The sequence below is a fragment of the Tiliqua scincoides genome, chromosome 11 (assembly GCF_035046505.1).
Source record: "Tiliqua scincoides isolate rTilSci1 chromosome 11, rTilSci1.hap2, whole genome shotgun sequence".
In the NCBI taxonomy this organism is placed as follows: Eukaryota; Metazoa; Chordata; class Lepidosauria; order Squamata; family Scincidae; genus Tiliqua; species Tiliqua scincoides.
In genome coordinates this window covers 1,502,249-1,645,910 of record NC_089831.1, presented here as the reverse complement: position 1 = coordinate 1,645,910, position 143,662 = coordinate 1,502,249, and the positions used below count along the sequence as shown (strand labels likewise).

General features: G+C 48.2%; 1 protein-coding gene and 2 pseudogenes across 1 annotated transcript; 2 read left to right on the top strand and 1 right to left on the bottom strand.

The window, feature by feature from the left end:
- Positions 1 to 12,311: 12,311 nt before the first annotated feature.
- On the bottom strand, positions 12,312 to 12,429 carry LOC136662864 (5S ribosomal RNA; annotated as a pseudogene).
- Positions 12,430 to 58,720: 46,291 nt separating this feature from the next.
- On the top strand, positions 58,721 to 118,105 carry TACR1 (tachykinin receptor 1). The gene is made up of 5 exons (XM_066639630.1): positions 58,721 to 59,106; positions 81,077 to 81,271; positions 108,334 to 108,484; positions 112,182 to 112,378; positions 117,811 to 118,105. Exons 1-5 carry the CDS (start codon positions 58,721 to 58,723, stop codon positions 118,103 to 118,105), a joined length of 1,224 nt encoding a protein of 407 aa, XP_066495727.1.
- On the top strand, positions 97,233 to 97,350 carry LOC136662871 (5S ribosomal RNA; annotated as a pseudogene).
- Positions 118,106 to 143,662: the final 25,557 nt, after the last annotated feature.

Below are 143,662 nucleotides of genomic sequence, written 5' to 3'. Positions count from 1 at the left end.
GTGAACCTGGGACCCCTGCACAGAATGCTTCCAATTGGGCCCCCCAGCTCCTAAAGCCAGCCCTGGTACTTAAATTCAAGCACAGGGTTGCTTGCATGTCAAGTGCAGAGACCTGGATTTCTGGGACAGTGAAGTGGTTGGCAATATATTTCTTGCTTGACGCAGTTAGGGAATTAATTGTGTTTGCTCTTTTCACTCTGTCAGTTGTATCCAGTTTGGCCAAGCTGCTTTTTTGCATCAGTCCAAGCAAGTGGAGGCATTTTCCAGCAGCCTGCTTGCTGTTCTTTCTCTATCTCCTTCCCCCCTTTAGATTTAATTCCTTTTTTTTTAGGGCGTTTAGTCAGCTGTTTATACTTTGACTTTTTGCCTGCCTAGTCCATGGTCACGGGTGGTTTAGCGGCTTATCACTTTTGATTGCTCACAGGCACAATTACAACTTATTTTAAATCAGAACCTTTTCTTCTAAGAGGGGTGGCTTTTACCAGGCAGCCCTCCCCCCACCTGGTCTTTGTAGTCTGGGACAGTGGCATCAATTCCCCCCCCCCCATTCAGCTGCTGACCCAATAAAAAGAGAAAGTGGAAAGCAGGGATGGGTGCATGAGCTCTAACCACTAGATGCTACTCCCCTTGGTGCAGCCTCTTAGTGGGGTCTCCTTCCCTACAAAGATTCTCTGCTTTTACCATCTGTAAGTTTCTTGTGCCTTCTCCCATGGAACCATCATGCCAGACTAGGGCCAGACTTCATAGCTAAGCCCAGTTGCACCACTGAGATGGAACAAACCAGGATTGCTGCCCAACTAGATGCTGGGGATTTCATACCGAAACCTCTGGGTGGCATTTGACACCTCTCCTGTCGGTGACAAGGAGATAAACAGATTTGCTGCCTTCCTCCACTGGCTTGTCAGAGATTGGGAATGGTAAAGGATTTACTTCTAAAAAATGAAATCTTCGGAGGAAGCAGATAAAAATGCATGAAGAGTTTGACACTGCGCTTTCCCCATTAGAATTAGTGGAGTTGAAATGGCTCTTGGAAGGACCTCCTGGACATCAAGCCTGTATCTCAGCCACACAGGCATCAGCACCAGCCAAGCCTGTATTCTGAAATGAACTGGCAGCCTGGGCAGCTGAAACTCTCAGCAGAATTGGAACGCAGCTGGGGAGGGCAGAAGGCCAGAGGCGACAAGGGGCTGCCTGCATCCAAAAGTGCTTCCGATTTCAGGGGCAAACACGTTTGCCACCTCTCAAGGGTCAACAAGACAGTTGCAAGCGAAGGGCTGGCCTAACTGGGGGGCACTGAAATGCTCCCTTCAAGAGGCAAGTTGGGGGGGGGGACCAGTGAACTGGCAAGGAGTGCTCCATTCCCTGCATCTGCCCTCTACCCCTTTACAAACTGCCACCCTCTGAGCAGAGCTGGTCCAAGACCTCCTGATGCCTGAGGCGGCAGGCCAAATACTCCCTGCCCCTGCACCTGATGATGTGCCAGCCTCTCTCCTCCCACTCTTCACTCTCCTCCCCTCCACATTTCCTCTTCCTCTCTGCCCCCTTTGCCTTTCCCGCTCTAGGAAGGGAGTTGTGGAAGCAAGTAGGCAGCCAGAAATGGATGCCCAAAATCTGCTGCCTGAGGCCATCGCTTCAGTTGGCTTCACGGTGGGCCGGCCCTGCCTCTAAGTCACTTCAATTGGCTCACCAGTCCTCTTCCCACTGGCTGAGTGACCAAGGGGTCCAGCGCCACCAGGGGGAAGGAAAGGAAAATCTCTTGCCCAGTTGCTGCTGCCTCCTCCTTGCCCATGTTCAGGAGCAGCCAGGTGGGCAAGGAGCGGTGGCAGAGCAAGGCAGAACAGGGCCAGCCTGCCTTACCCTTTGCTCCAGCCCTACCTTCCTCCTTTTGCCCTGCCCAGACCTTTTTGAAATAAGCGGGATGAGAGCAGCATGCTGAGGCCGTCTGAGCAAGAGCAGTGGATCTGCTCCAATTCAGGCGGAAGACCCGTGAGGATTGCCACTAGCAATCAGGGGACAGACAGAGGCTGAGCTCAGTGTGCCACGGTGATTTCTCATTGACGTGAAACAGCTTTCTTGTCTTCCTTGCTCCCTCTTCTGATTTGGGGGTATACTTAATACACACCATCTGCTCTGCAGAACAGGTTTCTTTGTTGCTTGGATGAGTTTTTTGGCCTTGTTCTTCTTACCACACCTCATCTACTCATTCTGTTGGCCAAGCCCTTGACTTGATGCTTCCTAATTCTTCCTTGGACCATCACCCTTCCTCTTCCTCTTACACCCCCTTCTTTTACATCTCTTTACAAGCCTTTACAGTCTTGATCCAGTCTTCTCTGAATCCAGAGATCCCCCTCTCCATCCTCCTCCTGCTTTTCCTCATTTTAATCCTCGTCTCTCCCCATCTCTTGACTTCTTTGATGCTCTCTCTGCTCAATCATGGAGTCCTACCACATCAACACGATGCCTTCTTCCTGCTCTTTACGCTTTCGCCCTTGACCTCCAGGCCACTCGTGGCAAAGATCTCAGTCCTTGCCTGAGTCCAGTCAGATTAGATGCACATTGACTTTTATGTTGTCTTCTGCTTGAAATCCTTCTGAACAGGCTTACCGTATTTTCTAGTAGGAATGTGGCAGTTCCATTTGACCACCATGACTTTGATCCGGTCCAGCCAAGACTTCTAACGGGAAAGTGGGTTGATGTTTTCTCAGATGTCTCCTTGTAAAAAGGGGAATTAGAGGGACAAAAAATTTAGGGACTTGCAGCTGAACAAATCCTGAGATGCTTACAGCTGCTCTATCCACAGATGTTCCTTCTGCCCCTGGAACACCATCTTCTGGCTGTGATTTCCAGCAGACTAGCTTGCTGCTTACCAGCCCTGGGCCCAAGCCAGCTCTGTTCAATAAAATCCCCTTCAATTCACACTAATGCGTTAATTACATCAGCCTGGTAACTTGGGACCCAAATGAGCATTATTGCAGCGATGCGGGACACCAGCTTCACCATTTCCTTTTAAACAAATTAATTGTATCAGGGAATTATTGCATTCAGCAGAATAAATTTCCAGTTTAATTATCCTGCTCGTGGTTGAAGGGTAGGTGATGACGGGCAAAATTGTCATAGATAATTTTAGTTAAACAATATTGAGTGTTTTGATAAATCTAAATTTTTATACTGATAAATAGCCTTTGTATTGATGATTATTGTGGTTTTTTTCAGTCGTTTTGATTGTTTTTTGGTTTTTTTGAATGATGCATGTTGTAATTGAGGGCCAATATCCTCATGTGTAACCTGTGTAGTACCAGCCCCAAGTATAACCCATTTTCCTTACCTGTATCTGTAATAAATAAATAAAATATTTAATTATTAAAAAAAATTGTCTGAGAGTAGCCCTGCTGCTGGATAAGTGGTGCTGGGAAAAATTGCCTCATATCTTGTGCCTTTCTGGATGGCCACCTTGCTACTCCTTCTCCTTGGGCATGCTATTGGAGTGGTGCTTCCTGCAGTGAAGGGCAGTGAAGGGCCTTAAAACTGTGCTTGGAATTTTATCCCAGAAGGTCCTCAGTGAGAAAAGATCAGCAAAACCGGGGGCAACATTTCAGGAGTTGAATGAAGGGCGCATGTATAATGCCATCTTCCCTGCCCGGCATCCATCTTCTGTGTGTCTCCCATCTCCTGGGAACTGTCTGCTTTCCCACTGGGCTGTTCCCATGAGAAGCTGAGAAGATGGGCTCAAAGCAATGACCATGTTATGCGAATGGGGTGATAGAGGTGCATTCCTGCATGTTTGCTCCAGAAGTTCAAGACTATGATTATTCTTCCACGTATCAACCTAGCTGTACTTGCTTGATAGCCTTTCTCCCAAATGATGGGAACATGCCTTGTTGTGCAACTTTAGTAGTAAACAGTCAAGTCTATGTAAGCCCCTGTGTTCGGCCATTGCTTTGCCCCCAGGCCATGCTGACGATGTTAGCGGGTTCCGTAGCCTGGAGGGCCACCTGGAGATGCTGTAAGTCTTATGCCTGGAAGTGCTCTGGTAAGCTTCATGCTCTTAGACTTTAGAAAATAATGCTCCTTTATGACAACCTGGGACTGGGCTTGCTTCTTTCTTGGCACCCAAAGAATATCTGCCAGAGCTGAGGCCCGGAACTGGGGGTGTCATTTCAGATCAGCCCTACATAAAAATGGCACACAAGCTTCAGACTGGGGAAAACAGCAGCTGCAAAGTAGTTATGAACAGCACACTAAAAAGATGTGTGGGGCATGTGTGGGGCATTTGCCCTCCCACCAGCCGAGGAGATGTCAGAGGAAGGCAAGGGCTCTCAGACAAATTGCTGCCCCCCCCCCAGATTCCTGTACTTATTTGAAGGAAAGTCTTACCTTTGAATGAACATTATTGTGTCTGCTGCAAATGAAGGCCTGTCTGTGGAACAGTCTGGATGATGAATGCTAAGCCAGAGTGATAGGCTGGCGAGAGAAGAGAGACCCTCCAAAGCCCTCAACCTCAGCTGTGGATGCATAAGAACAAACACATACAGAAAGACAAATTCTGGATTCACCTTCTGTAGTTGGTCTGTGCTTGTGCTTTGTTTAAATCTAGCCTGTTTCAGAGATGATATGTTACAGATGGGAACTTCATACAAACATAAGAAGAGCCTCGCTGGATCTGGTCAAAAGCCATCTGGTCCAGGTTGCTGTATCTCATAGTGACCCACCAGATTCCTCAGGGAGCACACGAGACAACAAGAGACCTACATCCTGGTGCCAATCCCTTGCATCTCGCATAATGAGGGAGCCTACTTCTAGAACTAGGAGGCTGCACATGCCCATCACAGCTTGTAATCTGTGATAGGCTTTTCTAGAAATCTGTCCAATCTCCCTTTAAAGGCATCTAGATCTAATTCCATCACCACATCCTGTGGCAGGGAGTTCCACAGATGAAGTACACACTGGGTAAATAAATATTTTCTTTTGTCTGTTTTAACTCTCCTGCCCCTCAATAATAGATGTTTCCTGGTACTGCTGTTGTGTGAGAGGGAAAAGAACACCCCTCTATCCACTCTAACCATCTCCTGCATAATTTTGTACATCTCAATCACGTCCCCTCTCAGGCACCTTTTTTTTCTAGACCAGGGGTGTCCAAACTTTTTGGCAGGAGGGCCGCATCATCTCTCTGACACTGTGTTGAGGGCCAGGAAAAAAGAATTTACATTTAAAATTTGAATAGATTTACATAAATGAATGTATTAGAGATGGAACTTATATGAATGAATGAAGGTCTTGCAATAGCTCAAGGACTATAAAAGACCTTGCATAAAGCCAGACTTTCCTTCACTGCCACTGCTATGTCACAGATGTGAAACAGCAAGCAGTGGAGGGAGCCCTTGTGCCACAGCTCATGCAAGAGGTTGAACAGTAACCCTCACACAAAGAGAAGTTGTGTCGGGCCAGCATGGGCTCTAGCAAGTCACTGGAGGGCCAGATGTTCATTGGAAACTGGGGGCTCCCCGCGGGCTGGATTGGGAGTCCCCAAGGGCCGCAAGTGGTCCCCAGGCCGGGGATTGGGCACCTCTGTTCTAGACTGAGGACCCCAAACACTGTAGCCTTTCCTCATAAGGAAGGTGCCCCAGCCCCGTAATCATCTTAGTCGCTCTCTTTTGCACCTTTTCCATTTCCACTATGTCTTTTTTGAGATGCGGCGACCAGAACTGGACACAATACTCCAGGTGTGACCTTACCATCTCTTTGTACAATGGCATTATAATGTCAGCTGTTTTGTTCTCAGTACCCTTTCTAATGATCCCAAGCATAGAATTGGCCTTCTTCACTGCCGCCGCACATTGGGTCGACACTTTCATCGAGCTGTCCACCACCACCCCAAATCTCTCTCCTGATCTGTCACACAACACTCAGAACCCATTTGCCTGTATTTAAAGTTTTGATTTTTTTTGTGCATCACTTTACATTTACTTTCATTGAAACATTGAAAATGCACCTGCCATTTTGCTGTCAATTCTTCCAGTTTGGAGAGATCTTTCTGGAGCTCTACACAATCCCTTCTGGTCTTCACCACCTGGAAAAGTCTAGTGTCATTTGCAAACTTGTCCACCTTGCTGTTTATTCATGCTTATACTTTTTCTCCTTTAGAAATCCAACACATCAGGCAAAGCTTTCCCATCAGAAACGCACATTTGCCCCTTCTGTGTCCCCTTCCATATTTTTTCCTTGTGCCACCATTGCATAAGGCTTAAGGCTCCTCTCCTTTTCCAAATCTGCTCCTTTCTTACTCCACGGTTTAAGCTGATGCCCTCTAGATTCTGATCCTCACATAGGCAGCCCACAGGTGAAGTCTTGATTCTGCCACAATTAAGTCACCCAGTCTGCAGTCTGTTGCATCATCACAGTAGTTTAATTAGTTCCAATGCAATTAGCTTCCTGGGAAAGAGGAAAAAATATATACTGTATTTATAGCTGGGTGTAATACATTTTGATTAGATGGTAATGGGAGGTTGCTTTAATCAGCTGCTTAATAAAAATTGCCACAAATATTTGCTGTGAGTGACCTAAAATGTGCTGACTGCACAGTGATGGTCTCCTGTTGACCAAGAAAGGCTTTCCCATGGACATGAGTCAGATGCAGCTTACTAGCAGAGCAACAGGGTGATAAGGATCTTGGGTCCTCCAATGTTCAACCTCAAGAGTGTTCATAAGAACACAAATACACCTTGTGGATTTATAGCACATCTGTTCTCACTTGGAAGATCACTGCGCGTGCCTTCGTGCATGCTCACACACACACAGGGCCAACCCGAGACTTCCTGGTGCCAGAGGCAGGGCACTCCAAGCCAGGTGCAAAATTACCTTCTGCACCCCTGAGCCAAGTACTAGAATGACAAGTGTGGGTACAAGTGCAAGGCGAGGACCAAGTTACTCCAGATCAGGGATTCAAACACAGCATTCTCAAACTGGCCAGCAGAGTGTAGAAAGACTTGGCAGAGGCATCAAAGGTTCCCATTTAACAGATGAGGAACACTGAGCCCATAAGGATGAGGAACCCCATAAGCCCATAACAGATAAGCCCATAACAGATGAGGAACACTGAGCCCATGAGGAACAATAGCCCAAGACCATTCATGGCCATGATTTCTTTGACTCACAGTTTTCTCTGCTCTGGTCAAACTCCTTGTGAACCTGCAGCAAATCACTCCAACCTCTGCCAGTTGACCTGCTGTCACCCCAGCCTGGAAGGTTGCTTAAAATCCATCTTTCTTCCTGCAGTAGCTTAGTCAGAACTGATTTAAAAGCAGCATTTGGTGACTTAAGTGGGATGAACCGATGGTTTGGCTTGGCAGCTGGTTAATTTTTCTATAAGAATTTCTAGCAGGGATGAATACTTTCAGGGCAGAAATTAAAAAGCACAGCAGGGTAATACCACATCAGCAATTTTGAAACCAGATTCAGGCAGCATTATGAACGGCCATTTCCTGACCTCGCAAGGACCTGAGAGAAGACCTCTTTTATCAGGACCATCACCCAGATGGAGTGCCAGCCAGTGGAGTCTTTCCATCTCTTCTCTTGTTTTTACTAAAACTTCCAGAAGCTGGTTTGCTTTCATCAGTGTCTCTGGGGTGTGCACATCCTTGAGCTGGAAATGTTTTCATCCTCCGCTGCTACAGAGAGCTTCCTTTTGGGTTTTTTTCCAGTAGCATTTTGCGATATTAAGTTTTCATCTTGGCTTTTATCAGGGGTATCCATCTCCCATATCCTATTATCCAGGTGGGTTTTCATTTTCTAAAGTAACAATGGAAAGAGCATTTATTGCTGTTCTCCCGGTGAGATTTCTTTCCCCATTCATTCCTCACTTTCTCACTTCAATCAGAAAAAAAGGCAACAGGACAAGAAATGGACTAAGGGCGCAATCCTGCCATTCACTTGGGCCGGCGCAAGGCCGTAAGGCATGTGCTCAGAGAAGTGATGGCCTATGGAGGCCAACGCAAGCCTCCGTGCCGGCTTCCTCTGCTTGGCTTGCGCCAGCCCGCCTGGGCCGATGCAAGAAGGAAAGGTAGGCGGGGGAGGAGGTGGGAGGGAGGGGTTCCTGGGTGGGGGGAGAGTAGACGGTGGGCGATCCCGGGGCAGGCGGGGAGCATGAGGTGCGGCTGGGATCTGGCAGTTATGCCGGATCCCAACCCCCTTTACTGGGGAGAATGGAGCTGCTTCAAGCTGCTCCGCTCTCCTCAGACTTGTGTCATGTCAAGAGGTGGTGCAAGTCTAAGGAGACCCATAAGGACCAGTGGCCTTTACCCGGAGGTAAGGGGAAATGTTTCCCCTTGCCTCTGGCTGAGCCGCTTCTGGCCCCTATCCTGTGCTGGATACAGTGCAAGCCTCTTGGCTTGCCTGTTCCAGCGCAGGATAGGATTGCGCCCTAAGTCATTCAGCCCAAAGATGAGAGCAAGAAAACAACCCTCACATGCAATTGACAACTAGCCTTCTACAGATAGATGGCGTGTACTACATAATTTTTGATTCATCTGCATACAAGAGCATTCCAAAGCAAGAGATTGTCAGTTAACTGTATCCTTATTGTACTATCATTCCCTGCAAAGAAATCTTGAGATTTGAGGGCCCAGTCCGATCCAATTTTTAAGGGCCGGTGCAGCTTTGTCAGTGAGGTGTGTGCTGCATCCTGTGGTGTGGAGACAGTCACAGAGGCCTCCTCAAGATATGGGCTGCATTTTCGCTGCACCGGTGCTGGAAAGTTGGATAGGATTGTCCCTTGTCATATACAGCAACAGGTGGTCCAGTAGCCCTTAAACAGAAGGAAGGGACTTGAATGGACAGGTGTACACTAGGGCACCAGAATGGTGTGGAGAAGAAGGAACAGCCTGGGTTGGTGGAACAAGGTGAGAAAGAAACCATGGCCCAGGGGGAAGCAAAGACAAAAGATTAGCCACAAGGACTGCTGCACCTGGGCAGTTCCAAGCCCTACTGGAGAAACACTGCACTGTCAGACTGGAGCAGGACTGATGCAAATCACTTTCGCATTTAGTGGAAGAGGCAGGACTGATGTGAATCACTTTCCCTTTAGTGGAAGAGGCAAGGGATTTGCAGGGCATTGCTCCAGCATGCATGTGTATGTTGGTCTGTGGAACTCCTTGCCACAGGATGTGGTGATGGCATCTGGCCTTTAAAAGGGAATTGGACATGTTTCTGGAGGAAAAATCCATTACGGGTTACAAGCCATGATGTGTATGTGCAACCTCCTGATTTTAAATGGGCTATGTCAGAATGCCAGACGCAAGGGAGGGCACCAGGATGAGGTCTCTTGTTATCTGGTGTGCTCCTTGGGGCATTTGGTGGGCCAGGAAGCTGGACTAGATGGGTTTATGACCTGATCCAGCAGGGCTTTTCTTATGTTCTTATGCAGCTGCACAGGGTGGGATGTCAAGACATATTCTTCAAGTAGGCAGCTCTGGGGGAGTGCCTCAGTTGTTCATTGGGCTGATGGATCAGACATATTCCAGGCTCTTTCTAGAGTATGTCTGATCCATGAATCTTGGATAACCTGATCTGCTCAGTGTAATATTTAGAGAATTCCTCCCCAGAGTCTGGCTCAGGTGGGCTAGGGTGCTCTGAGACTTTGGAATGGACCTGTTTAGTCTGAGCTCAGCATCACAAAGGTCTGGAGAGGTCTCATGGCGGACAAGGGCATGTTTGGATGGCTATGGAATGCGCCTGTCTGCCAGTGAGAATGAGGGAGCATCATTTTGGAACCTGCCTTCCTGCCAATAATATCCCTTTGGGAGATTACCTTATTTGCAAAGGCACATTATTTAGATGATGCCGGCCAGGCATGAATTCTCATGCACAGCAGACAAATCTTTATGGCCGCATTAACTGCATATGAATTTACTCTGCAGTACCTATTAGGTGATTGCACAGGTCAATTCTTTATTTGAAGTGGCTCGTTTCGTTAATCTGCAGTCAAGGAGACCTGATTGTGTTTCTGCAGACCCTCCCCCCCACACAGTGACTCATTAGGCAAAACTGCAGTGCGATGTTTGTATCTCAATTGCTTTCTTTCGGTATATTAAACAATGTTCTAATCTTGGATGGGAAATAGCTGTTTCAAATGATCAGGTGATCTATGCCACTGGAATAATTTCATCTGATGTCCATGTGAGAAATTTGATGTTGCTGGTGTGTCATAATACCAGAACCAGGGGACATCCACTAAAATTGAGTGTTGGGCGGGTTAGGACAGACAAAAGAAAATATTTCTTTACTCAGCGTGTGGTCGGTCTGTGGAACTCCTTGCCACAGGATGTGGTGCTGGCGTCTAGCCTAGATGCCTTTAAAAGGGGATTGGACGAGTTTCTGGAGGAAAAATCCATTATGGGGTACAAGCCATGATGTGTATGCGCAACCTCCTGATTTTAGAAATGGGTTAAGTCAGAATGCCAGATGTAGGGGAGGGCACCAGGATGAGGTCTCTTGTTATCTGATGTGCTCCCTGGGGCATTTGGTGGGCCGCTGTGAGATACAGGAAGCTGGACTAGATGGGCCTATGGCCTGATCCAGTGGGGCTGTTCTTATGTTCTTATGTTATGTTCTTATGATGGGCTTCCCACCAAATCACCAGTGCAAGGGGTTTTTTCTGGGTGGACCCTCCTTTTTCCCCAAGCTGCATTTGTTGTTGTTTTGCTTTTAAGTGCAGGTAAAGCTGAGAGAGGGAACCTCCATAATCAGGGGGTAGCAAGAGCGTGTAAAGCTTTTGCCAGGATTTGTTGGGTACATCCTCCCTGGAATTTTAGTAATTTTTGTTGCTGTGGAGAATCCTGTTCATGCACTGACATTTCCTCATGTTGCAAGAGACATCTGGGATGGGGATGTCTCTGCCTGAGAGCTGTGAGTGCCCATGGCATGGGGGAGCAGGTTTTTGGTCAGGCTACCTGGGACCCCAAAGAATAAAAAAAGTGGGCGAAGCAAAGGTAATTTCTTATATCTTCTGGATGGGAGTCCTATTCTGTTGTGCAATAAATAGAGGTGTTTGAAAATGGTTTTATCTTTTTTCCCCGCTGTTTTAGTGATTTGAAAAAAATGAAAAAGACAGAAAGCGGCATAATGTGTTTTTATTTCAAGTTCTCATTTTTATTAATTTTGTACACTTTAAAAGTGTACTAGGTAGCTAGGTGATATATAATTGATATAGTGTCGGCAGGTGCAGCCACAGTAATATTTCCAGCTGGAAAAGTAAACTATTTTCATTTCTCGAAAAATCTTAAACAACAAAACACAGTGTTTGTGTTTTTATGGTGTTAACAACCAGAACAAACACCTCTAGCAATAAATTGTTGCTGTCCAATCAGATTTTGGTCCCCTTGCCTGATTTAAATGCTCTACCCCCAGCCATAGGATGTTGACTCTTGGGGTGAGGGTGGGGTGGCCGTCATAAAAGACTCTGTAACAGGCAATACATGCACAGAACCCCACTATGTGTGTCTGTATAGATGACCGCTCAAAGGACTACTATTACAGAAAAACAACCTGTCCTGCCTGGTACTGAGGGCTCAAGAGTCAGCCCAGGCAGTTGGACCCTCTGGGTGCATGCAGATCCTCAACCAGTGCCCAGTTCTGATGCCAGCCCTGGTTTGACTTACAGTTTATTAAATTTCCGTGTACTGCTACATAAAAAAAGCAAGCCAGTCATTCATTAGACGTATCATAGCACACATTCTACTAATCTCTCCTCCAGCTCTTCTCCCAGAGGCACTGCTGAGAGCAGCAAATAGCAAAATGTTGGGGGTGCCAATTGGGGGAAGCAAAGACCTCTTCCCAATCTTGCTTGGGTCCTGGTTGCAAATTCTAATAGTGCTGGGAGTGCAAATCTTTTGCACTGCCCCAGTTCTCCCCTCTATTTGCATGGGGTTGCAAGACAAGGGACTCGGTGTTCGACTTACAGAGTTCCCAGTCTGAATTTTGCAGTACTTAACACCTTGGGGCTTCTGCCCCAGAAGGTTGCTGTGCAGTGATTCAGTCAAGCAGATTCTCTCTCCTGTTGTTCATGCTTGGGTGAGAGCAGTGCTCCAAGACCCATGAGATGAGTGGAAAGATGCTGGGGCCTTCTTAGCAAGAAAGGGTCTGCATCTCACCATCCCACCAACTCCACACCAACCAGGTTTGGTATGCATTTGTCTCCCAGGACAGAAATCAGAATGAATTAATGAGTCCATTTGGAGGCTTCTCATAACTTGGGTGATATTTTTGTTTATTGGAAGGCTGGCTGGATGGCAACCTTCAGTCTCAAAGACTACGGTATAAGCCTACAGCACCCGGTATTCCCAGGCAGTCTCCCATCCAAGTACTAACCAGGCCTGACCCTGTTTAACTTCCGAGATCAGACGAGATCGGGCATGTGCAGGATACTTTGGAGAAAATGTCTCTGTGCATCTGCTGCTTGGTGATCACAACAGTAACGAAAAATTAGCAGGCACGCACAGGGCTTTCGCACTAAGCTGAAAATACTTGGAAAGGTATTGATTAAACCATTTGTAGCTACAACTCCAGAGACATGTTACCATGTTATCTGAGCAAGATTTTCCAGTCACAGATGGACTACAAGAGCACTGGCCCGAGCCATCATTTTGCAATTTAAATCTCTTTTTTCTGAGTTACTGCTCAGCATATGTGAGTGTGCAAGAAAGTCTGGGTGGCTGAAAACTGGATCAGACTAGCCCAGTTTTCTGTCTTCAACAGTGGCCAGCTAAACATGCCAGGGAAGGTGTGAGAGCGAGAAAGACTAAGAGGACATGTCATTTTGTGAGCATGGAGACAAGTTTGCATGTTTATGGGGAGACTGGCATAGAGCAGAGACAAAGTGCAAGAATGGCATTAGGAAACAACCTTTCACAGGGCCATCTTTAGGCCAATTGCTCCCAATTAGGCGCGGGGCCTAAGGGTCAATTAGGCCAATTAGGCCGTCTTTAGGCCAATTGCTCCCAATTAGGTGCGGGGCCTAAGGGTGCCCCACGCCAGGGTAATTACTCTAGTCTTGTACATAGTTTCATATCAACATGTGCTTAGATCCACTTGCTCCATTAGCGCACATGCACTTTTTAAGCACCTATTTCAATGGTTCTCACGCTTAGCGCCTGGACTCACTTTTTAGAATGAGAATCTGTCAGGACCCACTGGAATCGATGTCATGATCAGAAGTGAAATCATCAAGCAGGAAAGTTTTATGAATCCTGGACTGCAATCCTACCCACACTTACCCAGGAGTAAGTCCCATTTACTATCATTGTTAAAAGAATATACATAGTAGCTTGTTAAAAGTACAGGTCTGTAACATTTCCCCAAATGCAGTCACATCCCACAGTAGCATCATCTAAGAATTTGAAAAGCCATGGGGGCTTTTTAAATTAATAACAACAACAACAACAACTTTATTTTTACCCCGCCTTTCTCCCCGAAGGGACTCAAGGCGGCTTACAACAGATTAAAAACATAATTTAAAAACAAGTAAAAACATATCAACACATCATAAAAAACAGCAGTCAGAATAAAAAATAGGTAAAAAGAGCATAGAGCAGCAGCAAGTCATAAAAGAATCAGGCCTGTAAAAAATATTAAAAGATGTTAAAAGATGTTAAAAAAGGCCGAGAACTCAGAAGGCTTGTTTAAACAGAAGGGTCTTCAGGCCTCGCCGAAAGGTCTCAAGAGAGGGAGCCATTCTTAAGTCAAGGGGAAGGGAATTCCATAGCATTGGTGCCACTACTGAGAAGGCCCTATTTCTTGCCGCCGCCCCACATACCTCCTTAGGCGGCGGCACTTGTAAAAAGGCCTTCTCTGATGACCTAAAAGGACGAGCCGGATTGTATGGGAGTAGGCGATCTCTAAGATACCCTGGCCCAGAGCAGTATAGGGCTTTAAAGGTCAATACCAGCACCTTGAATTGGGCCCGGAAGCGAATGGGCAGCCAATGCAGCCGCTGGAGAAGCGGACTGACAGAGTCGAACCGCCTACCTCCAGTAACCACACGGGCCACCGCATTCTGCACTAGTTGCAGTTTCCGAACCGTCTTCAAGGGCAGCCCCACATAAAGCGCGTTACAGTAATCTAATCTCGATGTCACAGAGGCATGGATCACCGTGGCCAGGTCTGCACGATCCAAGTATGGCCGCAGCTGGCGCACCAGCCGAAGCTGAGCGAAGGCCCCCCTAGCCACAGCCGCCACCTGGGAATCCAGGAGCAGCTGCGAGTCCAGGTGGACCCCCAAGCTTTCCAAGCGAGTCCAAGGTGGACCTGCTCTTTCAGAGGGAGTGCAACCCCATTCAGCGCAAGCCGATAGTCCAGCACCTATGAAATTATGTTTTTAATCTGTTTTAACTTGTTGTAAGCCGCCTTGAGTCCCTTCGGGGAGAAAGGCGGGGTAAAAATAAAGTTAAAATAAAGTTATTATTATCTAATATATTAAAAATAAAATATCAAAATGAATAGGGACCCACCTGAAATTTGCTCGTGACCCACCTAGTGGGTCCCGACTCACCGTCTGAGAAACACTGACCTATTTTTATTGCTTTCCGTTTTATCATAGAGATACACAGTATCTAATGAAACAAACATTATCACCTCCACATTGCAGTTGGTGAGCTGGGGTTGTGAGGGATGTCCTGCTGGTTGAGTCTACCTGCCTGCTTAGGAAAGTGTCTGGCCAGGTGTCCTTTGCAGCTCCAGCTCTCCAGACAGAGCAATGAGCTCCAAGTAATGGGGACTCATTTCCCCTTCAAATTGTGACCAAGTTTCTCATGCCGTATAACATGTCCCTGTGTGGGGAAGGGGAGGAGGAGGAGGTCCAGGTTCACCTCACCAGCCACTATCATCACATTTCTGTGGAACAACACAGGAAGACGCTTTGGCAGCAGTAAGGACCAGCGTCATGTGCCTCCGACTCCCTGTAGCTTCAAAGCTGTCATTTGGAGAACTTCTGGGCTGGCAAGCCAGGTTCATGCTTAATTATGCAGCTGGGAGGATATGGCCACCTATGGACTCTGATGAGAGAAACAGATTTTCCACCGGGGGCTTTTGGAAACTGGTTGCATGACTCAGACAGGCTGCTCAGGCAGTTCAGTAGCAACGTGGACAAGGAAGCTGCTTAATTGCGCACCTGCTTCCGTGTGGCTCTGATTTGTTTTGCTGCCTGCTGCTTTCCTGTACAGAGTTGGTATTAGCCTGGTCTGGAGGCAAAGGGGTGATGGTCTGGGCAGACTGGGAGCTGCTCCAATCAAGAGACAGACTCCTTGGATCAGGAAGAAGTCAGGTCCAAGTCAGAGACTCTGTGGTGGCTTCTCTGGGTTGTCTGAGAAATGTGATCAGCACTCCTGGTTTTTGGAGTTCCTGGTATAGAAATCCAGTCCAGAGCTCCTGTTGTCTTGAACTCGATCCTTGACCTCCTGGTGAAGCCACTGCCTGTTGGGTCACCCGTTAGAAGTTGGTCTTCTGAATATGCACCTCCAAACAGCTTGCTGGGTGACTAACAGCACAAGACTAAGCATGTCTACTCAGAAGTAAGCCTCATTTCATTTAATGGGACTTACTTCCAGGTGAATTTGTATAGGGATAATGCGTGCATAGGTGCATATGCAAAATGTGTACAAGTATAAGTAAAGGTGTGTATGTGTCAATAAGTGATTCTAGGACATCTAGTCTGGTTTTCAGCTATTGCTTGTGGGGCCAAGTTCCATTCTGGGACAGCAGGAGACTATTATAACATACCACTGGTCTGTGTGGCCTGGAGGCTGCCATGGTTGACCAGTCTGGCAGAAAACAGGAGTCCCTCATTGTCCAAGATGCAACTTGTGCTAGACAGGGTCCTTGTCTCAGCTTTACGTTGACTTATTCCTGCTCCCCATCACTTTGTTCAATATATGCTTAATATTTATGTTATTGTAAATGTATGCTGCTTTAAAAAAAATAAAAAGTCACAAAGCTGTTTATGGACAAAATCAACTCATGAAATGGCTCCCTGTCCTAAAAGGGCTCATGTTCTAAAAAGATGCAGAAGAGGCAACAGCCACTAGACCTCCTATGGAGTCAGTTGCTCTCCCCCTGCTGAACAGAAGATGAGCAAAAGTGCCTCTTTGCCCACAAGCAGGGGACTGGCAGCTTCTCATTTTTTTTAGTAGACTGAATGCAGCTGAGACGTCCAGCAGGAGACAGGCACAGGTACTGAAGTAGAGTTGCTGGAAAGCAGGATCTGAACCCAAATCCCTGTTTTGAGCCCCAATGTCAGGGTGTGAGTGGGACATTGTTGGGGCAAAGGCTGTTGGGAGATAGCAGAGAACTAAGCTGAGCCTCCATGTGGTCAGAGATGATGCAGACCATGGACAGCTCCCAGAGCCAGCCAAACTCTTGCCTTCTTTCTTGTCTTCCTGGTGATGGTTTCATGTCCCAGCTGAAAGGCGGATGAAGCGTGCATTTCCACTGTGCTCTGCAGTTTCTTTGTAGAGTGTTGGGGTGGGGACAAACGAAGGTCTGAGCAGCTGGAAAATGAATTCTCCCTGAGAGCCTCAGCTGCTCACCCAGGTGGTCTTCAAAATGGAGTTAAGGGTCTTGGTCTGATGTCCAGGTCTTCCACATGGGGGTCAAAGTTCTACTCCTGTTCTGTTGGAGTTACAGCTGCCCTGATGCTGCCACACCAGGGTCATTGTTGAGTAGCAACTTGGGAACAGGGACATGCCAGCTCATCACTCATAAGAACATAAGAACAGCCCCACCGGATCAGGCCATAGGCCCATCTAGTCCAGCTTCCTGTATCTCACAGCGGCCCACCAAATGCCCCAGGGAGCACCCCAGATAACAAGAGGCCTGCAAGGCTTCCTGGGAATTGTAGTTAAGAACATAAGAACAGCCCCACTGGATCAGGCCATAGGCCCATCTAGTCCAGCTTCCTTTATCTCACAGCGGCCCACCAAATGCCCCAGGGAGCACACCAGATAACAAGAGACCTCATCCTGGTGCCCTCCCTTGCATCTGGCATTCTGACATAACCCATTTCTAAAATCAGGAGGTTGCACATACACATCATGGCTTGTACCCCATAATGGATTTTTCCTCCAGAAGCTTGTCCAATCCCCTTTTAAAGGCGTCCAGGCTAGACGCCAGCACCACATCCTGCGGCAAGGAGTTCCACAGACCAACCACACGCTGAGTAAAGCAATATTTTCTTTTGTCTGTTCTAACTCTCCCAACACTCAGTTTTAGTGTTTCACTCAGTGTTGTGTTTAGTTTAGTGTTTCACACTCAGTTTAGTGTTTCACAATTTCACTCCGCAGCCTGCACTATCTGGGACTTGCAATTGAGTCTGGATTTGGAGCAAGCAGACTGAGTTTGGGACTGGGGACGGGGCAGATGATAGGGCAATGGTTTGATGCTTACATAAGGCAGTCCAGAGTGGAAAGGAGAAAACAGTCTGTGGGGCTGATCGGGCTGCACAGGCTGAGGAACCAGGCTGAAGCAGCTGTTGCACAGGACCAGCTAGAACCCTATGGAACACCCACCTGCTCTGGATAGGATAGTGGACTGCAGTGCCTTTGCAGGTCATCTCCTGGGGAGTGCCAAAAAGCCAAAAGTAGCCCCTGCCTGGTAGCTGCCCCAGTGGCTCAGGGCATAAGGCACTTGGCCCTGGCTACTGGAGACACTCTCTCAAAATACCACCACCACCCCAGTGCCTGACGTAATTTGTGCTGGTGCAGTTCTCCTCTGTGAAGTCTTTCAGACAGAGGTGGGTGGAAGGGAAAGAGGGCCAGCAGAGCCAACCTCTCCTGGGTTGAAGTTCTTTCCCAATTCCCATTTAGGACAGAGTTGTAGCTTAGGGTTCCAACAGCTTGCAGCCCACAGGATTGGGCCATCATATTCTAAGAAGACGCATCACACACACTCTCCCTCTCCCTCCCTCCCTCCCTCAGAAGCTGTTTCATAACCACATCACTCTTTTGCAATTAGCTCTGTAAAAATTAAGCTGATTTGCAGCTCCTCAGTGAGCAAGAAACCTCCTTTTAGGAAAGCTCCAAGAACCACACAGTAGCCATAAATGACAAAGTGCTAGACTTGGATGTGTGATGGATGGTGTGGGGTGAGGAACTGCATAGAATGTACAGTAACAGCACAAATTCAGCAATTAAAACAAGACCAGCAGCCAGTTGCATCAAATGCCTTGTGGAGAGGCCAAGCTTTCACTGAGCTCTAGGGCATGGGCTAAGTGGGTCTCCACCCGGAAGGAGTTCTAGAGCAGCCATTTTCAAGTTATTCTTCTCAGGGTACTCTGACTTCTTCACCTCTTGCAATGACACTTCCAATTTCCAGGAGACTCTTCTGGGTTCTGCGGCTCTGTTTCTAGATAAACTGTCTATAGCAGTGGTTCTCACACATTTAGCACCGGGACCCACTTTTTAGAATGAGACTCTGTCAAGACCCACCAGAAGTGAAGTCATGACTAGAAGTGACATCATCAAGCAGGACGATTTTTAACAATCCTAGGCTGCAATCCTACCCACACTTACCCAGGAGTTGGTCCCATTTACTATCATTGTTAAAAGAATATACATAGTAGCTTGTTCAAAGTACAGGTCTGTAACATTTCCCCAAATGCAATCACATACCATGGTGGCATCAAGTCTAATATAGTAAAAATAAAAGATTGAAATGAATGGGGACCCACCTGAAATTGGCTCGCAACCCACCTAGTGGGTCCCGACCCACAGTTTGAGAAACACTGGTCTATAGTAACAAATTGTCCCACTGGCAGAGGAAAAGCAACAGACAATTCATTACCACAGACAGTTGCCCTAGAAACAGAACCTCAGAACCCGGAAAGGTTTTTCAGCTATTTTCAACCGCTGTGTTCTAAACTCCCGTTGCACACCCGTTCCAGGGCAGGCAGAGGACGGGAGGAAGGCAATGCAGGGGCAATACAGGGTGGAGGAGGGCAGGGAGGAGGGCAATTCAGGCCCAGGAGGGAGTGGGAATGGCCAAGGAGGCTGCTGCTGGATCTGACGTCCCCTCTTGCACCTGAAGGCCCTACATGGAACTACTTGGATCTTCAGCAGACATTGACCTGGTCCATCTCTGAGTATACCCATAGCAGCTGCTGCCTCTCTGGCCCAGTGGCAGACAGCGGCAGCTGTTTTGGCTCTGCTGTACCATGGCATGGGCAGTGCTATTAGGGTTGGGCAGTCGGTTTTAGACATTGGGGTTTTCCCAGTGATCCATCAGCAAGAAGTAGTTGAATTGTTCTGAGAGGTCTTGCTGTGTGCTGCTGCTGTTCTAAACCAAATACAGATCCCCCACATCCCATCTCTTTTGGTCCTTGTGCATTACAGGAAAAAAGGTGCAAAGGAACAATCTCTCAGGACTTCTAGGAAAGCAGACCTGGAAGCCCAAATGCAAACAAAATGCAAGGCAACAGGGTGTGTCTCTCCAAAGATATCCAGCCAAATGGAACATTTCAAACATTGCATTCATTCTTCCTCTTCTCTCTGAGCCATTAAGTATGCTGCCACCCGACAGTGCCCTTTACTAGTAAACAAAGTGAAAACGTTTCCTATCTAACAACCAGGAGCAAAAAAAATCCTGGATTTTTAAAAGGGCCATTGGGGAGCTGGAGTTCCAGTAGATGAGATGATAAATGAAAGGAGTGCGAGATGGCTGGACACATTTGGTGGTCAAATGCATAGAAAGGCAAAGAGAATAGACTTGGTACTGTGGGTTACAAAAAGTTTCCAAACATACTTGATAAAGAAAAACAGACTGATGTCATTACTTGAGGCTGCCAAAGTTTTAATTGAAACACACTGGTGCAGCTGGGAGGGGCAGCAGATAGGTGGGGCCAGGCATATGGTCTGGCAGAAGTTGGATTTTGCAGGCAAAAGACCTGTTTACTTGATTTGTGTGGTTACCACAACCCAGGGCCAGTCTTAGGAGCTGTGGAGACCTAAGGGCCCCATTTTTTTTTCGCAGGGCCCCAGGTTCACAGCTAAGGTCTGTAGGATCTTACAGACATAAATAAAATGTATTATAGACTTTATATCGCTCTTGTAGAATGGAAAGCAATCAAAATGTGTGCTTAAAAAGTGAGTGAAGGAACCAAATGGCTCTAAGCACATTTTAATATAAAACTTACATGCATGGAAGCCTACAAATAATGAAACAAAGGGCCCAATCCTATCCAAATTTCCAGCACTGAGGTAGCTGTGCTAACCTGGAGTGTACTGCATCCTCATAGAGGCTTCCTCAAGGTAAGGGAACATTTGTTCTCTTATCTTGGGGCTGTATTGAGGCTGCATTGGTGCTAGCAAGTTGGTTAGGATTTGGCCCAAAGTGTGTTTGTTTCCAAGATTACTTTTGAAAAATAAATAGTTGCAAAACCACTTGTTTTTAGGGAAATAATTTAGTAAAAATATTAATTTTATTTTTTGTTTAGGAAAAAAAAATCAAAATGTTTGTTGCAATGTGTTGTTGGGTATATTTGACAAGACTAGAGATGATTACCTTAGCTCACAACCCCCTTAGGCGCAGGGCCCAACTGGGAACAATGGGTCCAATTGGCTTAAAGTTGACTGTGGCGTCTCCCCTCCCCCCAATATTCCTCCCTTTTGCAGGAACAGAGCAGTGGAGTGGAGCGGCTTTAGTAACAGCAGCAGACTAGAAGCAAATTTTAGAGTTGTAAGACAAGCTGCATTTTATTGGCAAGCTGGAAATCAACCTTCCCTGGGGGCTTCGTTCAGGTTACTGCAGTGCACCAGCCAGGCACTTCGGATCACACCACCCCCTGGGGCATTCATTATTTGGTAGGTCAGAGCTGGCCAAGGCCCCCATCAGTTAAGCGACATTAGCATGTGTCATGTTTCATGGACATCTGTTCTCTAGAGCCTCCTTTCCTGTCTATTTCGGCTGCAATTTAGTTCGCTGTCATTTATCTTCTGGCCAAGTGCTGCTGGCGTCTTGGCCCAGACCTTGATGTTAGACTCAGGCCAGAAGGTTCTGGCTAATTGTCAGGACTGGAAGAACAAGAGGCAAACAGCTTGTGAGTCTCCAAGTGAGAGAAGCAGAATCTGCTTTGTAGAGGTGGAGGAGCGGGTCATCTTGGGCAGGTGATGCTGCTTGCCAAACCAGGCGCTGTTCCCCCAAACCTTCTTGGCCTGGAATAAGAGTCCAGAGTGCCCTAATGACCCTGGGTATTCTTATGCCAAACTCTGCCTTACGTCACAAGCTTTTCCATTGCATTTAAAAGCCACATCTTCTATGTTTATCCATTTTCTTGTTACAAGCCTGAGTAAAGTTTCTTTTCATTTTTGGCATGAACTACAGTCGTGTCTTCCTCATGCGCAACCAGGCTCTATCAGTAGGAGGGATGATATATTGTTGGATGCTTAGATGATGCTGACAAGTTTTGGGTGATGTCATTTTGGGAAAATTGCATGCTGTCGAGGAACTGGAAAGCAGAAAACATGTTCATTTTCAATCACTGTGCTGTGGCACATTGGTGTGCTGCAAGTGGTCCACAGTTGTGCCACAGGAATTTGGAGGAAGGTCATTTATTAGTAGGACCAATGGGGGATGTGAACCCCCACTGGCAGCATGGTGTGCCTTGTCAATTGTCAAAAACCTGATGGCGCACCTTGACTATTTTAGTGCTGTAGAATTAAAAAAGGTTAAAAATGGCTGCTTTACGTGCATGTCAAGATTGTCAAAAGTACCCAAGGTTCTGGAGTGTATTTCCTACTCATGGTGGAACAGCCTGCTTCCCACCAGACTGCACACACAACCAATATCCTAATCCCACTGAATGGGGCCCAATGCCCTACTTCTGTAACCATCTTCAAATATTTTCAGAGGATTGGAGGGACTGGATTAAGGGGGGCCTGGAACAGATCTCTGGGCTACCCTAACTTGTTTAAAATAGTGCACACACATGCACTAAGGTAAAACTTAAGACTCTAAGGGCACGACTCTAACCATGTCTACTCAGAAGTAAGTCCTATTTTGTTCAATGGGGCTTACTCTCAGGAAAGTGCGATTAGGATTGCAGCCTAAGAGTAAATATAGACTTTGGGGGACAGGCTTAGGGTTGAGACACTGGAGGAGCAAAGGAACAAAACATGAAGTTACAAAGACAACAGGCTGCATGTGGGGAAAGAAATAAGAGAGCAGGGCCAATTGCCAAGATTCCCCCTCCTTCCTCTGCTGACAGTTTCTCTGGAATGCAGATTCCCCGGGTGGGGGAGCCCTGAGGCTGGGTAGCAGAGCTCCAGCAGACTCCCAGGAGAAACCAAATGAATGAGCCATAGATGGGAGGCAAAGGAGGTGAGAATGATTCTGGAGGGGATCACTGGGTAGCATCACTGGTCTGGCCACTGGGCAGCAGCTGGTCTGGTCTTAGGAAAGGAGAAAAAAGGGAAGTAGCAGGAAAGAAGGCCAAAGAACTGCAGAAAGACAAACAGGGAGAGGTGGCAAAGAGGTGAGTCAACACTAGTGTAGCTAAGGGGGGGGCAGGGTGTACAGAACCCTGGGTACCACACCTGAGGGGGTGTCAAGAGACTTCCTGGCTGCAACCAGAAGTCCCTTTTGGGTGCATCTGGAAGGTGTTCTGAGGTGCAGGGAGGCTGCATTCAGCCTCCCTGAGCCTCAGGAGGCCTCCAGAAGAGGTATATAGAGGGGTATATGGGGGACATGGGTGGTGCCAAAAGTTTATGTGCCTCTGAACACCATATGCCCTAGCTGTACCACTGCAAGTCACCTCTCGTGGGTGCCAGGGTTGGCACAGAGACTCCTGGGTACTAGATAGTTGATGCAATGACAGCACATGATGCAGAAGAGCAAACAATTCCCAAATACACCATAATTGGGGGAAAGGAGAATCCACAGTTTGGGGATCTCTGGCTAGGCTTCTTCCAGGTTATTCTAAGCATAGACTACAAGGCAACCTTTTGAATCTCTGGACTCATTCCAGTGTCCACTGGAAGGACTTGATGATCCATCCCAGCTTCCCGTGGGTGGGGCAGTGCCATGCTTGTGTGTGCAGGCGGAGACGATGGGTTGAATGGGTCAAGAAAACCATTGGGACCTCAACTTTGTGGGGAGATGCCATCGAGGCTCTCCAGAAAGCAAGCAACCTGCATTAGCAGATGGCTAGAATTTTGCATTTGAGTGGAAAATAAGCAGCAGCTCAATGGTTTAAGGCTGTGCTAATGTCTGGCCAGGCAGGTAAGATGGTCTGGGGAAGGTATGTTCATTTGGGAGATTTTGTGATGCATCTCCATGTACCTGATGCATCTCAGAACAGTGAGGGGTGCAGAGGAAGAAGGTTGTTGCTTTGAAGTGGTCAAAAGGAGTTTGGGACTGCAATCCTATGCGCACGTACCTGGCAGTAAGTCTCATTGACTTTAATGGGACTTACAGCCCAATCCTGAGCTGCACAGCATGTGGGGCTGCCGCGGCCTCAAAACGGCAACCACGGCATCCAACATGTCCCGGGCAGCCACCACCGCCACATTGGGAGAAGGGGAGTTTCATCTCCTTCCCCCGAGTAAGGGAAGTAGCCCCGCAATGGGGCTATTCGATTATGCAGCAGTTTTCAAGCCAGTGCAGAATCAACGAGTCCTGTGTCAGACAGATCTGAAATGGAGCTCTGGATCCAGTGGAGCTGATCTCCTTCAGTCCTGCCCCTCCCTCCTCCTGCCACGCTTCCTGCCCACCCCCTGCCCATCTCCCCCTGTCCCAGAACATCTCCTCTCCATCTCCCCCCACTCACCTCTCAGGCAACCACTGGGTGGCGGAATGCAGACCCAACATCGCAGCATCGCAGCTGATCTAGTGTGGGCTAGCTCCGATGTTTGGCCGGCGCTAACCCTCCCAAACTTGCTTTACAGCATGTATGCGATGGTGTGTGCCAGCGGTAAGCTGGTGTGCCGAGCTCAGGATTGGGCTCTTACTTCTGAAGTAGACATGCATAAGATTGGGCTGTAAGTCTGGTCTGGGCTACCTGCTTTCCTAGCACTGACTGTGAGTTAAAGAGATGTGCCAGGGGCATGCCCAAAGTAATGGAGTGGTCATGCGACTGACAGCTGTGTTCCAGTCTGGAGCTGTTGGATGATCTTGAGTTATGTTTCAGCCTCCTCTGAGGAGCCTTAGGGAAGCAGGGAAGCAGGCTGCCCTGGTTGCTGGACTCCTCTGGTGAGTGGCTACTCCCAAGTGATGGATAAAATTGCCCTTCTCAGACATCATATCTGCAATGGAGGTTCCATTCCCACCTCCTTTCCTTGCTGCAGGGTACTCTGCACACCAGTGTCTCCGCTGTCTTCTGACATCCTACCTGTAATTCTGTCTTAGTAAGACTCATAAGGCTCATCTGTCACAGACCACTGGGATGTTTCCAACAGACTAGGCACCCTAAGAAGGGAACATTCCTAATGGCTCGGATCATGAAATGACAAATGTTCCCCAATGGTCTGCAAGTGGGAACCCATAAACCACAGCACTTTCCAGAGTCTAAAATTTATTGAGTAAGTCTTAATTCATTGGTTGCATCCATCATCCTCTTGGATGCTGGTTGGATCTTTCTGGTTGAGTCTTCCTCTGTTGGGTTGATTAATATGTTATTGGAGTGTGTTGGAGGAATCTCTTACAACCGTTTTCCTCCGTTGGGGGGGAGCAGAGTCGCTTCAGCTGCAGAACCCCCCTTTGCTGGGAATCAACCCCAGGGAGCCTCCCACACCCGGCTGACTGCTAGTCAAGAAAACACAAACAACATTGGCTGGTTGAAGTTGCAAAGTAGTTTCATTTACTCACGGTTCCTTTGGAGCATGGTTACAACATCTGATTGAGATCAGAGGTACTCTAACTTTGACAACAAGGCCCTATAGCTGCCTCGTCCTGCATGCCATGTGCTCTCAAAATGGCGTTGCCAGCAGAGCCCTGCTGCGAGCCATCTTGTCCGATCAGTGAAGGAAGGAAGAGGTAAGAGAGAGGGAGGAGAGCGTGCTCAGGAGTTATATAGGGTCTGGGTCACGCCCCTCCCACATAGGTCATTAGAAGTGGACAGGTAGAGGTCGCCTGGGTTTAACCCTTTTTAGGACAGTCTCCTGCCACCCTTTGAGAGCATACGGAGTTGCACCAATTCCAACAGAGTGGCAGGCCAGTGCTTCCACCTGGTTTTCTCCACACCAGTTTATGGATTGTTCACAGAGATGAACAATCCATGAATAAGAAACTGTGACTATGGACACAATCCTATCCTGAGCTGAAACAGGCAAGCCAAGAGGCTTGCACTGTATCCAGTGCAGGATTGTGGCCACAAGTGGCTCAGCCAGAAACATTTCCCCTTACCTCTGGGTAAGGGCTGCCAGTGCCTATGGGTCTCCTCATAGCCCGAGGAGAACGGAGTGGCTTGAAGCCGTTCTGTTCTCCTCAGGAATGGGGGTTGGGATCTGGCATAACTGGATCCCCGCCTCCCGCTCCCTGCCTGCCCACCCCCAGGGCCACCCACTGCCCACCCTCCCCCCAACCAGGAACACCTCCTGCCCACCTCCTGCCCACCTCCCCCCGCCTACCTTTCGTCCTTGCGTCAGCACATCCAAGCCAATGCAAGGCGCTAGGAGGAAGCTGGTGCGGAAGCTTCTGTCAGCCTCCGCATACTGGCGCTTCTCAGAGTGCCAGCCCGGTTTCCTCCTGAGGAGGCGCAAATGTGCCTTATGGCACATTTGCGACCCTCCTGGGCTGGCGTAAGGGACTTGTGCCGGCCCAAGTCAAGGGCAGGATTGTGCTTCAGTCATCGGCAAACATGGTTTGGCCTAACAGGTGAATTCCTCTCCTACATCACCATCAACATCTAGAGCAGTGGTGGTGAACCTATGGCATGTGTGCAAGAGAGGGCATGCAGAACCGTCTCTGCGGGCACGCTCGCCATTGCCCCAGTGGCCAGGCCGGAGCCTCTAGGATCGCCACCCCAGGAGGCTGCTGCTGCTGCTGCGGGCTTTGGGGAGCCAGCCCTGCACGTGGTGCTGGTCCTGAAGTAAGTCTCATTGAAGTCACTGTGGTTTGCTCCCCAGGCTAGGATTGCAGCCTGAGAGCCCAATCCTATGCAAGTCTACTCAGGAGTCAGTCCATTGTAGTCAGTGGGGCATACTCCCTGGAAAGTGAGGGTAGGATTTCCTCCTGTCACAGAAGATTTCCTTCTGTCACTTTCCTCCCTGGAAAGTGAGGGTAGGATTGCAGCCCTAGTCAAAAAGGGGGGGGGGGTTTGCCCCTAGTTCAATGTAGATACATTTTGACTTCAAAACAGGGGACATTTCAAAAATCAGGGATCTCATAAAAAAGAATTTGAACAGGAAAGTTTAGAGGGGCAAATCTCTCCAGAATACATGGAGGTCATTTAAAACCACAATAACAGAAGCTTATTTAGAATGTCTATCACCAAGTAGGAAAGGCATCACCACCCCAGGAGGAGACCAGAATGGCTCACAAGTGGAGTCCTGGAAGCTGTAAGAGGGGGTCCTTCAGAAAATAAAAGTCTTATTTTGTCCAAATGAAGAGAGCAGAAAAAGGAACACAAACTCTGGCAAAAGAAAATGTGAGCTGACAGTAAAGGATATGGGGAAAAAAATGAGGAATGCATAGCTAAAAACAGCAAGGCACACAATAAAAATTTTATTTCAAAATATCTGCAGCAGGAAACTTGCCAGGGAGCCAGCTGGACTGTTACCTAATGTGGGAATAAACAGGAGGTCAAGTGGATAAGGAGATTGCAGGGAAGTTGAATGAAGAATTCATATTTGCCTTTGCTGAAGGTCTCTGTGCCTGAACCAATCTTCTCGGGGTTGTACAACAGCATTATAATATTAGCTGTTTTGTTCTCAAATGCTGTTGTACAAATCGATGGTAAGGCCACACCTGGAGTATTGTGTCCAGTTCTGGTCACCACATCTCAAAAAAGACACAGTGGAAATGGAAAAGGTGAAAAAAAGAGCAACTAAGATGGTTACTGGGCTGGATGCCTTTAAAAGGGGATTGGACAAGTTTCTGGAGGAAAAATTCATTACGGGTTACAAGCCATGATGTGCATGTGCAACCTCCTGATTTTAGAAATGCGCTATGTCAGAATGCCAGATGCAAGGGAGGGCACCAGGATGCAGGTCTCTTGTTATCTGGTGTGCTCCCTGGGGCATTTGGTGGGCCGCTGTGAGATACAGGAAGCTGGACTAGATGGGCCTATGGCCTGACCCAGTGGGGTTGTTCTTATGTTCTTAACTACAATTCCCAGGAAGCCTTGCAGGTCTCTTGTTATCTGGTGTGCTCCCTGGGGCATTTGGTGGGCCGCTGTGAGATGCAGGAAGCTGGACTAGATGGGCCTATGGCCTGATCCAGCGGGGCTGTTCTTATGTTCTTATGTTCTAAGTGACAAGGGACAAAGTTCTAGCAGGCATTGACCAATCACTGGGTCGGATGGCCTTCACCCAATAGAATATACTCTTCACAAAAGTCTCTTTTTTCATCTGGTCATATCACGCCAGTAACTTATCCGTCTTCCTTGGGCTGTGTGTTTTGGCTGGATCCAGCCGGGCTTTTCTCAAATCAAGGAAACTACGCAGCAACGCCCTCCTTTGTGAGGCTGCCTCCAAGTGGACCCTGCTGTTGGGGGACCCAGTTCAATGATGTTGGTCCCCTCACAGTGAGGCTCATTGGAGCCCAAGGTGGCATGAAGTTCCTCAGTCTCTTTCTCTAGACCTGACTTCTCCTCCTTCAACAATAGTTCAAAACGCTCAGCCCCAGGAGAGACCGATTTCATGTCAGCAGCATGTAACACTTCACTTACTTGTTTGAAACCTTCCTCCCCTTTGATGAGCCCGACCTCATTTTCTTCCTTCCGTCTCCAAGAAATCGTTTTTCAAGTGCTCGTTTTCATCTTCAATGGCAAAATTCCACTTGATATACCAGTAGCTTCCTTTTTTCCCCCAGAGCAAGAGAGAGGAAAAAACATGTCTTTATATTGTTACGCCCCAGAGTAGCTCCACAGTTTTCATCCTATAAACACCAGTGCTATTTTTTCTCTCACCTACCCCTTTGTCAGTTGTTCTTCAAATTACTCATGCTTTAGCTCTCTCATTTACTGTCAAGGTGCTAATGTGAGCAGCTTTCTAAAAATACGACTTCCCTACTGCTCAGTGCATTTCCAAAAGATTCCTTGTGCCTGGACGCAAATCTTAAAATTAATTGCACTTGTTGCTATGAATAAACTGGCTGGAGATTCTGCAAATTTGTTCATCCATTTGGCTGTAGGTGTAGTAAGATAAGTAAGCTTTCATGTGCCCCAGGAGGGACACATCTATTCCACTCGCAATAGTTTGTTCCATTTAAGTTTCTCTTAACTGAAAATTAGTGATGATGAGCAAACTCAAATCTGAGCCAGCACTTACAAATATCATAGGAAAAGTCACAACACAAATGTTAGTTTTTGTCCCAAGAGCTCCAAATTTGTCATGTATTATTTACAAAGTGCTGCTAATATCTGCTAGGCACGATACAGAAAGTCATAGGATCGGAGTTGGAAGGGACATCTTGAATGCTTCTACTATTTTGTTTGCAATTCCTCCCAGCTTGGGGTCATCTGCCAATTTGATGAGGCCTCCTTTTCCCTTCATCCAAGTCATTGATGAAGCTGCTAAAGAAAGCAAGGCCCAGGACAGAGCCCTGGTGCTCTCCACTCAAAACTGTCCTCCAGGTTGATGCAAATCCATTGATGAGTAGTATTTTGATATGGTTGTCAAACCAGTTGTGAATCCACCTAACAATTGTATCATCTAGTCCAGTGTTTCTCAAACAGTGACTCGGGCTTGCAACTAGTCACAAGTCAGTTTCAGGTGGGTCCCCATTCATTTCAATGTGTATTTTATTTTTAATTTATTAGACTTGACACTACAGATCAGGGAGGTGACAAGGAAGGACAGGGTTGTAATCATGGGGGACTTCAATTATCCTCATATTGACTGGGTCAATTTGTGTTCTGGTCACGATAAGGAAACCGGATTTCTTGACGTGCTAAATGACTGTGGCTTAGATCAGCTAGTCACGGAGCCCACCAGAGGACAGGTGACTCTGGATTTAATTTTGTGCGGTACGCAGGACCTGGTTAGAGATGTAAACGTTACTGAGCCATTGGGGAACAGTGATCATGCTGCGATCCGTTTTGACGTGCACGTTGGGGGAAGAATACCAGGCAAATCTCTAACAAAAACCCTTGACTTCCGACGGGCAGACTTCCCTCAAATGAGGAGGCTGGTTAGAAGGAGGTTGAAAGGGAGGGTAAAAAGAGTCCAGTCTCTCCAGAGTGCATGGAGGCTGCTTAAAACAACAGTAATAGAGGCCCAGCAGAGGTGTATACCGCAAAGAAAGAAGGGTTCCACTAAATCCAGGAGAGTGCCCGCATGGCTAACCAGCCAAGTTAGAGAGGCTGTGAAGGGCAAGGAAGCTTCCTTCCGTAAATGGAAGTCTTGCCCTAATGAAGAGAATAAAAAGGAACATAAACTGTGGCAAAAGAAATGTAAGAAGGTGATAGGGGAGGCCAAGCGAGACTATGAGGAACGCATGGCCAGCAACATTAAGGGGAATAATAAAAGCTTCTTCAAATATGTTAGAAGCAGGAAACCCGCCAGAGAAGCGGTTGGCCCTCTGGATGGTGAGGGAAGGAAAGGGGAGATAAAAGGAGACTTAGAGATGGCAGAGAAATTAAATGAGTTCTTTGCATCTGTCTTCACGGCAGAAGACCTCAGGCAGATACCGCTGCCCGAACGGCCCCTCCTAACTGAGGAGTTAAGTCAGATAGAGGTTAAAAGAGAAGATGTTTCAGACCTCATTGATAAATTAAAGATCAATAAGTCACCGGGCCCTGATGGCATCCACCCAAGGGTTATTAAGGAATTGAAGAATGAAGTTGCAGATCTCTTGACTAAGGTATGCAACTTGTCTCTCAAAACGGCCACGGTGCCAGAAGATTGGAGGATAGCAAATGTCACGCCTATTTTTAAAAAGGGAAAGAGGGGGGACCCGGGAAACTATAGGCCGGTCAGCCTAACATCTATACCGGGTAAGATGGTGGAATGCCTCATCAAAGATAGGATCTCAAAACACATAGACGAACAGGCCTTGCTGAGGGAGAGTCAGCATGGCTTCTGTAAGGGTAAGTCTTGCCTCACAAACCTTATAGAATTCTTTGAAAAGGTCAACAGGCATGTGGATGCGGGAGAACCCGTGGACATTATATATCTGGACTTTCAGAAGGCGTTTGACACGGTCCCTCACCAAAGGCTACTGAAAAAACTCCACGGTCAGGGAATTAGAGGACAGGTCCTCTCGTGGATTGAGAACTGGTTGGAGGCCAGGAAGCAGAGAGTGGGTGTCAATGGGCAATTTTCACAATGGAGAGAGGTGAAAAGCGGTGTGCCCCAAGGATCTGTCCTGGGACCGGTGCTTTTCAACCTCTTCATAAATGACCTGGAGACAGGGTTGAGCAGTGAAGTGGCAAAGTTTGCAGATGACACCAAACTTTTCCGAGTGGTAAAGACCAGAAGTGATTGTGAGGAGCTCCAGAAGGATCTCTCCAGACTGGCAGAATGGGCAGCAAAATGGCAGATGCGCTTCAATGTCAGTAAGTGTAAAGTCATGCACATTGGGGCAAAAAATCAAAACTTTAGATATAGGCTGATGGGTTCTGAGCTGTCTGTGACAGATCAGGAGAGAGATCTTGGGGTGGTGGTGGACAGGTCGATGAAAGTGTCGACCCAATGTGCGGCGGCAGTGAAGAAGGCCAATTCTATGCTTGGGATCATTAGGAAGGGTATTGAGAACAAAACGGTTAGTATTATATTGCCGTTGTACAAATCGATGGTAAGGCCACACCTGGAGTATTGTGTCCAGTTCTGGTCGCCGCATCTCAAAAAAGACATAGTGGAAATGGAAAAGGTGCAAAAGAGAGCGACTAAGATGATTACGGGGCTGGGGCACCTTCCTTATGAGGAAAGGCTACGGCGTTTGGGCCTCTTCAGCCTAGAAAAGAGACGCTTGAGGGGGGACATGATTGAGACATACAAAATTATGCAGGGGATGGACAGAGTGGATAGGGAGATGCTCTTTACACTCTCACATAATACCAGAACCAGGGGACATCCACTAAAATTGAGTGTTGGGCGGGTTAGGACAGAAAAAAGAAAATATTTCTTTACTCAGCGCGTGGTCGGTCTGTGGAACTCCTTGCCACAGGATGTGGTGCTGGCGTCTAGCCTAGACGCCTTTAAAAGGGGATTGGACAAGTTTCTGGAGGAAAAATCCATTATGGGGTACAAGCCATGATGTGTATGCGCAACCTCCTGATTTTAGGAATGGGTTAAGTCAGAATGCCAGATGTAGGGGAGAGCACCAGGATGAGGTCTCTTGTTATCTGGTGTGCTCCCTGGGGCATTTGGTGGGCCGCTGTGAGATACAGGAAGCTGGACTAGATGGGCCTATGGCCTGATCCAGTGGGGCTGTTCTTATGTTCTTATGTTCTTATGTTCTTACCATGGGTATGTGACTGCAAAAAGGGAATTGTGACAGATCTGTACTTTTAGGCTACTATGTATAACAAAGATGATTGACAGAGGCATCATCATGAGTCATGACATGAGGTATTATCTATGTTAATAGCACTTACTAGATTTACATTAGTTTATACCAACTGATTAAATGGAGGGAGAACTCTGTGGCACTGTATTACCATTTTTGTAAAGTTTGCTAATTGGGTAATAAGCGATTCATCAACTTCATTCAGCAGATGTTGCAGAATGAATTTATCAGGATGTCCTGGAAATTTAGAGAGTATTGGGTCTAAGTAGAGTAAACGAATATCCTTTTATATTGCAATCCTTATATAGATTGCAATACAATAATGTGTGTGCCAGGCACTCTACTGTCTTACTGTTACATGGGCAAAGTCGTGCTTCATACGGGACTGCACTGAATCTTCTAATTAAGATGTTAGAGGGGAGCATGTTGCACCTCACTAGGGTAAGGGCACATTGCTCTTCAGGAAAGAAAGATAGCTAGCCATTCTCAGCACAGTTGATAGTATACCAATGTATAAAGGAGAACAGGTTTTTCATGCTGCATCGTGAAATATTTGTTGCTCCATATCTAGCAGTCTTCCTTTGAGGAGCTTAAACACCTGGGATGGTTGAAGAGTTCCCAAGGAGTCCAGAGCAATACCCCTGGTTTTAACTTTCAGTAAAAATAGTTTTAATTCAAAAAGCGAAAAAGGATCTGATAACATCCCCTTAAGGAAGGGATCGTTGTTTGATATATAACAGAATCCAAAACCTGAAAGAATGAAGCCATTCTTTCTCTAGTCTGATAGCTCCTGCTTCTAAACATAAGACAACATAAGGTACACAATGCGGTACAGCAAATACACTGTAAAGAAAAGTTGTCTGGATCCTTTCAACAGAGCTATTAACAGCAGACATCCAAACAGGTGAGGCAAATAACAGTTTGGACACAACTTTGGCTCAAAAGATCTTTACAGCAGCCGGGATAAAAGAATTGCCCCACGTATGAAAAAAATGGTAAATTGCCTGAGATGTCAAGTTTGCTGTGTTAATCATGGCTTGACCGGAGAGTCGCCCAGGATAGCTGGGAATGAAAGTAGACTCCCAAGTACTCTCCTAAGTACTCTCTGCTCTCTTCATTTGGACAAAATTTTATTCTTTGACCTTCTGACCTCCAATCAATGTTCAAATGGGTGTAATGCTCATGTAATCTTTTGTACTATTTATTCCTACTTTTTGTTTGTTTGTATATCTCATATGCCAATAAAGGTGAATGATGATGATGATGGTATAACAACGATAGTCAATAGGGCTTATTCCTGAGTAAGTGTGGATAGGATTGCAGCCTTTGGGATGTTTGGGGATTTTTTTTTTTTTTAAATACAGATCACCAGCTGCTTGGGAGGATTAGGTGGTTTCTTCTTTGCTTTAATTTTTTAAAACTTAACTTGTTGTGAACTTTCAATTTATTTACTTAGATTTGATTTTGTCATATCGGGGGTGTTAAAAATTTTCCTGCTTGATGATGTCATTTCTGGTCATGACATCACTTCCAGGTTAATGACATCACTGCCTGTGGGTCCCGTCATTCTAAAAAGTGGGTCTTTGCGCTAAAACGTTTGAGAAACACTGATCTAGCCTTTATTCCACCAACTTGCTGATTAAGATACCATGAAATGCTTTACTGAAATTAAGATAAATTATATCCACAGCATTCCCTCTGCCCAGTAAGACTGACCAGCCATAGACAGCAGACAGGCATTCCTGCTCAGCCTTCTTAGCTAAAGGGGCTACGTGCCAAGGCACCTATTCATCTGTGCCGACTAACAAATGAGAGATTCCATCTTCTGGACTCTGGTAAGAGAGATTCTTAATTGAGGGTAGAGGAAACGGCTTCTGAAGATTATTGTAAAACATCAAATATGATCTTTCATCCTCCAACAGAAAAGTGCTGGAATTCCATCTCAGTAAGCAGGATTCAGTGTACTCAGGTGTAACTGTAAGAACTTTTCCAAAGTACATTTATGTTGCATCTGTACCCACATGCCTGCAAGCTTAAGTCCATGATGGTGCACATGCTGACATACAAACTAAATTTAAATCCCGTTTGCACACGTCCTTCCTTCTCTCAGTGACACCAATGCTGGCATGAACCAATGCTGGCAGAAACCAATGCTGGCATGAACCAATTTTGCTATTTCATTGGCAGGTGTGAAATTTTGGCAGCCTTGGTGAGGGAGACGGGGCCCTCACTTATGGTGGCCACAGTTTTTCATCCAGACATTCTCTGGGAACAATGCTACATGATGATGACGTTCACCATTCCCAGTGGAGCTTCGGAGAAAAAATGGCATCCACTAGCCAGTCAGGGGGGTGCTACCACTGGCTGTAGTGACTGTGAGCAGGAGTGAGCTGGGAGGCATGTCAGGGAACACGCACCTCCCATTTGAGCCAAGATGAACAGAATTTAGCATGTTTATGTTCTGAACAGAAGAACGTTCAGCTCCACTTTAACTTAGACTTAATTGATGCTTTGATTAATATGCAGGAGGAGCCAATGGAGCCAACAGATTGCCTAGTGGAGGCAGACTGGGACCTGGAAGAGCAGTCCAAGCCCCCCTCTGTCCATTTTGCAGGCCTGAGTGGCCAGGTACAAGTGGGGCAGCCAGGCACAGATTCTCCTGCTCCTGCCTTGAATCCCAGCCAGTCCGGATTCATGCCTGTTACTATCATGAAAATCTACCAAAAAGCCTTTTCTTTTTTTCTTTCTTGTGTTTGTGTGTGTTTCCTATCGTTAAACAGTAGAGAGTCCGAAACTTTTGATGGAGCCCTGCAAATCAATCACCCAGAGATCTCCCAGCAGATCATTTCCACAAGGCCTTTCAATTTACCATATATGGTGATACTTGGCAGGCTCCTTTGTTTTCTTACTGATTGTGATAATGCAGATAAATAGCTGGGGACTGGCTGGCGTCCTCTATTTCAGGCCAAATAGCTCTAAGTGCCTAAAATGGCCTGGCCATTTTAATTAAACAGGGAGTGGACCTGTGGGTGGGAAGGGTCTGGGTGTAAGGTGGCCCAGTTGTGTAGCTGAGGGGGGTCACAGGGGTCACAAGACCCCAGGTGTCACTCTTCTGGGGGCAGCAATGCCACCCCGGCCGTAGTAATACAGTTGCTGTGGTTCTGTCCCCCTTGCTTGAAACCAAGCCTGGTCATTCAGAGTAAAGCTGTCTGCTTCCAAAGAAGCAGTCGTCTTCACTCAGACTGCACTAAGAAAGGCTGCGGATGTGGGCAGGAGAACCTGCTCCCATAGCCTTTCTCGGTGTGGTCAGTCAAAGCAAAACTGGCTGCTTCTTTGGAAGTGGCTGTCTTTTCTCTGACTGTGTTGTTGGCAACCTTCAGTCTCGAAAGACTATGGTATCGCGCTCTGAAAGGTGGTTCTGGCACAGCGTCTAGTGTGGCTGAAAAGGCCAATCCGGGAGTGACAATCCCTTCCACACCGGGAGCAAGTGCAGTCTGTCCCTGGTCTGTCTCCCTGGCTATGGGCCTTCCTTCTTTGCCTCTTAGCCTCAGACTGTTGGCCAAGTGTCTCTTCAAACTGGGAGAGGCCATGCTGCACAGCCTGCCTCCAAGTGGGACGCTCAGGGTTCACACAATCATTAAAAAATTGCAGAAGAGACACCTGCGAGAGCCACTGGAAAAGAGGCCAAGCCGGGGTAAAGAGGGGCAACTCACCAGGGAGGCGGGACGCACAGATTGAATACCTCAGGACTATGGTACTCTGAATGGTGGTTCTGGCACAGCGTTTAGTGTGGCTGAAAAGGCTGATTCGGGAGTGACAATTCCTTCCACACTGGGAGCAAGTGTAGTGTGTCCCTGGTCTGTCTCCCTGACTGTGGGCCTTCCTTCTTTAACTCTTTGCCTCAGACTGTTGGCCAAGCCTCCAAGTGGGACGCTCAAAGGCCAGGGTTTCCCACTTGTTAAATAATTGCAGTTATTCCATCATGATATCGCAGTTACTTCCAGGTCAGAGAGGGTGACAAGCTGACTGGTGTGCCTTGGGGTGGTGCCCCAGTTGGTTACGTGGTGAAGGTGGCCAACTCTGACGGAAGCTGTTTCCGTCCAACCAACATGTTTTTCCACCAACATGCATACTGTTGGAAGTTTTCAGAGGCTCTTTAAAAATCTCTAGGGTTGCTTTCAGTGGTCACCTGGAGAAACCCCCAGATTGGAGGGATCTTTCATTGTCAGTAAGCCCCACACCCAACCGCTTGCCTCCTGCATTCTGGAGGTTAAAAATTACTGCAGTTGGCCTTCCATAGAATACTGCGGGGGTCTGGGTGGGTGCACAACTGGAAGCAGAATATTTGGGGAGGGCAAAGTCAGCCCTCCCCACAGCCTACAGCCCCTCTATAGCTGTGCTATGTCCCTCCTAGATGGTTATTATTTTTTTTGGGGGGGGGGGACAAATCCACCAGCCATCTTCCATGTTTTGGGTGATGTGTGATTTGGCCGCTAACAAGCCTGCAGGTTGATCCTGCAAGACTGGTGGTTGTCTGCCTCTGATCTTGTCAACACACATGACCTTTCAGTGGACTTAGGGTCCAATCCTATCCAACTTTCGAGCACTGATGCAGCCTCAGTGCAGCCCCAAGATCAGGCAACAAACATTTCCTTACCTTGAGGAAGCCTTCGTGATTGCCCCACCACCACACGACACAGTTCAGGCCCCGTTGGCACAGCTGCAACAGCTGATTTTCAAACAGCTGATTTGCAACAGCTGAATTTTGGCTAGTAAGTGTCACCCTCCTGAAGATATGTCACCTGGTGTGTTCCACACACGCCTAGTGACACCACTGGCCTTCCTTCTGATCAGTTAGCAAGCAAAGCCACAAGCTACCTCCCTGTTTTCCTTAGTTTCCCTATGAACCTGTGCAGTAGAACTTCCATTTTATATGGTGTCCCATGGCCCCCCTGGGTTCTGATCTATTTGCTACCTGCCAGCTGAAACAGCTTGCCCAAGGTAGCCAGAGCCTTTGATTTCTGCACCTCCCCTCCCTGATTCCTTCCAAATGGTGTATGTGAGAGCAAAAGCAATCTAGCTCCAAAGAGAACAGAACATTGCAACGGGTAATGAATTCAGGCTTGCCTCCCCAGCTTCGTTAAATGCCAAAACCTCAATTATAGTGTTAGTGGCAAGATGGTGATTACTTCAAGGAATTTTTTTCCATTCGCCCTTTGAGCTGGCTTCAGTAATGAGAGGTGACAATATATTTAAAACCAGAGCTTTCTGTCAATAATGCCCATAGTAAGGAAAATGTCAGCCGCCATTGCTTGCCACCAGCCTTAATTAAATTCATGGAAACTGGCAAGAAGTCTCTCTTTACAGTGGCAGAGGGACAGATACAGTCACAGTCTGCCCCAGATGATGCTGGCAGTCGGAAAGTCAGCCACCGGAGGTGTTGAAATGCCAGCGAAGCCCACAAATTAAGATACAACCTTAGACAAAAACCCATCCCACACAGTCCAAGGCCTTAAAACCCAGAAAAGGAATTCTATCAGTAAGATAGAAGAAGCATCTTGAACCCAGCCAGTGGTAAGGCCTGGACAGAAACAACAAAGCCCACTGGACCCATTGCTTCCAGTTGTGCTCTGTGCCTAAGGGGGCCTTACAATAGGGCAATCTATTCTAGTCTTGTATGCAATGTTATATTAAGATGTGCTTAGATCCATTTGGTCTGTTAACTCGCATACATTTTTTAAGTGCACATTTTGATTGCTCTCCATTCCACCATCAGGCTATAAAGTCTATCATAAAATGTACTTATATCTTTAAGATTCTACAGACCTTGGCTGTGATTCCGGGGCCCCACAAAACATGTTTCCGATCAGGCTCTACAGCTCCTAAGACCTACACCATGCCTGGAGATTCTGGGTCAAGGCCTGGAGGGTTGGCAACCTTGTTGCCAAGCACTGATGAGAATACAATTGTTTTTTCTTGAGTTTGTTTTCAACTAAAGCTTGATTGCTGACTTGGGTCACTTCCAGGGAAGAAAGGCAGGGTGGAAATAAATCAATCAATAAATAACTTGGCACCTCCATGGAACATTTTTGGTGGAATGACGATGATCGGAAATTATGCAGGGTACAGACTTGTTCAGTGAACAGAAGTCCTAGACTGTCCCAAGAGGCTGGTTTCCTGTTTTTCTGTTCTTAATCTTCAGAGGACATGTGGAGAAACCATCGTTGATCTGGGCTTGGACCGAGCAGGTGCCCAGGTGGGATGTGGGTTGTCCTCATTGTGTCAGCAGAGGGATATCTGAGGCCAGTGTTTATGGCTCCTCCCCAGGAAAAGCTTCTTTAGATGTTTGAGGGAGGCAGAAAAAGTGACAATACAATCAGCAACATTTCTCTGGAGGATTCCGTACATCCTAGATTCCGTACATCCTAGATTCATTACGTTTGTGGAGCCCTTCCAGATGTTTAGCAAACTGAGAAGCCTTGTCTGCATGCCAGGGCTAAGGTGAACCAGGCCCAAATCACACACAGGCCCAATCACTTCATATATATATATACAAACTTACAAAAAGCACATTGTGACTGTCTTCCATTCTACTATTGAAATATAAAGTCTATAATAAGTTTTATTTATGTCACTAAGGGCACAGTCCTAACAGTGCCCTGGGCCAGCACAATTCCCTTGCGCCAGCCTGGGCAGATCGCAAACATGCCTTAAAGCCGCACCTTAAAGCCTGAGTGTAAGCCGCACCGGCACATGGAGGTGCGCTGGCCCACAGAGGCCAGATCCAGCCTCTGCAGTGGCAGAAGCAGCAGGGCAGTTTGTGTCAGCTGAGCTCAGCTGATGCAGGGGTTTAGAGAGGGTGGGGAGGAGGTGAGGAGAAGGTGGGACGGAGGTGTTCTGGGGTGGAGGAGGGCCAGGGGAAGGAAGTTCCCAGGCAAGGGTGGGCAGGAAGCAGGAGGCTGAGCCCCATTCCCTGGGCAGTGTGGAGTGTCTCCAGGTCGGTCTATTCTGTTTGGATCTGCACCACCTCCTGAGATGGCGTAGATTCAAGTAGACCCATTGGGGCCCACTGCGGCTCTCCCTGGGGTAAGGGGAAAAGATTCCCCTTGCCCCTGGCTGAGCCACAGTCGGCCCCAACCTTGCGCTGTGTACAGCGCAGGCCTTCTGGCCTGCCTGATCCAGTGGAAGTTAGGATTGTGCTGTAAGTTTCTATTGACCTTGGCTGTGAACTTGGTGCCCTGCAAACAGCGTTCCCAGTTGGGCCCAGCATAAAGCGTTTCCAGTTGGGCCCCAAAGCTCCTAAGGCTGGTAGTGGCCCAAGGTTAGATATGAGTGGAGATTTGCTTAAAATATGAGACAGAAGAGGAACAGGTTAAGGAGTATATGATACAATGGGCAAGAAATGTTGGTCATGAGATGTCCATGGAGCAATGGGAGAGCTTGTGGATTAAAAGGCTGAAATTTACTTTGAATGTAAATCTTAAAGAGAACTTCTATAAAATGATATATAGATGGTATTTGACTCCAGGTAGGTTGGCAAAAATGCATGAAAATGTACCAAACAGATGTCGGAAGTGTAAATGACAAGAAGGAACGTTATATCACATGTGGTGGACCTGTACAAAAGCGAAAAAATAGTGGACTTTGATTGGACCAGCAAATGCAGTTGATATTGAAGGTAAATTTACAAATGAACTGGAAGCTTTTTTGTTGGGAATACTGGATGGTTCGATTCAGAAAGACTATGAAACTATGTTTTTATATATGACAACTGCTGCAAGAATATTGTATGCCAAATACTGGAATGTTCCAGAGATACCTGTATTGGAAGTGTGGTGGTTAAAGGTATTGCATTTGGCAGAAATGGACAAACTTACAATTCTTCTTAAAGAAGTCAGTAAAATCTTTTTTGGATAATTGGAAACCATTCATGGACTTCCTGCGCGTTGAGGGGAAAGTAGGCCAAGTGATTTACGAATTTGATGAGTAGATAGGAGTCTAATAGGTGTAGACTGTTTAAGATTTGATAATTAATTTTTTGTATGATTTTGTAGTAGAACAAAGAAATGTAGTTCAAGATCTCCACACTTGCCACACAACTTGTAACTTTTTTTATTTTTTTGTGTGTATGTGTGTGTGTGTGTTTGCTTTTAATAAAACTAAAAAGTATTTAAATAAAAAAGATAAGAGTGGAGACTTGCACCCAGGTCTCCTTCAACCACTACATCACTCTGTCTCTACAATGACATCAGGCCCTAGACCAGGGCTGTCAAACATAAGGCCCAGGGGCCGGATGTGGCCCATGGAAGCTTTTTATCATGAATGCTATTCGGCCCTCGGTATGAAACAAGTTTGATGCCCCTGCCCTACCAGGTCCACATATTGGTGAATGTGGCTCTGTCTGAGGACTTCAAATGATGCCAAGAATTGGCCTCAAATGCCTTTCTTGTTCCATTGTTCCCTGTCAGACCACTTCCTCCTTGAGATTTGAACTATTGAGCTATGCCTGCCTTGAGGGATATAGCAGGAAATCTGCCTCTGAACACAAAGCAGAGCTTCCAGTAATTTTCTGAATGTTCTTGCACCACATCAGAGAGGGACATGTGAGAATTAAGATGGTGAAAAATTCTACAGAACTGGTTGGGAAGCTGGATGTTTGTTGGAGTTGTTTTGATCTGTTGTTGATGAAAATATTGCCTAGTGAAAAGTTGCATAATGTGTTTCTCAAAGTATGGGAACAAGGGAAGCAAGACTGGGATAACTGCAGGGCATTCTCAGTGGGGACTGGAGGAGGGTGCCCACAAGGGTGACGGCACAAACACTCTCATCATGATTTAAAAGTGAAAAGCAGTCATGAGAAGATCGGTGGTGGGGTGCCTGTCTCTGCCCACCTGCTTGCCTCCAGCGCTCCTCCTTCTCCCTAGATTGGAAAAGGAAGAGGGGGACAGAGAGAAGGAGGAAGGGTGGAGGGGAAGAGAGTGCTGAGCTGGGACACTGGAGAGTGGAAGGAGCAGAGGCTGGTGCAATGTTGGCCAAAGGGGGCACTACATGTGAATAGACATGCATAGGATTGCACTGCTGTATGTTTACTATGAACACTTCTTTGTTTCTTTTGGGGGTTTGAAGCATCTTCCAGAGCCGACCAGAAGCATTTTGTCCATTGCCTTTTAAACCCTGACTGTGCTCAGTCTCCATGGACATTGGTAACAACACAAGTTGTTGGCAGGGCTCTAATCACAGGCCTGCAGCAGCTGGCAGCAGCTGGTTTCCTCCAGGCCAATGGAAAAGGCAAGGGGCTGAAGCTGGAGTCTGGGCTATATTCAAGGGGACAGAGAATTCACTAGGCTTTGGTCAAGTTTCCAGAAACAAGGCCCTCCATACGGATTATAGCAGCAATTTTCAAACTTTTTCATCTCATGGCACACTGACAAGGTATTAAAATTGTCAAGGCACACCATCAGTCTTTTGACAATTGACAAGGCACACCATGCTGCCAGTGGAGGCTCACATCCCCCACTGGCCCTACTAATAAATGACCTTCTCCCAAATACCTTTGGCACACCTGGGAACTACTCACAGCACACCAATGTGCCATGGCACAGTGGTTGAAAATGACTGGATTATAGAATGGGTCCACAGTAGAGTCTGTTTTTGTATTCTATATAGGTCAGGCAAGCTTATGTTGCAATTCTGAAGCATAGAAGTGCTCTTGGAGCATCACAGCAGGTGCGAACAAAGTAATCAGAGTCCCCTGGCTTGTGGGGAAGTTTGCAGAACTAAGGTGGCTAAGTTTGCAGACGACACCAAACTTTTCCAAGTTTTCCAAGACCAACAAACCGACACCAAACTTTTCCAAGACCAGAAGTGATTGTGAGGAGCTCCAGAAGGATCTCTCCAGACTGGCAGAATGGGCAGCAAAATGGCAGATGCGCTTCAATGTCAGTAAGTGTAAAGTCATGCACATTGGGGCAAAAAATCAAAACTTTAGATATAGGCTGATGGGTTCTGAGCTGTCTGTGACAGATCAGGAGAGAGATCTTGGGGTGGTGGTGGACAGGTCGATGAAAGTGTCGACCCACTGTGCGGCGGCAGTGAAGAAGGCCAATTCTATGCTTGGGATCATTAGGAAGGGTATTGAGAACAAAACGGCTAGTATTATAATGCCGTTGAACAAATCAGTGGTAAGGTCACACCTGGAGTATTGTGTCCAGTTCTGGTAGCCGCATCTCAAAAAGGACATAGTGGAAATGGAAAAGGTGCAAAAGAGAGCGACTACGATGATGACTGGGCTGGGGCACCTTCCTTATGAGGAAAGGCTACGGTGTTTGGGCCTCTTCAGCCTAGAAAAGAGATGCCTGAGGGGGGACATGATTGAGACATACAAAATTATGCAGGGGATGGACAGAGTGGATAGAGAGATGCTCTTTACACTCTCACATAACACCAGAACCAGGGGACATTCACTAAAATTGGGAGGGTTAGGACAGACAAAAGAAAATATTTATTTACGCAGCGTGCAGTTGGTCTGTGGAACTCCTTGCCACAGGATGTGGTGATAGCATCTGGCCTGAATGCCTTTAAAAGGATATTGGACAAGTTTCTGGAGGAAAAATCCATTATGGGTTACAAGCCATGATTTGTATGTGCAACCTACTGATTTTAGAAATGCGCTATGTCAGAAGGCCAGATGCAAGGGAGGGCACCAGGATGAGGTCTGTTGTTATCTGATGTGCTCCCTGGGCCATTTGGTAGGCTGCTGTGAGATACAGGAAGCTGGACTAGATGGGCCTTATGTTCTTATGTTCTTAACTGCAGAGAAGCTTCCGGACCTGCACAATTTCGTGAGACTTGAGTTGGAATGAGTGCAATGTTCAGAAGTGCTGCCATGTTTTGAGCAGGAACCTGAGAAGCAATTCAAAAAGAAACAAAGCTTTGCAGGAGTAAAACACATCTTAATAAATGTCTTATTTTTGTGATTTGCCTCACCAGCTTTGTCTTGCATTTCTTTCCAGTGCTGCCACCTGCTGGCACACCTATGTACAGTTTGACTGGTGTGTGTCATAAGAACAGCCCCGCTGGATCAGGCCACAGGCCCATCTAGTGCAGCTTCCTGTATCTCACAGCGGCCCACCAAATGCCCCAGGGAGCACACCAGATAACAAGAGACCTCATCCTGGTGCCCTCCCTTGCATCTGACATAGCCCATTTCTAAAATCAGAAGGTTGCACATACACATCATGTCTTGTACCCCATAATGGATTTTTCCTCCAGAAACTTGTCCAATCCCCTTTTAAAGGCATCTAGGCCAGATGCCATCACCACATCCTGTGGCAAGGAGTTCCACAGACCAACTGCACACTGAGTAAAGAAATATTTTCTTTTGCCTGTCCTTTTGTATGTCTGAATGTATTCACCTGAAATCCTGCAAAGCATTATTAGTTTCCATCCATATGCTTCCCATCAACTCCAGCGCTGCCTTTACCTCTCCCATTGTTGAATTACAGCTGAAGCATGTTTTCATACAAATATGTTTCCATTCATCACTTGTTTGGGGCTGCAGCCTTAAACATAAATGTATTTCAGTTAGAATGTATCCTTGTGTTGGGGGGTGGGAGTGACTAGCTCTTGACGGTCCTACTTTGATGCTGTTTCGTTTGGCAGAAGTAGCACCTGGGAATGTTTATTATAAGAGAAATGAATCTGGAAACACCAACAAGTTCTTCAATAAGCGAAGGATTGGAATATAGGACTGACCAGATCAGATTTGCAAAATGATATCTGGTTGCATAATTCAAGACCAACCTCCAGCAGACGCCTGCCAACAGGTATGTGGCATTTAAGCATCGGGTGTTCGTGTAAATCGTAATGGACATTCATCAAGCCACAAACTCAGAGAGAGGGGAGGCAACTCTCTGAAAAAGGCCTTACCTGGGATTCTCTTCTTACACCCTGAACATGAAGTGTAATGCCTCTATTGAAACCTCTCCAAACTGGAAATCTGAAATGGGATATTTGCAGAGGGCAAGAAGGCTGGCTAGCCCAAGAGCCACTCTCCATTGCTGGTGGTTATTGGTGTTTTTCTGATGTTCCAGTCAAAAGCTCCTCTTCTTGGCCACATCACTGATCCGCAGATAATTGAGGGCTAAAGCCAATTCAGTTTTCCAGTGCCGGTGCAACTGTGCCAGTGGGGCATTCACTGCATCCTGTGGTGGGGAGGCAGTCACAGAGACCTTCTCAAGGTATGGGAACATTTGTTCCCTTACCTCGGGGCTGCATTGTGGCTGCACTGGTGCTGGAAAGTTGGATAGGATTGGGCCCTTAGACTCCCCCCCCCTTTGCATTTAAAAATGAAATTTGTGTGTTGCAGTCACACAAATGACAAAAGCATTGTGTGAGTTGGGCTCCTGGGTGATGTGGATTCGAGATATAACATCATGGCGGTTCCTCTTTGACATTTGCTTCCCAGCAGGAAGAAGCTCTTCTCATCCTCCTGGCTGCTAGATGAGACTGCTGTTCTCGTCTCCCCAGCTGCCAAGCAGAGAGGTCAGGCCAGTTTTAACCACAGGAGTCTTCAAGGGAGCATCACACCAACACGTTAGACCTCCCACAGCACTTTGACGTGCGCCCGCGGGCCTCGTTCTTGGTTCACTCCAAACAGACCAGTCCTCCAGAGAAATTGCCCATTTCCAATCTGTTATTCCAATGTTTAAAAATAGTGATTTGAACTTGAGGGTCAATCTGGATTTTCCTTCTCAGCTCTGCTGAGATGAAAGAGGGGGAAAAAATCTTTTTTTTAAACAGCACTAGCAACAGGGTGTTCAACAATCTGGGATGTCTTTTCCCAAACTTGTAGGATGCAAAGAGCATTACTACCCGTCATAAGCTGGTTTACTTAGAAATAATGCCCAGTAACGGCCCAATCCTGTTGTAGAGCTGTGCTGGCACAGTGGCTGCTACATTGTTGCTAGCCATCGCAAATGCCATAAAGCATGTTTGCAACTTATGAGTAGGAAGCCACCAGCACTAAATCTACATCAGTGGCCACTGGCACGTTAAGTTCAGTGCTGAGCAACGCAAGGGTGGGGTAGGGGGATGGCAGAACAGAGACTGGAAGGGGGTGTTTCGGCACGAAGAAAGCCCCAGAGGGGGCGGGGTTGGCAGAGGAGGCCTCCACTATATCCCAACGCCCATTGTGGGCCTGAAAGCCCTATACAGGGCTTCTCAGACTTGTGCCAGTGATTTTGGTAGCGCAGATCTGAGTAGCCCCATTGTGCAGACTGGGGCTTGACAGGCAAGAAGGAACAATGGAGACCTCCAGTCTGCTCAGTTTCAGCACTGGATACAGCATGGGCCATGTGGCCTCAGTGCACCAGTGCTGGAAAGGACTGGGCAGGGATTGCAGGGTGACTTCCAATAAGTGTGCTGAGAACTGTCAGCTTAGCATCCTTCTGTTGTTCATCCCTCCCAACATCCATAGTGTGAGATAATTCAGTCGTGTTTTCCTTTTATGGACAGGAAGAGCAGAGGCTGCGAGAGATGCGGTTGTGCCTTGCGCAAGGCCTTCAAGTGGGTTCAGTGCTGATCTCTCAGCTCAGGTTCTCAGGCTTGGCACATCAGTGGATGAGGGTGACGCTCTCCAAAGAAAACACTGCTGATGATGACAGATGCTGGCCAAGCTGTCTGCCAAGCGCCTTCTGAGTTGTGCTGCGAGTCAGAGGGAATGGATATCCCTTGATTAAGATGATCAGATTTCTTGCAAGGCAGGCAAGGCAGCCAGAAAGGCAGTTTTTGCGTCTGCCAGGTGGCACGTTGTTGCCTCTTCCTCTTCACCGCAAGCCTGGTTGGCACAGATCACCCACGTGTGTTGCCAGGCCCCCCCCCCACTCCATGCTGGAAGACTTCACACATTTATTTCCCTTTCTGTTTTCTTTGCATGCGCAAAGCCTGACTTGTCTGCAGAAGCCTACAGTCAGAGCCTGCCTTCACTCTGTGTCTAAATACTGCCTTGGTTTCCCAAGCACCACCCAGACAAATTGTAGCTGCCTGTAATGTTATTCCTGTTTACATCTTGCCTTCACTGTGAAAATGCTGCAAAGTGCCCCAAAGCACCCCATGTGGATGAATGAGATGCTCGCCTCTGGTCGCGCTGCCTGAGAGATGCATTTCTTGCTCAGGCACAAGTGAATCTGGATTACATCAACTGCATACACATCGCTGCCTTCTCCTCTTGGTCAGTATTGACTTCATAGACTAGCAGCAGCTACCTAGATCTCAAACACAGCTCTCCAGCCCCACCTTTAGAGGCCCAAAATGTGACCTGGGACCTTCGGCAGCTATGACCTTCTGGATTTATGACTTCATCCCCTTAATGGGGGGGGGGGGTGGGTGTGTGGGGAAGAATTGGGCCACTGGGCCATTTTCCCATGCAAGCCCCATTGAAACAAGGAGACTTTCCTGTTTGCTTTGTGTTCCTGATGAAGGAGGTTTGTGCTAACAGTGAGCAACACAGGAGAATAGATGGCAGGAGGCCAGAACCTCTCTGTAAAAGACTGCATTCAGCAGAAAGGTTCTTTGCTCTAAACCAGGGGTGCCCAAACCCCGGCCCTGGGGCCACTTGCAGCCCTCAAGGCCTCTCAATGTGGGCCTCAGGGAGCTCCCAGTCTCCAATGAGCCTCTGGCCCTCCAGAGATTTGTTGGAGCCCACAATGGCCCAACACAACTGCTCTCAGTGTGAGGGTGACTGTTTGACTTCTTGCGTGGGCTGTGGGATGAGGGCTTCCTCCACTGCTTGTTGTTTCACGTCTGTGATGCAGTAGTGGCAGCAAAGGAAAGGCCAGCCTTGCTTTGTGCAAGGCCTTTTACAGGCCTTGAGCTATTGCAAGACCTTCATTCATTCATATAAGTTCATCTTTAATATATTCATTTATGTAAACTTATGTAAATTTATTCAAATTTTAAATGTAAATTAACTCTTTCCCCCCCTCCCCTGGCCCCAACACAGTGTCAGAGAGACAATGTGGCCCTCCTGCCAAAAACTTTGGACAACCCTGCTCTAAACTGTCATAATACCGTCGTTTCCTCGCCCCAATATTTGCTGGTCTCTTTACCTGTTCACTTTCTCTTCCTGAACCCTCTTGCTGACATGGGCGGGAGAAGGATGTTGTGAGGCAGAGGCTGTGTTTGGGAAACCCACAACTTTGCTAACTGGGCAAAGAGGCATCTTTTAAAGTGGTGCCCTCTTCTATTTAGCGGAGGGGGGGGCAACTGACCATCCTGCTGGTGTCTCTCCTGCATCTAGATGGTGAGCCATTTGGGGGCAGGAAGCCAATTGATTTACATCTCTATGTAAACCACTTTGTGAACTGCTCCTGTGGAAAAGCAGTATATACTTATTCTCTTCTTAATAACACTGTGACAATCACTTCTCTGTTGGAATCAAGCCCCCTGCCCAGCTCTTTGCCTTAGGACCTGCGTGGATAGAGGTGGGAGAAAATGGTGATAATGAGATAAAGGGCACAATCCTATCCTGCGCTGGAACAGGCAAGCCAAGAGGCTTGCGCTGTATCCAGAGCAGGACAGGGGACAGAAACGGCTCAGCCAGAGGCAAGGGGAAACCTTTTCTCTTACCCCTGGGAAAGGGCCACTGGCCCCTATGGGTCTCCTCAGACTTGTGCCGCCTTCTGAGGTGGCGCAAGTCCGAGGAGAATGGAGTGGCTTGGAGCCGCTCCGTTCCCCCCAGGAACGGGGGTTGGGATCCGGCAAAACTGCCGGATTCCAGCCCTGCCTCCCGCTCTCCATCCGCCCACCCTCGTGGCTGCCCACTGCCCACCTTCCCCCCACCCAGGAAGCCTCTCCCCGCCTCCCTTTTCTTCTTGCGTCAGAGGAAGCCGGCGTGGAGGCTTATGTCATCCTCCGCAGGCCGGCACTTCTTGGAGTGCCGGCCCAGCTTCCTCTCAAGGAGGCGCAAACGTGCCTTCCCGCATGTTTGCAACCCTCCTGGGCCAGTGCAAGGGACTTGCGGCGGTCCAAGGATGCATTTGGATTGCGCCCAAAAACACATAACACTTTCTGCACTTCTCCTTTTTGTGAAAAACTAAATTAAACAAAATCTGTGAAAAAAAGAACTGTTTTAATTGGTTTCTATTATTTAACGGGTGTGTGTTCGTGCATGAATAACAACTGTGGCTGCATCTGCTGACACTATACCACCTGTATCGCCTACCCTAGTACAATTTTAAAATTAAAAATCGTTTATAATTATAATGTTATTTTTTAAATAAAAACACAAAACTGCTTTCTGCACTTCTAACTTTGGGAAAACATTGAAATCTGCAAAAGAATAAAACTATTTTCTCGCCCGTCTATGCTTAGGGAATGCTTGGTCCATTAAGGAGCCCCCCTTGTGCATCCCAAGGGGTGAAGTTTGGGTGTGAGGGAGACTTCTCAGTGGTAGCCCCTAAATGTGGAATCCCTTGCCCTGTGCTGTGTGCTTGATCCCCTCCTAAAAGTTTTCCGCTAGAGAGGAGGACCTGCATCTTTCTACAGGGTTTTCCAGGCTTTGCTTATTTTTTTTCTTTTTAAACTCCTCACTACTATTTCATGTTAATGGGTGCTGCTGTTGTATTGTGTTTTTACTGATGAAGTTTTCAGTGGATATCCTCCAAAGTTCTCCCTGAGTCCTCCAGAGGAAGAAAGGTGCAGTAAAACTTTTTAAACATACAGCTAAATGTTGCTGCTTCCCCCTGTTTGTGGAAGCCATCAGGGCCCCGCAGCATCAGCAGCCCATCCCGCTGACCTCCCACGTGCCCATCTGCTTGTCAAAAAACCACAGTGTCTTTCACTGAAGAAGGGAACAAAAACTGTCCTGCTGGAAGGTCTGTATGAAGGGCTGGTCTTAGGGCAAGGTGGCCAAATGCAGTCCTGAGCCTGGAGGGGCCCCACATGGGGGTGGTGAGTGAAGCACCCGCAACTGCAGCTGGCACCTCCCTCTGTAACTGGCATGGAATCTTCCATGCATGGCATCTTCCATACCAAGGCATCATGGGGAGAGTGTGGTGGGCATATGGCTCCCTCTCTTGAGTCCTTTCGGCGAGGCCTGAAGACCTTGTTGTTTAACCAAGCCTTCTGACGTTCTGGCCTTTTTAACATCTTTTATATATCTTTTAGTTGCTTTTTTACAGGCCCGATTCCTCTAAGAACTGCTGTTTTATGCTCTTTTATTCTGACTCTTCTGACTACTGTTTTTATGGGTTCTGCTAATGTGTTTTTTAATATGTTTTTATCTGTGAAATTATGTTTTAATTTGTTTTATATGTTGTTAGCCGCCCTGGGTCCCTTTTTGGGAGAAGGGCGGGATAAAAATAAAGTTTTATTATTATTATTATTATTATTATTATTATTATTATTATTATTATTATTATTATAGCACTGCCACTAGACAGTCCTCTCTCCTGCCCACCCTAGGTCCGATTGACTTGAAATCCTCCCTGGAAGCAGGTGGCAGTGAGGCCACTGCTGGATTCCTTGCTGCTGTCACTCATCCTGATAAGTAGGAGAGGTGCAAAAATGTTTTGCTTTGGGCCCCACAGTTTCTAAATTTGGCCCTGTCTGGATGCAGAATCAAAAATGAGGCTGCAATCCTAACCAACTTTCCAACATTGACATAAGGGCAATGCAACTCCGAGGTAACGGAACAAACATTGTCTTACCTTGAGGAGAACTTTGTGATTGCCCCCCCCCCACAGGATGCGGTATTGTAATGGAAGATCAGAAGATCATCAGGGGGACAATGTGGTGTTGACAGTGATCCCATGTTTTGACAGCTGGTTGACAGCTCTGGGAAGGGCAGGGCTGACTCCCCAGCTGTAATCAATCAAGGCCAATGGAGACTCTGATGGACACTTGAGCTTCATTTGACCTTGATGGGACGGTGAATGGGCTAAGGAGGTAGCTCACAGCTGAGCTGCATTTGGATAATGGGATATACAGGAATAAAAGGCAGCTTCAGAAGGAGCAAGCCCAGACCTATGGGACATGCCCAGAAACGGATCAGACCTACGGGAGACAGATGGACTGACGACCACACCGAGAGGAGAGGAGAGGACTGCCAGGACCCTGCTGGAGGAAATAGAGGAGGGACTCTGCTGCAGTGGACTGGACTGGGAAGACTGGACTGTGCTCTGGAGACTGTGGACTTGGACTGGAGGCTTCAGACCTTTACCTACTAAGTGGAGTTTTGGGGAGGGAAAACCTCTGGACAAGAGGAATTGCAGGGAGCGTCTGTGTTTGTAGCAATAAATTACTGTTAATCGCTCGAACTGATAAGGAGTTCCAGTCATTTCCTTTGCACACAGCAGCTGCTGTTCTTTGAAGACAAAAGGGTTAATTAGCCAAAAAGCGGGCATTAGAAGGGAGTTGGAATATTTGGATGGGACAAATTGACATTGGTAGTCAGTAGGATTTGACAAATTGGGTTAGGACAAGCACATGCCCCACTTTCACAGCTATGCCAGTGCTGGAAAGCTGGCTAGGATTGTACCCTAAATCTGACTAGAAAGAAGTGACCAAGGACCAGCACAGGTCCTGTCCAAAAACATAACATGATGGCATTGTCGTGTGGTGCGTGGCTCAGATGGATGGCTCAGATATATATATTGGCAACCTTCAGTCTCGAAAGACTATGGTATCGCGCTCTGAAAGGTGGTTCTGGCACAGCGTCTAGTGTGGCTGAAAAGGCCAATCCGGGAGTGACAATCCCTTCCACACCGGGAGCAAGTGCAGTCTGTCCCTGGTCTGTCTCCCTGGCTATGGGCCTTCCTTCTTTGCCTCTTAGCCTCAGACTGTTGGCAAAGTGTCTCTTCAAACTGGGAAAGGCCATGCTGCACAGCCTGCCTCCAAGCGGGCCGCTCAGAGGCCAGGGTTTCCCACTTGTTGAGGTCCATCCCTAAGGCCTTCAGATCCCTCTTGCAGATGTCCTTGTATCGCAGCTGTGGTCTACCTGTAGGGCGCTTTCCTTGCACGAGTTCTCCATAGAGGAGATCCTTTGGGATCCGGCCATCATCCATTCTCACGACATGACCAAGCCAACGCAGGTGTCTCTGTTTTAGCAGTGAATACATGCTAGGGATTCCAGCACGTTCCAGGACTGTGTTGTTTGGAACTTTGTCCTGCCAGGTGATGCCGAGGATGCGTCGGAGGCAGCGCATGTGGAAAGCGCTCAGTTTCCTCTCCTGTTGTGAGTGAAGAGTCCATGACTCGCTGCAGTACAGAAGTGTACTCAGGACGCAAGCTCTGTAGGCTCTTTTATGGCTCAGAAGGGCCTGGGAATTTAGAGGAAAAATTGAGGGGTAACATGACAATGACTTTCTCCATGAATTGAGATGCAATTGAATTCCAAGCAAGCCGAATCATCAGAGAGAACCACCACTGACTTGTCTGCCAGGAACTAAAGCTGGTGTGTCTCTTGGAGCATGTGTTTTGGAAGCCACATTTCCTCCTCTTAGGATCCATGCCTGTGTTCCAGAGCTTCAGGACATAGATCTGTATTTGCAAATGATCCTTAACTCAGGTTTTAGACTCCCTGAAAATTTACTTCCCTGAAGCAATAAGGACCACATGAGATGCTAAGTGAAAGATGTCATTTGGCCCTGCAGGTCTGGTTTGTGAAGCTAAGTCATGAAGGGCACTGATCAGGATTGGGATCACAATTTGTGGAAGAAGGAGATCAGCTAACCTCTTGCTTATATTGGCACAACTGGAAACTTTGGGGGTGGGACCCATGCAGTGGTCTGGGTCTCATCGACTGCCCACACATGGCAGCCCTGCTGTTTTAGTGTGGCCGTAGGGATGGGCTACTGTGCTACATGACTGAGGGTCAGAAAGGAAGGCAGGAAAAAGCAGCGGGTAGAGGCGATGGAATTGGTCAAGGGACAGAGAAGGAAGGCAAAGCCAGTTGGCAAGGACATGGAAATGGCCATCAGTCACCTCCAGCCCATCTCCATGTCCAGGCATCTCAGATACCCCTCAATTTGTCCAACTTTTGAATGCCTAACTTTTTCATGGCATTTGGAACCTTTTGATGCACAGTCTGAATGCAGGATTTATTTCTGTCATGTAAGAGCATAAAGTTGCATGCACAGAACTGTACACTTGTATTCCTTTGCGCAACAACAAACAGCAACATACATTTGTTGCCTCTCATCTTAGAGCAGCTTCCAGTGTTTCAGAATAACTGGAATGCCTGCTTCCTTAGGAGGCTGCTTACTCCTAAACCCAGCCCGGTTTTGACTTCCTGTCTACCCATAGGGACACCATTTGGGGGGCACCGGGCTGATGGAATCGCCAGCAAACAGGCTGGACCCCTTTGAGTTCTATGCTGAAACAGTCTGAATTACCTGCACACATTGCAGTCTCTTGTTGTTGTTTTTTTAAAATATTTTGCTAACTGATTCGGGGATGCAAACAGCATGGAACTGAACAAGCCTTCCGTTGAAACAACAACCATTGCATATATACTTACTGTGCTTGGTGAAAGCAGATTCAAGCTGAGATAATACCGAAGATGAGTGCCAGATCTTTCAAAAACAGTCTGGACCAGAAAGTCAAGTTAATGCCTGTTAATGTAACCTGCAATTATCCATTACCCTGGCGAGGGAAAGATGTGCTTATAGCTCATATGCCAACAGGCAGGTCTCTGTGTACTTTGGTGTGTGTGTGTGTGATTTTCCCACAAACAGATTTGATTTTCATAATTTAACCATGCAAACACAGCCAATATCCAGACTCTGATGACACTGTGCAATTTATTCTTCCAAGATTCAGATTTTCAAGGGTTTGGGACTTTAGGGCCAGGATTTTTGGAGACAAAAGAAGCTCCCATTTTCACTTTGGCATGATCCTTGCACTGGGTGACTAGAGATGCACAGTGGCACAGCTGCAGGTCTATGCCTATATACACTGGGGCCAAAATGTCTCAGCTGCCTGCCTTGTTTAAACTTTAGAAAAGAGACTAGCTTTGGACAATTGATCTGCACATAAACTATATTCAGTGCCTTGTCGTGGCATCTTTGGCAGGCCAACCCTGACAATCAGTAATTGAGTGACCAAAATGACATGCAGTCCAGTGCTGCAAACTTTGGAGTTTGCCAGAATGCTAAACCAGGCTGGAAGCTGAGCAAAAAAAAAAAGGAGAAGGGGGAGGAGGAGAAGCCAGGTTTGAAGCTCTCGCCCAGAGCTCGAAGCTGACAGCAACGTTGAGATGGTGTGTAGGTGGAGCTGTGCAGGCTCGCATTGATTAGTACCTCAGGAAGCACCCAGGACTAGAGTGGGAGGAGACTGAGGGCCCAATCCTGTCCAACTTTCCAGCACTGATGCAGCTGCAACACAGCCCCAGGGTAAGGGAACAAGCATTCTCTTACCTTGAGGAGGCTTCCATGACTGTCCCTCCACCTAAGGATGCAGTTCACACCCAATTTGCATGGTTGCATCAGCACAGGAAAGTTGGATAGGATTGGGCCCTGATAGCAAGGCACCTAATCTTTGCCCCAGAGGTCTCCAGCCCTTCTGCAGGGTCCTTTTATGGTGCACCAAAAGGGTGTGCTTCTCTCTGAGGGTTCAGGTGGCTGAGCTCTGCCACTCTCCAGGCCTCCAGAGACTGGCTGGCTACCTTCAGAGCATGGCTAACTGGCTGCTGGCCAGCTGCCCCTTTCCTTCTGCTGCCTCTTCCTTTTCCTGGCCCCAGTTAGGCCTCTCTTCGTTTCCCTCTTCTTCTCAGCCCCGCTCTTGCTGCCCCTGCTGGTTCCTTTCTTCCCCAGCCCCTCTCCACATCCACCTCACTCTCTGCCTTCACTCCATTCCTGTCTCTGCTTCAGGCTGGCAACCCTATCCTCCCTTCCCTTTGCCTGCAGGCCCCTTCTATGCCAGGCTGTTGACTGCAGCAGTTGCACAGTGATGGGGGGGTTCACCCTGATCAACTGGGTGGTGGTGGAAGTGCTTGGCAAAGATGTCTTTACCAACTACCTCAATGGAACCTCCAAGCCAGCTTCACATAGGCTGGGACTGCCCAGAACTGTGGTGATAGGAGCCTAGCATTCCCCCAGTCCATCCCAGTCTCCCCAGAGGCAAGCAGTGGGGTGCCAGTCACCACCCTCCAAGCACTGCACACATTCTGCTTCCCACCAGAGCATGTCATATTCAGCCTCAATAGACAGCACATGGGCTGGGAGTCTTCTCTTGCAAATTTAAACAATCACTCCCAGTTCAAAGACTGCAACCAAACAAGTCCTGAAGCACATCATGTCTGAATAAAATGTAGCCCTGGAGTTCAGAAGGTGCCATTATATCAAACAATTGCACTGTCCTATTTCTTCTCTATGCAAACATTATTCTGGTTGTCATGACAGGAGGAGGAAGAAGAAAAAGAAAAGAGAACAGGGAGAATCCCTCTTTCTAAACAAAGGAGAGTATGCCTAGTTTGTGAGTCTCTTGTCTCATACGTAAGTGCTCAAAAAAATGGAGGAACCAGTTTCTCAGAATCTAATGCTTGTCTGATAATCTCAAGCTTGCAGGGCCTTCACTTGAATCAAGATAACTGAGGGTCCTGCATCAAGGGTGGCAACAAGAGGAAGGGGGACATAATCCATTGCTTGTGCTGGAGTTTCCCTGATTGGGTTGTATTTAAGTTTCTATTAAAGGAAAGATTGCTCAGAGAACCCTGGTCTACCCCTTTCTGATTTGATGAACCACTTCCTTCATGCACCCCAAAGGTGTAGAACTGCCCCCCCCCATGAGGGAGCAGGCAGGGCAGGTGCCACACCCAAAACTAGGAAGCTCAGGCAGAAAGAGGTTGTCCTGGGAAATCCATGTACGCAAGGGTCCCAGGAAGCCCCCAGATCTGGGGGAGGGACATTGCAAAACTAGCCACTGGCTAGTGTGATGGTCTGAGAGGCACTGCAAACCTGTTTCTCCTTAAGTGAGTTTAGACCAGGCAGGTAAAACAGTAAAAATACAGGAAGTTTATTAAGAATCAGAGGAATCAGAACAATGGTGGAAGAAAGCAAAGTTTGAAAGCCCGGCACCCATCATTTAGCAAAGGAAGAAAAGGGGGGCAGGACTGTTGTCTAGGTTGATAAGGAAATTAAGGGTCAAGATGGAAATAGAAGAAATTTCTAATGTGGTCAAAAGAGGACTTCCTCCACCAAAGTTATTTCTGTGGTTTCAGGCAGTAGATGTTGTGTCCACACAGGGAATGGGTTTGCCTTGGCACAGAAGTAGCTGTTTACCACAACAGACCTGGGCAACACACCTAAGCATCCTTGTGCATGACCTTAGAAAAACCTTGTCCTTATGAAACCTGGGGATGGTGATCTTGTTGGCCCCTCCAGTTGGGTGGTGTATGGTTACCTGGTTGTCCCTACGTGCCCTGTGACTTGGTCAGGTGGCTTGGATGCCCAACCCTTTGGTGCCCACTCATCCCCACGGATGGGCTGGCTAGGATATGTTGGGGGACACCAGGTGAGAAGATGCTGAATCCACAGAACAACCTGACTGCTTGGCCATGTGAGCTTCTACCACGGTGCAGAATTCAACAGGTTTCAGGGGAGCTACTACATCAAGATGGTGATGCAGTCCTTTTTAGGATTTTTGGCACCACAGAAGCTTCAGGAAGGACAAGAAAAGTTCACTTTAGATGGAAAAAATAGACAAACTTTTCACCACACATATAGTTGGGGGGGGGGGGGCTGAATTGATTATAAAGGCATTGTACAAGATTCTGCAAGATTTATTTCTGGAAGAGACAGAGGCTTCCCTTTGACTGTTGAAGTGAACTCTTTGGCCTCTACCAGTGGTTAGGGGTACAAGGGCCCAGGGAAGTTGCATTTCCACTCTCCCAGAAGAATACCATGCTCCCAACTAGCTTTCCTAAGTCCCTGTCGTTGCAACTCACCACTCCTCATTCGGGAACTGTCCACTGCCTTTCTCTTGTACACTTTGGGTTACTAGGCTGCAATCATATATATGCTTTTCTGGGAGTAAGCTTCATTGGCTATAATGGAGCTTACTTCTGCCTAGAACAGTGCTTTTCAACCTTTCTCATCACGTGGCACACTGACAAGGTGCTCAAATGGTCAAGGCACACCATTATTTGACAAGGCACACCATGCTGTTGGTGGGTGGGAGCCTCACATCCCCCAATGGCCCTACTAATAAAAGACCCTCCCCCAAACTCCCAAGGCACACCTGAAGATCATTTGCAGCACAAGTATGCCACAGCGCAGTGGTTGACAATGGCTGGCCTAGAAGATTGATCAACAGGGCCTCAGTCTACCTGCCTGCCTCCACCATTCCTCATCCCATCTCCTGATTTCACATGGAAGCTGGGAATGGAGCAGAAGAGGGAGTGTGGGGGGGAGGACCACGGCCCAGAGACACTCTAGTCCACTAGCACCTTTTCCCATTTTGAATCAAAGCAGCAAGTGGAGGAGCGGCAGCGGCCCGAGCACTGTTCGGGAAGCAGGGCGCCATTTGTGATCAAACCACTTCCAGGGTCAGGAGGACTCCGGCCAGCCCTCTGTTCCATTCAGGAGCACTTACTAAAAGGGAGCATCTCAGAAGTCATTATTCTGGCAGCAGCAAACAGAGGTGCACAAAGTGAAGGGGAGAAGAATCTGGAGGATTCCAGAAGGTGCCATCCAGGCATGAAACACATTCATTTTTCATGACTATAAGCCAGAAAGACTGTGACTCTGGAACATGCAGTCAGGATTTGGATTTTTAATGCTACTTGAATGTTCTTGATTTAACATTGCACCGGATGTCAGGGTTTCCATGTGCACTAACTCTCTGCTCTCTCCCCACAAGTAGTCTTCAAATGACTGGGAGTTAATGACTGAGGCAAAACATGTTCAAAGCCTGTTTGAATGGAATGTCTCAGGGGTGCATTTGGTTCAGTACCAATCCCGGAGCAGTTTCCCCACCTGTTGGACAGGACTGCATCCTAAGAGCCCTTGTCCTGGATCCTGTTTCCCATGTGGTCAGTCACATGTTTCCAGATAGCTTCATGAGTCCTGTACATGAAGGAAGCAAACCTCTACTCCTGCGGCCCAAAGCAGGTTGCCTCCAATAAGGTCCATGTTACTGTCATAACTATCCAAGTGGCAGTTCTAAGGAGACCTCCTCTCCTCCATGGATCTGTCCAAGCTCCTTTAGAAAGTGCCCCAGTCAGAGGTTGTCACCACAGTCCAAGGCAGTAGCTGCTGCAGTAAATGGATCAGGCACTGTGAGAATAAGAGGAGACTTACAGCCCAATCCTATGCACGTCTACTCAGAAGCAAGTCCCGCTAAGGTACTTACTCCCAGGAAAGTGTGCATAGGATTGCACTCTTATTCTCTTAGGACAAACTGCCCCAGAGATTTACTTCATGCACAGATGGAATCCATGACCACAAAATGTGGTGATGGTCTTGGGCTTAGAAGACTTTACAAACTGATCAGGCCAATGAATAGAAGAGGAGAGACCTACCAATGGATGCTGGTCGGCGTCACTGGACTGTCCATTTTCAGAGGCTGAACCAGTACTGGTGGGGGGCCTTTAACAGGTGAGGTCTATTGTGGGGGTCCCTGGCTGACTACCCTTTGAAGCAGAATCCTGACCCAGGCGTGGGTGATCCAGAGACCTGCTGTACTGTGGAGGTAGGAGAATCAGGGTTTCCACCAACCCCCCCCCCATAGCTGTTCACCACGGGTGGACTGCAGCACGGGTCCAAATGCTGCTAAGGGTGCTTAAAAAGGATTCCCAGGCGAGAGCTTCATCGGCTGCGAGCAACCACGGCGACTTCGTGGAGCCTCCATGTTCCCAAGCAGTCTACCTGTGAAGACCGCAGCCGCACTGGGGTGGCTGCCGTGAGAACTCCGTGCTGGAGAGTCTCGCGAAGCTGCTCTCGGAGGGCAGAGCGGAGGAGGGCAGAGCGGCAGCTCCACCCGCAGGGGCAGGTCCGGTTTCGGAGCAGTGGCGTAGCTAGAGGGGGGGCAAAGCGCTAAGCAGTGCGGGGAGCCTCCCCGCGACGTCCGGAGAGGCTCCCTGCACAACTTAGAGCCCAATCCTGTGCATGTCTACTCAGAAGTAAGCGTGGCTTAAGGACTGCAGCCTGCTTTCCGCGCTGCGGTGAGGCTCCCTGCACAACTTAGTGCCTTGCCCCCCCAGCTACGCCACCGCTCCGGACACCAGGGCGGCGGCGGGGGGGCAGCGGAGGTTCCTTGGAGCAGGATCGGACTCCACGTGCCCGGGCAGCCGCGGGTGGGCGCCTTCACACGTGATCGCCGCCCCGCCCGCCCGCTGCCCGGCTCTCCCTGCGCCAGCATCCCCGGTCCGGCGGGAAGGGAGCCGGGCTGCGGGCTGGTGCTGCCGCCGCCGCCGCCCGCGCGCCGCCTCTGCCCACCTTCCTCCTCCTGGCGCGCCGCCGCCGCCGGGCTATATAAAGCCGCTTCGCCGCCGCAGCCCAGTCGGGCGCGGGGAGGCAGTCCGGGCGCGCAGGAGCCCTCGGGCCCCAATCCTATGCGTGTCTGCTCAGAAGTAAGTCCCAGGCAGGTCAGTGGCGCTTACTCCCAGGTAAGTGTGGATAGGACTGCAGCCTGCGGGCCAATCCTATGCATGTCTACTCAGAAGTAAGTCGCCTTAGAGTCAGTGGGGCTTACTCCTGGGTAAGTGTAGGTAGGATCGCAGCCTTAGACCCCAATCCTATGCATGTCTACTCAAAAGTAAGTCCCGTTAGAGTCAATGGGGCTTACTTCCAGGAAAGTGTGGATAGAATTGGGCTGCCAGAGGCCAATCCTGTGCTTATTTACTCAGAAGTAAGTCACGTTAGGATCAGTGGGGCTTACTCCCAGGTAAGTGTGGATAGGATGGCAGCCTTATAGGCTGATTCTATGCATATCTACTCAGAAGTAAGTCGCATTCGAGTCAGTGGGACTTACTCTCAGGAAACTGGATAGGATTGCAGCCCTGGACAGGGCGAGGCCTCCACCGGCGGGTGGTCGCCAGAGAGGTGGACCCTGCGCAGCGCTGCCCATGTGGCCCTGAAGGATGGAGGTGCCCCCGACAGCGCCCAACAGCTCGCTGGGCAACGAGACCCTGGAGGAGGAGGACAACCAGTTCGTGCAGCCGGCCTGGCGTGTGGCGCTGTGGGCGGCAGCGTATGCGGCGGTGGTGCTGGTGTCGGTGGTGGGGAACGTGGTGGTGATCTGGATCATCCTGGCCCACCGGAGGATGCGCACCGTCACCAACTATTTCCTGGTCAACCTGGCCTTCGCAGAGGCCTCCATGGCTGCTCTCAACACCCTGGTCAACTTCACCTACGCCGTCCACAGCGTCTGGTACTACGGCCTCTTCTACTGCCGCTTCCAGAACTTCTTCCCTGTGGCCGCCGTCTTCGCCAGCATCTACTCCATGACCGCCATCGCTGTGGACAGGTGAGGCCCAGGTGCACCTTTGGCCAACACGCATGGGGCTGGCTACACGTGTGATTGGTGCTGGCATGCAGTGGGGTAACCAGAGGGGGGGCAGAGCACTGAGTTTTGCAGGGAATCTCATGGCGCATGCAGTGGCGTATTTAGGGGGGACAGAGTGCTGAGTTTTGCAGGGGGCTTCCACACCTCGGTGAGGCTCCCTGCAAAACTCAGTGCTCTGCCCCCCCCTCTAGATACACCACTGCTGGCACACATGTGGGCTGCCAGCCCATCAGTGGTGGCAGACAAGGCGAATTGAAGCTGGAAGGGTGTTTGGGGAACTCTAGCCCCCACTGCAGAGCCAGCATGCCCCTCCCAGGTTGTGTGGGTGGGGGCTGCAGACGGAGGAGGGGGCAGTGGGGTTTGGTGAAAGCAAGCCACTTGTGTCGTTCCAAGCCCATGCATGGTATTTCACCCCCCAACTGCTGCGCTCAGCTTTGCTCGCTGTTGTCACCCAGAGGGCTCAGACTTGGAAAGGATGAAGGAGGAACAGCTGACAGTGCCCCCGAGCATGTGCAGAGTTTGTGTCCCTCACTACATGGTGGTGACTGCACAGCTGGATTGTGCATGGAAGGGTCAGATGGTGCCGTCCTGCTGAGTTCGGACCCCAGAATCTGTGTGATACTCCTCTCCTCCCAGGCTGTGTTGAGATTTCAAGTGGTTGTGACCTGGAGCAAGTGAATAGCAGGTGCTACTAGAATTTAGTGCCGTCCGGGGAAGCTGCTGTCCTGTTGCTTCAGGGCAGACAAAAAGAAATTCCAGATTATTTGCACCAAGCACTGAGTAACTTCTGGAACTCACCAACACAAGAAATGCTGGCGACTGTATGTGGTCTTTAGGAAGGATCAGGCATGTTTGTGGAGGAAAGTTCCATCAGTGGCTGCTTCCTACGGTGGAACCTCCAAGTGCCAAGGCAGTTTTCCTGTGGGTAGCAGATTCCAGAATGGACAAAAGGGGATGGTTAGCATGTTTGCATCTGACTTGTGGGCTTCCTGGAAAGCTCCACTGACCGCTGTTTGAGACAGAATGCTGGACCAGTTTTGGTTTGCTTCAGCAGCGCCCTTCTTGTGATGTGAAATGGGGGGGTGTGTGTGTTGGTCTAGATATTTTGATGAAGTTCTTCAGAGTTTTGCATGTCCCATGGGCACCTGAAAAGTAACACTGGAAACACTCCCTTCTTTGGGACCCTCAAATCAGCCGAGTCTTCACATGCTTGACTATGGAGGTGTATCTCCAGGATCTCTCTCTGGCTGCAATCCTCTACACACTTGTGGGAGTAAGCTCCATTGACTGCAGTGGGACTTGGTTCTGTGTAGACATGCAGAGGATGGTATTGTCAGTCTCTAGCACAGCCATTTTCAACCACTGTGCCGTGGCACACTGGTGTGCCGTGAGTGGTCCACAGGTGTGCCACAGGAATTTGAGGGAAAGTCATTTTTTGTAGGGCCAATAGGGATTTGAAGCCCCCACTGGCAGCATGGTGTGCCTTGGCAATTATCAAAAACTTGATGGTGTGCCTTGACAATTTTAGTGCCTCGTCAGTGTGCCGTCAAATTGAAAATAGCTGCTTTAGCAGGATGCTGAGCATCTTACAGTTTCGGGACCAAGCTTGACATGTGGTTGGCCCTGTCACTGCCCCTTGAGTGTTCATTTTTTAAACTGAATAGCAGCCATAGGGAGAGACCTGAATTGGAAGTGACAATGGGGGGGGATTTAATCCAACAGACCCCCCCTCGATTTGCCTTGATAGGGATATGGCCATTGGTGTGATTATGGCAATCCCCACTGGTGGTGGTTGTTTTTAAATGATCACAGAAAAGGCCAATGATGTGGTTAACACCACCTCTTTCTGAACCCTCAGTTCACCATCTGTGAAATGGACTTCTGAGTCCCAGAGGGCTGCCCTAAAGAAGCGGAAGACAGCCCCTCCTCAAATACAGGCTTTAAACCTGTGGAAATTACCTAATTTCTGGGTTATTCTTGCCTTGGCTGAACATAGTTGGTAAGATCTGTGAAAAATGCACAGAACTGGTGCAGTCAACTGGCAGGGAGTTTGATTCTGCTTTGCTTCTTCTTGCCTCTGCCTTGAAATTTCCCAAGTGGCAACAGAGGAGCCCCCTTAGCCCAAGGCTTGGTCTGGAATCTGGGGGTGATCCTGCAGAACTCTGTTAGAACAGTGGTTCTCAAACCTTTTAGCACTGGGACCCACTTTCTGAAATGACACTCAGTCTATGGGGACCCACCTAGCTTTATGGGACTTTAAAAATGGTGATCTAGAAAGAAATTATTTTTATTTATTTATTTATTTATTTATTTATTTATTTATTTATTTATTTGGGGGGGAAAAAAATTGATCCATTTCTTGTAATGAGGCGGCCATAATGAACAGCCTCAAGGCTTAATGATGTGACCCAGCCTTCACTTGCCCCAATTACCTGTCATTGACGAACTTGGAAAAAACAACACCTGGAGAAAGATGCTCAAACATTGATCTCCCTATATTGACCCAAGCTTGCAAACCTCAGGAGCTCAACTCTTTGCCGGGCAGTCAGCAGCGATCTGGTTTTTGAATAGCCTCAGGGCTTGAGGCAATTAGTGATCTGATCTTTCCATTACCTGTCTTTTCATTAGAGGCTCTGTGGGACTCACCAGAAATCGGGTCACAAACCCCCAAGTGGGTCCTGACCCACAGTTTGAGAAACATTGGCACTGTTGAAGAGAATTCTTGAATAGATGACTGGGGGCCCAATCCTATCCAACTTTCCAGCACTGGTGCAGATGCAGTGCAGCCCTAGGGTAAGGGAACTAATGTTCCCATACCTGGAGGAGACCTCTCTGACTGCCTCCCCAATGCTCCATTGGCACAGCTGCACCGACACTGGAATCTTGGATAGGATTTGCCCTGAGCCAACATCTCTGAAGTACTTTGAGTGCAGAAAGCACTGTGGCAAACATCATTATCTTTGGGTGGTTCCTCCTGGAGCTCAGAGCCACACATGATGTTGATTCCATTTTATCCTCCATCATCTTACAGTTCACTCTGATGCACAGCAAACTCCACTGTGCTGAATGTGATTTACTCCCATTTCAGTGTGCAGAGGATTCCAGCTTTAGGACTGCGTTCAAGTCACCACCCTTCAACAGCAGCAGTACAAGGGAAATCTGTGGAATGTGGAGCTTGTTCATACCTAGTCCCAAAGCCTTATTTTGGCTTCTGCTGAGTCAGTGGTAGAGCTCCCAGCGAGGCTTGTGCAGCAGAACTGCTGCGGGGAGGGCTGTGTCCCAAATCCACGTCCTCCATTCTCCTGTAAATGATGATTGTTAGAGAGGAAAAAACCTGCCAGCCAAATGAAGAGGATCCTCTTTTAATCGATCCCAAGGGGGGAATGTTTAACCACCCACGCCTTGTAAGCAAGCATCTCTTCTTAATCGGAAAGAATTCATCGCCTTGCATTGCATCAGTGACTTGTGAATTTACAATGGTTCTCTCACTCTTTTTTTTTCAATACACATTATATACTTTTATATGAACTGCTTTTTCAGTAGTTTTCGCTAGGATTCAGACGCTCGGCTTTTTGTGGGTGCTTTGAAATAAGTGTGCGTTCAAATAAGAACAGTACCCTTTCACAAAATGAACATCGTTTGTTACAAAGCAACAAAACTGGAGAGACATATGTATTATTCCATGCCAATCAGAGCAAAAATGGAACAAGTCAGGCTTCTCTATTAGCTACCCAAACAAATTCCCAAGGTGTGAAAAGTGAGGAATTAGACTATTGCTTTCTCCCCTCTCAGAGTTAATTCATTCAATTCATTCACTTGTGGAGTTAAATGGGAAGTGTGTGTCAGAAAGAGGAAGGGGAATCAGGCTTGACATTTTCTGTAGAACTGCTGGGGCTTCCCAGAGAACTTGTGTCATCCATGGCTCTGCTGCTAACTGCGAGCATTTATTTTCATTACTCTTATTACACAGGCCAACACACATTTTGCTTCCTTAAATGTTACACCAATTCCTGGGTATACTTGGGGTGCCGATTCCAAAAATGGCATCCATTTTGCCCTATCACGTCTGGTTTTGGAGATATAGTATAGCCTCATTAGTGAATGGTTCAAGCAGCTTCCTCATGTGGAAGCCATGTTGTAGGCTTCCTCAAGAGGAAGCTGCTTGAACCATTCACTAAAGAGGCTATGCCGTGTCTCCAAAACTAGACGTGATAGAGCAAAATGGATGCCATTTTTTGAATCGGCACCCCAAATTCATATCACACCACCATAAAAAAGTTTGAATAAACTTTTTTGACCCTCAGTTTTGTAGGCCTGTGTTATTAATAAGAATATGTACGTTCCACTTTTCCATAGTAAGTTCCCAAAGCAAAATGAAGAGGCCCAAAATGGCTCAGAGCTTCTAAAGATGCTGCGGAAATGCCAACAAACAGCACCTGTAAGAAAAGCTCTGCTGAACGGGAGAAGGACAGTTGCTCTCCCCCTGCTAAATATTACAGGAGCACAACTTTCCTAAGTGCTTCTTTGCCCAGTTTACAGGGTTGAGTCACAGTCCCAGATTTGCCAAAACTCAGAAAAGATGCAGGATGTGGGGTTCAGAATGTCAACATCAAAACTCCACATCTTGAAATCAAACTGGCTGATGCATTAAACCTTGATCATCTCTCCTGTGCTTGGCTTTGTTTAGAAAAAAGACTGGGGAAATTCATATCAGGATGATGGCACGTGGGGGGACGGGACACCGGGTTGACTCTTTCCTCCCATGCTGTTTTCCTTCCAGAAATTATGCCCGAACAAGTGCCATTGCATCAGATGACACCTTTGAGAACAAACAGCAGCCTCACAATTTTGAGCAACAAATTGTAGTCTTGATCTAGATCCTCTTCCTATACTTTGTGGCCACTATTTCTAAACAAAAATTGTGCACGTCATTGATTACACATTTTAATGCATGGTCTAGCTGGACCCTCCCCCCTTTTTAAAAGCATATTTCCAGCCTTTGCAAGGGCCAGAATATGCCTGCAAGTGTGGGGCAATCATGTCTGAAGATGAACCTCAGAAGCAGAGAAATTTCTGAATATGATTTTTAGTGGCAAGGAAACATGCAGAATCAGAGGAATCGTTCAAGCATGCTACATTTTCATACGTCAGAGAGATCAGAAAATTCAATCGTAGAATTCCTGTTGCAAAATTTTAGCAGGGTGTGTGTGTGTGTGTGTGTGTGTGTGTGTGTGTGTGTGTGTGTGTGTGAGAGAGAGAGAGAGAGAGAGAGAGAGAGAGAACACATGGCAAATTGAAATGGAACCTCATCCACAGGAATACTTGACTGTTCAGGTTTTCTTTTTGCTGAAGTTGGTCAGCACAGTAAACCACCTGGGCCTTCAGATGAGGTGGAGTCAAATGTGGGAAAGTAAAAACAAAAGCAATGGACACATTATAATTGGGTTAAAAATAGATGACATTTAATGTCACATTCCTGCCTGATCCCCGACTCCTGGGCTGTTTGCATTTCAGAAGAGTAACAGAATGGAGTGTAACATAAGAGCCATTTGCCACGTGACCCCAGAACACATGAGCAGACGGAATGTTTGGGAGGGCAAAGCTTTGTCCCACGTTTAGTTTCTCAAAGCGAAATAACAGTGTATGTCATGATCGTGCTTCCATCTGAGATACATTTTCTTCCAAGTTACAGCCCAAGCCTATGCTTGAGAAGGAGATTTAGGCTGGACATGAGGAAGAATTTTCTAAATCTAAGAGCTGTCGGGCACTGCCTTGTGCAGTTGTGGGCTCTCTGTCATTGGAGATTTTCAAGGAGAGGCTGGGCGGCTACTTGTCAGCGCTGGTGTGCAGCGAGTGGGGAGGGGAGTTGTTAAAACTTTTCAAGAATTCATTCCTCTCCCAAAGCAGCCCTTTGCACAAATAGTCACATGATTTTCAATGTGGAGGAGGACATGTTACGTGCCTTCACTGTGTGTTGGGATGAACTGCCACTGCTATGGGGCTTAATGACAGGTTTAAGGTGCTCCTGTGATGCCAGTTCCATGGGGTGGTGCAGACAGGTTTCCATCCAGGTCTATCCCAGTGCTAGGGGTGAGGTCTAGTCTTAATGAGCAAAAGGGCATGTGGAGCAAATCAACTCTCCTCCTTCTCCCCCTTCAGCCACGGGTCAGGAATGTTGTAGCAGTTGCCTGCACTGAGCAGGTGATGGTCTAGGTGACCTCCATGGTGTTTCAACTCTGACATTCTGTGATGCTATTCTGTAATGCAGCAGCAGCCCAGCCAGTCCCAGCTCTTTGATGAGTGCCTGTCTGATTCACGTGTTTGTTGTATCCACCCATCACATTTTAAGTCACATATGGGAAGTACTTTGGTGTCCATCTACAGAGAGATATGGGCTGTGGCCTTGGGATCTCTGGGGACCCAACAAATCAAGCCGGGTATTACCAATCAGGAGTGAATTCAGAGACTGTGTGTGTTTAGCAGGATAGAAGGCAAAACCTTGGCTTCAGGACTCTTGGAATTCCTAATCTCCATCCCATAGAGATGAATGGGAACTGTCCAAGAACTCGTTCAGGGAGATTTGAAGGAAGTGGATCCCATCCTTTTCTTCTCATGAGAAAATATCGAGAGAACAGGGTGAGCTTACCTCCAGGAAAAGAAGGCCAGCAGGATATGCTGGCAGCTTTCAAATACCAAGAAGGATGTTGCAGAGAGGAGAGAAACAAGGCTTCATCCCTTACAGGGTAGAAAATAGAGCCAATGACTAGATTAGGTAAATGGAAAAGCAGCTGGAAAATAATCCATGCACCTGTCTTTCCACAGACACTGTGTGTAGGGCCAGAGGTCACTGAAAAGAACACAGGATGTGGCAGACTGATTGGCGGCATTGTATTTGTGATGGCCTCTTCTGCTCCTTATGCATGGGAAGGATAAAGTGGATAGAGAGATGCTCTTTACACTCTCACATAACACCAGAACCAGGGGACACCCACTAAAATTGAGTGTTGGGAGGGTTAGGACAGACAAAAGAAAATATCTACTCAGCGTGTGGTTGGTCTGTGGAACTCCTTGCCACAGGATATGGTGATGGCATCTGGCTTGGACGCCTTTAAAAGGGGATTGGACAAGTTTCTGGAGGAAAAATCCATTATGGGTTACAAGCCAGAATGTGTATGTGCAACCTCCTGGTTTTAGAAATGGGCTATGTCAGAATGCCAGTGCAAGGGAGGGCACCAGGATGCAGGTCTCTTGTTATCTGGTGTGCTCCCTGGGGCATTTGGTGGGCTGCTGTGAGATACAGGAAGCTGAACTAGATGGGCCTATGACCTGATCCAGTGGGGCTGTTCTTATGGTGCTACCAATGTGTGACAAGTCACCAATGTGCAGATGTGAGTCAAGCCATTGTCATGCCCTAAACTGGTGAGCGTACCTAAATTCAGAGTGTACCGAAGACACATGGTGGAGATGGGAGGCAAAAGAACAGATAAAAGAAAATATTTCTTTTCCCAGCACGTGATTAATCTGCAGAACTCCTTGCTGCAGGATGTGGTGATGGTGCCTGGTCTTGATGCCTTTAAAAGGGGATTGGACAGACTGATGGAGGAAAAATCCGTCACGGCTTACAAGCTGTATGTGCGACCTCTTGGTTTTAGAAGTAGTCTATCTTAGAATGTCAGCTACAGGAGACAGCACCAGAATGCAGGTCTCTTGTCTTGTGTACTCCCCGAGGCATCTGGTGGGCCACTGTGAGATGCAGGATGCTAGACTGGATGGGCCTTGGGCCCAATCCTGCAGGGCTCTTTTGATATTCTTATGGGAGAAGAGGGGAGTGGAATGCTGAGAAAAGAGATTCAAGGGAAATGGGAGGGGGACAGCTGGAGCCCCCTGAACAACAAGGGGACTGTTCCACTTCTTCTTTTGAAAATTCACAGGCCTTAAACTACCTAAGTGTAAAATCTGTTGAGTGTTTAGTCTGAGGCTCATAAAACATCACATTCACATTCACAGGTTCCCCCTTGCAGGTATCCCTGTCGTCGTCTTTTCCCCGAGTTCCTTCGTTTCACTGAGTCATAGCTGGTTCCAAATCGTGCTTTGTGTTTCCGAATAATGGTCTGTATGATGGAGACGATAAGCCACTGATGGATTTGGTCCAACTCAGCTTGCTATTTGTGCGTGTCTGTTGTGGGAACGAAGAATTTGGGAGAGTGGGAGAGCCGAGTGCAGGGACAACCGGGAGCGATGAAAGGAGTTTGTGGTGGCCACCGTGTGCACCAGACTCTGTAGGGCGGAAGACGTTATGGGGACAGCAGCTGCATTTGTCAGAATAAACCAGCAAAGGCTTTGCTCCCTAAGCCCTGGAACTCCCAGAATGAAATTGGCTTTTGTTGAGGGTCAAAGAGATCTGATGTTGGACAGCAGGATCTTCCGGCATCCTCCCCCCCCACCCCAGAGCTGGACAAGGCTCTGATTTGGATTAACACGGTGCTACTGGAGGGTATTTTTAGCCCCTTCCCCTCCCTGCACTCTTTTCCCCAGGATAAATGTTAATGATTTATCTTAAAAAATGTGTCTTGCTTTTTTTATTAAAAGAAATAACTCAAAGTGGCTAACCACAAAAACTAAAAGCAACTCCAAAACAAGCACAATTACAACCCAACAAAAATGCAACAAGTAGCAGAGGAGAAAAATGGAACTCAAAAATGCAGAGATCATCTGAGCCCAGAAGCTTCCTGGAACAGCCTGTCTGTGGGGGAGAGGGGGGGCTTGGGGAGATTTGCCTAGAAAGGCTTTTATTATGCCAACACTGACAAAGCCATCCTGCACAGTGGCAGTACCAGTGGGGAGAAATTACCAGGAGGGGGCACAGAAGGGGCAGAATGCCTTTCTTGGTCCCAGCCTGTTTATGGCTTTGGAAGTTAAGACTGATGCCTAGAATCACACCTGGAAGCAAACAGCCAGCGCAGGTGGCATCCTGCTGCTGACAGAGTATGTGGGAAGGAACTGCTCCCAGTCTACAACCTGGCAGCCTCGTTTTGTACCAATGGATATTTGTAATGTTTTCCAAGGGCAGCCCTAGATAGATCATGTTACAGTAGTCTAGCCTGGAGGTCACGAGAGTGTGGCTAAGCACAGCCAGGGCCCTCTTCGGGTAGAGGGGGGGAAGGGTGTTGCTGGTGTATCAGCTGACCAGGCCTTTGGCAGCTAAGCCGGCACCCCAGGTATCCCCACAAATTTTCAGGGCTTCACTCCCCCAATTTCTTCTTGTCCTCTACCCTACTGTACTGGGGGGGGGGGGCTAGAAACTGCTGCAAATGCCCCTTTCCCTCACTTTCTCTTTGGCAGCGTAGTGGGTGTTGCTCTTCTGCCAAGAGAGCCCTGTGTTTGAAGTGTAGTGCATTCATCGACACCTGACAGGGCTGTTCTTATGGCCCTGGGTGAGCTGGAGTGTGAGGCCTCCTGCACAAGCCCGTAAGAAGGGAGGCCATCAATATGTGCATGCAGCACATGACTGGAAGGGAGGAGGCATCTTTGCTGGAGCTAAACTAGGCCCTAGGGCCTGGGCCTAGGAGACTAGGGCCCTTGTATCTCGGCACGCATTCAGGGCTGGAGATCTTTGATGATGTGCAACCTCCTGATTTTAGAAATGGGTTATGTCAGAATGCCAGATGCAAGGGAGGGCACCAGGATGAGGTCTCTTGTTGTCTGGTGTGCTCCCTGGGGCATTTGGTGGGCCTCTGTGAGATACAGGAAGCTGGACTAGATGGGCCTATGGCCTGATCCAGTGGGGCTGTTCTTATGTTCTTAACTACAATTCCCAGGAAGCCTTGCAGGTCTCTTGCTGTCTTGTGTGATCCCTGGGGCATTTGGTGGGCCGCTGTGAGATACAGGAAGCTGGACTAGTTGGGCCTATGTGGGGCTGTTCTTATGTTATTATGTTCTAACACCTTCTGGCAAATGGGGAACTGAGAGATCACGGACGACAGACCTAAATGAGCCCCTGCAACTGCAGACCAGAGAAGATCAATACCTCAACACCTCTGGACTTGCGGAAGCTGCATCAAAGCTGCTCTGAAAATGCCCCCTAATACCAAAGACAACTGCATTTGCTGTCCTTCAGCAGGGAATGTGGTGCAACCCAGAGCAGAGCATGGCCAGGGCCTGCCTAACCCAAGTGACTCCTCTTGGTTCACAGGGGCCACATTTGCAGTTCTCGCACTGCAGTTCTCGGAGGATGAGCCACTTGGGTTGTCCTCCAGACTGCTTCTCTGGCACAGGAAATCCGGCCATTTTCCTGCTTCGAAAATGGAGCCTCCTTCCAAAGTTTCATCCAGTTCATCCAAGTGAAAAGGAGACGGAGGGGAACAAGGAACAGGGTTGTTGACAAACACCTTCCAAGCAGTGCTCCAAAGCAGTGGCATATCTGGAGGGGGTGCAAAGCACTAAGTTTTTGCAGGGAGCCTCACTGTGGCATGCAAGCTGCCCTTCCCCTTTGGAGCCATTCTGGGTGGGGGCAGCAAAACAGAGGTGAATGCCAGAGAAGACCCAGAGAAGAGATGAATGCCTACATTTTGCTCCCACCTCCCAGAATGGCTCTGAAGGGGAGGGGAAGGGGCTGCTTCCATGCTGTGGTGAGGCTCCCTGCAAAACTTAGTGCTTTGCACCTCCTCGAGCTAAGCCATGGCTCCAAAACGCTCTCTCAAATGGCCAGCATGGAAGGACTTCCTTGCTGTGGAAGAAACACGGTTTGACTCAGAACTGCATGTTGTCTGCAGGATGAGAACGCAGCCGAGAGTAGCAGCTGTAGGTCCCACTACCCCTTTGGTACTTCTCTGCATGCTCGCTTCTGTGTGCCCTTGTGCTTGTAGGCAGTGAACTTGGCCTGAGGACAGCTTGGAATACCCAGCTGGCTTGCTATGCTCCCTTCAGTACCAGGTCAGCGCTTTGATTCACCAAAGTTCTGCTTTGGCTCAAACGAAAAAGTCTGCGCTGGAGAGGAACAGAAGCCCCCTTCTGTCCCACCCATTTACCCAGCCCCTCCCCCTGCACCTGCCTTGCTCGCTGCTCAGGCAGCAGACGAAGGAAGGGGATCCCTCTCCCCCTTTCCCTCTCTAAGGCCCTCTGGCCTGCTGCTACCGTGTGTGTCCTGGGAAATTTCATTTTGCCAGCACTAATGACCAGTGCGTGCCTCACTCTTTTTCCCCATACACAGAAATCATAAATCATTTTATAAGAGGTGCTGTCACTGCTGGCTCCCACCCCCCTTCCTTGATTCCTGGGGGAAGCAGACCTGGCGTGATGATTCCCTGCTCTTCCCTGTGCCCTGCCCGCAGCACCAGAGCAAGAGTGCTGGTGCTGATTCAGTGGCAAGGAGTTGGGGGACATGTCACTGGCTTGATATGCTTTTTGTCATGCTGTTTTCCAGCTAAAATCAGTCCCCAAAGTGACTGTTCACAGCAGCATGCGCAAGACTTGGGCACCGCTGTGAAGGTCTCATTAGGTGATGGTTTCTGTGTGTGGTGAGAAAGGGGCAAGGGGTACAAAACATGGGATTCATGCCACCACCCCGTGAGTGGCTTTTCATCCTTCTCCACCTGTCAGTTTTAATGAGTGCCTGAGTCATGTCACAACAAGATGTTTGGTCAGCTGTGGAAGTCACACCCGATGGCACACCAGGACTCCTCTGACTGTTGCGTGGAGAATAAGGATCTCTGTGCAAGCGAGTGCCACCTCAAGCAGCCTCAGCTGCCTTGATAGCTGCCTGCCTCCTTCCTGCTGGCTTTGCTGGTTTCATGAAGAGATGAGCTCCATTGCACCCTTGCACAGTGATGGCGCTGCTGAAGTCAGAAATGACAATAATGCTGACCCACCTTATAAGGTTGTTGTGAAGAATGGTAGAGTGATGTCTGTGAAGTATTCTGAACCTTCCAAAGTGCTTTTGAAGTGTTGTATATTTTGCATGTTACTGATTTGTTTAGCAAATTTATGTCCCCACATTGTTATCTGCAAAAATGTGCCCAAAAGGTTTATTAAAGAAGTACAAATCACCTGGCACCGCCTGCATCTGGCCCTTTTAAGAGGAAGACAGGCTCTCCTCTTCAGAGGGAGGCAGGGAGGGGAACTGTTGGCATTTGGTGCCAACATGGTAGGAATCATCATGGTAGGAATGTGTGAGCATCAGCCTTACCACTGGCTGGCCTGCTTCTCTTTGATCATCCCAAGCTGGCTGTGGAGGTGATGGACCAGCTGGCTGGCTCCTTTGGTGTGTGACGCCCATAGGATTAGAAGGAGGCTTATTTTGGAAGCATCCTCTAGTGCTGTGGGAGGACACAGGGAAGAGCAGGGAATCATCACGCCTGGCCTGCTTCCCCAGGAATCAAAGCAGAAGGAAAAGTGTGAGTCATCATGGGCATTTTGCTTGGGAAGAAAAACAAAGGAGCAAAGGCACACTGTGTCTTGGAATATGTTGCATCAAGTCAAAACCTCCCCCCAACTCTGCCAGCCATTCCGCTTCTGAACACCACCAGTGGATGGCGATGAGGAGCCACCCATGATTCACCAGGGCCATTTCTCTTAATTAAAGGGACTTTACAGCCCAATCCTATCTAAATCCCTGCTCAGCGATGCAGTGGTGCTGGTGCGGCTCCCGCTGTATTCTGTGGGGGATTTTTGACTGCTAGAGGTCCCCTCGGGGTAAGCCAAGTTGACCCAAAGCAGCCGCTTTGGGTCAACTTGGTCCTGTGCCAGGGATATTCCTGGTGCAAGTCCAAGTTGATGTATGCAGGCAGATCAGGCCTAGGAAGGGGATTAGGATATGGAGCACACCGTTGCCACAAATCCTGCCCCTTCCCAGGCCTGATCTGTCCCATCCCATATCCTTCCCTTTCCACCCCTCTCCACTCATGCGCTGGACTTACCCAGTCCAGCGGGTGTCCTTACGGCATGCACAGGAAGGCTCTGGTTTTCCCGCTAGTACGCCAGTCGCAAAGTGCTTTACAGTTCTTTTGTGTCGGAGCTCTCATTTTTAAACACTGCCCAGATGTTCCCTTCCCATCTGCCATCATCGATGTGGCGAAGTCCTTCACTTCATCCACCCTTTTCATTTCACTGATATAAACAAAAGCTCTGCTGTTATTCGAGTGAGTGCAGCAGTGCAGAAAGCAATCAGTTCCTTTTGGACCCCAGTGATGCCCTCCCCATTCACATGACTCCCAATTCTGAGCTCAACTCGATAATAATTTGCATAACAACAGTAACACATATGATACGTTTACTGCATTTGCATATTTTGTATCTCATTTTGCAAGAATGAAAACACACACAAATATTAAGAGAAAGAAACTGAGAGGAAAGGTTGAATTTGAGGAGTGTATGAAAGGAAGCAGGAACCAAAGGAGGCAGCCAGGGATGAAGGATCTGGATCAGAAGGAGATGCAGAGGAATCTTTGGAATCCTTGGATGGGCGGAAGGGTTCCAAGGCAGTGTTCAGAACATGGGCGGAAATGGGAGGTGAGCTCCACTGGCAAACACACCGTGTGCTTCTGAGCACTGCTGGAAGTTTTTTGGAGGGCTTGGCAGGGAAGTCAGAAATATGACTGTGGGCTGTGAGTTCCCCTTTCCAAAGAGTATGATGTTGGCATACAGAAATAGGGCACTCCAGGACACAGTTACACAAGCACCTCTCCATACCAGTAACTAAATGATACACAGCTGGTGTGGAATGTGCCCCAGGCTTGTTCAGCTGTGATGCTTGTTGCATTTACTCATGAGCCAATGCCATGGGGATCAAGAGGACCTGATTGAGTGTACTTAGGACTTTAATTGGATCCCTGCTGGCTTCCTCTTTCCCTGTATTTTTGCTGGCCTGTAAATTTGGCCCTGGTGTCAGAAATGCTTCCAGCCAGTTAAAAGTCCATCTGTCACATATCACTTTGAAATGGCTTATTACGCTGTAGTGCGCACACATCAAAAAGCGGTGCCCCATTCCACAGCTCATAACTTTTTGTGACAAACGGAGATGGCTTGAAAACAGACGGTGAGCTGGCTTCATTTGATTTCTCTCTCTCTCCCTCACTGAGTTTTTTCCTCAGTAGTCTTTAATGAAGCATCTTTCGTTGCCCCCGTGAAGATTTTATTTCTTCATATAGAATAACAGTAGGAGTCTTTTGAAGATTTCGTGGGCAGGTGCATCTGGAACCACAGATATGGAAACTCCTGACATAATGCCCATTCCCTCTTGTTCATGTGCTATGTACATTGTTCTGTTTTGCAAGCTTCATTTCCAGGGGCTGGAAGGGCACCTGAGTGCAGCTGCCACCAGTCGCCTTGTTCCCACATTACCTACAAGATGGACAGAGGCAAAGCAGCAGAAAGACAGCAGCCTAAACTTCTGGCCACAACATCAAGGTCATGCATCTTTTGGGGCTCAGAGTGCCATTGCTCTGTGTGCCCCCGTGTAAAGGATGCTATTGCTTTGTATTAGAAAGTAGGAAGGGGAGCCAGTGTACCAATTACCATTTGTGGTGGTGGGTGGCTCTAGACTTCTTTCTATCTCTATGGAGAACAAAGAAGTCTGGCTGAAACTTTTGCAGGGCTGAAGGGAGAGAAAACCAGGCCTTGCCAGACGGCCTCTTCTGGCCTTTTGCTGTCTGGGATCACCATCTAGATAGGGCAAGGTGGGACCTGGGACCCTCTCAAAGCATTTTGGGCCACAGACTGAACCCTCCCTCCAGGGTGACATGGACCCATTTAATGGCACTCGCTGGGAACGGTTGTTCAACCAGTTTTGAATCCAGCTAACAGCAGGACAGTCAAGCCCACATGTTACAATTGTATCCACCAGGATATCTTAGAAGTTTTTGTCAAATGCTTTACTGAAATCTAGCATGTCCATGGGGTTCATAATGGTCTACTGGACTAGTCACTCTGACACAGAAAGAGCGAAGATTTGTTTGATGTGACTTGTACTTGACAAACCCATGCTGGCTTCTAAAAATCACCTCCATTTTTAAGCACTTATTTTGAAAGTGCTCAGTGACTCTCCAAAGAGTTCCAGGCTCTTTCCAGGTATGGACATCAGGCCAGTGGCATAACTAGAGGGGGTGCAAAGCACTAAGTTTTGCAGGGAGCCTCAGTGCAGCATTGCAAGCAGCCCCTTCTCCTCCCCTTCAGAGCCATTCTGGGGGGTGGGCGCAAAACAGAGGTGAATGTAGGGAGGCAGGAAGGCAAATGCCTCCTTTTTGCTTCCACTGCCTGAATGACTCCAAAGGGGAGAGGGAGGGTCTACTTGCACACTGCAGTGAGGCTCCGTGCAAAGTTTAGCATCTTGCACCCCCTCTAGCTATGCCACTGCATCAGGCTGAAGGGGCCATATTTTCTTGGATCTTTTCCCTTTTTTAAAGACTTTCATTCAGTTCTCAGGCACCTCACCCATTCTCCAGGAGTCCTCAAAGGTTCTAGACAGCAGCTCTAAGATCACATGTGCCACTTCTCCAACCTCTGGGGGCGTACTTCATCTGCATCTGGGGACTTCAGTTCATTTAAAGTAGCCAAAGGTTCCTTGACGGTCTCTTTTCCTGTGCTGAGTCATGGTACCCCCAGTTCTTCCTTCCTGCAATGGTGAGGTTCAGCCACTTTCACCTTATGGGAGAAGAGAGCCACAAAGTTAGAAATGAGCAGCTCTGCCTTCTCTCTGTGGCATCTTCTCCATGCAAGACACCTCCTGCTTCTGTGACCTACTTCTTCTTTTGGACACAATGAAAAAGCACAACCTTTTTATTCTTGTCTTTGGCATCCCTCACCAGCCTCCATTCTTTCTGTGCTTTGGCCTTCCTGGCATCCTCCCTGCAGGTGTGGGCTAGATTGATGCATTGTTCCTCTCTTTCAAGAAGCTTTCTCCTGGGAACAGCCTGCAATTATGCCTTCAGGATCTCACTTTTCAAAATATCCCATCCCTCTTGGAGTGTTTTCTCCTTCAACGCTTCTAACCATGGGATACAATTTAACTGTCATATGAACCCATTCACACCGGTTTTCCTGAAATCCAGAGTATGGTTGGAATCCCTTGCCAGCTTCCACTCATTCTGTGCTTTAGCCTTCACAACATCATCTCTGCAGGTGTGGGCGAAACGTAAAGGTAATTGGCTACTCAGCTCTCCTTCCTTGATATCAAGATTCCTGTGCCACTTTTACTTCCTTGGTCAGTTCTTCCCTGTTGGTAAGGATTACGTCCAGGATAGATGGCCACTTCCTTCCTGCCAGCCAAAAGATAAAGTTGTTCACAAGTCAAGAACTTATTAGACATCCCACTCTTTGCCAAGGGAGACTTCCAACTGATGCCAGGATAATTGAAGTTCCCCATTTTCACAATGACTTACCTCTTATGATTTCCCTGCACATTCTGTTTTCTACAGTTAGGAAAACTAGAAAAGTCCTGCTGAATTAGACTGGATTGGTCCATCCAGTGTGCTGTTTCCAGCAGTGGCCAGTTTGATGCTCTAAGAATCCCAGACGAAGAGTGTGAAGGGAACTGCCCTCTACTGAACTTGTTCCCAGCAACTGGTGTTGTGTAGTGTTCTGACTTGGAACATCCCATCATGAAAAACAACCAGGGAGACCTCTTCAACTCTTCCTCCTAGGGATGGGCACTTGAGTCCAATGACTTGGTTTTAAGCTGAACTTAATTCATGTCCACCAAAGACTCAGGCTTAGGACTCAAAGCCAGGGCCTTGTGGCATGACAAAGTCATTTTCAGCTACCCTACAGCAGGCTGCCTCTGCTCTCCCCGCTCATCCCTGGCTGGGCTAGACTTTATGCCAGGAGCTGACCCCTCCAAGCCTCGCCCCTTCTTTCCCTGGGGTGTTAAAAGGGCAGTCCTGGGTCCTCCCCCCTTCCCCACTCTGGAAATCCTGGTCCTTGCAGGCCTGCCCCTTCAGGATTTCCAAGGGGGGGAGGTGTTGCTCCTGGGGTTGCCACTGAGCAGGCAGGTGCCCGGACTGTCTGCAGCTTGCCTGCCCCGTCTGTGGCTGGGCCGTCCCATGCCCTCCCCTAGACTCTCCCCATGAGGGGTCCCTGTGGGGAAGGGGACCACCGCTGGCCCGGTGCACACCACGGCAGGGAGGACATTCCTCCATTGGCTGGACAGGGAGGCTGTTGTCCGGGGCAACGGGGGTGAGGCGGATTGGGCACCTTCACCCCCCTGATGGCTGTCTCCTTGGGGACAACATCCCCCAGGCCTCTGGCAGGTCAGTCAGGGGGCCCCTGACACCATCTTTAATCCTTTTGAATTCATGCATGTAGTTCTTGGAACCTTCCAGGACCCTCCAAGATGGGTGGTGCAAATGAAATATACACGGTCTGCTTGTTGCTCCCTATTTTTGGTCTCCTCGGGTGCTGGGAGCTGCTTTTTCTGAGCGATCTCCTCCGCTGCTGTGGACTTCTACAGTCGATGAGCAAGCAGCTCCGTTGCTGCGCATTGTTTTGCATTGTCCTTGGAACTGCCTTGATGGAAAGTCACACTTGAGGGATGTTTCGTTGTCATGGAAATATCTTTGAAAAAGAGAGAGAAAATATTTGAATAAGGAAAAGTGAAGTCAGTCGTGTGCCTTTTTCTTCAGACTTTTCTTCAGACTTTCAGAGGAAAGTCTCTGGCAGGCTCAGGATTTCATGCTCGGTGCTGGGCCTGTTGCGTCTTGGAGCAGCTGAGAACTAGAGCCTCAACTCACTTCTTGCTCAAGAGCTGCAGTTCTGGCAGGTGTGACCCTTGCTCACCTTATCAAGCAAGCAAGACCTGCAGGGCAGTCTGGGGACTATTGTGTTGCAAGAAGTCTCCCTCTCTGGGGGCCTCATCCATCTCCTCCCACAGCCCATTAAGAGCTGAGGAAGATTCTGCTGGTGGTCCTTTTGTTTAGAAATTTTCAACCTTTTTCATCTAATGGCACACTGACAAGGCACTACAATTGTTCAGGTGCATCATCAATTCTTTAGACAATTGACAAGGCACTGCCTGTGGGGACGCTCATATCCCCCAATGTTGTTGGCATCCTTCAGTCTCAGAAGACTATGGTGTCACGCTCTGAATGGTGGTTTTGGAACAGAGTGTCCTCTCCAGTGCACGAAGCCTGGGTAAAGTAGGTATGGAGGATAGGCTGTTACCCATGCAGCAAATCCCCCCTCTCCATGTCGCTGAAATGTTCCAGTGGAAAGGCAGAAACCAATATGGTGTTGCAGGAGTTGCCAGAACGTGACTGTGTTAGCCATGAACTGCCTCAGGGACTCTGGCTCCGGATTTTGCCTCGAGGTTGACTCCTGAAGCCTTTTCCATAACTGGATGTAGCCACAAGGCAGTGGAGGTTTGGGATCAGAGTTTTCCTTCTCTCAGATGAGCTGCCTTCCCAGGCTAACGAGTTCCATCTACCCGGTGGCTGTTTAGTCACCTCTTACGACAAGTACAGCCAAACTGAGGGCCTATTCTTATCCCCAGCCCCCAGGGGATATCCCCCAATGACCCTATTAATAAATGGTCCTCCCCCAAACTCATGCAGCACACCTGAGAACCACTTGTGGAACACCAATGTTAAAAAATCACTGGTTTAGACTAGCACTGACAAGGAAAATGTATTGAGCTCTATGGAAAACTGGAATGGAGCCGCACATGCACATTTACTCACAAGTAGGTGAGTGTGCCTCCATCTAGTTCAAAGGGTAGGCCGAGGGGAATGCAACACCACCAGAATGGCCTGTGTCATCTTAAAAAAATTGGTACTGGTGCTAAAATGTTTGGAAACCGTTACTTTAGAGCAGTGGTTCCCAACCTTTAGGAACCTGAGGACCACTGAGGCAAAAAGTGGGATTGTGGTGGACTACATGTGGCTGTGGGTGGGCTGGCCTCTGCCCTCTGTAGTGGTCTGTCTCCCAAGTGCTCCCCTACAGATTATCAGGGAGGACAGAGAAGGGACTGCCCACAGCCACAGCCGCAAGTGGCTGTGGGTGGTCTCCACCCTCTTTGGTGGTCTTTAGTGAAGATTGCTTGCTCAGCAAGACACTGGAGGTGATCAAAGGCAACTTTTTTTCTGATACCCTGCAGACCATTTCTCAGGGTCTCCTGGACCACCTGTGATCCCAGATCACAGGTTGGGAACCAGTGGTTTATTTAGATAATAGGTTTGCCATCTGACCAGAACAAAAGATGAAGAGGAGATCTGTGTTCATTTGCATGGTGCAAAAGGGTCTCTGAGAAAAGAGTTCCTGCTACCTGGCCCAGCGCTGTTGGACATTCAATTAGTGGCTATACATGACAGGGCCTTTTTGGTTGTGGTGCCTCAGTCATGGAACTCCTTATCTCCGACTATGAAAGAGAAACTAGCTTGGTAGACAGGGGAATGCTGTGGACATAATATATCTGGATTTTAGTAAGGGTGTTGACAGGTTTTCTCTCAACAGCCTCTGGTGGGATGTGGGCTAGATGATGCTACTGTTGGGTGGATTTGTTGCTGGCTGAGAGACTGTTTGTAGAGAGTGCTTGTCTACAGCTCCTTGTTGACCTCGGGGAACCTGAGTGGGATGTCTCAGGGTTCTATCTTGGGCCAGTGTCCTAAGATATCTTTATAAATGACTTGGAATTAAAGGGGATGCTCAACGAGTTCGCAAATGATACCAAACTGGGAATTGTCTCCAGCAACCGAGACCGCATTTTTTCTCAAAACTTCCCCCATCAGTGTCCTCCAGAAAGTGGCTACCCCACAGAATAGGTGTGCGAAAGCTGGGAAGGCAGAGCAGAATACTCCACTCAGGACTGCGCATGAGTGAGGCTGTGAGATTAATGAGATTGTCAGATGCTATCCTGGTAGTAGCTCCAAATCCCCATTGTTTGTGGTTCTGCAAACAATGGGTAATTAACAGGATGGATTAGCTGTGAGCCACTGATAAGGGTTAGAAGCACATCAAATTACTGACAGTTCTTGGGTGTGTGCATGCACCAGCTTCTCCACACAGTCACTCCATTTTTCCACTACCACAAGCTTCCCTTTGCATATGAGCAAGATAGATTGCACCCTTAACTCTGCAAGACAAACATTAGCTCCTGCCAATCAAACATTAAAAGAGCCATTATGTGCTGCCTCGGTTAACAGATTTAAGGCAAGCATTTGGATGAACTTGGCCAGTCCTCTTCCAAGATGTTCATTTTTGCTCTTGCCTTACTGCAGAGAAGTTACAACTTGGACTGCCTAATTGCACAGCACAGCTTGATTAACTGCCACATGGGCTCTGCTGTCATTCCATGGTGAAGCCATCCCAGCACACAGATCTTTGCTTTTTGCTTGTGTTGCAAAGTCCTCAGAGCAGGGAGCAGGGATGAGAGAGAGGAGTTGCTTGTTGAGCATTGCCAAGGATTATAAGGTTACTCTGAAATGCCTCTCACCACTTTACTACCAGTTTGGCATGGTGCTGTGGTGGTCTTTTTGCAAGGTGGGGGAGGACAGAAGGAGGCAAGGCCATCACTGAATATTCTGCCAGAGACAGTAGTGCAGAGCTGGCCCATCCATGAGGCCAACTGAAGTGGTCGCATGAGGCAGCAGATTGGTAAGGGGAGCCCATCTTTGTCCACCTACTTGCCTTATCTGGTCCTCTTCCTGAATTGGAAAAAGAAGAGGGGGACAGAGAGGAAGAGGAGGTGTGGAGGAGAAGAGAGTGCTGAGCTAGAGCATTGGATGGTGAGAGGAGCAGAGGCTGGCACATCATTGGGGGGGTGACATTTGGCATGGGGCCTCAGGCATCAAGAGGTCTTAGGCTGGCCTAATGTAAGTGTGTCTGTGTGGGGGGTGGGGAGAGAAAGAGAGAGGAAGGGAAAAGTATAGGCAAGCGAGATTAACATAAGAACATAAGAACAGCCTCGCTGGATCAGGCCATAGGCCCATCTAGTCCAACTTCCTGTATCTCACAGCGGCCCAGCAAATGCCCCAGGGAGCACACCAGATAACAAGAGACCTCATCCTGGTGCCCTTCCTTTCACCTGACATAGCCCATTTCTAAAATCAGGAGGTTGCACATACACATCATGGCTTGTAACCCATAATGGATTTTTCCTCCAGAAACTTGTCCAATCCCCTTTTGAAGGCGTCCAGGCCAGGCGCCATCACCACATCCTGTGGCAAGGAGTCCCACAGACCAACCACATGCTGAGTAAAGAAATATTTTCTTTGGTCTGTTCTAACTCTCCCAACACTCAATTTTAGTGGATGTCCCCTGGTTCTGGTGTTATGTGAGAGTGTAAAGAGCATCTCCCTATCCACTCTGTCCATCCCCTGCATAATTTTGTATGTCTCAATCATGTCCCCCCCCAGGCGTCTCTTTTCTAGGCTGAAGAGGCCCAAACACCATAGCCTTTCCTCGTAAGGAAGGTGCCCAGCCCCAGAGATTGTTCATGCCTTCCCATCAGCCTGCTTCAGAGATTTTGCCCAGTGGCTTGTGTGCCTATTTCTAGACTCCCGCCTCACTCACTGCGGCCTCATCACACCTCAGTTCTTTCATCTCTGTCCAAAAATCTACTGCCACTGACTACACTTGTTGCTCAGACCCTCTGTCTTTCTCGGACCTGTCTTTTGACCAGTGGTGTACTGTTCAGTGCAGGAACTGATCATGTGCCCAGCCACACCCTCAGAGTAGTGACTTATTCTCAGACTTGTTCTCAGGTCAATGTATGTAGAATTCTAGCCTTAACGTAACATGAGCTCCAGACTGTCTCTCACAGCCCCCCCCCCCAACATGGGGGGAAAGCACTGGCTACCTTGCAAGGTTGTTGTAAAGACTACATCACAGTAGTAAGGATGAAGTGCTTTGCACATTGAGAAAGCACTAGGCAAATGATAAGAATTATGACGTGGCAGGAGCACCATCTCTTCTCTCCATTTTCCATCTCTCTTTCTCTCTGTTCCAGGTACATGGCCATTATCCGTCCCCTGCAGCCAAGGCTGTCTGCCACAGCCACCAAAGTAGTCATCTGTGTCATCTGGTTGCTGGCTTTATTGCTGTCGTTTCCGCAAGGCTACTATGCCACCACTGCACCTCTACCTGGCCGGGAGGTGTGCCTGGTGGAATGGCCAGAGAATAGAACCCAAGTCTATCAAATCACGTGAGTTTTCCTTTTTGTGGTCAGTGAAGCCTTGGGGTGGGAGGGCAATTCACATGCTTCATTTTTTCAGGTCATATGAACAAGGCTTGTTCTAGTGCTGGGGCTTTGCTTTTTTAGCACAAGGTCTTTGAACTGTGTAGAACGTTTGATCCAGCTAGTGGTGTAGCTTGAGGGGAGGGGGGGTCAAAGCACTAAGTTTTGCAGGTAGCCTCAGTGCAGCATGCAAGTGGCCCCTTCCCCTCCTCTTGAGCCATTCTAGGTGGGGGGAGCAAAACGGAGGTGAATGCAGGGAGTCAGGGAAGTGAGAAGAATGCAAGGACTATCACAGCAGAGGGGTAAAGACCACAGCCCAAAGAGGTCAGCAGTTGTGGAAGTGGCCTCCAGCCCAAGAGGGCAGACAGTCCCTGAGTTAGGGGGGGCTCATGGTGTCTCCAAATACCCCTGGCCAATCCAAGTAACCAGGAGGCATCTGATCCAGTGGAAGTATCAACTCCATTCTCTGGGGACAGCAACCTCTGCAAGGAAGACTGAATCGCAATGGTCAAGATGAGCACAAGGTGGAGCCCTTAGAGAAAGATGTGGGGAGGAACCTCCAGACCCTTCTTGTTCAGGCCCAGCAACCATCACTGCAGCACTGAGCAGGGAGGGAAGTGGGGGCCAACCCATAGAGGTGTAAATGGGGAGCATCCAACCAGGCTTTCCTTTGTGTTGGTCCTTCCAGCCTCTCATGAACAAGGTGGGGTTTGAACTGCTCTTCCCCCCAGATCCCACCACACCCACCATTTTCTTTAGGAGTGTTTACAATTCTGACTATCAGTACAGCTGTGCTATGGATTTTCCAAGCAGGGGAACTAAGAACTTCCCCCTCCCTTGTGGCCTTTTGGCCACTGCTCAAAACTATTTTGCTCCAGCTTACATTTGGGTGATGTGTTGATGTCTGCCTCCTGTGTCTCTGTGGCAATGCTTTGGTTGTCACTAGTTGCCCTTCTCCAACTGGATATATTGTTCTTATTATGATTTTATTTATTGTTAATATATTGTATATTTTAATCTGGAATTTAGCTGCCTTGGGCATTTGCTTCTGCATAGGAAAGCTGAGATATAAATCTTATAAACAAACAAACAGGATTATTTGTTGTGGAGAAGTTGCAAGCTCACTTTGGACTGGACCCACTGAGAGCACTCTTTGGACCCCCCATGCCTTGAGTTTTGCTGGCCTGGTTGTTTAAATAATTCCTGGCATGTTCCCATCTCTTGCTGCCAGAGTGTTGTTTTCTTTGGCATCCAGGATAATAGATTTTGCTTTCTTCTCATTCAATCATGTTTTCATTTAGCACAGAGAAAATTGGCTTCTTTCCTGAGTAGCCAATTTATTAAGACGATGATCCATCTTTCCTGTCTTGGCAAATGTTGTCCTCATAACCAATCCGATTTTTGGCATAAGCCTCAAGTGTTTTAGTGGAATCTTTTGGTGGCATGTTGGATATTGGATACTATGTATTCTTCGGTTCTGTTTTGGAAATCTCATCCTTTTTTGATTGCAATCATGAAAAAATAAATGAGCCAATTGCAAGAGACTGTGATGATGGTCTGATTGCAGACCACCATATGATGATGTGGAGACAGACCATGTGCCATGGTCTTGGGCACTCTTGGGCTCCTCAAGGGAAGTTCAAGGTATGCCATGGAATGCTGTCCTGTATTGTCATTTTTAAGCGTAGGGAGAATTTGATGCCACCACAGATTTGTTTGAAGGCTTCACTTCAAGCCCATCCTCCACCAGCCCAGGTATCTCAATACTGAAGTTCGTTGCTTGAGGAGAAAAAAGAGTGCCACTTGACCAAGTTGGCCCCAGCTCCTATGCACTTGACCAAGCTGGCCCTAACTCCTCTACACATAGCATTCCAACTCTGCAGTGTTTGGCCAAGAGCCATCTGTTGGAGAGCAGAAGGCAAGACACCCACTCTTGATCTAATGAAAGGGGCAGGTGGTTTCTTAAAAATAGGCTGATTAATTAAAGGTTAGGAAGAAATGGACATAGGATAAATCTTTGACCTTAGAAAACAAAACCAAATACAGGTGTCCTCTCGTATGCATAGCGGATATGTTCCAGGCCCCCTCCCATGAATGTGGAAACCATGAATTTGGAGTACCTTTTGTCGGCACACCCCCATGCTCATTAACTTGCTTTCCACTGGCGCCAAGTGAAAATGTTTCTTTCTTTAACTGAACACTATAAGCATACAAGCTTAAAGCATGATAGGCAGGCAGGCAGGCAGGCAGGCAGAATGCTTTAAGAGACTAATCAGATGTTAACAGGAAGCAGGAAGCTTCAGGCCGCCTGCCTGCAGATCACATTATAAGCTTTCATGCTTATAGCGTTCAGTTAAAGGAAGAAAGAGTTTGTAGTGGTGGAGCTGTACATACAGACTGTCTGCTGTAAAGGCTGCAGAATTCTCTTGGTCTGGGCAGGTTGTTACTGGGGGAAACCACCAAACTGTGCCTTGAGACTGTACTCATTGGACTGGTAGATGCTCAAAACATTCCTGCAAGTCAAGAGAAGGAGCTCTGCTTTGGCAGAATTGTAGGCGTTTTTTACAGTCAGTTTTCAATGTAGAAGCAGCTTAGAAAATCCATGGGTTCCAATCTAGGGAAAATGCCAACCTTTTGTCATTACTTTTCATAGTTAAGCCTCCCTCTGTAATAAATATGCCACGGTGAAATATAAGAGTGATGCAGCAGGGCTGATGGCACCAAGATATTGCACTGAGACATTTTACTGAGGCACTGGGTGGTTGATGGTCTGGAGCTGTGGTTCTGAATCTTTTTTGCATTAAGGACCCCTTTGAGAATCTGATGAAAGCTGTGTTCCCCTCCCCAGAAAAATGCTCATAAATACACACGTGCAAAAATGAAGTGCTTGGTTCATAGGCCCCCTAAGGCCCTGATCTCGGGATAGGTCAACCCCCTTGTGGAGTTTGATACTGCTATTAAATCAGCAACAGAGGAAGATTGCCATTGTCAGCATGAACAATGCGAGTTACGCTCAGGCAAAAGGCATGTGCATCGAGGGAGAATTTCTAGGAGTTTGGCATTTAGCACAATGGCTGAACTGATCAAGGTCTTGTATAGTAATGGACCAGGGTTGGTGCAGACAAAGATGTTTCTGAGGAGCAGATAGCTGGCAATACCTTGTTTGAGTCACAGATAAAAACTGTTCCACAGCTATCATTCTTCAGACAGGGCCACCAGCCCACATGCTTGGGGGAGAGAAAGAGACCTTTATCAACTCATCTATTCCAACAAATGGGTCATCAAATATAAATATGGAAACTTAAGGAAAAAGAAATAAATACAAATTTTAATATTAAAATACAAATAAATCATATTACACCAGCCTATTTCCATACCTTTCTGCAACTGACAAGAGAAAATTAGCAGTGCCAACCAACACATCTACTGGGACATCATTAATAGGTAAACAAGTTTCAGCTGTTCTGAAAGCCCAGTCTTCTTCCCTAGGTGAATTTCTAGATAAATAGAACACCCATCACTATGAATTGGGCAGGAGAAAAGTACAGGTTGAGCCTCATTATTCACTGGGTTCAGTTCCAAGCACTCAGGTGGACAGCAAAAAAACACACTATAGCAAATCCTTTTAAAAAACAAAGTCTCTTTCCTCCATGTATGTATTGGCAACCTTCAGTCTCGAAAGACTATGGTATCGCGCTCTGAAAGGTGGTTCTGGCACAGCGTCTAGTGTGGCTGAAAAGGCCAATCCGGGAGTGACAATCCCTTCCACACCGGGAGCAAGTGCAGTCTGTCCCTGGTCTGTCTCCCTGGCTATGGGCCTTCCTTCTTTGCCTCTTAGCCTCAGACTGTCGTGGCGAGGCAACACCTTACTGGCTGGGGACTGCCCAGCTTAAGGCGGGCGGTAGCTGCCCAATGAGATGCAATGATCTCTCCCACCGTCGGAAGCAGCCCCTGGCGTCATGCTCTACGCCAATCGAGCAAAGACTTATAACCGGTAAACTGCTGCTTCCCGTGTTGTGCCGACGCCGTATGGCGAAGTTGGAGTGTCCTCTCCAGTGCGCGAAGCCTGGGTAAAGAAGGTATGGAGGATAGGCTGTTACCCATGCAGCAAATCCCCCCTCTCCACGTCGCTGGAATGGTCCAATGGAAAGGCAGAAGCCAATACGGTTGGTTCCAGCGGCGTCGCAGGAGTTGCCAGAACGTGACTGTGTTCAGCCATGAACTGCCTAAGGGACTCCGGCTCCTGATTTTGCCTCGAGGTTGACTCCTGAAGCCTTTTCCAGAACTGGATGTAGCCACAAGGCAGTGGAGGTTTGAGGTCAGAGTTTCCTTCTCTTAGATGAGCTGCCTTCCTAGGCTGACGAGTCCCATCTACCCGGTGGCTGTTTAGTCGCCTCTTACGACAAGTACAGCCAAACTGAGGGCCTATTCTTAGCCCCCAGCCCCCAGAGCCCCCAGCCCCTCTTTCCTCCAGTGATTTAAAAACAGCCTTGCTGACCTTTGTGATGTAAGATAAGAGTCATTAAGAAGACAATCCATCAATCAGTCGTCCTCCAAGCTAGCCCCTCCCTTCACCAATGCAAAATGATCACCTTTCTTTCCCCTCTCAGGGGGAAGAGAAGGATTGATGGATTGTCAGCCAGCTGCCCCCCCCCTCTCTCATTAAGGAGGCTGTTGTTAAAGGACTGTTCAGTTTTTTAAACTGATTTTAAAGGGGTGCATTTTTCCCCTTCTCCAGGCATCAGCACATTCCTTCTCATTTGCAGGGGCCATTCGTGTTGAGTCAAATCCATGTATAAAAAATCAGTCTATAAATAGGCTGGACCTGTATGTGAGAAAGTCTCTCAACCAGCATCTGAGAGCAAGGGAAATGCCGATCAAAAAGGGGGACCTTATGATACCCTCCCAAGGTTACTGCAGATGGAACAGCATTAAATCAAGCTTGTATAATTGCCCAACATTCCTTAGAGCTAGTCAAAAGAGGCAGATAAGGAGCCATTTGATTGTGGACTAACAGGATGTGAAAATTTAAGGGGGAGCAAGTCCATGTGGCCAGGTTATGTAGGGTTTAAAATTCAAGCCTCTTCAAAGAGTTTCCATTTCCAATGACATGGTCTAAAAGTGAAAAAGAAGACCTATAGACTCTATTTTCCTCCAGACTCTAATAAGCCACTTGGGGTTCAGAAATCATAAGGTATAGCAAACTATCCAGGCTTGAATGCAAAAGAACATGCAGCCAATATTTAAATGTTAGCTGCCCCACCCTGGTCTCCAACTCCAACTCCAAAAGGTTTCTAAAATTTTCGTCACTACTGGTGTCACTCTCCCCACCAGAGGGTATCACCTGGAGTGGTCCACATCCCACTATTAATACCACTGGGGCCTATCAGGAATGGCCAACCCAGTGGTGATGGTAAGACCACACCTGGAGTATTGTGTCCAGTTCTGGCCTCCGCATCTCAAAAAAGACATAGTGGAAATGGAAAAGGTGCAAAAGAGAGCGACTAAGATGATTACGGGGCTGGGGCACCTTCCTTATGAGGAAAGGCTACGGCGTTTGGGCCTCTTCAGCCTAGAAAAGAGGCGCCTGAGGGGGGACATGATTGAGACATACAAAATTATGCAGGGGATGGACAGAGTGGATAGGGAGATGCTCTTTACACTCTCACATAATACCAGAACCAGGGGACATCCACTAAAATTGAGTGTTGGGAGGGTTAGGACAGACAAGAGAAAATATTTCTTTACTCAGTGTGTGGTTGATCTGTGGAACTCCTTGCCACAGGATGTGGTGATGGCATCTGGCCTGGACACCTTTAAAAGGGGATTGGACAAGTTTCTGGAGGAAAAATCCATTACGGGTTGCAAGCCATGATGTGTATGTGCAACTTCTTGATTTTAGAAATGGGCTATGTCAGAATGCCAGATGCAAGGGAGGGCACCAGGATGAGGTCTCTTGTTATCTGGTGTGCTCCCTGGGGCATTTGGTGGGCCACTGTGAGATACAGGAGGCTGGACTAGATGGGCCTATGGCCTGATCCAGTGGGGCTGTTCTTATGTTCTTAACTACAATTCCCAGGAGGCCTTGCAGGTCTCTTGTTATCTGGTGTGCTCCCTGGGGCATTTGGTGGGCCGCTGTGAGATACAGGAAGCTGGACTAGATGGGCCTATGGCCTGATCCAGTGGGGCTGTTTTTATGTGGTGGCACCCTACTTGCCAGTGGGTTAATGGGAGTCGGTTACAGTGATTGGGGGTATGTGTGTGAAATGGGGGCCTTCCTTATTGGTGGCAGGGGTACTTCTTGTGGTGGCCGCCCTTTGCCACCTGTTCTCTGCGCAGTTCCCCTCAGAATGATGCTTTGTGATGAAAACCACCAGTTGCTGAGAAGTGGGTGATGAAATAGGGTGAACTGGGGAGGCAGTTTGGGCCCCTTCACCACGTTATAGAAATGTGCGAAACTGCTTGTAACCGTTTTGGATTTCATTTGGTTGTTTCATTCATTGGCCTGATAGTTTCGGTGGCTTGTAATTTGTTTCGCTTCATACCAGGTAGTAGTGGTAGCTTCATTTCCATTTTAATTCATTTTTTAATAATTTCCCATTGAACAATAAGATGGGAAGGCACGTACTGATTTATACACACCAAAAGCTCCTGAAACAAGCCTCATTCCATGAAAGGGCAGAGGGAAGTTCTTTTCCCTCTCAAAGAACAGCAGAACTAGGGGATGCCTGCTAAAATTGACTGATAGAGTTACAATGGGCTGAAATCCGGTATGCACACTTACCCAGGTAAGAATTCAGTGGGGCTTGATTCTGAGTAGACATGCATAGGATTGTGCTGTCAAAGAAATGCTTTTTTTACCCTGCATGTAATTAAACTGTGGAACTCCTTGCCTCTGGATGTAGTGATGGTACCTGTCCTAGATGTTTTTAAAAGGGGATTGGACCAATTTATGGATAACAAAGTCCATCACAGGTTTCAAGCCATGACTATATGCAATTCCAGGATTTAGAGGTAGCTTATCTCTGGATACCAGAAGCAAGGGAGTGGCAACAGGTTATGGAGATCTTGTTTTCTGGAGTGCTCCCCAAGGCATCTGGTTGGCTGTTGTAAGATCCAGGAAGCTGGACTAGGTGGGCCCTTGGCCTGATCCATCAGGGCATATTTCTTATGAAAGGATTCACAGAAGAAAAGTTAGCCCTAGACATGTAGGTTTTCCCATTTTTTAGTTCTCTCCCAAGATCACCCTGCATGGAAGAGGCAGTAAAAGAAGCATCAATTAGGAACTTTCATTCAGCCACTGAGAGCTCAGAGCTGTCAGTCAGTTTCTTTCCCTTACTTCCACCCCACCCCCACAACTAGCTGAATGTCTCCTTCAAGATATGGAAGAAAAAGCTCCAGACAGCCAGAGGCAGATGGAGGAAAGAAGGGGAGAAAAGTCAAGCAGAACAGTCCACTCACGATCCAAGCTGCTCCAGATGGCTTTACTTTGGCTGGGAGCACTTTGGAAAGACCCTGCTTCCTGGAGGGCTCCCTGCTAAGTGAAGCAATTTGCTGCTTTCCTAGTCAAATGCACACCCCTTCCATTTAAGTTATCCATGTAGAAGTTTCAGCTCCATTGTAAGACAAAGGCAATCCATTGTGTTCCTTTTCCCAGTGAACAGGGGATCCCCTTTTCCCAGGGGATGAGATTTGGATGGACATTTTTGAGCAGGTCCCACTCATTCCTGCCTCTTCCTCTCTGCCCCCCTCTACCAATCCAGGGAGTGGAAGGAAAAGAAGGAGCAGTGGAGCCCAGTAGGCAGACAGAGATGAGCATCTCTCGCCCATCTGCTGCCTGAGGCAACTGTTTCAGTTGGCCTCATAGGTGGGCCAGCCCTGTCTGAAGCACAACAGCCCTGGTTCCACTCAGTGCTTCATGGAATGCTTGATTCCCCATTACAATATGGTTGGCAACCTTCAGTCTCGAAAGACTATAGTATAAGCCTACAGCACCCAGTATTCCCAGGCGGTCTCCCATCCAAGTACTAACCAGGCCTGACCCTGCTTAGCTTCCGAGATCAGACAAGATCCAGCTGCGCAGTAACACCTGCCATTCCAGACAAGATTGCACGCACTCAGGCTAAGTCCTTTTTGGATGAAGTTCATTTTCACAGCACTCGCTCGGAGCTGAGGATTTTTTTTTTTTCTTTAATTCTACATAATTTATATTTGTCTTTGGGGAGATGGGAGGGAGCCAGAAGGAAACATCCATTTCCATCGATGTGTAGCTGTGTTCTGAATTGGCAACTCATGTGCGTTCATGAAACACCTTCTTGGCGTCTTCGGCTGCCAGCTTGTTGCCTTATTCATGAGCGCTTACCGTGGCTTAATTTGTTTTGCAGAATCCAGTAGGTTATTAGCCTAAAGCTGCAGCCTCCGCTCGGATACGGAGTGCACATCTAATGCTTGTTATCAGAGGGCCCTAATCACCATATCAGTCAACAGATCAGGCCGTGCATTTGTAAATAGGTACCAGAGGGTCAGTCTCCGCACTTAACCTCACCCTCCCATCAAACTGGAGAAGTAACAAGTGTGTGCAAACCCCCACTTGGGTCGTGCCCTGAATATCATTTTTGTGATTAGCCTCTTCTTTGCCTCCTCTCACAGTCATCTGGATCATGCCTGGTGACCCACATCTCTTCACGAGTCACTGAAAGCCAAACACCATGGACAGAACTTCTCCGATGCCTGGTATAATTTCCAGAGGCCTTGCTTTCAGCAGAACTTGTTCACACATTCAGCCAGGAGCGGACAAGTGCTGCGTAGGCATGGGGTGCAGAAGCATGTGTATGAACAAGCTCTGTGTCTGTTAGGATGGCACCCCCTAGTGGCTGAGTAAGGAGCCATGCTGATTTGCTTCATGGTTCGATCTGTTCCTGAGAGTGATGGTCCAGTCCTACCCTGTGCCAGCCCAGAGCAGGAAGTGCTGACAAAGTTGTGCATGCAGTGGGTGGAGGGCACCAGACAGCGCAGGAGAGTTATGTAAAAAAAACTTAGCTCCCTGTAGGCTTCCTGATCTCCAACAGGTCTCCTTGCATCTAAAGTGTTGGCATAAGTCTGAGGATACTCCTAGGCTGTCTCTGTGTGTGCCTGTGGGCAAGATCCACCCCAATCCTGCCCCTGCCCTAGCCCACTCCTTGCCCAATCCTCCCCCAAACTGCCCTTGCCTCTAATCTACCTGCTGCAGTGGAGGTTCTGTGTCCCACTGCTGCCAGCATGGGGCTTGCCGGCTCTCCTGTGCTATCTGGAGAGTTAGAAAATATTTCTTCATCCAGCATTTAATTGGTCCGTGGAACTCCTTGCCCCAGGATGTGGTGATGATGTTTGGCCTGGTTGCCTTGAAAAGGGGATTGAACAGAGTTCTGGAGGAAAAGTCCATCACAGGTGACAAGCCATGATGGGTATGTGCAAGCTCCTGGTTTAGGCATAGGCTACCTCAGAATACCAGATGCAAAGGGATTGCAACAGGATGCAGGCTGCTTGTTGTCTTGGGTGCTGCCAGAGGCCCCTGGTGGCCACTGTGAGATAGAGGAAGCTGGACTAGATGGGCCCTTGGGCTGATCCAGCAGGGCTCTTCATGTTCTTAGTAGTGGGCCCATGACGGAGTCCTGGCTGTACGCTGGTAAATTTCTTGACTACTATGTAATATCTTGATATGATTATCAATATGATTACTTGGTACGCGGAGATTTCTCTGGAGTGTTTTGAACGGGAGAGTCATTTCTGATGTCAGATTCCGGGTGTGGAGTTGCAACAGAAACTACAGGGAAAAAACAAATGTGTCCCCTCCTCCACTTACAACAACTACTGCTACCTCCCTGACCTTGCCCCACCAGTTTTCTTTCTTTCTTTGTGTCATGCAGCATCTCATCAGCTGGAGGAAATTTGGGGGGCGAAAGGCAAACTCTGACTCTGCCAGCATTCAAAGAGGCAGGGGTCTCACTTCCAGCTCGTGGCTTCCATCGAAGCTTGTTTTCCTTGTAATAACTGGAATGCACAATGACTTTCCTTGTCTAAAACAATCCCTTTCTCCCCCCCCCCCAGGAGACAAAAGCAAAGGGAAGTGGTAAGTTAATCCGATGAACTACAAAAAAAGAAAACTATTTACCTGAGTGCAGTCTTGCAACAATGCTGAGTTGTAATGTGAAAATGCAGAGTGCATCCAAAGTCCACATCCTCGAATTCCCCTCTTGAAACCTGAAACTCCTGCAATTGTAGCACTGGAAGGATGTCCCAGCAGAGTCAGCTGCCTGCAGGGGGATCAACTCTGTTGCATGGGCAGCTGTCCAGACCTGGACTTCGCTGTCTGCTCGACTTCGGGGCTTGGCCTGGGGGCTTCCAAGGAGGGCTTGTCCTTCTCTCCACTGCCAAGCACACTGAGGCCATCAAGGCAGCAGAATATGACTCAAGACCAGGAATTGCATGAGGGACTCTGTTCATTTCACTTGGGGAGGAAGATCTGCAGGTGGAAGCCCCCACTCCGGGCTGAGACTGAGAGTGACTTTATTCAAACATGTTTGCCAGCCACCTTGACAGGCATAGCACAGGAATGGCCAGATGGTAATCAGAACAGATAAATAAAATATCCGCTAGGAACATATGGTCCCACCAAGTGGTGCAGCTGTTAGTGGAAATTCAGTCATAAGGACACACTGTGGACCAAGCAGCAGCAGCAAGCCAGCCCCCCTTCTCACTCGGCTCTCCTTGTCTCTCTTTCCCTTGTTCTCCTCTCTCCATCAAGGAATATTTTGCCCCAGCGCTGTTTTTGCAAGTCCTGCACTGTGTCGATCATTTGTGTTCCCAGCACAGGTGCACTGTTGGCTGTTGCCTATCTGTGCCTGTCCCCTGGACTGAGCTGCACAGGGTGTCTTACCTGTCCAACAGCTGTCCTACCTGTCCAAATCCAAGCCAATACCAAATCCAATATTGTTTCTCTTTCTGTTTGTTAATGACTCAGGGTCCAGTCCTATCCAGCTTTTCAGTGCTGGTGCAACCACAGTGCAGCCCTAAGATAAGAGAACAAACATTTACTTAGCTTGAGGAGGGTTCCATGACTGCCTCCCCACCCCTGGATGCAGTGCATACCCCATTGGCACAGCGGCTTCAAACAGGATCGGACCCTCAGCTTTTTAAAATGTGACCTCCCTGTTTCCCTTCAAACCGAAGCTTCATCTGCCCCATTTTATGAGACGGCTGATGCTTTCAGCATGCGCTGCAAACACTTCTGTGGTTCTCAGCTTGCTCCAATTAAGCGACTGTCTACCATCTTTTCTTTCTGTTTGCAAAATAAAGTAATGCACCCATATTGAGAAAGTGGGCAAATGATGTGTGGGCGTTTTTCGCTCGGTGTCTTTGCGAGCTCAATATCTCTCTAACTAGGTATCCTTTTTATTTTTTCGAATTGATGAATTGAATCAATGAATTGAATCATTTTTGGCATATTTGCGCAGATTCTACCTTGTGATAATTTCTTCTTGAGGCCCATTTCAAAGAGGAGCACCTGCTTTTTGCAAGGTCTTTTCATGGGTTTTTGTATGGAAGTGAATTCAGAGAGAAGTGGTGTTTCATGGAATGATTGGAGCAATTATGTGGTTGTTTGAAACTTCTGTCATATTTCAGCTTGCTTTGTGATCACCTTTTTCATGATGTGCTGCTAGATTTGCCCTTGAGAAGCTGAATCATTGCACCGGCTTCTTTTGGTTCAGATATCCCTTCTTGAACTGGTGTAGCTCACTGGCTTGGAGACTGGAATCTCCCCTCTGCCACCAATTAACCATGTGGCCTTTGGCAAGGCAGCTCCCCTGCTGTAACACAGGGATCAGAATACAGGCTTGTTGTAAGGTGTATATCAAATGTGAAGCACTTTGCACACTCAGAAAATGCTATAGAAATGCTGTTCTTTGTTATACAGTCAATCTTCACTATCACTAGCGTTTCTTGTTGGCATCCTTCAGTCTCAGAAGACTATGGTATTGCGCTCTGAATGGTGGTTCTGGAACAGAGTGTCCTCTCCAGTGCGTGAAGCCTGGGTAAAGTAGGTATGGAGGATAGGCTGTTACCCATGCAGCAAATCCCCCCTCTCCACGTGGCTGACATGGTCCAATGGAAAGGCAGAGGCCAATACGGTTGGTTCCAGCGGCGTCGCAGGAGTTGCCAGAATGTGACTGTGTTCAGCCATGAACTGCCTCAGGGACTCTGGCTCCAGATTTTGCCTCGAGGTTGACTCCTGAAGCCTTTTCCATAACTGGATGTAGCCACAAGGCAGTGGAGGTTTGGGATCAGAGTTTTCCTTCTCTCAGATGAGCTGCCTTCCCAGGCTGACGAGTCCCATCTACCCGGTGGCCGTTTAGTCGCCTTTTACGACAAGTACAGCCAAACCGAGAGCCTATTCTTATTCCCAGCCCCCAGGGGATAAGAATAGGGTTAGGGTTAGGAAAACCTAGTGGATAGCAAATTTGTACATAATTTGCACATAATTTGCACATAATGAACCATTGATTGTATGGAATCAGTGGAGTTAGGTGCAGGGGGGGCAAGGGGGAGAGATACCTTACCTGTAGGTCTTCTGCTTCCCCCAGCCATTTCAAAGGCTGCATGCAGAGCACACATTTTCAAAAGGGTTCACACTGGTCACATATGCCTTTTTTAAAGTCCCTGCAGTCTTCTGGCTGCAGGGACTTTAAAGGGAGCAGACCTTCTGGAGGCAGCAGGGATCACGGAAAATGAGACATGCCTCGTGACTGGCATGAGCTGGTGTTAGTCCTGCTGCTTGCAAGTAAGCAGATTCGTGAGTGGCCAATTAGCAATGCTGAGGATGGACTGTATTACTTTTTTTTTCTGGGAACAATCCTAAATTTTGGCACTTGTGCCTGTTTTTTTCTAGAGTCCCCCATATATTTTTCAATGACAATTAAAACAATTTTAATTACAATTTAACCCCTGGGGGCTGGGGGATAAGAATAGGCCCTCAGTTTGGCTGTACTTGTCGTAAGAGGCGACTAAACAGCCACTGGGTAGATGGGACTCGTCAGCCTGGGAAGGCAGCTCATCTGAGAGAAGGAAAACTCTGATCCCAAACCTCCACTGCCTTGTGGCTACATCCAGTTATGGAAAAGGCTTCAGGAGTCAACCTCAAGGCAAAATCCGGAGCCGGAGTCCCTGAGGCAGTTCATGGCTGAACACAGTCACGTTCTGGCAACTCCTGCGACGCCGCTGGAACCAACCGTATTGGCCTCTGCCTTTCCATTGGACCATTTCAGTGATGTGGAGAGGGGGGATTTGCTGCATGGGTAACAGCCTATCCTCCATACCTACTTTACCCAGGCTTCACACACCAGAGCGGACACTCTGTTTCAAAACCACTATTCAGAGTGCAATACCATAGTCTTCTGAGACTGAAGGGTGCCAACAACAATTACAATTTAAAACAATCGTAAATCAGATGAGTAGCACAAATGAAGTTCTCCATACGGATTCCTAGTGAGCTTCCACATATGGAAATAAAAGGGGGCACTCTGAAATTTAAGAAAGTTCAAAACCCAAAGTTGGGGCAGCCTGTCCATTAAGTGAGGTTGTAGCAGATTGTGGGTGGGCAAAAATGAACTCATGACCAGCTTCCTTCCCACCTGTGTCCAAAGACCTTTGGTGTTCTGCAGCCAAGTCAAGGCCACTTGCAAACAAGGCTTGCAAACAAGGCCACTTGCAAACCATGCCTCCCTTGACGCTGGAGATTGACAGGAATCCTCATCTGCAGAAAGTCAGTTAATTAGAAGCTAGTGGCTGCAACAGAAGTGGTGGGGGCAGAGGGCCACTTTCCTTCCTTCCAGCTCTGCTATTATGTCTACATAAATATTGATGTGAGGCTCACAAGGAAGTTCTAACTGCATTAAATTACAAATTCCAATAAGGAGAGTTATTTAGCAGACTCCATTCATGTCTGCTCAAGTGGATGCAGTTGGGACTCTCTGGGCCCCTAAATTAGTGGGCAAATGTCTGCAGCAGCATCAATGTGATCTGGTCCCCCTTTTTGCTCATTTCAACGTGGTTTAAAAAAGAGTACATTCCAATCAGTTAAGAACATAAGAACAGTCCCACTGGATCAGGCCCAAGGCCCATCTAGTCCAGCTTCCTGTATCTCACAGCGGCCACCAAATGCCCCAGGGAGCTCACCAGACAACCAGAAGACCTGCAAGGCCTCCTGGGAATTGTAGTTTAAGAACATAAGAACAGCCCCACTGGATCAGGCCCAAGGCCCATCTAGTCCAGCTTCCTGTATCTCACAGCAGCCCACCAAATGCCCCAAGGAGCACACCAGATAACAAGAGACCTGCATCCTGGTGCCCTCCCTTGCATCTGGCCTTCTGACATAACGCATTTCTAAAATCAGGAGGTTGCATATACACATCATGGCTTGTACCCCGTAATGGATTTTTCCTCCAGAAACTTGTCCAATCCCCTTTTAAAGGCGTCTAGGCTAGACGCCAGCACCACATCCTGTGGCAAGGAGTTCCACAGACCGACCACACGCTGAGTAAAGAAATATTTTCTTTTGTCTGTCCTAACCTGCCCAACACTCAATTTTAGTGGATGTCCCCTGGTTCTGGTATTATGTGAGAGTGTAAAGAGCATCTCCCTTATCCACTCTGTCCATCCCCTGCATAATTTTGTATATCTCAATCATGTCCCCCCTCAGGCGCCTCTTTTCTAGGCTGAAGAGGCCCAAACGCCGTAGCCTTAACTCATAAGGAAGGTGCCCCAGCCCCGTAATCATCTTAGTCGCTCTCTTTTGCACCTTTTCCATTTCCACTATGTCTTTTTTGAGATGCGGCGACCAGAACTGGACACAATACTCCAGGTGTGGCCTTACCATAGATTTGTACAACGGCATTATAATACTAGCCATTTTGTTCTCAATACCCTTCCTAATGATCCCAAGCATAGAATTGGCCTTCTTAACTGCCACCGCACATTGGGTCGACACTTTCACCTGTCCACCACCACCCCAAGATCTCTGTCCTGATCTGTCACAGACAGCTCAAAACCCATCAGCCTATATCTAAAGTTTTGATTTTTTGCCCCAATGTGCATGACTTTACACTTACTGACATTGAAGCGCATCTGCCATTTTGTTGCCCATTCTTCCAGTCTGGAGAGATCCTTCTGGAGCTCCTCACAATCACTTCTGGTCTTCACCACTCGGAAAAGTTTGGTGTCATCTGCAAACTTAGCCACTTCACTGCTCACCCCTGTCTCCAGGTCATTTATGAAGAGGTTGAAAAGCACCGGTCCCAGGACAGATCCTTGGGGCACACCGCTTTTCACCTCTCTCCATTGTGAAAATTGCCCATTGACACCCACTCTCTGCTTCCTGGCCTCCAACCAGTTCTCAATCCATGAGAGGACCTGTCCTCTAATTCCCTGACTGTGGAGTTTTTTCAGTAGCCTTTGGTGAGGGACCGTGTCAAACGCCTTCTGAAAGTCCAGATATATAATGTCTACGGGTTCTCCTGCATCCACATGTCTGTTGACCTTTTCAAAGAATTCTATAAGGTTCGTGAGGCAAGACTTACCCTTACAGAAGCCAGGCTGATTCTCCCTCAGCAAGGCCTGTTCGTCTATGTGTTTTGAGATCCTATCTTTGATGAGGCATTCCACCATCTTACCCGGTATGGATGTTAGGCTGACCGGCCTATAGTTTCCCGGGTCCCCATAATTCATTCTGCTTCTGAGAATGGTAGCAATCTCCCCCCCCCCCCCCAACACACTGGTGGCTCACCCACCCTGACATGGGCTGCATCAATGGTAGAGTGCAAGGTGTACAAGTGGAAGGAAGGCCTGGGGTGCCTTTCACCCCTGCTGCAGCTGCAACCATCCAGCCCATCACCAATACAATGATCTGTTACCCTGCACATGCCTGATCTCGTCTGATCTTGGAAGCTAAGCAGGGTCAGGCCTGGTTAGTACTTGGATGGGAGTCCGCCTGGGAATACCAGGTGCTGTAGGCTTATACCATAGTCTTTTGAGACTGAAGGTTGCCAACCATTTTCTTCCTGCTTGCTTGAACAAAAGCAGATTTCTCCCCTCCTTACCGTGCTCCTCAAATGCTGCCATAAAACCTGGAAGAGCAGGACTTCTAGTTTCATTTACAGGGATGTCACTAGGGTTGGTGTCACTCAGTGCAGTAACTCATGGAGTCACCCCCGTGGACTGTGTCTGTGCCCAGAGTTCTGGGTATGCCCAGTCCACCCAGGTGGCCATTTCCCTCCCTCCCTTTGGGTAGACCTGGAGAGCAAAAGATGAGGCCAGACTGATGAGGCCATGGGCAGGTAGACTTGGGCTTTACCTCAGGAGTTCCAGTAGACCTGGGCTCTGAAAATTTTTTCAGCCACAGCTGTATGGCAGAAGCCTTGGTTTTCCCATGGCCACCATCTTCCCAAGCTTAGTCCTGGCCCTTTTCAGTAGAGCAGAGCTTGACAGACTACTGAATGCCTGAAGCCAGGTCTTCCTGGGTCTGGGTAGATCTGGGCTCTGGAGCCTTTGGTATCACTCCCTTCATGTGTCACTTGGTACAGCCTGCACACCCACAACCCCCTAGTGATACCTTTGCTTGTGGAATCCCTGTTTTAATTCAATTTCAGGCTGATTGTGGAAAAGCTTTAGCAAGCTTCACTTAGCAATGCGAAGATGCCCTTGTGTGGAAACCACCAGACTTATTCGTCCAGTTTAGGTTAGCAGTTCATAGGCAATTGCACATGTTCAGATTTCATACCAGTTTGCTTTCTGTGGCTTTGGAAGACAAAAATGCTCTTATCCTGCCAGCTCTTTCAAGCAAAATGATTGCAAGCTAACAATTTTATCCTTGAGGATTCATTATATTTTTCTCATGTTTAGTATTTGTGCTGATTTTTTTAAATTATTGTAACCTGATTTAAAATATGCATGATTTGGAAGAAAAACAGGCTACATTTAAAACTCACTCTCTCTCTCTCTCTCTCTCTCTCTCTCTCTCTCTCTCTCTCTCTCTCTCTCTCTCTCTCTCTCGCCTGTCTTTATTTCCACATGTTTTAAGCGCGAAATATGTTTTCCACATGCTAGAGCAAGAAAGGCTGACACTGAAAAGAAGGAAGTCAGTCCTAAAAACACAGCATAACTATCGCTATATTTCTGTATACATTACAAGTCTTCCAGTCTGCATCATTTGCTTGCCAGCTCACAGCAACTCACACCTTTGGCCGGCTCTCTCCCTGCATTTGCAAACCGCTCACTTGCCATTCCTGAAGAGTTGCAGCGCCTTGAGTCAGACACAGGCTGTCAGGAGCAGACGCTTCACATTTCCGACAGAAAGCGAGAGCTCCATCCTCGAAGCCTCTTGGAATAAATCATTTTGCACTTCTCATGCTCTGTAAGGGGGTCATAAGAAACCCAGAGCAATTCCAGCAGCACCTCAACTAAGATCTGCTTATTGAATAGATACAGCATCTGTTTCCTGACTCTGTGTATTTTTTGATGTTATGTGCAGAGTAGCCAGATGTTGAAACATTCTGCTGCTTGATCAAGGGCAGGAAGTGGGGTCCATTGGTTTGGAGCACCTCTGGTGCAGACTCCCAGAGTTTGGGGCAGGCCTGAGGCTGGAGAGCAATGGTTTAGGGTGGGCCCTGCAATGGAGCTTGGTGGCATTCAAACAGGACACTCTCTACTCTCCCCAACCATGTGTTGAAGGCTCAGGAACAAGGGATGCGTGTTTGTGTTCCCTCCACAAAGGTCCCTGGGAAAGTCTGGCGCTGTGACCCCCCCTCCCCCAGCAGCCAGCCTCCAGTGCCGCACTTCCTGCACCACCCCATAGTACTGGTCCCCCAGCAAGCCAGGCAGACTAAACTTTGTCAGCCACGAGTGCCCTCTAGGCTGCAGTCTGAACACTGTCAGATGACCCCTTCACTTGGGTATGGTTGGCTGACCCCACAAGTCAAAGAGGACACACCAGACTATAAAACCCCCTACTCCTCCAGGCCTGCACTCTGAGCAACTTGATCCATTGAGCAGCAGCAAGAACAGCCTCCTCACTGACTTCATCTCTGATCTGTCTTTGACAATGTATCTTGCTTTGGTCCTCTGCTTCTTGTCCACTTCACCTGGTATCTGACCCTGGTCTGTCTACAACCATGCCTTCCTCCTCCAGCCCTCCACATCCACCTACATCATGCCTTGCCACAGTTTTAATTTCCTCTAAAATTGAGTGTTGGGAGAGTTAGAACTGACAAAAGGAAATATTTCTTTACCCAGCATGTAATTAACCTATGGAACTCCTTGTCACAGGATGTGGTGATGGCATCTGGCCTAGAGGCCAAAAGGGGATTGGACAGATCAATGGAGGAAAAGTCCGTTACAGATTACAAGCCATAATGGGTATATGCAACCCTGGGTTTTAGAAGTAGGCTTCCTCTGAAAGCCAGGTGCGAGGGAGTGGCAACAAGATACAAGTATCTTGTTGTCTTGTGTGCTCCCAGAGGCAGTGGGTGGGCCACTGTGAGATGCAGGAAGTTGGACTAGATGGGCCCTTTAAAGTGCCCAATACTTTCTTCAAAGGCCAAATCGTGTATTCAAGCTAACTTCAGTGAGAAGTGTCAGACATCCCGGTTTGCAATGAAAATAGAGAGTGTGCAACATTGGGACTAAGTGACTGAGCTGCAAGTCAGGATGTCATAAGAACATAAGAACATAAGAACAGCCCCACTGGATCAGGCCATAGGCCCATCTAGTCCAGCTTCCTGTATCTCACAGCGGCCCACCAAATGCCCCAGGGAGCACAGTCTGAGTCCCCAGTCTGAGTCCCCAGCCTCTGCCATGAAGCCTCATTGGCTGGCCTTCTCACTTTCCTGGGTTGTTGTAGGACTGCGTCAAGATAATGTATGCCCAGAGCTTTACATACTCAGTTCTTGCTGCCCCAAAGCATCATGTGCATAGTAAGACCACAGGGCCTTGCAGATCTGCCTTTTAGTTCTGTGATCAATAATATTATGTACGTACACAATTGTGCTGGCGTTTTGCAATCAGCTGCCCGGGTAAAAGGTGGCAGTTTCATTTGGCTTTGAAAAGCATTGAAAACTCTGATCCGTTTCCAAGACAAACAAGGCAGGTCATGCCTTTCTAAATTGGTGTTTGCAAAGTCACCTCCTCACCCCCCACCCCCCGCCGGCTTTCCAAATAGCTGAGAATTGATATTCAGTTACCATCCGACATTGTAACATATTTTGTGCCGTGCCAATTTCAAGCAAGCGTGAAAACCAGAGCTGGCCCTTGTCCAAATGTTTCCTGAGACGAGGCACATCCTTGGGCTGTCCTTCCAGGGGTTCCGCTTTTGAACCCCTTAATTTGTATTGCATTTATTACCCTTTCACGTCTGCATGATCAGTAGCAGGATTTATGCTTGTCATTTATCATTGCATTTGGACTGACAATCAGCCTTAAGAAAACACAGGTCATGGTTCAGGATGTGGACTCACCTCCCTGCATTACAATCTCTGCGCACGAACTGGAGGTTGTCCATGACTTTGTGTACCTTGGCTCAACGATCTCCAACACTCTTTCTCTTGATACCGAGCTCAAAAAACGCATCGGTAAAGCAGCTACTACGTTTTCCAGACTCACAAAGAGAGTCTGGTCCAACAAGAAGCTGATGGAACATACCAAGATCCAGGTCTACAGAGCTTGCGTCCTGAGTACACTTCTGTACTGCAGCAAGTCATGGACGTTCACAACAGGAGAGGAAACTGAATGCTTTCCACATGTGCTGCCTCCAATGTATCCTCGGCATCACCTGGCAGGACAAAGTTCCAAACAACACAGTCCTGGAACGTGCTGGAATCCCTAGCATGTTTGCACTGCTGAAACAGAGACGCCTGCGTTGGCTCGGCCATGTCGTGAGAATGGATGATGGCTGGATCCCAAAGGATCTCCTCTATGGAGAACTTGTGCAAGGAAAGCGCCCTACAGGTAGACCGCAGCTGCAATAAGGACATCTGCAAGAGGGATCTGAAGGCCTTAGGAGTGGACCTCAACAGATGGGAAACCCTGGCCTCTGAGCGGCCCACTTGGAGGCAGGCTGTGCAGCATGGCCTTTCCCAGTTTGAAGAGACACTTGGCCAACAGACTGAGGCAAAGAGGCAAGGAAGGAAGGCCCATAGCCAGGGAGACAGACCAGGGACAGACTGCACTTGCTCCCAGTGTGGAAGGGATTGTCACTCCTGAATCAGCCGTTTCAGCCACACTAGATGCTGTTCCAGAACCACCATTCAGAGCGCGATACCAGAGTCTTTCGAGACTGAAGGTTGCCAACTAATTTGTATTGCATTTACTGACCTTTCATGTCTGCATGATCAGTAGCAGGATTTATCCTTGTCGCATTAAGATGAGACATTTTCATGCATAGATTGGCATTTATCTGTGCCATGTACAAGCGCGAACAAATTGTGTTCCAATAAACTTATGGGCATTTTTTACCACCAAGGAACTTAGTGAACCCCATGCTGGGTTCCCCAATCAGCTGCTTGGATCACCAGGCATAGAAACCAGAGCCTCCATGTCGGGTGGCCAGTCATAAGATCAAGAGGGCTAAGCTCTGATTGTGTGAAGTGTTATACTTGTAACTGAGCGGCAGGAAAGGGGTTAAGCTGCAGTTCTTCTCCACCCTCTCCTTTTTGTAATACATGTGATCTTGCTGGGTAGATTAGTGTTTCTTTGGGGCAGGGGCAGGCAAATATTTTGACAGGAGGGCCACATCATCTTTCTGACACTGTGTTGGGGGCTGCCAATAAAGAATTAATTTACATTTCAGATTTGAATAAATTTACATAAATTTACATTAGACAGAACTTATACGATTGAATGAATTTTACTGAGCTTATTTATAATGTAAATTATAAATTTTTCAGCCACACTAGACGCTGTTCCAGAACCACCTTTCAGAGCGCGATACCATAGTCTTTCGAGACTGAAGGTTGCCAACTAACTATTTATAATGTACATGAGGACTATAACTTGGCCCACAGCTCACATCTGGCAGTTGCCACTGGCAGTAAAGGACAAGTGCAAGGCTCCAACAGTCCCTGATGGGCAGAGGCTCATTGGAGACTGGGGCTCCCTGCGGGCCAGATTGGGGGACGCTGAAGGCTGCAAATGGCCCTGGGTTGGGGCTTGCCCACCCCTGCTTTGGGGCTACAGATGCATTACAGGACCGTAAGGCTAAGTATAAGGTACTTGGAGAAAAATCTCAGGGTTTAACATTATGCTTTGCTCTGGAAGTGCTTCCTCTGCTTTCAAGACATTGTAGGCCTGAGTTGGTTGATGGGAGAGGGAGGCAGATGAATGGGTAGAGGGTGACAGGTGCTGGGTGGAGTCAGTGGTGTTGCTCAGAGCCGCAGCACTCAGGGTGGAAGTCATCCCGGCTTTGTGATCTGGCTGCCACCTCCCCATTCTTGAGAGCCTCCAGAGGAGGAGAGAAGGGGCAGCAGCCAGATTGTGAAGCTGCCAAAACACAAAGAGGAGGGGGAGGTAGTGGTGACAGCGGGGGATATGTGGCGCCCCCTTATGGCTGGTACCCGGGCAGGCCACCCCCTTTCCCTACACTTGCTATGCCACTGGATGCAGTGTGTGAAAAGGATTTCTGGTCCTTTTCAGCTGTGTGATTTAAGACTGAAACTCCCTTCCTTGTAAGTAAGCCCCATGGGCATCAGTGAAATGCAGTTTCCACTCAGGACTGGGGTGTCAGATGCCAAACAGCAGGGCCTAGGAGAGGGGGCAAAGGGGGTAATTTGTACCCAGGCCCAGGGTCAAAAGGGGGGCCCAGGAGCCAAAGGAGGAGGCCCAGAAAGTTCCTGGGATCTTACATTTTCCTATGTACTCAGACTTGTTGCCCGCACAGGATGCTGGCAGCACTGCCACAATTGGGGGTGCTGGCGACACCACTGATGCCACCTGGGTTGGTAGACCTGGACTCCAAAGACTTTTCCAGCTGTCTCTGCCCCCCCCACCCTGTTTTGCCCCTCACTGCCCCTATTCTGCTTGCCTGTCACCACCCTCCCCTGCTCTGTTTCACCCTCCCCTTTTGCAAAAGGGCCCAAAAGAAACTTTGTACCCCCTGATAAAATTCCTCTCAGAGGCCCTGAACAGCCCCATTGCATGTGCTGGAAATCAGGGTCTGAAAGAGCCCTGGAAGAATCTTCCACATTGGCTTAGATTTCCAAAGGTATTTTCTGGGCTTGTTTTTGCAAGGATGTGTGAAAGCACCCTAAGGAGGTTCTGCGCTGCCACATTGCGACACATTAATCTTGAGCATTAATGCCATACATTGATACTGATATGTATTTAGTGTGCATCTCGTGGGTCGCTTATTCAGAAGCTGCAGATGAGAGCCGGCGAGGCCTCTGGGTTATCATGTATAAAACTGTCGTCAGAACTATCAAATTATACTGCCCTGAGTTACAAGGCAACAAATCAGAGCTTACCCAGCTAAATTAGACCCATAAAATAAGAGTAGGAAGCAAGTGAGATAATACCTAACAGCCTAACATCTACACCAGGTAAGATGGTGGAATGCCTCATCAAAGATAGAATCTCAAAACACATAGACGAACAGGCCTTGCTGAGGGAGAGTCAGCATGGCTTCTGTAAGGGTAAGTCTTGCCTCACGAACCTTATAGAATTCTTTGAAAAGGTCAACAGGCATGTGGATGTGGGAGAACCCATGGACATTATATATGTGGACTTTCAGAAGGCATTCAACATGGTCCCTCACCAAAGGCTACTGAAAAAACTCCACAGTCAGGGAATTAGAGGGCAGGTCCTCTCATGGATTGAGAACTGGTTGAAGACCAGGAAACAGAGAGTGGGTGTCAATGGGCAATTTTCACATTAGAGAGAGGTGAAAAGCAGTGTGCCCCAAGGATCTGTCCTGGGACCGGTGCTCTTCAACCTCTTCATAAATGACCTGGAGTCAGGGTTGAGCAGTGAGGTGGTTAAGTTTGCAGACAACACCAAACTTTTCAGAGCGTTGAAGACCAGACGTGATTGCGAGGAGCTCCAGAAGGATCTCTCCAAACTGGCAGAATGGGCAGCAAAATGGCAGATGCGTTTCAATGTCAGTAAGTGTAAAGTCATGCACATTGGGGCAAAAAATCAAAACTTCACATATAGGCTAATGGGTTCTGAGCTGTCTGTGACAGATCAGGAGAGAGATCTTGGGGTGGTGGTGGACAGGTCGATGAAAGTGTCGACCCAATGTGCAGCGGTAGTGAAGAAGGCCAATTCTATGCTTGGGAACATTAGGAAGGGTATTGAGAACAAAACGGCTAGTATTATAATGCCGTTGTACAAATCTATGGTAAGGCCACACCTGGAGTATTGTGTCCAGTTCTGGTCGCCACATCTCAAAAAGGACATAGTGGAAATGGAAAAGGTGCAAAAGAGAGCGACTAAGAGGATTACGGGGCTGGGGCACTTTCCTTATGAGGAAAAGCTACGGCGTTTGGGCCTCTTCAGCCTAGAAAAGAGACGCCTGAGGGGGAACATAATTGAGACATACAAAATTATGCAGGGGATGGACAGAGTGGATAGGAAGATACTCTTTACACTCTCACATAACACCAGAACCAGGGGACATCCACTAAAATTGAGTGTTGGGAGGGTTAGGACAGACAAAAGAAAATATTTCTTTACTCAGTGTGTGGTCGGTCTGTGGAACTCCTTGCCCCATGATGTGGTGATGGCATCTGGCCTGGACACCTTTAAAAGGGGATTGGACAAGATTCTGGAGGAAAAATCCATTATGGGTTGCAAGCCATGATGTGTATGTGCAACCTCCTGATTTTAGAAATGGGCTATGTCAGAATGCCAATGCAAGGGAGGGCACCAGGATGCAGGTCTCTGGTTGTCTTGTGTGCTCCCTGGGGCATTTGGTGGGCCACTGTGAGATGCAGGAAGCTGAACTAGATGGGCCTATGGCCTGATCCAGTGGGGCTGTAACCAGATCCATGGGTCATGGGAACAGTAGGAATAGTGTTGAAGCAAAAATTCTCATTGGAGAACTGATAATTTGGGGTGGGGCAAGATTCTTAGAGTTGGAAAAGGGGGTAATTTTCAGGGTCTCCTGACAATTTCTGAGAAACTGTCATTCCCCCTCTGTGCCAGGGCAGGAGGGAATCATGGCGTTTTATTTTTAATTTCTTTTTTTATTTGAGAAATTTATATCCTGCCTTCCTCATGCCAAATAAAATGCCCAGGGTGGCTTGTAAATCTCCATAATAAATGTACAAGGTATCACAGCAGGTAGAAAGAAAAACATCAAAGTATTTAAACATTAATTTTAACAATGAGCAGTGAATCATAAAAACAAAACAAAGCAAAAGCCTATTGTCGAGCCATTGGGGGAACAAATAAATCCAGGGAGGCAGTCAAGCCATAGCTGTATTTCAGAGCTCAGAGGGCCAATATCCATTCCGCAACCAAATGCCAATTGAAACAGATGTGTTTTGAGTCCTTGCCAAAAATCTACGAGGGGTTGGAGTAGTTCTCAGTTTCCCTGGAAGGGAGTTCCATAGTTGTGGCACCACTGCAGAGAAGGTTTGCCCCTGAGCTGCCACCCCTCTCACTTGGGATGGAGGCAGCACTTGTAGAAGAGCCTCCTCAGATGACCTAAGAGCGTGGGCTGGAATGTAGGGAAGGAGGTGGTCTTTCATATAGCCTGGACCCAGATCAGGGAGGGCCTTAAAAGTTAGAAACAGTACCTTGAATTGGGACTGGAAGTGAATGGGCAGCTGGTGTAGCTGCTGAAGCAGTGGTCCAGCAGAGCCATATTGTCTAGCCCCCGCAACCACCTGAGCTGCCACGTTCTCCGCTAATTGCAGTTTTAAAACCATCTTAGATGGCAGCCCCATGAACAGTGCCTTACAGTAGTCCAGTCTTGAAGTTACTAAAGCATGGGTCAGTGTGCCCAGGTCCAAATGGCTCACGTACTGTCTCGGTGCAGCAGCTGAAGCTGGGTGAACGCATTTCTAGGTAATGCTGCAAGCCTGGCTCTCCAGATAGAGTTGAGAAGCTGAGAGTTCGGCATCTAAACAACAGTTTCTTTCTGTGTTTCAGTGTTTAATAATCTTAGCAGAACCCAAGAGCTATTTTCTCAAGTTTGCCCTAGCATGCTATTTTTGTCAACCAGAATTTAACAGTGGACTGGTGGCCCTTGGACCGAGTTTTCTCTTTTTGGCTGGGTGATCTTTCATGTGCTCATGTCTTTCGGAACCAGCCGATGGAGAGCATGAGCATGCCAGGCGATCGAGTGACGGAGCTGTAGCTCCATGGCTGAGCCTCCCACAGGCAGTGTCTCAGGTTCAGTCTCTAGCTTGGAAGCTCTTGATGAGCAGAGCTGGGACGGAAACTGAAGGGCTCAGAGAGATGCTGGCATCCCTGGGCCTGATCAAACTCAATATGCAGCTGTTGTGCGTTACAATCAATCAAGTCCGTGACTACAGCGTATTGCTTTGGAATTTGGGGAAAATTGTTAATGTAGCAAATGGCTTTCCTGCGGGAAGGGAGAGGTAAAAAAATCTTTATCAAAGTGAAAGATCTTTTGCAAAGGAATTTTGAGAACCAGGGAGGAGGACTCTGTGCAGGTTGGGATTTATGCGTGGAGAATAAATGAGTACTGAGGACAGAGGGAGCTGCCTTCTGTGGCATCTGACCCTTGGTCTGTCTCACTCAGTAGGGTCAACACTGACTGGCAGTGGATCTCTGGGGCTTGAGGCCCAGAGATCTTACAGCCCAATCTTGAGCTGGTTCGTGCATGGGGCTGTCGTGGTGCCAAAATGGCTGCCACGACATCCTGTTGGTGTTTGGGCAGCCACTGCCATCTCATGATGGCAAGAGGTAAGAGGTTGGCAAGATGGTAAGAGGAAGGGGACGAATGTCTCCTTTTCTCAAGGAGGTATCCTTGGGAAAAGGAGACATTCGTCCCCTTCTCCAGAGTAAGGGAAGCAGCCCTGCAATGGGGCTACTCTGGCTCTGCATCGGATATTTAGCCAGTGCAGAGTAAGGACACCTCATATCAGGCTGCGAAGCCTGACTTGGAGCTCCTGATTTGGTGGAGCTCAACTTCACTGGTCCCACCCTGCTCCCTCCCCCACCACACTTTCCTCCATCCTCCACCTGCCCCAGAACGTCTCTTCCCCATCTCCCCACCTGCCCCGGCTTACCTCTCTGCCACCCAGCGCTCTGAGTTACTACTGGACAGTGAACCTCTGACCTCCGAATGGCGCTGTCCAAGCACGGGCTTGCACTGGACTAGCTCCAGCACTGGGCTGGCGCTAATGCCCACAAATGCGCCTTATGGCATGTTTGCAACAGTGCGTGCTGGCAGTGAACCGGCGTGCGCTCAATAGGATTGGGTCCTTATTCCCCACTCTTGGTTGGGCCCAGAGTGATAAGCATGCAAAGCATGTGTGCTACCATTGAGATATAGCTCTTTCTCAAGTGTGCTATGGCCATGCTAATCAAACCCAGTTCATCTATACCAACAATGCTGGCAGATTTGTCTGTGGTTCTTCCCCAAGATGTGATGCTGACTAGCTTAGACAATTGTAAGAGGATCGGACAGACAATTGAGGATATCAACAGATATTGGCCAGGATAGCCAAATTGAGCCTCCATGTTCAGAGATGCTGGAGGACCACAGAGGGAGAGGGCTCTTGCTTTCATGCCCTGGTGATGGGATTCCCAAAAGCCAGTGCTTTTGGGTCACTGTGGGAAGATGCTGGAAGCTAGACAAGCAAAGACATGGGCCTTTGCTCTGACCTCACTGTGCTCTGCAGACATTCTTACCAAACCTGTGCTTGTGCACCCCAGATCCTTGCTATGGAAGTGCCGCGTTTTGCCTACAATTGTGGCCAAGCTGGCTGAGTTCCCATGAGAGCCTCTCCTAACTAATGCTCTTCAACTCATTCCAGGTACCACCTCTGTGTGACTGTGCTGAGCTACGTCCTGCCACTCCTGGTGATAGGCTACGCCTACATAGTGGTTGGTATCACGCTGTGGGCTAGTGAGATACCAGGGGACTCCTCAGACCGCTACCATGAACAGGTGTCTGCCAAGCGCAAGGTGAGTAGCTGCAGAGGAGGCTGGAGAGAGAAATGGGAGAAAAGAGTGAAACATTGCTCTGGATCAGATTCTGGGTAGTGTCCCTGTTTGCCAGTGTTTGGCCCCACCCCTATTTTATCTTGATGGTGTTCTCTGGGGAAATATTGAGTCTAGAGCCTGCTGTCTGGCCCTGCTCTTTGGCCTGCTACTAGCAGAAAGTTGGTAGCAGAGGCAGGACATTTTCAGTGGTGACACCTCATTTATGGAACTCCTTCCCCAGGAAGCTCTAAAGAAGCTCTAGGAAGCCCCCACTCTGGCTGCCTTTCAATGACAGGTTCTTCTGTCCCAGGAGGTGTTGTTTTTTTTCCGTGGCATAATGTTGTACTTTAGGAGTACCTTGGGACTTTGCTCCTGAGTGTCCAAGATCAGAGCATCATAAGAACATAAGAACAGTTCTGCTGGATCAGGCCATAGGCCCATCTAGTCCAGCTTCCTATATCTCACTGCAGCCCACCAAATGCCCCAGGGAGCACACCAGATAACATCTCATTACCATGAACTTTGTAAAGAGGGGAGCACCACAGCACTGCCTCAAATTTAGGGACTCTGCTGACTAACATGGGAGGCTTCCTTCTATCTGGGCATCCAAGCCTTATTGATGATGCGGCTCCTGTAAATCCCAGTCTTGCCAGTAAAAGAATAAGTGGAGAGCAGAGAGTGTGGCTCCAGTCTCTGCCTGCACGATGTGCCCCCATTTTGCCCCCTCCCTCCTTTTCTTGATGGAGAGAAGGATGCACAGGCATGCCTAGCCACAGTGAGCCAGGCTCTGGTTACCTCCTTGTTTAGATTACCAGTGCACTCCATGTAGGGCTGCCCCCTGGAAATGCATGCACACAGAACACAAGATGCATGAGCATCCCTTTCTTTGCAGCTCTTCTGTCACCAGATCCAGTGTGAAATTAAACATTTCATTAAATCATTCTTAATTTTTTTTAAAAAAATAAAGAAGCTGTTATGCTCAGAGATGAGACTGCAGCAGTACGTAGTGGGGCAGAGAATAGTTCTGGCTGTGAGTCTTGCACAGGGCCAGACAACACCAGCACACAAATGCCTGCTGCCCTGACCAGATTCCAACACCTGTTTTTTCTCCATAAAAAACAGCTCTGTGGGGCAGCAATTGCACTCGGAATCAGGGCGAGCAGGAAGGAGGAGTCTGTTCTTTCCCCGCCTGCTGTTTTTATCCTGAAAATTGCCTGACTGAAGTGAGGATTTGTCCCCAAAGTGGCAGTTTCCCTTTGGGAACAAGTTGGATGCACACACCCCTAGTTCAGCTGGGTTTGCCACCTCAAATGGCTGTTTTTAAGAAAAAAATAAACTCTTCTATTGGAAGCAAACCCCAGCAGCAGCACACGTTCCTGTGCTTGTGCATTTTGTCCCTACAAGAACCAAGGTTTTTGCAGAAGAGCCAAGTTAGTTGTGGACCAGCAGTCAGTGTCCAGGCTGGCTGACCTCTGATGCCACCCCTGTGCAAGACTGTCTCTATTTTTATTTGTGAGCTGTTGAAGGATCTGGAATGGTGACAAAGAAGTTATTTGCAAAGTCAGAAACATGAAGCCAAGTCATCCTCCCAGCACTGGGGCTGTCAGTTGCAGGGTCACCATATTCCCCTAGGGAACTGTGAACTCCATCTAAGTGGAATTAAAGGTTAGTTTTATACGACAAGGTTTTTCATACAAGGGACTTCTAAGGTTCTCCTCTGGCTGTTTGTTGGCACAGATATATACCTGTGACAAAGCTTCAAGCAAGGAAGGTGGCTCTTTGATGAACCCCCTAGTTTGGCTCCCTCCTAAAATGTTCAAAAACTCACAAAGTGCCTCTTGTCAGATGTGAGGGAGGGCACCAGGATGCAGGTTGTGTCTGTTGTCTTGGGTGTTCCCTGAAGCATGTGGTGGGCCACTGTGAGATACAGGAAGCTGGACTAGATGGGCCTTTGGCCTGATCCAGCAGGGCTCTTCTTGTGTCATCACCTCACCTTTTCCACCAGTGAAGATCTTCCAAATTCTCTTTATAATTTACCCTGTTCCCCAACTATCAGCTTATAAGCAGTAACCTGTGGGCTGGGCTTTGATGAATATAACATTCAAAGGCACTACATTGTAATTGAAAATGAATTTATCTCAAGGAAAATGGAGGTCACATCTAGCATGCACAAGAAAGAAAGGCAAATTAAACACTGTCTAAAAAGCACAAACATAGAAAAAAATGGAGGTTGGTTTAGTTTTCAGTACTGCCTGTTGCAGGTGGGGTAGCAGGCAAATTTGCCAAAACAGACACTGTTGTGAGAGTCCTTTTGTTTCAAACTGGTGGAAGAAGGGAAAAGAGGAGGGGCAAGGTGGACATATTTCCTAGTGATTGGGAATGGCCCCTTCTCCCTGGTCCTCCCACTCCCTCTTCCCAGTCTCAAACTGGGCTTAATGGGGAATTGGTAGCATTCCGCTGTCCAAGGCTAGGAGACACAGACAAAGAGAGAATGCCTTGGAAGAGCCCCTCTTTCAAGACAACCAAGGATCCCTTAACATTCAAAGGGCCACCCTTGAAACAAATAGTCTCAAGATGAAGAAATTCTTGCTTGACAACCCGCCTCCTACAGAACCACTAGCAGCAAGGGCAAGTGATCCCGGGTGGCATGTCTCTAGGTATGGCACCCCCATCCATAGCCCCCCTAACACAGCCACAGTTGCACGTGGCTCGGAGTAGCTTCTTTCAAAGACGAAAAACATTAAAGGCTGCTCCGAGTGGGATGCAAATGCTTGGTGCGTGCCAGAAGTAATTGCAATGACTTCATTAGGTCACCGCAATTACTTCCAAGTCAGGGGCTGGCATTTAAAGGGAGGCCCTGGGGCAGTGGAACATCTAGGAAGCCTGCTCTAGGGAACTGGGCTGAAGCTGGTAAGCTGTAAAAATGATGGCATTTATTTAAGTGGCTGAAGGATTAAAACGAGACAGAAGGAGGGATATCCTCCTTCTCAGATATCATAAACACACAGGCACCAATGGCAAAGGGTTTATTTCCAACCATGGGTGGCAAGGAGACTAAAATGCATGGAACAGACAAAACATATCCCTGACACAGAGAACTCAGCACTTTTCCTCTACTCTTTCTGAGCAGGTTCCACAAGGGGCGTGCTTCCTGCATGCACTCAGTGAGATCAGAAAATTCAGGGTGAAATTTGTATGATGTACAAAATCCACCCGCAAGCCTCGTCCTGGACAGCAGTTGTGGACCTGCCATTCTGTCTATGGGGCAAGTGTCACGGGAATGAGCCTCTAGGACCCCGCGGAAGCCTCTCTGAGGCTCCCAATGGGGTCAGAAACTGTGCTTCCAGTTTCCCGGAAGCACAGTTTAAAGCATCAGGGAAACTTTAGGAGGCTTCCCTGACACAAGCATGGGTCACATTAGGTTCCGTGAGCCTCAAGTGAGTGGGGGGGGCGGATTTCTGCATGGGGGGTGGCAACAGCCATCACAGACCTTTGCCCCAGAGTGTGGGGCTGGGGAGGTCCACCACGGAAGCAAAATTGGGGGTGTAGTTTTGCAGGGGGTGAGGAGGGCTGTGCAGTTCAACATTTAGTTTAAGCTCTGGTGTGGCGTGAAGAGGGCTGTAGTCACCCCACTCCAAGTTGGTTGCCGTCCCTTTAAGCAGCTGTCCTTCTCCCACAGGTGGTCAAGATGATGATCATCGTGGTCTGCACCTTTGCGGTCTGCTGGCTGCCCTTCCACATTTATTTCCTCCTGCAGCATTTCAAACCCGAGTGGTACGAGCAAAAGTACATCCAGCAGGTCTACTTGGCTATCCTGTGGCTGGCCATGAGCTCCACCATGTACAACCCCATTATTTACTGCTGCCTCAATGACAGGTAAAGGTGATGGGTGCATCAGGCTTGGCTAGCTGCAAGTCTGTTAGGAGCACAAGAACTCAGAGGAGCCCTGCCACTGGATAAGATCAAAGTGGGTTCTAATACCCTCTTTCCCGTAGTGGCCAGCCAGATGCCTCAGATGTGGTCTGCAGGGATATGCTCCAGTCACTGAGCCCAAGTAATGTGTCATGAGTTACCGACCCCCCTGACCCGTCTCCCGAGTCATAGCGCATGGCTGCTGAACTCAACCTGAACCACTTATAGAGTCATTTTGGCTTGACTCACAAGTTATTGTGAGTTGAGGCCTGACAGCCCAATCTTGAGATACCTGGGGTGCGTGGCTGCAGTGGCGCCAAAAATGGCTGCTGCCACATTCTGCACACTTCGAGCAGCTCCGGGTGGCACCTTGGGAGAAGGGGACTTTCATTTCCTTCCCCCTTCCTACAATGGGGCTACTCAATTCACCGCCAACAAAAAGGTCAGTGGTGTATCAAGAGCCTTTGTGTCAGGCGGTGAGCCCACCCCCCAAGGCTCTGGATCTCCCTCCTTCCCCACTCCCTGCCCTGGGAACACTTCCCCCCCCCCGCCCTCTCCCCACCTCCTGCCTCCCCACCCTCTCTCCAGCCTCCATCTCACGAGAGCAGCAGCAGCAGCAGCAGCTTTGTCCACAGTGGTGCCCTTCCCCCATCTCCTCAGATTGCAATCCTGTGCACTCTTACCTGGGAGTAAGCCCCATTGACTATAATTACATGAGTAGGCATAGGATTGGGCTGTTAAACACACTGTGGCTGTGATGGACTTTTCCTCCAGAAATTTTTCCAATCGCCCTTTTAAAGGCATGGAGTTCGAGCACCATCACCACATCCTGGGGCAAGGAGTTCCACAGACTAATGACAGATGGGAGAGTGGGCAGTTGCTTTGTGGCTGCAGCCCACTGCTGCTCTTCTTGGCCATAGACTCGCTCGTGGTCTCCTCGTAGTGCACGCCAAAAGGGCTTTACTTCCCGAGACCACATGCAGCAGCCATTCTGAGATGTCTCTCTGAGCTGGTGCTTCCTTCGCACGTCTCTTCTTTATTATGTTATGTATTACAAACTTAGTTGTATTTTTTGTGTACGGGGGCGGAGGGGTTGCATGTGGTCCTCACCGTCTCCAAATTTTGCCTTAGTGGTCCCTGAGCTCCTAAAGCTTAGGAACCAAAGCTAAGCAAGTTGAAAGCTGTGATCCTCTTGGTGTTTCCAGAACCACAATGTGCTCCAACAACAGTCTCCTCCCTGTAGGAGTCTCACGCCTCCCAGGAAGCATTCCTGTGGATGGCATTACTTCCTGCCCCTTTCATTTCATACAACTCCACCACATTTACTGGGCACACACTGCTGTTCAGCAATTTGCCAATTGAACCAAAGAAGTAAATGATCATCCCTTCATTTTTGCCACCACCACCCCTAAGAACACATTACCAAGCAAAACCTGCACCCCGCCTGCAAAAGTGGTCACAACAGCAAGGAAAGGGGGGGCAGGAAACAAAAACTCCAACCAGTTTTCTCTGCATAGCTTCACTCACAACCAACAGGGAAGAGAAAGCTGGGTGGGGAAGGAAGAGAAATCTGTTGCTCTTTTGGAAGCAGTTTTTTTTCCTTATAAAGATGCAAAAGCCCGTGAGAAAAATGAAAGGAAAACTCAAATTAGCACAAAAGGCTGAAAGCCCAGAAGCAGGGCATGAGCGTAATAAATGCAAGAAGTTTAGAGCTCTCCCTTCCTCTTCTCTCTCCCACTTCAGGTTTGGGGAGGGGGAAAGCTTATCTTCTTGGACTTTGAGTCCTGCTGTAAACTCCATAGGACCCCTCCCCCCCATTTGAAAGGGGGATGAGGATGAATAGTTCTCAAGCCCAAGAACTCAGCTCCGAGTGGGTGAGTGAGATGCCTTTGCTGAAGCTGCGGCTTGGCGTCTGCAGTCCTTCTGTGTTCACAATTGGAGCGCTCCTGAGTGAGTGAGCAAGCGTCCCTCACCCCCTCACTCACACCTCATTCACCCATTCTGAGCTGAATTCTCGGGCTTGAGAACTGCAGTTCCCATCAGGTTCACCTCGAGGTGAATGGAGGTGCCAGGTGCACCCATTTGTTTTCAACTTGCCAAGAGGGAGTTGCTGTCAGACCATAATGGGCAAGTAAGGACAGCCAGGCTGTCAACCCCTGGAAGCATGCTGTCTGCCTCCTCTGGCCCTCCGGCACATCTGAGGCCCATTCATGGCACACCAGTGTGCCATGGCACAGTGGTTGAAAACCACTGCTCTAAAGTCTAAGAGCATCACAGGGGCATCTCCAGGCATAAGACTTACAGCATTTTCCAGGAGACTCACCAGGCTGACACAACCAGCTAGGCCTAGGAGCAAAGACTTAAGTGTCTACTGCTAAAGTGATACAACAAGACATATTCACATCCCTTGGGAGAAGAGCTATCAAGCAGGTGCGGCTGAGCTGATACACATGAAGAAGAAACAGAGCCTTGAGCTTTTGGAGTAACACTCAGGAATGCATAGCACCAGGCAGCTGCAGCTGCTGAAGTCACTGTTTTGAGCCTAGCTGCTCATGGAAACTGTTCAGTGGGAAAGCAGACAGTTCCCAGGGGATGGGAGACCCAGAAATTGGCTGGCAGGTCCTACAACCAGGATGAAGGATTCTGGAGGTGGCCTAGCCAGATGGGCCCACTAATGGGTGTGACCCTCAGCCAGTGCACACCCTGACCAAGCTCTAATGCCACCCTATCAATGCAACACAGCCTATGTTTACAATCAATTTAAGGCCAAAGTTGATGAGAGGAGCAATGTGTTATTGCATCTGTATGTGTACAGCTATGATATGGAGGGGAGGGTTCATTTAACGCTGCTCTCTGTTTTGCTAAATTCTTGATCCAAGCTTTGCCTTGAAAATATATGCCCACTTGTAGCTAATTAGTTCCCCTTCGTTCCCCAACAATGGCCCTAGTTCTGCGCTACTGGACCCCATCACTAGGGTAGCTGGTCTGTTCAACCTGCAGAGGTCCTCCTTCCTCCCCTCTCCTGCCAGCAGCTTCTCCAGCCACCACAGCAATGCGTTGGTTCTCAGCAGCTGTTGGGCATGACAGCCACACACCAGTCTCCAGTGACTCCAGCAGTTTCTGTTATAGCAATCCAGTCCATTCGCCTGTTTGTCCATCCATCAGTCAACCAGTCAGTCGGTTAGTCCATTGGTCAGTCAGCAGGTCCAGTAGTCCGTCAGCCAGTCCATTAGTTCTATAGTCCATCAGTCAGCTAGTCCATCAGTCAGTCCTCTCTCCTCCAACCTCCTTCCTTCTACTCTCTCAGTCTTTGCAACCTCCTTCCTTCTACACCCACACCCTTTTCCTTCCTCCAGGAGTTGCTTTTATCCCTGAGGGCCTCGTTACCTGCAAGTGGCTGCAGCTGTGCAGCCCACCCACTGCAGTCTAAGGCCCTGGTGTTTAACCCTACACTTCCCAGGCCTGCCAGACCAAGGGGCCACTGTTGACTCCACACCCTGCCTCCTCAGGGATCTTGCGCATTTCCATTACACTCTCCAAATGAAAATCCTCCTCTGGGCTACCATTTGCCAAGAAAAGGAGACGGTGCTTTTGATTTGGCTTTCACAACTCAGTTCCTCAATAATTACCAAGCAATCAATAATATTTCTGTGCACTGCCATATCGATCCATCCCTAATGACACCCCTAATTTTACTCCACTATGGGGAGAAAAAACTATAAATCACCTCCGATGGTTTGAAAACCTTTATTCTGCCTTCTCTGGACTGAGCTTCTTGCATTGGCTTCAAGCAGCTAATTATTCTGCCACGTTTGTTTTCCTTTACTTTAAATTGATGGGATCAACCCCGTCATACATCACGGCAGCTTCAGGAAGTTCTTGGCTTGCAAATGCTGAGCCTGCAGTTTAAACTCCAGAGGTCATCAGACATGATGACTCTGGCAAGTTTAAGGATTTTGGTCTCCGAGTTTGAAATTTAAATTTGCAGCTTCTGAATGTTGGGGTGAAATCAGCGTGTCCTCAGAAGCTTTTTCAGCTTGGCCTCAGGATGAATCAGAGCTCAGTGGAAGAGAGCATGATTTACATGTGGAAGAGCCCTGGTTCGGTTCCTGACAGCAGTAGTGTAGCCGTAGGGTGAATGGCACAGTGAGCACAACAGATGCCGCAATGTACCATGTCAGCGGCCCCTCCCACTCACTGTCAGAGCTATTCAGGGCAGCGACAGCAACGTGCAGGTGCTCGCCGCGCATTGCTGCCATGGCTCCGATGATGAGTGGGAGGGGCCGCTTACATGCACATTGCAGTGACCGCGCCACCCCTTCTGGCTACTCTACTGCTTGACAGCATTCAGGAAAGATCCCTAAGCAGAGCTTCGGCCAGCCAGTGTAGATCATGTTACTCCAGATGGCCCAAGGGGCTGACTCACTTGAAGGCAGCCTTCCTCCACGCGTGTGTCTGAGCACTGCAGCACATTTCTCCCCTGGGGATCAAGGCTGCTCATCTGAGCATGGCTAGATTGCTCAGATTCCACCAGAGTCCGTAGCAGCCCCTGGCACTAACCAACTCTTGTGCTTCTCAAGGACAGCTGACCTTAAATAAAATCAGAAAGTAAGGACGACAGGAGGTGAAGCCCGGGTAGGGAAAACTTTCCATCTCTTTGCTGGAGAAAGCAGGAGCTCATGAAAGCAGTGGGAAGGAAAGCTGGTCGAAGCAAAGCTGTAGGTGCCCTGCCACTCCTGTGGAATGCCCTGTTCCATTTCCTGGGGGTCGCAGCTCTCATTGGGCTCTGCCACCTCTATCTCTGAAGAGGTAGCAGTGTCCAAAGACAGGAAGATGGATCGTGAATCCGCATCCAGCAAGTGGCTGCCTGGAAATGGAGGTTTTCAAACAGAAAAAGGACAAAGGCTTTTTGCAGAGAGATGGACCAGGAGCCTTTCACTGCTGGACTTGCACTGGGCACCTAACAGTGTCCCCTGAATATAGAAAAATAGGCCAAAAAAAACCCCCTTCAATTACCAAAATGTGCAACATTCTAAACACAACATTCCAAGTAATATCTAGTTTAGCCCTAAATCATACAGACATTGAGATAAATAATGTTGTTTTTCTTCATTGGTACATTACATACATCTCAGGCAAACAGGTTTTTATGTTTTTTTATTTAATGTGGACTGCCTGGGCACAGACATTTAGCATAGAGATTAAACAGGAAAAAGGAAAACCGAGATCCTGTGCTGGACCTGTGAGGTTGCAGCTGACTCAGACGCTCCCCCTATAAAATCCTCGTGAAATGCAGGCATTGAGGGCATCTCAAATGGCTCTTGGCACAAGTCTGGTCTGTCAAGTCAAGTCAAGTCAACCTTTATTAGGCATAAAGGTCTGGTCTGTCTTCCCAGGTTCCGGATTGGCTTCAAGCATGCGTTCCGGTGGTGCCCGTTCATCAGTGCCAGCGATTATGAGGGGCTGGAAATGAAGTCAGCCAGGTACCTCCAGACCCAGAGCAGCATGTACAAGGTCAGTCGGATGGAGACCACTGTGTCTTCTCTTGCTGGCAATCCGGAGGAGGAACTGGAGGACATTAGCTGCAAAGCGAAGCGTGTCTCTGTGGATTTGACGTCCAACGGTTCTTCCCGCAGTGACTCCAAAACCGTCTCAGAGAGTCTGAGCTTCTACTCCAACACACTTTCCTAAGCTGTCTCTCCACCCAACGTGTCTCAGTTGCAAGTGTGGCTCAGTTTGCAGATCAGTGTCCTTTTTTCCCCAGCAATGGCCCTCTCCAACTCATGTGTCCTTTCTGTGACTGGGAGTGGCACTCTCCTTCCTTCTTGGTCTCTGCTATGATGTTTTGTAACACTTGGGCCACAAAGGACCATCTCCATTAACAAGTGGATTTTTGTTTTGGGATCCTGTGTCGCACTGGTATGGTGCCTGTCCTCATTTTCTAGCCAGCTGTCGTCCACCAGACTTTTTTCTCTGATCCTATTCCACCTCTTCTTCATCCCACTGCACATCTCGATTTTGTTCCCATCCCTCTCTTCCAGCTGCCATACAGGTCACTGCTCTTTGTGCAAGGAGCAGATGGAATGGTCAAGTTTATAAACTAAAAGATAAGGAATGGAAATGAAATGTCTACAATACATACCACATTTTGCAGTGTTTGAGTTCCAAAAATGAACTTTCTCTGAAAGCTGCAGTCCAACCAAATTGTGAAATTCATAATCCACATCAGGAATGTTCACAGCCAATTTTGTGGAGATGAATGCACAGCTTGTGTTTCATCCCAGTTGGTTCCAAACCAGATCCTCCTCTCTCTGAGAGCTTCAGGCTTTTTGCATCTCGGGTTAGGAAAAGCCCCTCAACAGCTTATACAGATCCTTGTCCTGAACTAAAGTGAACCCAGTTCCTCTTGAGGTTTCCAAAAGTGCACTGGAAAGCAGCCATGGGTTACCATGTTCAAGGTTATTTGTGTACATTCAAGGTCAAGGAGCAGAGGCAGCACATTGGTCATGAACAAAAAAACCACTGTTCTATTCCTTTTAATGAGAAATTTGGAAATTCATGTAGAAAACTAGCATTTTGGGACAAAATGCTCTCAGCCTAGACTTCTCATCATGATGCTATTTTTCTTTATGCAAGGAGGGACTATTTTTTTTTTCCTTCAATGAGGGAAGGTTCAAATAATCCACATATACCAGAAGCATCAAATAGGTCTCTCCAGAAAAAAAAAACAAACTCTGTCACTTGAATTTGCTGATAGTACAAACTAACCAAAGAGTTTCTTCCTTGGAGTTTGCCCATTTCCATGACTGGCAAAGCAGAGTGTACATAGTTGAGGGGAGAGAGGAAGAATGGCTCTGCATTCAAGACTGTGGGACTTGGACCTGGAAGTGCAATCAAGGGATGCTGTTTCACTGCAATGTCTATTTGTGATGGGAGGAGGACCAAAATGAAGTCGCATTTCAAATGCAGAAGCAGCTCTTGCCCAGGGCTCATATGACAGAGATGGATGGGAGTTTCCTGCAATAAGATTAAACTAAGCAGGATCTGGGGAAAGCAGAACTGTGAATAAATGTGGGGTAAGATAATGTAATGGGATGGAATATATTAAGGTGTCTTACCCAAAATACTCAAATGAAAATGTAAGCGAGACAATGTGCATGTGAAATAAGAACAATCCCAAAAAAGTCCCAAAAGAGCCAGCAAGGAGGGACTGCAAAGGGGCACATGGCCCTCCCATTTCCAAAATGTTCCAGGTGTTTGGTGCATGAATGTTAGGGGGTGAAGGCCACTGGACAGTGTTCTGTGGGTCTTTCCTGGAAGGGAGGTGGATCCTTAGGTAATATGAGAAGGGTCTCTCAGAAAGATGGCCAGCTACAACATATGGTGGGGGCACCTGTCGTGGAGCCTGTGCCCCTGGACATTTTGCTCTGTGTAACATGCTGTTGCATCAACACTGCAACAAAGGAGTTGTTTGATTACACTGGAAAATGTTACAACACACAGGTAAGGCCAAAGGTTTGGGGCAACCAGAAGTGCTCCTGGAGTGATGTTACATGCCAAAGTGGTGCACTTCCAAGCAGCCCAGGAGGTCAGGTGGAGCCACTCAGGGAGAAGTAACCCTGCAGAGCTGTTGCAGTTGCATTGTGGGAGGCTTTGTTTGAGCAAGATGTGGTAGGGAAGGAGACTGGCATTTCCAGGCACCATCCAGAGGATCAAGTCCTGGTCTTGCAATGATGGAACCGCGAATCCTGCATTGGAAGTCAGGTGCTTGGTCCAGAGGCCAGTAGCCCAGATATAGACCAGAAGTCTAGGGCACCAGGATGAGGAAGGGCACCAGGATGAGGTCTCTTGTTATCAGGTGTGTTCCCTGGGGCATTTGGTGGGCCGCTGTGAGATACAGGAAGCTGAACTAGATGGGCCTATGGCCTGATCCAGTGGGGCTGTTCTTATGTTCTTAACTACAATTCCCAGGAGGCCTTGCAGGTCTCTTGTTATCTGGTGTGCTCCCTGGGGCATTTGGTGGGCCGCTGTGAGATACAGGAAGCTGGACTAGATGGGCCTATGGCCTGATCCAGCGGGGCTGTTCTTATGTTATGTTCTTAAGTGCAGGCATCACCAGGGCTGATCCACACATGCATGCTCTGCAGCATCAAGTGGTGCCCTGCATGTGTGAATGGGCCATCCCAAATCCAGCACCGCAGAGAGAAGCTTCATATCACCTCCACCAGTTACTTTTACCCAGCTGTTCAGTAGCCAGACAATGCATTGCATGTGTCCAACCTTAAGAACTGAGATTCCATCAAGGACAGCAGGTGGGATGGGGAGAGATGGAGATCATGTATTGACCATATTCATAATGTATGTGATTTTTTTGGTGCATATTGTACAAAGTTCCTGGTCGCTTCCTACGTGCCTCAGTGTTCTTACTGACATTTGTAGCAAGGTAGTCATCAACTGATGTTGTTGCTGTGAAATGAAAAAAAAAATGGTGGAATGTAACACAAACAGAATGCCCATTGCTTTTGCCAGTGTATCCGTATGCTGCTGTTCCTGTTTACGTGTTCTGAATGTCGACACGCTTAAGGAAGGGGTCATAGTTGAAGCACCTCAAGTGCAATTTGTCTCATATTTGGTGGATCTGAGTCTTGAGTGGTGTGGAGACTCAAGAGGCCTGGCTGCTCGTTTCTACATAATAAAAGAATTCCGTCTCGTAAAACAGCAAAGTTGGTTTCTCCACTGAGCTGGGGGTGGGACAGTGCAACAGATATTTACATCCTTTAGCCGCCACCACCACCGGGTAAGAATCTGACCCTTTCCAGAAATGTTTGTCAAAATGAGGTGAAGTATCTTCAGGACACTAAAGGAGGAGGACAGAAAGATGAACGCTGACTGGCGGTTCAAATACAGACAATAAAAGTGAAAAGTTGCTTGTGCTCAGGGACCAAAGAGACATTCAAGAAGGTTCTAGAGCAAACAGCAGCAACAATCTCTGCTCCAAAATCAGTGTAAGTTGGGGAGCCTATTTTGGTGAAAATGGGCAAAGTGAGAATGGGCAAGCAGCCCCAGGTTAGCTGCAACAACAAAAAAGAAAAGAAATGCCATTTTTATGATCATACCTTGTAAGTACTTGAAAAAAATTGATAGGTGGGGGTTGTAAGTATTTACAAGGAGCTGTAGCAAAACCCAGATGATGGCAACCCCCCTCCCCCATTCAGTCCCTGGCAGCATCGCCAGGTAGGGTGAGAAAGGTCCTGTCTGTCTGTTGACATCAAGACTGACTTAGAACTAGCCAGGATCCTAGACACAATAGCAGTTGGGGAAGACGAGGTGGGACGAAATCCTGGCAGGGAGTAGGAGGACCTTTAACACTTTCTGTTGTCATTTTGGTCCTGATTGTAACCCTTCTTCCACTTGCTATTTTTCATGGGCAGAAGCTGCTGTTGGATGCCAGTGGAAGCTCCCCCACTCCAAAATACAGGCATCCCCCCATATCTATGGATCTGATATCTGTGGTTTCACTTATCTATGGTTCTCCAGGGGGGTGGAATGCCTCCCCTGTGCCCATTACCTTCATTTTTCTGAACTTTCTTTTATTTTCTTGCCTAAGATAGGAATGTGACATGTAGGCAGGCAGCCTAAACACTAGAGCAGGGGTCTCCAAACCCCGGCCCGGGGGCCAGATGCGGCCTGCAGTGAGCCTCTTGTCCGCTGAAAGCCTCTGGTCCACTCGACTGAACATGACCAGAGCTGTGCTCTGATTGCATCTGGAGGGTGTTCGGAGGGCCGGAGATGCTGAGAAATGAGCCCACTCATTCATTTAGTCACTCATCTAAGTTCCATCTCTAATTTATTTATTTAAATTTTATATTTAAAATTTTTTCCAGCCCTCAGCACTGCGGCAGATATTTCATGCGGCCCTCTGGCCAAAAAGTTTGGAGACCCCTGCACTAGAGGGACACAGCCAAAATGTGGAGGGCCTGCACGGTATCCAGTGCAAGATAGGGACCCAAAGTAGCTCAGCCGGAGGTAAGGGGAAACTTTTCCCCTTACCCCTGGGTAAGCCACCACAGTCCCAATGGGTCTCTTTGGAGTTGTGTCACTTCTGGAGGTGGCTTAAGTCTGAGGAGAGTGGAGCAGCTTGGAGCCACTTTGTGCTGCTCAGGGAACAGGGTTGGGATCCGGCATAACTGCCGGGTCCCATCCCTGCCTCCCGCTCCCCACCCGCCTGCCCTGGGACCACCCTCTTCCTGCCCTCCCCCCAACCTGGAATACCTCCCTCCATCTCTTCCCCACCCACCCCAGACCCTTGCATTGGCCGAGCTCAACCAACACAACACTCCCCATCAGAGTTGGCGCAAAGGCTGGATTCAGCCTCAGCGTTCCGGCACACATCCCTGCACCGACCCAGCTGACTCTAGAGGAGGCGCAAATGTGCTTGACAGCACATTTGCAACCCTCCTGGGCTGGCACAAAGGGTGCCGGACTGGAGAGGTCTGCCACTGATGGGTATGGGACACTTTATCAATGTGTTGCACAATGCTTTATATGGGGTTCCCCTGTATCCTTGTTGTTGGCATCCTTCAGTCTCGGAAGACTATGGTGTCACGCTCTGAATGGTGGGTCTGGAACAGAGTGTCCTCTCCAGTGCGCGAAGCCTGGGTAAAGTAGGTATGGAGGATAGGCTGTTACCCATGCAGCAAATCCCCCCTCTCCACATCGCTGAAATGGTCCAATGGAAAGGCAGAAGCCAATACGGTTGGTTCCAGCGGCGTCGCAGGAGTTGCCAGAACGTGACTGTGTTCAGCCATGAACTGCCTCAGGGACTTTATCCCCTGTATCCACCATTTCAGTATTGGGGGGGGGGATGGAACCATTGCAGATACAGGGGGGATGCCTCAGTAACAAAGGGGGCAGAGTTAAGATCAGAACTGTGTTAGGAGCAACAGATGGAGCTACAACATGCACAGGACAAAAGGGAGCAGGAATCCTTGGAGGGGCACACCTTTGGCTGCCGAGAATGCAAGGAATTGCCTTTCCATACAGGATATCAAGAGGAATAAAGGTGGATGAGTCGAAAAGGGGCACGGAACAAAAAAACTTACGAATGTACACTGGCAAGAAGCCACCCAAGAACTCGTCCTGGTCTTTGTCTCCAATGCTAGTGGCAGCCAACTTGTCTCTTCTGCACATACCCACATGCATAAAGATAGCATTTACTCATGTAATTAGGAACAGATTATTCCTAGCCTACAAGGCGCCTCGTAATCATCTCTGACTGATTATCAATTTCATCTTTAATTAACTGCAGTGGGTCTGGCAATGCAAAAATTATTGGAATCTCTATCAAACTTCAGCACAGACACACACATTCACCAAGTAAGGATACTAGGAGTCCCTTTGCCATTCCAGGTGAGTGCAGGTACAACCTCCCTCACAACAGCTTCCAGCATGCTTTGGGTCTAAATGGACGAGCAGGTGAGGAGAGATGGATGAACACACAGTTCAGTGCTGTGAGCGCCTGTGCATTGTGGGCCTGGGAAAAGTCCCATATGGGTGTGCTCATGCAGCAGTTTGGGCAGGAGGTCTGGTCTAGAGGGTAGAGCCTCCGTTAGCCCGAAGATAACATCAGAAGGTCGCCAGTTCGAGGACACCAGCAGCTCCCTGAACGGCTGAGAATGGCGAGACCTTGAAGCAGCTGACAAGCCGAGCTGAGTGATTCCACCTGCTCTTGGTGTGAGCAAGAAGCGTCTTGCCTGCCCTCCATGTGAGAGATGGAGCTGCTTGTCAGCCTGTGCGGGAGAGCCGGAGGCCACAAGTGAGACCAAACCAGGAAGATCCATTCTGAAATGTTGTTGGTTCTTGAAAGAGAGAACCTCTATGATTCCCTTGAGGGATTTAGAAACGCCTGCCTATGTAAACCACCTTGAATAAAGTCAGAGGAGTAATCCAATGACCAGGAAGGCGATATATAAATACATTATTATTATTATTATTATTATTATTATTATTATTATTATTATTATTATTATTATTATTATTATCCCACTGAATTATGAGGTGGGCCAGCCTGACTGGACCCAGTTCCATTCTGGAGGTGCCTGGGTCACACACCTGCTGCCCATGACAGCTACCAGCAATCAGGTTCACCCACCAAAGCCATTGTGGGAGTTTCTTTGTCTCTGGGTGAGGCAGAGGCAGAAGGGAAGAATGGGGCAGAAGGAGAACCAGGTCAGGGTCCATTCCCTTGTCCCGTCCTTTCCAGGACTGCAACCTGTTTAAAAAAATGATTTGGGGAGAGTCTGTTAGAAAGACTCAGCCTGCAACCCTATCCACCCTTTCCTGGGAGTAAATCTCATTGGACACAATGGGACTTACTTCTGAGTAGACATGCATAGGATTGGGCTGCCAACCCCATTTCCAGATAGGAAACCACTCTGGCAAGGATGCACATCATCAGTTTGCTCACCACTCAGTCTGACATGGTACTGCATGGTGATTGTTTGAATTGCCTGGGTTCAACGAGAGCCTTTCAGCATGGGGTGCATCCCTGCCTCTCCCAAGGATGAATTTATAGCCCCTGCGACCGACTTCTCCAAGCTTTGCCTGGCAAAACTCAGCAACCACAAGGGGTTAACCACAAGGGGTTAACCACGCAGGCTCCCTCTTTTGCAAGGCAGTGGAGCTCCATTCCCCATGGCCCGGCTGGCCAGCCGGCCTGCTGCAGGCAAAGAGGCCCAACTCCATCTGCCACTTCATTAATTTTGTATCCAGAAAGGTGCTGATGTCCCCACTTGAAGTCATCAGTTACCCTTTGCATAGAGATGCCCAATCTTGCAAATTAGTTTTGCTCCCTGAGTCCTGCACAGAGGAGTTGTGGTTTTTAATTTTAGCTGATAGGGATCACCTTTCATCAAGCAACAACTTCCTAGACGTGACTTGCACATTTTTCCGCAGGAAGCAGTTTCCCTTGAAGATCCGCTGGGCGTGACAACAGGGCTGGCAGCAGAAGCAGAGGCCACCCAGGTTGGGCTCTGGAAGGGAGGCCATTGGCTGACCCCCCAAGACCCCAGCACCCAGCTTTACAATGGGCAGCAGCAGGATGGAGAGCTGTCCTCTGTCTCTGGGCCAAATGGAGGAAGTGGGGTGGGGTGAGCCCAGCAGGGGATACAGAGGGCAGGGTGCCTGAGGGAGATCAGCTGAAACAACCCAGAGGGCAGAAGCCAGGAGCAAAGGCAGTCAAATACCAGTTCCAGGCATCAAATCAGGAGCTGATGTCTACAAAGGGATGGGGAGGTAGCAGAAGAAAGGGGTCAGAGGTTACTGCCCCTTTGTAGGCAGGATCACAGCACTGTGCACTGACAGAACATGACACATCTTTGCCCAAAGCTGGCCGTAGAGCTGTGGGGCCCAATTGGAAACATTTCTGGTGGGGCCTCAGGTTTATTTATTTATTTATACAGGTATTTCTATACCACCTTTCTTTGGTCCTCAGACTTTAATCCAAGGCAGTTTAAATAGACAGGCTGTTCTAAACCCCCGTAGGGATTTTTACAATTGACTAGTTCTAGTCTTTCATAGAACACCTCGTTCCAGCTGGATTCCTTCCCAGCCTGGTCTCTCTCTGGCCCTTCGCCTCCCACGCTCCACTTGACGGCAACTCCTCTCTGCCACCGAGGGTCGGCTCATCAGTATATTAGGTTCACAGCCAAGCTCTACAGAAACTTGGAGATATAAATAAAATGCATTATAGGCTTTATAGCTCTATGTTAGAATGGAAAGCCATCCAAATGTGTGCTTAAAAATTGCATGTGAGTTAATGCACCAAATGGATCTAAGCACATTTTAATACAAAATTGAACATAAGAACATAAGAACAGCCCCACTGGCTCAGGCCATAGGCCTGTCTAGTCCAGCTTCCTGTATCTCACAGCGGCCCACCAAATGCCCCAGGGAGCACACCAGTTAACAAGAGACCTGCGAGGCTTCCTGGGAATTGTAGTTAAGAACATAAGAACAGCCCCACTGGATCAGGCCATAGGCCCATCTAGTCCAGCTTCCTGTATCTCACAGCGGCCCACCAAATGCCCCAGGGAGCACACCAGATAACAAGAGACCTGCAAGGCTTCCTGGGAATTGTAGTTAAGAACATAAGAACAGCCCCACTGGATCAGGCCATAGGCCCATCTAGTCCAGCTTCCTGTATCTCACAGCGGCCCACCAAATGCCCCAGGGAGCACACCAGATAACAAGAGACCTCATCCTGGTGCCCTCCCCTGCATCTGACATAACCCATTTCTAAAATCAGGAGGTTGCGCATACACATCATGGCTTGTACCCTGTAATGGATTTTTCCTCCAGAAACCTGTCCAATCCCCTTTTAAAGTCATCCAAGCCAGACGCCATCACCACATCTTGTGGCAAGGAGTTCCACAGACCAACCACACGCTGAGTAAAGAAATATTTTCTTTTGTCTGTCCTAACTCTCCCAACACTCAGTTTTAGTGGTTGTCCCCTGGTTCTGGTGTTACGTGAGAGTGTAAAGAGCATCTCCCTATCCTCTCTGTCCATCCCCTGCATAATTAATTGCACACATATCAGTCTACAAGTAAACAAACAAAATGTGTAGATTACCTTTTGAAAAGGAACTTGTTACACAATCACTTGTGTTAGTGACTGAAATAATTTAGGGGAAAAAATTAATTTTATTTTTACCGTTAGGCGTGGGGCCCAATTGGGAACAGTTGGTCCATTGAGCTTAAAACTAGACCTGTCCTCACCCTCCACCCAACACTGATGTAGCAACCAGGGTTGGGAAAACTCAGTGAGGCTTGACTTGAGTCAAGTCGCAGATTCACTGCCCCCCATGACTCAACTTGAAAAAGAGTCTTAAAGGGCACTTTCCGAGTTTCCGAGTCAACCTTTAGTGACTCTGATGGGCTCAAGTTGACTCCCACCCCACTTTAAAAAGCCAGCTGTGGAAAAAAACGGGGCTGCTGTCAGGGAGAGCTTTCTTTACTCACTCCCCTGCTGTTCCTGCTCATCTGTAAACAGGGCAGGAGTGGGGGGGGGGAACAGAAGCAGCAAGAGGGAGGAGGAGGGTCATGAGCAGCAGCTGGGAGGCTTACCAGGATGACCCGATCCTTGGCAGCCCTACTCAGAAGTAGCCCCACTGCAGCAGGTCATTCAATGAGACTCCCTCTCCCAAGTAACAACGAAATGAAGAAGTCGCCACAAGGTTGGAAAGCAGAATCAGGCAAAGAGTTTTCTCCCCCCTCTCTGTGCTTCTGGCAAGAACCCCCTTGGGCTGCTCTTCCTGCTCTCTCTCAGCCCAGGGCCTAGGAGAGGGGGCTAAAGGGGGTATTTTGTACCTGGGCCTAGGGTCAGAAAGAGGGCCCAGGAGCCAAAGGAGGGGGCCCAGAAAGTTCCTGGGACTTGACATTTTCCAATCTCACCCAGAATCATTGCCCACATGGAATGCTGGGGGCATTACTGTGGGCACATGGCAGCAACTACTGCCACAAGGCCCAGGAATGCGTGCATTCCTTGACAGTGTCACATCTGGGAGGAAACCGACCTGCTACAGTAGCTCTTCGGCTTGTGGATCGGCTTCCCATGAAGGAGCGTAGAGATGCTCAGGGACACAGCTGTGGGATGCAGAAGTCTAGATGCATTCTAGTGTGAGCCTAACTAGAATGACACGCATCTCCTGCAATTATCTCCTATATTTGAAAGATTTTGGAGAGACTTAGGAGTGCGCTTGGTGTTCTGTATTACTGTATCAAGCTGCCAAAGTCAGGCAGGCAGGGAGACCTGAGCTCTGCATTGGGGAGACTGGTAGACCTGGGCTCCAAAGACTATTCAGCCGCTTTCCCCCAGCCTATTTTGTCTCCATTCTGCCCACCCCCATTGTCACCCCCTACTCTGTTTCACTCCCTCCCCTTTTGGGAAGGGGCCCAAAAGAAACTTTTTACCCCCTGACAAAATTCCTCTCAGAGGCCCTGCCTCAGCCAATAAAAATATCTGAATGCTGATCTCAGTGGTCATCCACTCCTTCCTTCCTAGCAGAGATGGGGAAAAAGAGCTCACTCCCACCTCCCCGGCCATTGGGTAAGAGCCCCCTGCTAATTGGGTAAGAGGCACTTTTTCAAGTAGGTGCTCCTTTTTTTAGCAGGGGGAGAGTAATTGGCCCACCTCACCCCAGCACTGTCTGTTCTAGTGGCTGTCTGCTGGTATTCCTTTGCATCTTTTTAGATTGTGAGCCCTTTTGGGACAGGGAGCCATTTAGTTATTTGATTTTTCTCTGTAAACCGCTTTGTGAACTTTTAGTTGAAAAGCGGTATATAAATACTGTTAATAATAATAATTAATAATAATTGCATTAATCCTTACCTGCCTGGACAAAACATATCTGGAACTGCCTACTGCTTGCTGTCGGAATGCTAACCCCATGAGGTTTTTCACACAAAAATAGTAAGCAAGCATCCCCAGACGTGGGCAGACTCGAATCGGCACACGTGGGGATGAGTGCCAAGTCAGGTGGGCCCTGACTCTTTTTCAGTCTTGCACGTGGAGTCACGTCTTCAGTGCATGCATGAGTCGCCAAGTCACCGAAAAACATGCATTTTTGCGACTCGAGTCTGAGTCACTGACTAGACTTCCCAAGGCTGGTAACAACCCCACAAAGTAAACTCCTTGTCAGGGTCCGCCTGCTGGCCTTGATTGGAAAATCACCTTCTCAAGCAGCGGCGTAGCTGTCGCTTGTGCCACCCGCTTGAAATGCTGTGCCTGCCCATAAGGAATTGTGGTGATGTGATGATGTCACCGCAGTTACTGCTGGTTGCATGCTACTCACAGTAGGGCACAACTGCTGCAAGAGTGACTGTGGGGGCAGCCCCCTCACAGCCCCTCTCAGAGCACTTGAGCTGAAGTTTCTTCCACTTGAAAAAAAAGTGACAAAAGTGGGCAGCCATTATGACCACGCCCAGGGCCATATTAACCCACGGCCCCTATGCTTTCAGGTATCTTGGGCCCCTCTGGCACTTCAGTCTTTCACCTCACTACAACTGACAGTGCATATGTCAGTATATATGGATAAATTGATATGTACACATATTGCTATGGCACAGAGTGTGACGTGCCTTTAACCATTGAAGTTCTAGCGTGCAGGCAGTGGCAGATCCAGTATTTGTGTCCAGGTGGGCCATGAGCACTACCTTAACTCCAGAGCCCAGGTCAACCAGGCGGGTAGATCTGGGCTCCTGGTTGAGCTTACTCCTCTGTGGCTGTTTGCTGGGTGGGTAAACCTGGGCTCCTGCCTGGATTTGGAGCCCAAATCTTCCTACCAGGTAGCCTTGGGCTCTCGGTTGAGCTTATGGCTTCTGTGACCATTTGCTGGGCGGATAGACCTGGGCTCCCCCTCCGTCATCCACCAATGCCCCCGCCTAGTGGGTGTCCCCCTGGTTCCCGACTTTGCTGCCTGCTGATGCAACACTGTGGGGGGCATGCACCCATGGCCCCCCTTGGATTCACCCGTGGGTGCAGATAACAGTGCCTCAGCAAAATAAAATATTGCAGGCCTTCTCAGAAGGCCTAGCCTTCTCAGCTACAGAACTGTTCTCAACAGGGCCAGCCCATCCCTGAGGCCAACTGAGGTGCTAATCTTAGATAAAGGATTTGTATGGGGAGCGACAATTCCCCTTGCACCCCACCATTCCCCCCACTCTTTTGATTTGAAGGAACCAGAGTGGAAGAAGAAGCGCTTCTTTCTTCTCCTCCACACTTCCTCTTCCTCTCCATCGCCCTCTATCTTTCACAGTCCAGAGAGAGAGAGAGAGGACAGGTGACGGTTGGTGCATGGCTGGACCCTGTGGGTGCAGTCTTTAAAGCACCCCTTCCCCTCCCTAGCCGTCCTGAGCCATTTCTGCCTCTGAAAGGGGCTGCTGGTGTCCATGGGAGAGGTGCTCCTCGCTGGGCCTCACTGCTCCAGGGGTCTGACAAGTCTTGTTCCATCAGATTGTCATGGAGACCAAGCCCACTGGCCCCATCCCAGCACACAGAGCCTTTGCCTTGGAATCGATTCAAAACTGAGCCGCAGCAGGACAGTCAGAGAAAAAGGTAAATAACCGCTGGACCCAGAAGAGAGCCCTGTGGTCAGGCTAGCTGTTTCCCCACACATTTCCATGTGCCAGTCGTGCTTATGATCTCTAACCCCGCAGACTGTTTCACAGCTGAATAGTCAGGCTGCACAGATGCTCTCATTTGAAGAGCACCATTGGAAGTGCCTTTCATTTATCATCATCATTATGCAGTATTTATTGATCAGTGCATGATTTTGTTGAGGCAGGGCCCGTGACCGAATCCCACCCTGCAGCTGGCATGGCACTCAAAACCTCACAACTCCTTCCTGTTCTCTGGGCACATGGTATGCAGAAGAGGAGAAAGAGCCCATCATCAACCTTGGCACCTGGAGACCAGGAGGAAGCCACAGACATTGACCACCTCTCCAAGACCACCACCTGGGAAGCCATGGTGTAGCTGGAGGGGGGCGGAGCACCCAACTTGGCGGGGAGCCTCAGTGCAGTGGGCAAGCTGCCCCTCCCTTTGGAGCCATTCCCGGTGGGGGGGGCAAAATGGAGCCATACGGGAATACCCGCCAGGAATGGCTCCAAAGGGAGGGGCCTCTTGCCCGCTGCTCTGAGGCTCCCCACCAGGCTGGATGCGCCGCCCCCCCTCCAGCTATGCCACTGCCTGGAAAATGTCCTGCTTGAGGAGGCTCTGGGGTACCCTGACACCCACACACTTGCACACCAGCTCCAGATGCACCCAAACCAATCCTTGGGGCACCAAGAGCAGAAGTAGCCATGAGCCTTCATGGAAGACCCAACCAGAAGGTGCAGTGCATATCTAGTAGCATAAGGTCTTCCAAGGCTGAGTAATACTCAGAAGACAGCAACTATAGCTTGCTGAGAAAGGCCTGGAGCAGCAGGACCAGCAATGAGGAGAGTGCTGAGCCAGAACACTGCAGAGTAGGAGGAGCAGAGGTTGGCATAGCGTTGGGTAAGGGGCAGCATATGACATACTGCCTCAGGTGACAGGAGATCTTGGGCCAACCCTGATCATATGCAAAGCCTAAATGCAATGGCATCACTAGGGTTGGGGTAACCCCCATTCACTTTATTTTTGTATTTAACAGTGCAGGTCACCCAACAAATCAGTCACCAACCAAAAAAACCAGTGGCCAACTTGATGACACTCACACAACAGAATAAGAGTTCTAGTATTAGCTCTGAGACATGGAGATGAGAGCTGACTCCCACTAACACCTGATTGGTTACCTGCTGTGTCATAATAATACCTCATTGGCTCTCAGAACAGTCTCATTGCTCAGTTTTGAGTTGTGCAAATCCACATTTTGTAGCATAAAAAGGGCAGGAGGTCTGGTCTAGAGGGTAGAGCCTCCGTCTGCCTGAAGATAACATCCACAAGGTCGCCGGTTCGAGGCCACCGGCACCGTGCGACCTTGGAGCAGCTGACAAGCTGAGCCGAGCTATTCCATCTGCTCTGAGCGTGGGAGGATGGAGGCCAGAATGTGAAGCCAGATCGGAATGAAACACCTGAATGTAGTGGTTCTTGAAAGAAAGAACCTTCTTTCAAATTTTAAAAATCCCTATTTAATAAGGGATTTAAATAAAGCCTGCCTATGTAAACCGCCTTGAATAGAGTCTTGAATAAAGACCAAGAAAGGCGGTATATAAATACCTGTTGTTGTTGTTGTTGTTGTTGTTGTTGTTGTTGTTGTTATTATTAAGCAGTTGTGTTTCTGATTATTTGGCTATAATGCTTGATAGGATACAGATATTTAAATGTGGTTTGTTTCATCGTGTTCTGTATTCATTTACACATCTAATGATATTTAACATGATGGTGTTATCTGAAAATACCAAAATTTTCATAATTTTGTCATCCCGCCCGAGTGACGCCACTGCTCATTAAAATTAATAATACTTTTGAGTAGACAAACATAGGATTGTGTTGTAAATGAGTCAAGTAAATCAGTGCTGGTTACTGTGTGTTTTAAGCAGTTAGGATTGACCATGAGGCCAGCTGATGGCTGGCAAGTCCTGACACGCATGGGACGAGGCAGTCAGGCTGCCTTTTGCACGGGCAAGCAAATCTTGGTTTGCTTATCTTTGATTTGATCAAATCTTCATACTGCTAAAGTAGTTTTTAAAATAAATTTCCACCAGGAGAATGGGGACCGGGTGAGCAGAATCTGCATGCTGGAAAGAATTTCAAAATTAAATCAGGGATGAACAAACAATAGGAGCCCAAATCATAGAGGGCGAAATCAAATCAGCTAATGAGAATGTGGGTCATGGCAGCCCTTTGTAGTCAGAAAATGAAAAAGTCATTTCCAGTTAACCATTATCATCATGAACAGGCTTTGTGTTTGTTGCGGAGAGCAAGATGACATTCAGAAAAAAAGAATTCATTTTGTGCTTCAAAACACAAAATCTTCTCTTCCCGTCCACCCCCTCCAAAAGCTGACATGTCAGCTTCTGTATGTTGTAGCCAATTATTAGGAAAAAGCCATCATGAGAGAAAACTATATTTGTGGGCGAAATGGCTGGCGAAGAGGAGGATTAAAAGCAGGTGAAAGGAAAAAGGAAAAAAAATGGTCAGGATAAGAAGAGAACTTCTCAATCAGTAACGGCTACATCTTCAGCCCTTGTCCCATTAGTGTAGCTAGAGGGGGTACAAAGCCCTAAGTTTTGCAGGGAGCTCACTGCAACGTGCAAGCGGCCCCTCCCCCTGGAGCTGTTACGGACCACTAGAGCAAAATGGAGGCCTAACCCTAACCTTCCGAAGGGGAGGGGAAGGGACCCCTTTCAGGCCACAGTGAGGCTCCCTGCAAAACTTAGAGCACAATTCTGAGATTGCGCTGGGCAGGTGCAAGTCCCTTGTGCTGGCCCTGGAGGCTCGCAAATGTGCTGTAAAACACCTTTGCGCTTCCTTTGAAGTCAGCCATGCCAGTGCACAGAGGTGTGCCAGTCCACGGATGTCAGGTCCAGCATCCGCTATGATGGAACAGGGCAAGTCCGTACCAGCTGAGCTTGGGCGGCACAAGGCTCTGGGGGGGCATGGGGAGGATGGGGACGAGGTGTTTTGGGTAGGGGAGGGTGGGTAGGCCCATGAGCGGGTGGTGGGACAACAGGGAGTGGGGCCCGGATCCGGCACATGCTAGATCCTATCCCCATTCCCGGGCAGCCCAGGGCAGCTCCAGGCTGCTTGGGTGTGCACCACCTCTTTAGGTGGTGCAAATTCAAGTAGACACATTGGGGCTGCAGCGGCTGTCCCTGGGGTAAGGGAAAGCGATTCCTCTTGCCCCGGACTGAGCCGCTTTCAGCCCCAAACTCACGCTGGATATAGAGCAGGCCTGCCGGCCTCCCCATTCCAGTGCAAGTTACAATTGTGCTGTCTGTGCTTTGCACCCCCTCTGTCTATACTACTGCCTTGACCAATGCCTTGACCATGGTATCAACCTTGGATAACAAAATAATTGTAATTATTTCCTCCTCCTGGTCCAAGGATGAGCAACATGGATCAGAAAGCAAATGCTAGATATCTTCATGCATCTAAATAGCAGCTTTGAAGAGGTTCGCATATACAGCCATCCCTTGCACTTTTGTCTGGTTAAGGACCAGAGCATGGACAAAGTCAAAAATGGGTAAATGTCAAAGCATAATTTCGTTTAGTTTGCAAATTTATTTTGGCCAGCAGAAAAGTGTACATAACTAACTATATAACACGGGAATGCCTGCAAAACCTAAATGAACAGAAATAAAAGCAAAATAGCCATATGAACGTTGATGAACATCATGGAAGGTTGGATGAAATTGGACAACAGAGGAAAGCATGTGAATGAAATTGGAAATGTGTTTATAATTGAAAATGGCTGAAAGAGCAAAGCGATGAAAGTCAAGTGGATGAAAGTCAAGGTCTTGCTGTACATATTATTGATGACTCCTTGGTGGGAGTCATAGTTGTCAAATATTTACTTACAGTACATGTTTTTTTTTGTAGGGTCCATCGTGACACAGGACTGTTGGCACACCCCCGGTCAGTGTCAGTATTGGATGCTAATTTGTCCCTCCAGTCCTCGTCATTAAGGAGTCCAACCTGGAGTTGACTGTTGGGTTGGTCTCTTGCCAAGAGGTCATTAGAAAAAGGGATACAGTATTTAGATTTCACTACAGCAATTCCAGAATTATGCAGAGAGGTCAAGGCTCTACTTGGAATTACAGGCAACTGATTTGTTGTTCTGCTTTGGGATATTTTATTTATTTACATTTTAGTGATTTAGGAAGTGTCACCCCCCTTGCCACCAAAGGAACCTCACTGGAACTCATGTTGGTTCATTTGAACCACTCTTTCAGAGGCAATTCTATCATCCCCTTCTCCTTCATGCACCACAAAGAAGGCAGGTTCCCCATGCAAAAGTCGCCAGCAGGCACTGACTCTTCCCATCAGAACATGTGAGGTCACACCACAAGAGGAGCCATCTCCTGTTCCAGTCCAACATACAGTGAGCTCAAGCATGAACTTAGAGTCAGACATAATATTTCTTCATGGCTCTGCCCACCCACCAAATCCAGTAGGAGACCTGCTGAGTCAGGTCAAAGGTCTGCCTTCCCTAGTGTCTTGTTTCCAACCGTGGACTGATTGATTGATGAAACACAAAGCCAAAAAGCTTAGCTACTTCAAAAAAAGGAGGTTGGGCAAATTCATAGAGAAGGAGAGATCTAGGGTATCAATAGCTATGATGGCACAATAGTTGAGTGATTCAGGGCCAGTCTGCCACTGGCAACCAGTTGCTGCTTTCTCCATCTCCTGCTTATGTCTTCTCTTTGGGCCCTCTGGGTGTCCACTATTGGTGGGGTCAGCATTTTTGTTGCCACTCCTGGGGCTTTTGCCTCCCCCCCCCCCCGAATGCCAATGGGCAGCCCACCACATCTTACCTCGTTGTTCAGCCAGCCTTGAGAGCACTGCCCTGTCAATGAAACCAGAAGGCCCACACTGCTGGTTTCATGGCAGAACGCAAGGAGCAGAGTGATCTGCTTTTCGCTCAATTGAATCACCCTTTTTGGGTTGACTTGTGGCCCCTGTGGGCTGTGCCTTGCTTCTTCTCCCACCCCTTCAAGAGGAGCTGTGGCAGCCCCCCAGGAACACCAGAAAAGCTCTGGCTCAGAAGATGACTCAGATTCAATCCAGTTGAGAACTGGTTCAAAAAGGAAAATCAATCTCCAAACAGCTTCTTTTTTTTTTCTTCCTTTGCCTGATTCAAGATGAAACAAACATCTTTCCTTCACTACAGGGAGCTTCATCATCATCAACTGAATGGATATTGACAGCATTCAGAGAGGCCTGTTTCCTGCACGGCTTGGCAGATGTAGATGGCATTTCTGACATTGCAAAATGGAAATGGGGAGCGATTGGTGGAAGAGAGCAACATCTGTGTGCTAAGCAGCCAGAAGTGTAAAACAGACACATGAGGCTGAGTTGTGCTCACCAGGTTTAAGACATAGAAGCCCCCACCCACACCCTGCTTTCTCTCCAGCACTGAGCCAAAATCCCCCCTCCCATTTCACTGCCCCATTCACAGGTGGGAATCACTGGGGGGAGCATGCAACATAAGAACATAAGAAGAGCCCCTCTGGATCAGGCCAAAAGAAGAGCCCCTCTGGATCAGGCCCCTCTGGATCAGGCTTCCTCTAGTTCAGCTTCCTGTGTCTCACAGTGGTCCACTAGATGCCTCAAGAAGCACACGAAAAACCTGTTTCCACTCTCCTGCATTTGGCATTCAGAGACAGCCTATTTCTAAAACCAAAAGGTTGCAGGCACCCATCATGGCTTGTAACCTCCATCAATCTGACCAACCCCCTTTTTCAAGGCACCTAGGCTAGGTACCATCACCACATCCTGTGGCAAGGAATTCCACAGATTCGTTACATGCTGGGGAAAGGAATATTTTCTTTTGGCTGTTCTGACATGCGATGCAAGCTGGGGAGGCTTGAGCAGAAAGCTGCTGATGGGACTGTAGCCTGCCACTTGAAAGAGAACATCTAGGGGTCTTGGAATGGGTCCTCCGGAATAAGGCGTGGCTACTTCAGGCTCCTAAACTATGTCACAACTGCCTGCCGGGGTCGCGGCTACACCTAACCTGGCATAGGGAGTTCCCAGCACCAGTTTGTGCTGTTTCAGTCTGGTTCAAAAAAAAGGTGGGGAGGCACTTTGTTTCTCCTGGGGGGGGGGGGGCCTTGACTGTGATGATAAGTTGAAGTTTTAGTTTGAACAGTTCACATCAAAATTCTCAAGCATGATGTCCAACCAGGGTTGGCCCAACTATTGTTGGCAACCTTCAGTCTCGAAAGACTCTGGTATCGCGCTCTGAATGGTGGTTCTGGAACAGCGTCTAGTAAGGCTGAAAAGGCCCATCTATGAGGTGGTTATTTTGGGCAGCAGAGTGGTGAAGGCACCCATGCTTCACCACCCATGTTCCCTCCTTCTCCCTGCATCCCTGCAGCCCAGCCCCCCATCCTGATCTGTGCGCCTCTTTCTTTTTTGAAACCAGGGAGTGGAAAGGAAGAGGAGGAGTGGTGGAGGCAGTCCAAGGAAGAGGGGGCAGTTTTTGGCACACTGACCCTGATCCTGTTCTTCCAGTCTATAATTTAACCTCACCTGGCTCTTCATGGCAATGGGTTTGCAGAGTACTTTACTCAAAGGGCATACTTTGTACATGTCCCAGAACTGAACTTATATTTGTGCAGAATGTTCAGGGTGGGTGGTTTAGTTTGGAGTTCCCACAGGCTTGCATTGGGCAGAGGTGACAGGCAAGAGGTTCACGGTGAGTTTGAGGTGTGGGTTGCAGGCAAGAATGATGGACAGAACCTGCCCCTCAGCATCCAGCCAGATTCTGACATCACCAGCTGTAATTCCTGAGTCTGCAAACCAAAAAAAAGTCCTTTTGTTATTGGAGCTTCAGTGCTTCGAATTGTAGGTGTCACCGGGGGTGGGGGTGACTCCATGTCATAACCTTGTCTGCCTTCTCTGAATGATCTGGGGGAAATGCAAGTGGTTACCAAGAGATGGATAAAGACACATTTTCTGAGTCACAGCTTGTGAGCAAAGCCTGTTTGTCTCCTGGTGCCGAGAAGGTTTCCTTTTTAAAGTTCTTGTTACTGTCCTCACAGCGAGTGTATTCAAAAGAAAGTCATGCTCCAATTTGCGGTGGTTAATGGATAGCCAAAGAAAAGGTGGAAGCAGGCAGTCTGAGACATTGGAAAGAGTGATTCAAAGGATAATGGAGGAGGAACAAGCTGTCCTGGATTTGAACAATCAAATCATTGTACCTATTGTACGCTCAGGAGCCTCACGTAGTTTCCAGAACAGGACAGAGTCAGGAAGGCAGGTTGAGACTATGACTTACTGCCCTTCCCCAAGGCCTTTTGCATGGAGGTGTGTAGGGCAGGGGATGTTCCCGGGGATGGACAGAGCAGGAACTATGAGACTGCCTTCTGCAGAGGCAGACTTCTGGTCCATTTAGGGGCTAAAGGTGTGGTCTGGAGGAGGTACTGTCACCTTGCCTGAAAAGCTACACAGGACTTGGGTCTCACCTTGGATTGGTGACCAGAAGCCACTGACAACAGAGGAGGAATGCAGAGGAGTCAGCTGGCTGGACTGACTAACATCTTCAGACCGATCCTCTCATTTTTCAAAGCAGACAAGGAATTGGTGTCTTGCAACTTCTTTTAGGGTGCAATCCTAACCCACTTTCCAGCACCGACCCAAGGGCAATGCAGCTCCAAGGTACGGGAGCAAGCATTCCCTTACTTTGAGGAGACCTCTGTGAGTGCCACCCAAGTGCAGGATGCAGCACACATCCCATTGGCACAGCCATGCCAGTGCTGGAAAGTTGGTTAGGATCTGGGCCTTAGATAGTTAGATAGATAGTTGGCAACCTTCAGTCTTGAAAGACTACGGTATCACGCTCCGAATGGTGGTTCTGGAACAGCGTCTAATGTGGCTGAAAAGGCCAATTTGGGAGTGACAATCCCTTCCACGCTGGGAGCAAGTGCAGTCTGTCCCTGGTCTGTCTCCCTGGCTATGGGCCTTCCTTCTTTGCCTCTTTGCCTCAGTCTGTTGGCTAAGTGTCTCTTCAAACTGGGCTAAGTGTCTCTTCAAACTGCACAGCCTGCCTCCAAGCAGGCCGCTCAGAGGCCAGGGTCAGCTTTAGGAGTGGACCTCAACAGGTGGGAGACCCTGGCCTCTGAGCAGCCCGCTTGGAGGCAGGCTGTGCAGTATGGCCTCTTTCAGTTTGAAGAGACACTTGGCCAACAGTCTGAGGCTAAGAGGCAAAGAAGGAAGGCCCATAGCCAGGGAGACAGACCAGGGACACACTACACTTTCTCCCAGTGTGGAAGGGATTGTCACTCCCGAATCGGCCTTTTCAGCCACACTAGATGCTGTGCCAGAACCACCATCCAGAGCGTGATACCATAGTCTTTCGAGACTGAAGGTTGCCAACAACCTGTGAGGGAAGAGTTCATGACTCGCTGCAGTACAGAAGTGTACTCAGGATGCAAGCTCTGTAGACCTGGATCTTGGTATGTTCCGTCAGCTTCTTGTTGGACCAGACTCTCTTTGTGAGTCTGGAAAACGTGGTAGCTGCTTTACCGATGCGCTTGTTTAGCTCGGTATCGAGAGAAAGAGTGTCGGAGATTGTTGAGCCAAGGTACACAAAGTCATGAACAAACTCCAGTTCATGCGCAGAGATTGTAATGCAGGGAGGTGAGTCCACATCCTGAACCATGACCTGTGTTTTCTTCAGGCTAATAGTTTCCTTCATTTAAGCTCCTTCTGCCTGGACAGCATCACTGGTCTCTATTTCACTTCTACATCGATGCACCAACAAATGCCTGTGAGATGCAGTTCTAGGAGCAGGTCTCCCTACGTACTCTGGAGCCCAAACAAACCTCACTATTTTTGTATCTTTCCATATCCACTTCTAAGCTGCTTTTCATGTGAAGGGACTTGTTGAGCTTGTCCTCTTCCAATTGAGGACACAAGTGCCTTCTCACCACCTGCTCATTTGGGTGCTGCTGATCGTTCACCCCTGTTCATCAGTCTTCTAAACATATCAAACGAGTTCCAGGGTCCTTAAAGTCTGCTCCTTCCATCTTCCAGATAGAGGAGGCTTCAGAATCCTGCATAACCTACTTATGCCTTTCAGATGACTTTTTTATCCCCCAAGCTCCAGAGGACCAAAATGCTTGTGTTTTGCCATTGCGGTTTCTTCAAAGCTGTTTTTTCTTACTCACCTGAAGAGACATTTTGCTGTTCCCTTTGAGGATGAAAAACTCCAAGGGGGGCCATCAGTGTGCCCTAGTTAGTCACTCTTTGTGTTTGCTCCTCATCATTTGTGGCTGCTCTAGGTTTGGTCAGGGGCAAGAAATTTCCTGTAAAATTGCAGGCACAACACGCATTATAGCTAGAGATAAATGCTTTGATTTTGCTCACTTTTAAGAAAACGCTTCACGTTTCTCAAAGGCTCGTGGGCAGCTTGGCTCACACACTCAGATGCTTGTTCACTGCCATAACCCACCCCATGCAATCATTTCAATTTTGCCTTAAATCTTTCTATTCCACTCCATATTCATTGCTTCCTGGGAAGTACTTAGACCTCAGGTATGGTGGGGGGAGCCTCTCCACCAGAACCCTTTTGTGCATCATCTGGACTGAGGGCCTTGCCAAGAGCTCCTTCTTGGATAACTGTGAAAATAATGAGGAGGAAGAGGGAAGGATGCGGTTTCAAAGGCATGTATAATGCCAAATAATAAATCATGATGAAATACAGCAAATGCCTCCCAGAACCCCCATGTGATGCCTCCTCTCTTACTGCCTTCAAATCTGTTGCCAAACTAACCCTCCATTGCCAGGAAACCTAAATATGTGTAGCTAAAATAACAGCATATTCTTCTCTCATTTCTCTCATCCCCAAATTGAGACTGTAAGCCCTTGGGGCAGAGACCTGACCTCTTGAACTCTGTGTCATCCTTCATATTGCTGAAGAAGAAAAAAAGAGCTCAGGATTTAGCCAGAGAGACAGATGCTCAGGAGGTTTGATCTGAATAGAGCCACATGGAGAGGGCATTGCCTGTGTTCTCCATGACGAACAATGACAATTCCAGACCAAAGAACTGGTGCAGAAGTTGTTGTTGTTATAAAAATGCACAATGTATAACAACAGTAAGTAAAATCATTTAGGGCACAATTCAAACAGTGCCCTAGGTTGGCCCAAGTCCCTTGCACCATCCTCTGGGTGTTGCAAAAGTTCCGAAAGGTACTTTTGTTCCACTGCAGGAGTCGGGAGGCTGAATCCAGCTCCACTGCATCGGCAGACAGATGAGTTTGTGCTGGCCAAATCAGGTTGATGTGGGGGTCTGGGGAGGGCAGAATGGGGGTGTTCCAGGGCAGAGGCAGGCAGGCCCATGGGCAGGGCAGGCCTAGAAGGGGGGTGGTCTAGAGGGTAGAGCCTCCGTTAGCCCGAAAATAACATCAGAATGTCGCCAGCTCGAGGACACCGGCAGCTCCCTGAACGGCTGAGAATGGCGAGACCTTGAAGCCCAGCTGAGTGATTCCACCTGCTCTGGGTGTGAGCAAGAAGCTGCCCTCCATGTGAGAGATGGAGCTGCTTGTCAGCCTGCGTGGGAGGAAACCGGAGGCCAGAATGTGATACCAGATCAGAAAGATCCATCTGAAATGCTGTGGTTCTTGAAAGAGAGAACCTCTATGATTGTAAAAATCCCCTTGAGGGATTTAGAAATGCCTGCCTATGTAAACCGCCTTGATAAAGTCAGAAGAGTAATCCAATGACCAGAATGGTGGTATATAAATACCTATGATGATGATCATGCCAGGATCCAGCACAGGATCCAGATCCTAGCCCTCCCTAGTCTTTAGGTGACACAGATCTGAGTAGCTCCATTCAGGCTGCTGCTGCTGCATGACATACGGTGAGGGGAATTGATTCCTCTTGCCAGGAAGGATTCACACACCTCTAGGTTGCTATCAGACTTCTATTAATGCAGGATCTGAAGTGGGTTTTGAAGACTCCTTCACCATCTCAGAAACAGGGCTAAAGCCAAAGGTCCTGTGGCCCACCGAATCCTGTGGGATGAGCCCATCCCTTTGTTTGTGATTTGGTAGCCCTGAACTGCTCACCCCAGCTTTGAAATGAGTCCTTGCATTGGTCTTGCACTCCAGACACTTCCCTCCTTTAATGTATCAGCACCCACTGCAGTGACAGCTTGTGAAACTTTGCCTGTCCACCTCTTCTCCTTTCCCACTGCCACTGATGCTGCTCGGGGAGATTTGTTTCCAAAATGCTGTGTGTGGTCCCCAGCACTGGAACCACACAGCACACAAATAGCATTTTGTTATTTTAAGACATGCAGAATGGGGACTGGAGAGGGAGAAGAGGCAGCACCAGGCAATGCTGGGTGGTGGCAGTTTAAATACCCAAGGCCGGTATTTCAGCAGATTGGCAGTTTGGAACAGCTTTAGCTCCAGGCAAATATTCCAATAAAGATCTGCTTGCAGGCAGAGAGTGTTGGGCGGTGATGCCTTCCTAAGTAATCTTGCATTCGCGTTCTGGTGGTTTAACCCCATCTGAATTAACAAGGTTGTCTTGGGATAGGTGTGTGCCTGTTCCATGTGCAAGCTGTCCCTGTGACACCTCCTGCGGCCCACCAGGAATGAGGGCTGCAGTTCTACAGGACAGGAACCACCAGGGAAAACTGCAGCTGTTTCATTTCTCTCGTTATTGATTTTCATTTGCCTGCTCCTTGGAGAGAATGAAAAGATCTACCCTGCGTGTGTTTAAATGCAATAATGGCAAAGCATAAACGGGGCCAGCTGTGAGAGATGGCTGCAAAAATGATCCATCTAAAACCAGAATATTGCTTTGATTTTCATGCAACTGGAGAGCCATTTTGCCAAGAAACATACATCTCAACGGCTCATTTTGCTGAGCCCTGAATTTCAGATACCGAGAGCTGAGAGAAACCAACTTCCCTAATCAGAAGGAGAAAAAGAGAGAGCAGTTTATGTTCCAGTCCCTGTGACACTCTCATCCCATTCCAGGATTACCAGCAGGGCCCAAGATCTCCAGGGTCCATAAAACTCTCTCATCAGCGCAGACCCTCTCGTCAACAGTGAAAACAGATAGCCTGTGAGCTCTTTCCTGTGTGTGCTCAGCTCCGCTGGCTCCAGGGAAACAAATGAAATGGTCCATAGGGTGCAAGCTGAGCTTTCCATGGGTTTGCACAGATCTCCAAACAGTGGTGGCTCCACCAAGAGGCCAGCTGAGGATGCTGCCTCAGGTGACAAACACTTGGTGCCATTCAGGGTTGACAGAGCCTTACAGAACCCAACAAAAACTGGTGTGACCTTTGTGGTTGATCCCAAGGTAAGTTCACCTGTGCCTGCTCCACCAAAAGGAATATGGGTAGCTGTGCAAGAAAAATACAGTTAGTGTTCCTATTCATTGCAATGGGGCTTGCACGGAGAGAGCTTCTTGAAAGATTGCGCCCTGAGTTAATTAGTGGGCTGGAAGCAAACTATATTGGGCCAACCTTGATGCCCACATATTGTTTGGAGTCCTAAGAAGAACACAGGATATTTTCAGCTGTGGTGCTGTAATTGAAACACCATCCTGAGAGAGACCTGCTGGACTTCCTTCCTTTCTGAGTTTTAGGAAATCCAGCTTTCAAAATTAACATAAGAAAATAAACATAAGAACATAAGAATAGTCCAGCTGGATCAGGCCATAGGCCCATCTAGTTCAGCTTCCCGTATCTCACAGTGACCCACCATGTGCTCCGGGAGCATACAAGACCACAAGAGACCTTCTTCCTTTAAAAAAATTTTTTTTTATTATTTTCCAAAATAAAAACAAACAACAAATATAAACAGACATATAACAAACACAAACTCAATACACAACACAAAAAACAAACAAACACAGAAACACACTGTTGGAGGGTGCAAGCGATCATATATCAATATATCTAATCAATCAATACATATCTTCTCATCTTGTTCCTCTTCTAGTTTAGCCTCTTAATATCATTTATCTATCATATCATATCCTGTATAATATATCATGTATACAATATGCTCATCTAAATG

Coding starts and splice junctions, on each gene's coding strand:
- TACR1 (XM_066639630.1), top strand. CDS start 58,721: ATGGAGGTGCCCCCGACAGCGCCCAACAGCTCGCTGGGCAACGAGACC. Junction 81,272..108,333: donor ACCCAAGTCTATCAAATCAC/GTGAGTTTTCCT, acceptor AACTCATTCCAG/GTACCACCTCTGTGTGACTG. Junction 108,485..112,181: donor AGGTGTCTGCCAAGCGCAAG/GTGAGTAGCTGC, acceptor CTTCTCCCACAG/GTGGTCAAGATGATGATCAT.